Here is a 144179-nt window from a genome sequence, read left to right as displayed (position 1 = left end):
AGGTGAAGCTCTCTAGCGGAGAATACAGCATTTTCAATAACACTTCCTCAAGAGCGAAATCCAACGTCTGGGAGGCTTTTGGTGTCATCCTAGATGGAGAAAATAACCAACATCCCACACTTTTTGAGACAAATATGCAACTGCATGTGTTAATAATGGCACGTTTTCACTGCTCATATATAGGCTATGCGGGTTCGGGTCGGGTTGCGGATCTTGTGCCGACGGGTCGGGTTGCGGAACTAATTGGCAATATGTGCGGGTAGCGGGGCGGGTTTGGTATTGCAAGTCGCGGGGGCGGGAGCGGGTCTTGAAAATCCGACCCGTGCAGGACTCTGAACTGTATAGGCTATTAGCTTAAAACTCGTCAGGCACAAGGAAGGATCACTTCTACCTCAGGGCAGGCTACGCAGTACGCAAGCTAATGTCCCGCAGCGGGTGCCTCTCTGGTGGACTCCGGTACTGCACATTACTCCCCCGAGAAGTTTATTTTTTTATTTTTTTAAGTGAAACATCCGGGGCTTTTCAGAAAACATCCGGGGCTTGAGCCCAAGTAGCCACCCCCTAGCGCCGCCACTGTTTAACACGGTAAATAAAACGCAATCCCATGTTTTCAGCAAGCACATACCATTCTGTTGACTGTATAAGATATACAGACGACAGACAAATACATCTAGAGGAATTATGTACAGTCCACGGTACAGACGTCTACTTTACACAGACACTAGTGCTGAGCAAATCGAGGCCTATTATATTTCGCCCGGTCCAAAGGGGCGTTCTTTCTATGGCAAGCCGATTTAGCTTTTATTCATTTCTGGAGGATATCAAAAAATCTATTCTTATAGTAAGAATGCAAATTCTTGATATCAAAAATGCATTCTTTCTAGTAATAATGTTTATTTCTGATATCAAAAATAGAATTTTAACTAGTTAAAATGCAAATTATTGATATCAGAAATGCAATTGTAACTATAGTTGTAATGTGTATTCTTGATTATCAGAAATGTGATTTTAACTAGTGAGATTTGCATCGTTTTTCTCATTCATTGCAATGGGAGTTGGAATTTGACATTTCTGATATCAGTTATTACTAGTAGTTACAAATACATTTGAACCAGTAAAAATACCAATTTCTGATATCAATAATTCAATTTCAACTAGTCGAAATGCCAATTGTTGATCTCAGAAATACCATTTGAACTAGTTCAAAATCCTTTTTGATATCAGGAATTCAATTATTACTAGTTATAATTCAATTTGTATTTATGACTAGTTACAATTGAATTCCTGATATCAAAAAAAGGAATTAGGCCTACTGATATCAGAAATTGGAATTTGAAATAGTTCAAATGCCAACTCCCATTGAAATTATTAAGAAAAACGATGAAAATCTCACTAGTTAAAATCGCATATCTGATATCAAGAATACACATTACAACTAGTTACAATTGAATTTCTGACATCCTCCAGAAATGAATAAAAGCTAAATCGACTTGCCATATCTTCCACAGTCTTTACGGTACTGCAGTTGGGTGCACTATGCTCTGCTAACGTCAGAAGAAGACCCGCTGAAATTCAAAGTTGGAGGAGGAAACGAAAGCGTAAAAACAACAAGGAGGTTGTGTCTAGCTTTCTATCAATTCAACTGTTCCTTACAGACTTCTTTTCAGGTAAGACAACACACGAATTATTCAGCATATACATTGCCAGCTCTGTTGTTCCGCTTGTTAGTTTTACAGTTAGCTTGCAATTCTAAGCTAGGCTAACGTTACGCTGGTCAGTTTTAGAAAAGTTAGCTTGGAATTAGCTTGCCAGAGTCTATTCAAATGGCTGCGAAGCTAATGTTAGCAAGCTAAGTCAAGTAACAGGTTTTAATTACGCAGATATATGCTTTAACGCTAATTAGCTTTAACGAACACATGTTTATTCAATTGTTAGCAGTGTTAACAAGTTAACGTTATGTTACATCATTGTACCTAATCTTACTGGCTCGGACATAGGCCTACTGCAACATTTCATACAAAATGCTAAAACCGGATATAATATCCAATATTATATCATATTCCTCTGTCTGTGTAAACACGTCTGTTGTTACGTAGCTTTATTCATTCTATCGTGGCTATTAGGCTATAGTTCGTCTTAACCCACATCATAACTTTTAGCCGATCAATCGTTTCGTACATTACCTTCACTGTTGACACATCTTATTTGTATCCGGTTTGTAACTCACTGGGCCATTTTATTAGTTGTGAGCAGGTGAGTCACTAAATGAACTGCAATGAGTTCACCTGTTTGTAACAATGCTGTTGTGCTTAATAATAGCTTGCATCTTAAAACACATGATGTCACTGTTTGCGGCTCAGAATGGAAGCTGGTGAGGAAAATGTTGGCAACGTCATGAAAAGACAGAGAACACCTCTGTCAGATTCTGAAGATAATGTCCTCTTGGCACCAGGTTTGTTTGTGCCTTTATTAATAATAATGTAGAGGTTCACGCATATCTGTGTATCATATTCTCTGCAGGCGTTGCACTTAAGAACATTTTTGACTTTATCCTTCCCTTGCATCTTTCTATCTGATGTCTCAGAGTGCAATGATGGCCAGAAGCGACGGCGCCTGGAGGCGTCTGGTCAGGAGAACTGTAGTCCTAAACCCTCCTCTGGACGCAAAGCTGAGCTAGAGGCCAAGCCGGACACACCCATGGTGTCTTCAGTCCGGTCCCGGGTCCAGCAGCTCACACAGAGACGAGAGGGTAATCTTACCTTTACATTTGACCAGACAAGAAAATATTGTATCTTTTTATCAATAATGGAAGACTAAATATCATAACAAAACACTTCAGTATAACATGATATGAAAGTAGGATTTATTGCAGGGCTGTTGCATTGGTATTAGCTAGGAAGACATAATAAACAAGTATATATATATATATATATATATATATAAACATATTTATTGTATAGCACAAAATTAGACTGTACATACAAAGGTTACAGTTATGTGGGCGGTGATTGTGGGAAATCTGAAGTTGGTGACGTGTAGCAAAGGTCAACAGTCAAGCTGGATTTCCTGCATGCAAGATAAGAACTATTGTCAAGGTGCTGTGCAATTTGTGTGGTGCTATAAATATAAATGGTGTGTGTTGTCTTAGGGGGAGCTCCTCTTGCCCAGCGTTGCCTGTCTGATCCCGGGGTGGACAGCCCATTGCTCATCCTCCAGGAAAAGGGTTTCAAAGAGCATCTCCTTCGTGAGTATGCAAATAAACACACATGTCAAAGAGACATCCGACTTGTTACTGTTAAATACTATTTTCTATTATTTTACAGAGATTAAAACAAAGAATAATAGATAGAATACAATCAACCTAAAATGCATAAACTTGAATGATCTCAGATCAGACCTGACAGTGGCCAGAGGGCCATCTTTGAGGGTGTAAGTTCAGTTCAAATGATTTGCCGTACCCAGTAGGGCTGCACGATATTGAAAAAAACTGACATCGCGATTTCCCCCCCCCCCCAAAAAATGCTAACGCACTTTGGCACAGAACTCAAGATAAAGGTACCCTTATTACTTATCGTAGCTGCACATACAAGATATCCGATTTAAAGCTGAGGTTCCAAAGATTATTTAGGTATATAGTATCATCACTGAGTGATCCGAACTCGCGACAGTGGAAGCAAACACAGACATCACAACACGTACCTTTACATAGCTTCTAGGGGAGATGTCTCACCGTAGCTGTCAATCTGATCAAAAGACGTGTTCAATGGCATTAAAACGAGAAAAAATGCGGCTGAATCAATTAATCCATAGGTTTTTAACGTCTCTGTATACAAAAATTATTTCATTTATAATCCATAATTCCATTTTTATGTAAAAATCGCAGAGCAAAAGTTAGCTGCTAATGGTAGCCACCAGAGTGGCTGCTGCTTCCGGTCTTGGCTATGCGGCAGTCCAGCGCAGTCTAACACACGCACATTATCAAATAAGGATTGAGAGTGACGCGTAGCCAAAACCGGAAGCGGCATACACTCTGGTGGCTACCATTGGCAGCTAACTTTTGTGCTCCGATTTTTACATAAAAATGGAATTATGGATTATAAACAATTGCTTCAAAGCCACATTATCAACCTATGGATCAACCGATTCAGCCGCGTTTTTTCTCGTTTTAATGCCATTGAACACGTCTTTTGATCAGATTGACAGCTACGGTGAGACGATCTCCCTAGAAGCTCCGTAAAAGGTACGTGTTGTGATGTCTGTTTGCTTCCCCTTGCGAGATTGGATCGCTTAGATACTATACTTAAATAATCTGTGGAGTCTCACCTTTAATCGGATATATTGCATGTGCAGTTTCGAGAAGTAATAAGGGTATCTTTATTTTGAATTCTGTGCTAAAGTGTGTTAGCATTTTCTTTCAAAATGAATAAAACCGCACGTCCCTGCGGTGTGAATATCGCGCATGCGCATATCGCGGTTATCGCCATGACACGGTATATCGTTCAGCCCTAGTACCTAGCTGCAAAGTCGTTAGTAAAAACATGATTGTAACAAGGGTTGGAAAGAAAGCTTTTGGGACTTTTGCATAATTAGCTTTAAAATACATCATGCCCATTGAATTGTACACATGTACTACATTCAGCAGCCCACTCTATATGATTTGATATTTGATATACTTTATTAATCCCTGTGGGGAAATTGTTTCTCTGCATTTGACCCATCCTGTGTTAGGAGAAGTGGGCTGCCATTTTGAACGGCGCCTCGGTAGCACTTGGTCTTGCCGGGACTTGAACTGGTGACCTTCCAGTTGCCAAGCCAAGTCCCTATCGACTTCGCCACCACCGCCCCATTGTATGGATCATTTGCCAGCGTCCCACTAAATAGGAATTCAGTACCCTCTCACAACCCACTGGACGCACAGGGCATTCTCCCATCACATGTTTAGCCCACACTGCTGTAGTGAGCTTACCTTAAGTTAGAATGAGTCAGTCGATTAGGCAAAAATAACATACATCTCGACTAGCTCTATTAATGCAAATTCTATTGTTGTTAGACACCATACTGCTGTATTACATAGACAAATACAGATATGTATATGGTGTTTTTGCTACAATTTCTTAGATTTTAATTTGACCTGATTCCTATTCGTGTTTGATAGTTAATCCCTATAAATGTGGCCCTCAGGTGAGGGAGAATTCAACCAGCGACTGGAGCGTTTCAAAGTGCCAGTCTTCCAGACTGCCCCCCCCACCACAGCCAGCTCTGCCAACATCTCTCCGCGGACCCCATCCAAATTTGTGTCTGCCATCCAGCAGAAGCTGCAGGGCTCTGCAGCACCCAGCTCCATGCAGGCTTCACGCATCCGCCAGGTTGGTTCTTGGCCTTTTTTTACTAAAATGTATTATCCACTCTTAAATGAACTGGATCAACATCATTGTTGATCTTATTTTCTTTAGTGTATATGGGCAATTTAACTCCTAAGCATTGTGATATAAATCCTTTACCCATATAAACTATTTGCAATATCCATCAGTATTTCTTTTTTGAATGTTCAAACAGTTAAATCTATCTAAATTGAAGCTACTAGCTGCTGCACTGTCCTTAATTATATTGACTTGAGCATGAATGAGTACCTGTAGGAAATGTATGTCTTGACTTGTGACCTTGTTTCACTGATCAGCAACGGGAACGGGAGTTGAACCAGTTGCCGTTCCAACCAATCAGTGAGAACGCCTGGCTGAAGAGGAGCAGCTCTGATCCCTCATTATCTCAGGTGGGCTTGCGATTATCATATTTTATAATTCAAATAAGAATATGTTGGTCTTAGCTGTCAGTAATGTTGTGTTATTGTGTTTTATTAAAGTAGATGTGTTTTCTATTTGGCACATAAAAGAAATGGAACAGATACTCACTTTATTCTAGACAGCTTTCCACATCTCTGCGATGCTGATAGGATAGGCTGCTTATATAGCGTTTGAATGGATAGGATGCCCCCTTTGGCTGGCATGTAGTATGTTCAGTAATATACTCAGAATGTCACTTCTTATTGTAAATAGCTTTTGAGGGTTTTTTATACACTAGTTCATGTAAACATTAGCAGGGATGGACCCCTCCTGGCCCCTCTTCCTCCGTCTGGGTTCCTAGATCCACAAGAAGAGTTTGTTGGCCTCCTATGCAGCCCTGGGATGTGAGTCTGTGACCAAATAACCCTTCCCTTTCTGGTCATTCTTTTGCTTCAACACTGCCAAATACTTGGAGCCAATAAAATGGGCATCATTGATTTGGGTAGTGATAAGAATAGGAGCAGTGAAGGCAAATAACAAGGTACAAAAAAAAAGTCACCTTGTTGGCATAATAACCCATTTACTTGGCTCCAGATATTTGTCTCTTCAGAGGTAGAAGATCACTTCTGAAAAAGTGCACATATTAAGGTGTGGTGTGGTTTTGGGGAAATTGATTGTTCACATAAAGGATTATCTTTTCACTTCACATGTCATGAACAGCAGCTTATATTAGATCCATAGTGGGTATATGAGAAGGTAACACACTGCTTTACAAGGATGATGTCACAGTTCCAATTTATTTCATAGGGTTTATTGAAAGAAAATCACCTATAATGAATAGGGATACAACTGTATGTTACATGAATAGTAACATAGTAACGCACTTTTTATAGTTGTTTAGCACACAGTCACGATAATACATTTGAGATGCTGTACTGTATTACTCTTTTTAGTATGTGTATTTACTTTGATTATATCACAAACATCAGATGAGGCTCTGCTCTGCATTCTTATATCTTATTTGTGTTCCCTGTTGCTTCTAGCAGATGGATGATGATGATGCTGTGATGAAAGATGGCAGCTTCACTGAAGCTTCTACATCTGGTGCAGGTAAGACTTTCAACATCAGACCTACTTTTACAAAAACAGTCATTATAAATATACAAACACACATTTTGTTCCTGAAGTATAGAGGATTAGGTCGATACACACAGGATTTCAGCAGACGGATTGTAGCAATAGAAGTAGAAATGACCTAAACTGATCTGCAAGACCAGTATTCTTGCCTTTTTGATGCCATCGCACTCGGAGTATAACAATTGTAAAACAAAAAACACTACTCTTTTAAATCTATTTGTATTTATTCCCAAACAGTGATACAGTACCAACATTTCACCTGCTACTAGAACCGTTTAACTGACCCTTTCTACAACCCTTGAAATGCTGCTGTTTGGTCACCTACAGTAAGACGTTATGCTTACATACAGGGTTCTTACGGTCATTAAAAACCTGGGAAAGTCATGGAAATTCTAAATGCAAATTCCAGGCCTTGGAAATTTATGGAAAACAATATTTTTCTCAAAGTTTTGGAAAAGTCATGGAAATGTAACTAAAGTTGCATCAAATATAATTTATATTTTATCTAATCGCCGAAATAGTAATACTATAATGATAATAAATACTGTATAGTAATGAAACGTAAATTAGCATTTAACTGTCGAGGTATTTTGCTGGTGAGAGATTTTAGTTGCTTTAGCGTGTAGAAGCTAGTAAGCCTATCTGATTTGTTTTAGATAGGCACAACATGTTTCATATGCAGACCTTATTTTCCTGTTCCATGTTAAAATAAACCATTTTCAGTGGTATGCTGAGAAAGAGCCATTTCTTTGGTCATGGATAATTACGTAAAGGTCATGAAGAAGTCATTGAACATCATGGTGAAAAAGTGTATGAACCCTGTACATAGAATCTGGTCCTACTTAGTAATAAGAAGATACATTATTCCTATTAGTTCCACAGTGTGGTATACAGACTTTCTTTTTTTTAATAAAAAAGAGCACTGGTTTGCCATCAATAGTCATTAATTTCCTTAAGTTTAAGTGCCAGTTTCATTATCATGATAGAAACAATATCTACTTTAACAGTGTTTTCCTCCATTTCAATTAATAGCAGCACCTAAGAGAGTTGCAAGGAAGTCCGCGTGTTTACTGTGTAATATATGCTTTTCTAACATCATTATTCTACACTATTTAAATCCATTTTGACACCCACTTAATATAAAAGAGTAGATATGAATGAACTAACACGGGTAGCCTATTATAACATGTAAGACTACTTTTCAACAGGATTAAAGGCACCCAGAGACTGTGAAGGATCGCTAGAGCTTGGAAACTCTATTGAGGGACAGATGCACATGGAATGGATGGAGCAAAATGCTGATGATGGAGTCAGGGAGGAGAAGGAGCAAAAGAGTTCCGCTGCACAGACTGGGACTGTGTTGAATTTGTCTTTTAGCGAGGATCAGAGTTTCTCAAAAGCACCTTTGGGTGAGGAACGCATTGAGTTGCCTTCAGGTAAAGAGCAAGGCTTGCTAGAATCAACTCATTCAGAGGAGTCGAACATGAAGGAACCGGTTGAGGATTCCATAGTGATTACACAGGGCAGGTCTGGGTCATTTGAGGAAATTGATAGTTCATATAGTGAAGAGGGCATTGAGCCTTCAACAGATGAGGAGTTAAGGTCTTGGAGTTATCCTCAAGAAAAGGTGTGCAATGAGGAAGAGTCTATCAGAGCTGCAGAACAGGAGAAATGTGTGTGTGTTAAAGAGCAGGAGAGTCATTGTGAATCACCTATAATGGAAAAAGAGAAAATGGACAGTGTTGCAGATCAAAGTGAACTCTCTGACATCCAACATGGAGAATGTTATTTGGTTGATGTCTCTGCTGAAATGCCTGGCTCCTCTAAAACGAAGGAAGATGAAAAACCTAGACCTGAAGAGGATGAAGAACAAGGGAACATGGAGTCCTGTGAAGGAGCAGTTGCAGAAGATATTCATATTTTTACAACAAAACAAAACCAGCAAGATACAGGAGAAAGTACTTCTACCGATGACATATGTCAAAAGTCAAAGGAGATCCGGGCAGCTAATGTGAAAGAAGAAGACTTGGATGTGGACTCATACAAAAGAGTTCCAACATCTGCCTTTGCTCAGGGTTTGTCAGAGGTCCAGGTGTCAGATCACCTTCTGGAGACAGGGCAGGGTGTTGTAGATGGGCCGTCAGAACAAACCCACAAAGCAGAGGGAGGAGACAATTCAAAGAAAGTCACCTTTATCCTGGAGCCTGAGCTAATCCATGACTCAACAGTGTCTGAGGAAAATACCTCCATGGAGTCCAGGGCGGAGGCAGGGTCAGGTGAGAACAGGAAGGAGGTGAACCTCTAGAATCGAGCACGTGGGTGAAATTGTTTGTTGGTGAGACAGAAATCACTGCAGGTGGTGGGTTCATATTGAGAGCAGAATGTTTACAAATTCACAGGTGGACAAGCTTCTCCACATATGTTTGTATGGATGTTTCAGTTTCACTTAAAGGTTACATTATTCAGCTTCAATGCGGTGGTAAGTAGAGAGACCATTTTAAGACCATGAGCACACAGTTTCTATTGCAGGGTTGCACTTGAGGGAAAAGTTGTGACTGGGATTAACCTACAACAAGATAGATCGTATCTATATGGTGTGGGTTTCCTTCATTTAAATACAATTGTCTCAGACATTAGCAGGCGTCTACCTGTGTCAATTGAAGTTTTTTATTTTTTCAGAAAGTGCCCTCCCTTTGTTAATGTATCTTCCATAGATGCTGAACTGAGCTCTCACGATGAGACCAACACTGCCGAAATTATTGACCAGATGTTCGATGAGGTGCTGGAATATGCTGGAAGGATGGAGGAGCAGAGGCGGGATGAAGACACTGAGGACAGCGGCATTGGCATTTGCTCTGGAGACAAAGAAAAGATTGACATGGAGTCAGAAAAGGAGAAAAGTGAGGAAGAGAGGGAGTCCAAAGAAAAGCACTGTGATGAAAGCAAGAAGCTGGAAAGCAACAAGGATGAGCTGCTGACTTTTCCTTCCAGTGGCATCCTCTCTCCTCTCAGCAAGTCTTTAGAGGCTGTGGTTACTCCTCTGGTAAGATAATTTCATTTCCCCAGGAATAGTTCAGATAGTTCTTGGGATTTTGCCTTCACACCAAACATATCTGGAACTAGAACCTAGTTCATGCAAACCGTTTCACCCCTGTTCAGTCCCTGCTAGAGAGGGGATACTTGCCTGGGGAGGAAAAGGTTCCAATTTCTGATTGTCTGGGCGAATTGCAAAACACGGCCCGTAAAACTCCGAAAAGTTTTGTGAAGCTGCCATTTTATTTGCTCGCATTATTAGCATTAGCATTAGCGCACCAATGAAGAGAGAGACTAACTTATGGCAACACAAAATAAACCGTGGGAGCGGTGGAGTGATGAGGAGGTGTCGGCGCTTCTGGCGATTTACCCGGGACTTCGGGTGGCAATTTAGTCCGGGGGACTCCGGGACTTCGGGCGGCAGTATATTCCGTGAAGTTGTTTGCAGGGACTTATTCCGGTGTGAACGCGATTTACTAGGACAGTTCTGGGACTAAAGAGTTCGGCGGGACTAAGTACAGCAAAGTACTTGGTGTGAAAGCGGCTTATGAGCTTTCCATACATGTGTTCCATTCATAATTCAGTCCCTGGAAAACATATTTAATGTTCCATATTCCACCTACAGCGACTGGAAGCAAGCCAGGATTCCATTCTTCCCTCTCTGCTCCTGACTCCTGAAGAGACCACCACTCCTGTTAGTGAATCTGCTCCTCTATACAGGTAATAACAGCAGGCCCACAGGCCTTCTTAAAGCTATGATGATACATTATTTGATGTGACTAGATAGAATATCAATAGTTTCAGTTGACACAATGTTTGAATGTTTTTCTGTTCTGTTTATTACAGTATTGATGCCTACCGCACACAAAGACAGAATAAAGCGCCCAGCATTCAGAGCGTCACTCCTGGTGTTCAGAGGCGAGCTCCAGAGAAGTCCCGACCTCAACCCTCCGTCAACACCAGGGAGAAAATCACGGTGTGTAACACGACCAGACTAACCTATAGAGTGAAGTCGACTGCGTGTAGTCATCTTGAAGTCAATGGTTTTGAATGTGTTTTTTGTTAGATAAATAGGATAAGATAATCGGGTCTATAAATAAGGTTGGTGGTTAACACAAGCTGAAGGGATGTTCACGTCTTGTTCTACAAAATACGCAAGTGAATACCCCACTGGTGAATGTTTGAATCTTCAATGTTTATTGCCTCGCAATAGCTTTTTCCTTCTGGTGGAAAAAATGCTAATTATAATGTTTTTTTTTTTCTGAAATCCAATGGAAAAATCTCATTGCTTTTGGTTGATGGAGCACTTGCGATTCTAACTTCTGAGTCGGCCAACAAAAATACATCATCACTTCACCACTATAAACTGCAGGGCTCGACATTATAAATGGCCCGCTGGCCCGGAAGCACTATTTAGACACCCCGTAACGTACTTTCCACTTGCCCGCTCGGGCCACTAAAAATATTGTTTAAAAATGTTTTTTTCCTGTGTTATAGGTATTTTGACTTGCAATTTTGTTAAATTGTTTCGTTTATTAACGCTACAACATAGCGTTTGGTGAGTCGCTTGTCGTTGTTGGGAGAAAAGCAAACAGCTGTTTGCTGCGGAGCGCAGCGCGAGCAGGCTCCCGTGAGCGGGAGCGCGCTCCTTCACTACAGACTATCGCGCCACCTAACCATTCGCCAAAATGTTTTTAATACCACCGGTAACCGGCCAAGCGCCGTGCAAAAAAACAATCTTCAAATAAAAGAAAGTCACCGGAGGAGTTAAAGGAGAGTGACATGAGTTGCATGAGAAGAAGAGGGAGAGGAAGTTTCAGCTTGATCGATGGAGTTGGCTTCTAGTGGTGCAGTGAGGCGTCCTAAAACCCTTTTTTATAATCTATCGATTAGATTTATGATTAGAAAATTATAAAAGTAGGGTAAACATGTGGAGATTATCCGGCTGAACAAAACGTGCATTTATCAAACGGGTTTGTTTTCCACGGACCTTATTTCCAGCTATGTTTCAAAACCCTGTGGAGAAATCCCATTGCTTTTTGTCGAAGGAACCAATAGCTTACTTCCTGGTTTTAGGACGCGTCACTGGCTGCACCTCTCAATATGATGCCAATATAAACAAGGTCTTCTTTAGTCGGCTCTGTACATCAATGCCGACCTATGCTGACAAGTAAGTGAAGAGTAGTAGTAGTAGTATAAAGGTAATTGGATATAGGGAAATGTCCCAGCAGTTTAGGATAATGAGTAATCTAATCGATAGCCATTACATTTCTAACTCCTAATGACAGGAAGGCAGAAGGTGCCTTATACAAATAATAATACTCATAATAGCAGACATCTTTTATTGACCACAATATCATTATTTTAATAAACTAAATATGAACAATTGAGGAAAATGAGGAAGAACTGACCATCAACCAATTTCAGACTTCATACTTCAGGATGAGATTTAAGTATATACTTTATTAGATCATATTAAATCAGTCAATTTGAAATGTAAACTGCGCTTCAAAATTGAAAGTGAGTAACCCATAGTGTTACATGTTGTCCTGTGTTTGTCCAGACTCTGAATGAAGAAGCAGGGAAGCTGCAGAATGTGATCAGCCAGACGCTGCAGGCTCTGAGCTGCTGCACCGATGAAGAGCATGGCCGAGGCTCGCTGGAGGAGGCTGAGGCAGAGAAGCTCCTGCTGGTCTCCTGTAAATCTACTACTACTACTACTAATAATAATAACTTACATTTATATAGAGCCTTTCATAAACCCAAGTATGCTTATACAGAGGGAACATAAAACACACAACAGAACACGCAAGGACTGCACAGAAAACAGACAAGGAGACAGAAGGCACATAAGGAGATGTGTGACATTGTTTGTGAGTGCAGGGGGATGAAGAAATTAAAGTGGGAAGGCTCACAAATTAGTTTTCAGGGTTTACTTGATGATATCCAGAGAAGGGTCTAGATTTCAGTTTTAACGTAGCCATCTTTGTCTACGAGCTACATATGAAATATTGCTTTATTTCGATACTAACATTTTACTTACAGTTGATGAAATAACACAAACGAGTGTTATTTAAAAAAAAAAAAAAACTATTATGCATACATTTGTCTGTTTATATAATAATAATAACAACCATCCCTATTTCGCAAAGCCTAAATAATTGTATTTAAAGCATAAGAGTTTTTTCTTCATCTTCTTAATTATCTCCATGTGTTCTACTTGTGTGTTCCAGGTGAGAAGCGTTCTGCCCTGCTGGCGGAGGTTGCTAGACTGAGGGAGGAGAGGGGCTCTGAGTCAGGAGAGGAGGGGGACTATGTTCCCCAGCAGCCCTGCAGAGGGACGGTCAGCATCACAAACATCCAGCTGCCTCTCAAGGTGGAGTTTGTCTGCTCCTCACACAACCGCACAGGTAGCAGGAAAACAATTCTACTTTATTTGATTGCATTTTAATTGTCCCATGGAGGCTGACAGGGGAAAACGCACACAAATGTGCCAAAACACATGCACGAAACGCCACATTTAAAAAATGCTGCAATACAAAATGCTGAAGTTCGGGAGTTATAAAGTTTGTCAATGAAAATTGCATAAATCCTTCAGATATTATTGCAGATCTGCCATTGAGCTAACGTAGCTGAACTAATCATTTTAAATATAGTGAGTGACTAATTTGAAGCATTTTGTATCTGCAGCATTTTTATATTTGCATCGTTTCTGAAGTTGCAGCGTGTTTCTCCTAATGACAGGGTTTTACGCCATTGCAGCGCATGTGCATATTGTTCATATGTATAAGTTTAATAAAAACACGTTTTCAAAATGCAGGGCTTAGCTAATAAAAATGACCTGTTTGACATCCAGTTAGAAAGGACTACGTTTTTTTGTGTTTAGGTCGGCCGAGTCACTTCTTTTTCGTGCTGATCCGCTACGGGCCCTGCAACATCGATGCCACGCCGCTCGCCACGGCTGCTGATGCTAAGAACGGAGACACTATCTCCTTCCCTACTTCTGTCATCCTGTAAGCTGCTGCGTTGTTATTGCGTTTAACAAAATATTATGCATCAATCCTGGAACACATTTGCTGCTTTTACATACTACACACTTTATTTTTCTGAATTGACAGAATGTTTTTTCACAAGTAAACAAAACCATTTATTCCTATTGTTTAAATCAGTGATGGACACCCTGGTTTTGGGCTTACAATGCTTTTAACAAACTATAAATGAATGGTAACATCCAAACAGCTTGTCCTTTAGTACAGTGCTTCTCAAACCTTTTTCAGTAGTGTATCCCTTTGAAACATTTTCTCAGCCAAGTACCCCCTGACCAACCCGAACATTTTTGATCGAAAAAGCCTATACAAATAATTCTAATATAGTGATGTTCCCTCAGTGTGTGATTTATTAACTCCTTCATGCAAACTAAGGATATTTTCATTTTATGCATGAAAAAAAAATAACATAACGAAAAAAAATTAAAACTGATTTTTCCAAGGAGTTTTTCCACTGAAGTAATATCTGTTTAACAAACCAATGAACAAAATGATATATTATGCAAAACTATAAAATACAATACACACATTTGAGATGTTTATATGAGGACCCCCTTGGTGTTTTCTATTTAACTTGTTCTAAGATTATTTTTGTAATCATGCATAGTATTTTTTTCATGACGTTTTTTTTTTTTTTTTTTAAATCTCACGTACCCCTAGGGGTCCGCATACCCCCATTTGAGAATCACTGCTTTAGTAGGACACATTTGTTACACGTGTTGAATGTTGAGTTTCTTATTTATGATCTTGCTCACTTGCCTTTTTAAATGTGAAAAGTCTCATGCCTGCATAAATGTGATCATTTGAGTGGGAATATATAGATTATTGCAACGTATACTGTTTTGTCCCCTTGATATTTAAGGAAGGATATCCGCTCATCCTTTGAGATAGATGTGGAGGTCTACAGCCTGGTGAGAACTTTCAACATATTGATGTGAACTCATATTTTGCTATGTTTTCAATCAAATATCTATAATAGACTGAAAAATAATTGTTTCCATTGTGAAATAACATTTCCAAGTTTAGTATGCTAGGTAGCTCAGCATGTTGTTGGCTTAACGTGATGTTAGCTTGCATGTTGTTGACCAATGGGGTTTTTATTTTGGTGGGCTGGGAGGCATGCATCTTGTTAGCACACTAATTTTCTTAGCATGCTCGTTGTCTTAACAGGTTTTTCTGGTACATTGTGGGTATAACAGCATTATTAGGCACATAATTTACAAATGTTCTGTTTTTGTGCCATTCTAGTCCCACACTTCAGGTGGTAACAGCAGTATGGACCGGGCTAGCGCAAAGTCACGGGTAAGTCGGGAGACAAATAAATGAGCCATGTGTGCATTTACCAAAAAAATACTGATTAGGTTAAGTTGTTTGCTCATATTCAGGTTACGCCAAGAAAGCTTCTGAACACCCTCAAAGTGAGTATCCCGTTAAATGTCCCGTCCCAATCATAGAGTATGTGTTGTTATTTAACCTCTCACCTAAACCTTTTATTTTGCATTTACAGAGATCCAGTCACAGTCACAGCCTGACATGTAAGTTGAGTTTTATTTTGGTCAGTACTTCTGATATTATATCTAGGGATGCTCCAATCGATCGGCCGCTGATCGATATCGGCCGATACTCACTCTCTGCCGATTGATCTGTGCTCTCTAAAAATGCCGATCGCATGACGTAAAATGATGACGTAAAATACATGACACTTTTCTCTGTGCGCGGCAAAGCCATGGATGTATAATAAGAACTGGATACAGCGTGGGAGGCGGGGCCTCATTCATTCCTATGAGAGTTGCTCATTGGCGCATGAAGACAGAATGGCCCAACTTTTGAGAGAGCGAAACGTCGGAGATTACCCGTCATGCCTGAGAAGTACCCGTATGTGCGTATGTGCCCCCAAAAGGCTCGTTCACATCAAGCACGTAAAAATGGCTTCACCAGTCTGGCTGTATTTTAAGGTGTCCGAAAAATGACAATAAAATAGCGGTATGCAACGTGTGTGAAGCAGAAATCCTGCAGCTCCACCCGCTGTGATGGACCGGTGAGCGGAGCAAAACACTCTAAGAGTTAGACCTAACACACTTAGCTATTTGATCTACCTCTGGAACAAGCTAAACTAGTTATACATATATTTATTCTTCACTGTCGGGTCACTCATTACTGGATCAGTGAGCTGCATGAGATACTGACAGGAGAGAGAGGAAAAGAGAGCGCTTCCGCTCATTTCTCCCGTGTTATTATCCAAAGTTAATGTAAACTTGAATAATGTACTTCATTTGGATGTAATAATTATGTGTGTTGTTTGTGGAAGCTCCAGTGAATGAGCCCCATTAACTGAGTTGTAAACATCACTTTAAATGGAAGATCCCCGCCCACTCGATCGGATCGGCGATTGGCCCCAAAATTGGTGATCGGAGCATCCCTAATCTCTAGGGATGCACTGATACATAGGCCAGACTTTGTCGTCGGCCGATGTTCGCCCTATTTACTGCCATCGGCAAATGAGGTGACATTCACAGATGGCGGTCGCCAATGTTTTTGTTATTTTTTTTTTTCTCGCGATCCGTTACATCTGCGGCACCCGTAGTTCGCTTATATAAAATAAAAACATGAACTAAAGAAAACAAAAAAACAACGTGTCGGCAGTGTGGGGTTTTGCAGTTGGCAAAAAGTGTTCCGTTGACACGGAACGGAGCGCTCTCTTTTCCTCTCTCTCTCCTGACAGCCCGTCAGTATTGTCTCATGCAGCTCGCTGATCTAGTAATGAGTGACCCAACAGTGAAGAATAAACATATTTATAACTAAGTCAGTGTGATAGGTCTAACTCTAAAGGTGTGTTTTGCTCCGCTCACCAGTCCCCTCACACAGCATGCACACGGCGGCGTGCGTTGAAGCTTGCCGGTGGGCGTGTCTGAAACTCGACCAACAACCAACGTGGTTTCATTGGATAGAGCTTGTACTGGCATATGATTTGATTGGCTGACGCTTCAAAAGTTGAACATTGCTCAACTTTTGAAGCGAGCAAAGCGAAGCGACGGAACCACAATGCAGTTCGGCAGAGTGTGACGTCACCCCATTCAAAGTGAATGGGCAGAAGCGTTGAAGCTTCAACGCACGCCGCCGTGTGGACGGGCCGTCACAGCAGGCAGAGCTGCGTACTTTCGAAACAGCGTACCATGATGTTATAATAACGAACTTGCTCAGCCTTTGAAACTGAAACCATTTTGCGAGAGAAATTATTTGTTTTTCCTGGCAGAAAGTGGAATGACAAGTGGAAAAAAATTACATTAAAGCATCGGCCGAATTGTTAACATCGGCCAAGAAATGTTGCATCGGTGCATCCCTAATTATATCCCCGTTTAAATCAACAATTACTCAAGAATATTAAATGTTTAGAAAATATACAAATGCATGCATATTACTGACTGTTGCAAGTTTATCATTCTGCTTTTCCTTATCATTCAGCTGCAGCTCTTCCTGCTCTCAACCCTCGTCGCTCCAGCAACTTTTGTCTGGTGGGCTCCCATAAGATCGACTTGGCCTCTCTGGGACACGGCAAGTTCCCTCTGGATAAGGTAATCTGTCATGAAAAGGAACATACTCAGGGTTTTTGCCATCCAAAATTAGGAATGAAAGGTTAATACAATTCTTCATCCGTCTGTCTGGAAATGAGGTTTGCAACTGAGCAGTTCTGTGAAAGCAGGATTGTTCATCAGATGAATAATGTTAATATTTAAACGGATTATTTGATATGTTCATATATCTTAACAAGCCTTAGCCACATCCATACATATTTTTTTCAGGCAAGTAAAAACAACTCATGAATGAAGTTTGGTGGATTAGTTTAGGTTCAGACACAAATAGTTTTTGTGGTAATAGTTAATAATTTGATAAGATTCAGAAGGGAAAAACATGGCCTGTGTAAAACATCCACTGTGCTGCAGAAACCACTATACACTCCTTTGGTGCTTTTATTTTTCTCACACGGGTGCCACATTGGTGATGTAACATGTCTGCCCCTCCCTTTCTGCCTCCCTCCCCCTCTGTCCTGTTTCCTTCACTCAGATGAAACTTGAAGGCAAAATCAGGAGGCTGCTGGGAAATGAATTTCAGGAAAAGGTTTCACTCTTTTCACAACACTGCCAGCCCTTCACCTCTCTCTGTTTTCTTTAAAGGTCACATGTCATGGCCATTTCCACTGATCATAATTCCATTGTTGAGGTCTACTAGAATAGATTTATACTGTGCAATTTTCCAAACTCACATTGGTTTCGCATACAGCATCTCTGTAAAGTATGTGTATTCAGCAGTATTCACTCTCCACTACACGGCTCGTTCCAGCTCTTGCCCCCCCCTCCCTGTGAGCCCAGTGTGCTCCGATTGGTCGGGACCAATCGGGACGTTGTGAATCGCGCTGAGCTCCGTGGAGGTGTGATTTCCTTGTTTAGCGAAACACAGCCAAACTCATCCTGAGCACACACAAAGTCACAGCCGAAGTAAAAACAATAAGCGTGGCTTGATATTGAGTAAGAAAAAGGTTGATCAAGGCTGTGAGAATGGGTCTGCAGAGAGAATTTCGCCGCGATCCCAACTGTCTGTTATCAGCCTGCAGCCAGGGAGGAGAGATCAGCAGAGCTGCCTGCACTGAGTGTGTGAGGAAGTCCGTGGATTGGTCAATTTGGACCAATCAGCGGGGGCTTAACGTAACGGCTCCACAGATTGGTCCATTTCGTTCCGGGGACGACATGACATCATGATGTACCCGGAAGAATCAAATGGACAGTGACGTATCTCCAACGAGGCGTTTTGGAGAGGTATTTTCTGTGTTAGAGTTTTTCTCGCTACATGGTGTACTTTGAGGGTTTTGACTCTGCACACCATTTACATGCATAAAAACCTTCATAACACACAAGGGGACGGGTAATAACCGGAAAAGCATGACATGTCACCTTTAACATGAACTAGTCGCTGACTCGTGACTTAACAAATGAACAGCCGCTGTGTTTGTGGTGAATGCTTTTATTAGCTCAAGCTATTTCCAATCTGATCTCATAAATCAAAAACACTATCAATTATGTTTATTTTTATTCCAAAAGCAAATGTATGGTAAATGACTAATTGCTTCAAGAGATATATGCTTGCTATATTATATATTGATACCCCCACCCTAGATCAGGGGTGGGGAATTTGATACGGCCCTTGAGGTAATTTATAAACACACGGGAAAAAAAAAAAAATTTAAGAAATCTAGACCGCAAAATAATTAAACAAGCGAGTGCCTGTTTTTCGTGGCCAAGGTGTGGTATATGTCTCGTCTGACAGGGGTGTAGAGCTGACGGAGAGCACCAGAACGCGGCTCCGCAGGCCCGGTTCTGCGGGGTGCATAAGGGTGCATTGCACCCTCATTTGAAAAGTGAAAAAAAAAAACGTGAAAAATATTACATATAAAATAATACGAATTTAGTTGAAATAAAATAAATTGTGGTTGAATAACATTGTCTGCTGCATTTAGTTGGTCAATCTAAACGGTAAGTAGCGTTATTATGTCAGGTGTGCGTGACCTGTGCCGCTGCGCGTTCGTCATCTGCAAGGTGCTTACACAGCAGTCAATGATGGACATCAGAAAATGGTTAAAACAACCAGCCCTTATCGCCAGCAGTAACACTGCATCTACTGCAGGTAATAACAGTTCAGATCATGGGGACATTACGTTACCCGCGGCCACCGTCGTGGACACTAACGCCCGACTCGCCGGCTTTGCCCGCAGCCGTCTTCATTGCCCCAAACACCGCCACCCCCCAGCGGCCCGCAAGTGCCAGAGGACCTCGGCAAAACAGAGCCTGCCCAGGTATATTTAAAACAAGTACCCAACTCCCCTGTACAGTGGGGTAAGGCGCTCATTTTGCAGCTCATGGTTTCAAAACAGAGATTGGCTGGAATATTCATGTAAAAAAATATACCATCTTCTGCTATGCATGTAGTCATTTCGGTTCAAGTAAGTCAGATGCCATCACCACAACTGGCTACAACAACTGGCGCCATGCTCTTATAGGCTACGTGATAAGGGACTGAGAAGGCATGAATCAAGCAAAGAACACATAGATCCATAGATCTCTTCATTTTGCCCTCAAAGTGCACCAGATTGATGCTTTTAACTTCAATATATAAAAAATAATAATCTCGGGAGCATGCACCCCTAGAGGAGGTGAGGACCCCCCTAGAGGGTGTTGGGTCCACTCCCCACTTATAAAAATAGCACTTTACCACTGCACCCTCAATAATCTCAGATGCACCCAGAGTCATTTTGTTCTGGAACCGGGCCTGCGGCTCCGGCACTTCAGATAAGGAGCCGTACACATGTCGCAGTTTGTTCGTGGCTGTGTCTTTAGCTGAAAGCCCAGTGGCGATCTGTTCCTCCGTCATACTGATCATACAGTCAATAACTTTGTTGTTATTAGCATCTTGTTAGCTAGCTATGCTAACGAATATAAGAAGCTTTTTCTCCAACCAGTGAGGTAAAGCCACATCTTTATATGATCATTAGTTATATACAACATTAAGAGAATAAAATAAACAAGTATAAAATACTATATGACAGTAAAAAAAAGTTGTTATTAATAAACAAGAATAAAGTTTAAAAGGGGAGTGATTTGTAAAATATCCATAAAGAAAATCTGCTTACAGTTCTGTTTCATATGATGTTGAGAGATGTATCCATAGATCTCCTAATGTTGCTCTCAAAGTGCACCAGATTGATGCTTTTTACCTTCAACATAAAAAATTAAAATCTTTCGGAACCCCCTAGAGGAGGTTTTGGTGGTCATGCCACAACCGTGCGTGCGTGCGTGCATGCATGCATGCGTGAGTCATGGTGAGATATCTGGATTAAGAGGTTGCTTTTTCTTTGCACAGCATGAAAGAAAGGTGAAATGAATGGGCTGTGATTTTAGTATTTTTAAGCAGAGGTCAATAATTTGTACGGCCCTCGGAGGATGTTGAAAAAATTGAAATGGCCCTTGAGAGGAAAAAGGTTCCCCTGCCCTAGATGCTTATTCCTAGTGTAATCTATTCATACACATATTCACAATACATTTACACGTCACTCCAAAATGCGGTACCTTCTCATAATGACAATCAGAATATCTAAAAGGCTATGTTGGAATGAAATTCTTTAAAATATTTTCTGTTTCTTGCTGCTCTGTTTGTCTTCCACGTTAAACCAGTTTAACACTGCCCCCCCCCCTCTTCTTCCCCACACTGCAGGTGCCTTTCCTCTCTCCTCTAGAGGGCAACATCTACCTGCAGCTGAACAGCGAGGGGCACTCTAGTGTACAGCACCAAGGCTTCCTGGTCAGTAATGTGGTGATGCTTATTTTCAAAAACTCTTTCTGCATTGCTTACATGTCCATCTCAACATTAAATGTCCTTTAGCTGACGCCTATATCCAAAGCGACAACCATTAAGGATATATTTTTGGAACTGCAAGTTACATAAGCCATACCATTGTTAGTGCAATTTATGGCTCACCAACCTTAATGTTAACACAGAGAGAGATAAATAAAACACAAACACAGACATTAGTTGAGATTAATTATTATTCAGTTGCGCAACAACAACAATAATCTTGGAGTACAACATCACCTGCCAATCGCGGAAATGTCCCCCCAACAGTAGCAACAATCATAAAGCCTATATAGCCACTGCAATGAACACACACACATTTTCCCTAACCATTTTTATCATGCAGCCTGCCACACTTGTATATGTTTAAAAGTCATCATTTCATGACATCCTTAGGAGAAGTAAACTAACAAAGGTTAACTGTTTTTATAACCTGAGGCCTTCTTTGAACTTCCTCCAACCTCGGTGTCAGCTCACTTAAAATGAATACATCTATTGATCATTCAGAACGACCATTGTCTCTCTAACTCTGTGTGACCCAACTCAGTAACACACATCATATAGCTTACCATGTGACTTTAATGAATATGCCAGAAATACGCTGTAATAAGGATTGCCATAACACCATTTTGAGTGCTAGAGCAGAGGTTCAAATGAGACGGAAGGCATTTAAGTCTGCAAAGGAAGATGTGTCGTGATATCAGAGGAGAGCTCGTTCCACCATTTTGGAGGCAGGATAGAAAACATGCATGTTTTTGTTGAGGGGTACCTGGTCCCCCCATGAGGAAGTAGAAAGGCAACTGAGGTGAATGCGTAAATTAACTGGTTTAAATAATCACTGCTCTATGTAAGACACGAGTGGATCTGCCTATTTTTGAGTGTTTAGTCAAATAAATGTGTTGTTTAAAATGCATTTTGATGGAATATACAATATTAATCCTCCTAAAAAATAAATACAAAAACTTAATTGAACGTGATAAGCAGGCTCACTTTCATATCTTAAAGACAGTGGTGGTTTATTAAACATCCAAACGTCTAAGCATTATACAAACATGAGTGGTATGTCGGGCGGTAGCCAGGCCCCCCTCATAGTGAAGCAGTAGCAGAGTCTAGTGGACGAGCTCAGTGTACTGTTTGACCAGCCTGGATGTAAGATGAGCCTGAGACTAATGGTGCTTTTCCACTGCAGGACCTAGCACGGCTTAGTACGGTATGGTTAGGTCAGGAGTCGGCATGCGCATGCGGCTCTTTAAGCCCTCTACTCTGGCTCCCTTGAGCTTAGACAAAAATAAGAAGGGAATAAAATAAAAAATATTTTTAGGACTATTTCTATTTTGTTGCACGTTTGAAAATGTTTCGTATTTTGAGGTGATGCAGTGACACATCATTTTTTCTTTTTAAAAACGGTTTTAATTAGGTCAACTATATGCGTCATATCCTGCTGCGGTAAATAACCTGACCCCCGGCTCGATGAGCGAACTATGGATAAATCAAAGAAAATAAAAATATTGGAGGAACACAGAGGGTTTAATTCTGCGTGGACAGAGTTATATGCTTTCACAGCAAACTATGCTAGCTTACCGGTATGTTTGATATGTGGAGAGAAGTTGTCAAAGGTGCTGCAGCCTTTACGTATTGGAGGAAAAACACGGAACATCTGACGATCTTCAGTCATAATTCAATCAGTTAACTCTTTTTAACATTTAACATCTATCTATGTTTTATTTATTTCAAAGTGGGCCCATTTTAATTATATTCATTTTCTTCAAATGTGCAGAGTACTCCCCAAGTGCTGTGTTGATTTATTTTAAAGTAGGCCTGTGTATTTTTTTGTATTCTCCTTATTAAGAGTTCTTTGTTTATTATTAGAGGTAAACAATTATCTATAATAAATGCAAAAAAACTGTAGTTTTTGACTGATGTAACATTATATACAACTTTATAAGCTATCAAATATGTTTTGCGGCTCCAGACAAAGAAAAATTGGTGGAAAAGGGGACAAAATGGCTCTTTTGGTCAAAAAGGTTGCAGACCCCTGGGTTAGGCCTTGCTATGCCAGGCTCACTTTATGCTGCGTTTCCATTACAGTTTAGTAATGGGGGTAGTAACTATGGTAATGCAGTGTAGGCGGTTGTTTGGCGGGCGGAGCGACGCTGTGTAAAACTGCCGTGATGTCATCTTCAATGCGAACCACAAAACCAAAACATCAGCCGTTAGCTGTTAGCACTCAGAGTTCACAGCTCCTCATAAACTAGACAAAAGTTAAACGAGTACAAACCACAGACTGAAGGAAAAAAGGTGAAAAAGTAGCATTGAGCCGGAACTACCCCTAGTGGAAAACAACCCGGCCCGCTTAAACCGTGCTGCAGTGGAAAAGCGCCATTAAAAAAACCTTGAAAAGCACGTACCAGTGTCTTGAATGGGATTAGAGCAGCCACTGGGAGTTGAGCAGCTGGGCAATAAGGGAGAACTAAGGGAAGCTCAAGACCAGCTGTGCTGCGCTCTGGATGGGCTGCAAAGGTCAGGTGACATATGCGGGCACACCAGCCTAGAAGGATTGAATAAATCAAGGCACGTGATTGCAATATCCTGGACCAGAACCTACACTCTCTCCTGGATTAGGAATGCATTTGTAGCTTCCTGTACTTATAAACTACATATTGCAAATAAGTGGGTCATTTGTATGGGTTTGTCCCTGTTTACAGTTCTCAGTCCTATGATAAGTCACTGATGGGAGAGGCCTTTCCTGGAAGGAAGAGCAGTTTAGTCGTGTCAAGGTTTAGCTTCAGGTGGTGTGCAGACAGAGATGGTAACCTAACAGAATGTGTCTCTGGCTCTCTGGCTAACAAGAGGTTTACCACTAAATCTTAACATTCACAGAGTAAATTGCGTCAATGTTCCTCATAATAGTTTAAAAACAATTGTGAGTTTGTTAAAAGATGAAAACATAAGTAGCAGTTTTACCCAATCCGGTGGGAATGAGCTGCTGTCTTTGCTAAACTATACAATAAAGTAGTACGCTAATCCAATAAGACGTAATAGATGTCTTTCTAAAACAGTGGGAAACAGTTAAACTGCATTTCTCTGTGTTCGGTTGTTTTAAATTCCCACTCTCGCTTAATGTGTTCCCAGACCATGTTTGAGATGATCAGTGGATACGGGGTGTGGCATCGCCGATATTTTGTTCTGATGGGATGCACCATGTCCTACTGGAACCACCCCAATGACAGAGAATCTAAGGTATGGATGTATGGACCAACACACAGAAGAATCACCCATTTACTTTAAATAGCTTTAACTGTGCTTCTGTGTTTACTTCCCAGGATGCAGAGGGCAGCATTTCTCTGTCCAGCACCAGCAGTCAGTGTGTGCGGCCTGTGAAGAGGGACTCGTGTGCGCGACCGTTCACCTTCGAGCTGGTGAGCAGCGTCCCACAGCAGCAAGACGCTGGCCAGGACACCTTTGCCAAGTAAGACTGAATAAACACTAATAAGCTTTAATAATCATGTGGCAGTTAGTGAAGTGTAAATACGCCTGAATGATTTCACTTATCATTGAGAGCTTTAAACCACTACTCAGGATTTGCTTTTTATTGGTTGTGTGTTCATGTTGATGTCCACTAGTGATCTCACAGGGGTGTTTTTACTTTTGACATTCAATGAGAAACGCCTTCTGAGACAGTAATGTTTGGGTTGCGGTTTGAAATTTCTTTTGAAACCGTATAATTACTGTAAAAATATTTAAGATTAACAGTCTCTACATCAGGGGTGTCCAAACTACGTCCTGTAATTATTTACACAGTATTCAATAAGCCTCATATTCAAATATTTCAGTCAATTCAAGTTGATGAAATGTTCTAACAAATCTTTGCATCTAAGTTATTTGCATAACAAGCTTGAAATATACCTTTTCCTATTCTTCTTATAAGCGATGAGCTGAAGACTTTTTTAAACAAAATTAATGAAACCTTATAGAGAGATGTGATGTAGGCCGTTTTTTTCTATTGGAAATTCAATTATCAAGCAAAATTGACCAACATTTGATTGATTCTGCTAACATCTAAAGGCCCTGACACACCAGGCCGAAATTGGCCGTTTTCGTTAGTCGGACGACGAAGCGTGCCCTGTCGCCCCAAACTCAATTTGGTGTGTCCTGCACCGGCGGCCTTCACACGCCTTGTTTGGCCTTTCATGGCCGACGCACGGCCGATTCAACATGTTGAATCGGCGTGTGCGTCAGGTACAGGCAGTCGGACAAATAAATCACTCTGATTGGCTGTTCAGCAAGCAAATCAGTGCATGAGAAGCGAAACGGTTGCTTGAGAATGTCTTCCACAAGCAACACTCCAATGGCTGATAGCTCCAGTACCGCACGAAACATGTTTTCGATGGACGAGAGTGAAAATGGAACGCACACGCTATTTGTTGTTTGTTTATAACACGTAGTCTGTTCTTCTTCTTTGTCTTCCGATTGTTGCCTCTTTTGAATGACGAATACACACTACCGCCGCCTGCTGGTAAGGAGAGATATTGCCGCTCACGCATGCGCAGTTCGTACGTGCTCGGCTGAAGTCTTTGCGGTGTGTTCCAGTGCGACACATGGCCAAGACGCAGGAGAACACGCCGACGCAACAGTCGGCGTCAGCGAGTTCTCTGGTGACTGCTTGGTGTGTCAGGGCCTTAACCTAACTTATGAGGCAATATACCTCACCTCTAGTGATTTGCCCAGCCCTTCGTATATTTTTCTGTATTTGGCCCTCAGTGAAAAATGTTTGGACCCCCTGCTCTAACAACACGAGCAATCTGGCCAAAAGGCATCATATTTTGGTATCATCAGGATTGCACAGTTGCCAACTGCCATAACCTCAAAGCTCTGTTGCCCCAATTACGTGGAAGGAGTACTCAGATGTTGTACTTAAGTAAAATGTACTATAGAGTAGGTATACAAAAGCATTAGCATCAAGTAAGTACTCATTATGCAGATTGGCCCTCTTTAGAATAATATTTAGTATATGTTTTGATTATATAAATGTGGTAGAGTAAAAGTACTCGATTTGCCTCTGAATTGTAGTGGAGTAGAAGTACAAAGTAGCAAAAAATTAAAATGCTCAAGTAAAATACAGACCCTCAATATTGTACACTCCCTTTTTAAAAAAAAAAAAAAAAATAACAAAGTACCCATAATAACACAGTTCCCTAAAGGCTGATGTTGTTCTTGTTCAGGCGTTGGTTTTCAGCTGACTCCAAAGAAGAGAGGCTGGACTGGATGGAGCAGCTCAATCAGGCTCTTTTGGACTTTCACACGTGGAACCGAACACCAGAAAACCAAAGGCAGCAGTCCAACACGTGCAGCAGTGGGAACCTGAGAGAGAGCATCCTGTAACTACATCACTGAAACACCAGATCCCTGCTGCCCAGGCTCCATGGAAACACAGGGGAGTGTATGTGTGTCAGGTAGATGAGCTGGGATCAGGTTTTACATTATTGTTGGAGAGCGGCAGGAGGTGAGCTTCTCTTCACAGTTGAAATGAAACTGATGGATCATAAACAAAGCGAAACCCTTCTTTATCTCATATAGAAAATGTTAGGAGATGACTTTGATTTTCATACTATTTCTTTTAATCTGAATCCAATCAAAGCTGTTGGTTTACACTTTTATTTGCTAAGCTACAGTTGGCTGTTCTAATATTATTTGTTGTTCATGATTTTGAGGAAAGAGCTGCTTCTGTTGGCAATACTAATTGGTCACTTTCAGTAGCAAAAGTAAAGCTTCTTGTAGCAAATGTATTTTTGAGATAATTTACATTGTATTTGCATTGTTAAACTGGAAGGATAAACAAAGATATAGATATATATAGTGACACAAACAAATATACAATGAGGGAAATCTCTACTTAACTAATGTAGAATGAGAAGGTATTTGAAGGAAACACTAAGAATTATTAGCATTAGGAAGAATGCTTCCAAGTGTTGGAATGGAGCCTTTCATAGTCATTCAGACAGACAATATCTGCTTCTGTTGGGCGAAATAATACGTGTTCTATCATCAGCCCAGACTTGTCTGTTTCTGTCAAATGTGATGGAACAAAAAATAGGACTTAATACTTGTCAGTACTTGCATCTTGGGGCCATTTGTCTGCAGTGTTCTCTCATATCCAATATATAATTTGCGTTACTGCACATAAAACACATTTATTTGCATATTAAAACCGGTTTTATATTTGTACAACAGTGGTGTGGTGAGGTAAGAAGGGACTGTAGTGATGCTGCTGCAGTAATCTGTTCTGTCTGTCCTTTCCATGTGTTTACACCTATCAGTCTGTCCCTTTTTGTTATAAATGTTATTCATGTGAACTCTCATTCTATGCACTTAATGGAAGGTCCCAATAAAGTAATGGATTGAAATGGCTACAAAAACAGTGTACGTTTGTGAACTTGACAAATCAGGCATGTTTTATTTTAATGCAATTGTCTTTACAAAGGCTAATGCATCTCAATAATGGCTCTGTGATATTTTTATTTCCAGTAGAGAACACACTCTCCCATACAGACATTTAAAGCCCATATAAAGGAATGTGAATGGCCACAGATGTCTTGACGTACGCAGCCTGTGAGAGTGGCAGGAAGGCAGCTCGGGTCAGGAATGTCATACAGGAAGTGGTCTGAAATTAGACTTCCTGTCCCTCCCATAGCTCCTCTGGGTGGAGCCACTGGTGAGTGCTATGGAGCTCAAGGTGATGACAATAACAGGGGTGGGGCAAGGAACAGCTGTGTACAATTGTCTGTATGACATTACTATACCCTGGGTGCTGGGCCGTATTACAGTACAGGGAATTTCTTGGTTTGTACCCAGGGCCGGTTCTGTGATGCCCTAGGCGAGATTTTAGCTGTCCCCCCAATCAATAGAGTATCCAAGGAATACAGAGAAGAACATTACACATATCCACAGTATTTAAGTAATGTTAATTTACAATAAATATTGTTGTTTTTGTACTTTCTTTATTTGATTGGCAGTCAGTTGTTGATTACATGCAGATGTTGATAAAGGTACAGGTCACTTCAATATATTTCACACTAATTCATGAAGCAAGTTAGACATTTTGATGTTCCAGACATGGGGACATTTTCTCTAACTGGACCTTGTTGAATTTTAGTTGAAGACCCCTGATCTAGGGGGTACAACTCTAAACACCCATATGAAAAAGATCGGTTTATATTTTAATAATCAAATAATGATGTGAACATAACTAATAACCCACAGCCAAAAACAAATAAATGTAAAGTATTTTATTTTTGTTGTCCATTCATATATTATTTTACCTAGTTAACATTTATTTACGCATATTTTTTTATCTCACAAGTTTTAAACGATATTTTTGATTTACTGTCGTATTGTATACATAGAAGTTATTTCAAACCTGTTTATCCCAATAATTATAAAGGAGTGCCTTGGAAATATGTGTTTACATAAATTGTGATCAAAATGTTTGAGACCCACTGAGATAACTTAGACTAAAGTGAACTATCTAAATACAGAGTCCTTTGCTTTACCTCACTGAGCCTCTCAGTCTTACAGTAGACAGCTCTCTTCCACCCTTGTTGTAGAAACATCTTCTTATATCTGTTAGCGCAGCTAGCACCAGATGCTAATAACAACAGTGCCGGTACCGGTGCACCCTTCTCCCTCGCTCGCTCCCATGATCACTCGCACTTTGGCTGTGAGCTGCGGGCGCCTGATAAGCCAACATCCCCCACAAATCTGAGATGTCAGATTTGACATATCCATTGTGTCCATGGCAACAGCCTATGGTGAGATCTCAGATTTGGCGTAAAGCTGTTGTGGCATGGACCGGTGATATACAAGCGAAGTTTGGGGGACGATCGGACCGTGTCCATTGGAGTTACAGCGTCATTGTGTTTTATGGCGAGGCATGCGTTTCTATGGAAACGGCATATGATGACGCCCCATAATTGACGTAGAGCTGTTGAGGGCAGGACCATTATCTGAAGTCTGCTGCTCTGAGCATGTCAGTTGGAGTTATGACATCATCGTGTTCCATGACACAGGTGTTTATATTTGAGTTAACGAGGTGTCCAGAGATCAAAGGTTTCCATGGCGCTGAGAGCTGCGCATAAGCCGAGGCCCCCTGCACAATGTTAGGCCCCATGCTGCCTGCATGATCGGCCTGTAGGGAGGGACGGCCCTGGGAGCACGTCTGTAACCCGACACCGTTGCAATGAATCGACATCTGACCAATCACGGCTTTGATACGTCCACTAATGCAGGTGAAGAGATGTCGGTGAAAAGACAGTTTCAGTCCGGCGCCATCAAGAGGGGGAAAAAAAAAAATGAAGAAACTAGAGCATCACTCAAAGGTGTGTTATTGTATGAGTCAAATGTACAACTTGTGAATGTTGTATATGTCAAACTTTTGCCAATTGCCATATCAGCTGCAATTCACGACATGAAGAAGGCAGTCTCTGCATAGCCTACAGAATAATGGAGATGCAGTTATTTCCAGCATTCTTTATTTACCGTTCATTCAAGTATTTTATGCCTTTTATCTGCTTTATGTAGGCTACAGGAGGAAGAGTGGTAAACTGTCTGTCTAGTTGGCTTACATAACAGTTAAAGTTTACAGCTTAAAAAACATGGAGCATTTGTTTCCCTTTTTATTAATTTTTATGTCAATTTGCACATTTCATGGTGATGCTCAGCCTCTCCCCTTAACTCCTAACAGTCATCATGTCAACCACAACACAGAGAAATACTCATAGAAATGTGTGTGTAGTTGTTGATACATTGCTGACAGAGGGAACTACATTTGAATACAGATTTAAGAAATACCAGTTTTTGAGCATGTCATAAGTATGTTTGTCTTTACTATATTACAACTATATTATAATAAAATAATATAGTATTTATATTATTGAATTGATTATGATTATTATTATTATTACAATAATATATATATACAAGTAGTGTTATACAAGTAGTTTATTTGCATTAATTATATTTTAATATTTTTGAGGCTATTTGCCATTTACCTCACTGTATAAAAAAGTAACTGTTAATAATAATAAACAGGAATTATATTTGCAAAGTAGTTTTTTTTTTCTCTCACTCCTGTCGGTGCCCCCCACCAGCATCATCTCACAATGTCGCTTGGGGCCCCAAGTTGGCCAGGGACGGCCCTGGGTGAGTGTAATAAGGAAGCAAAGTTGACGTTCAGTGTGTTCCCGGGAGCATAGGCCTATAAGGATGTATCCACGATGTTGAAAATATACGGGGAGTGCGAAAATAAGGAGGATGCCGGCCTCGGACACGATGACGTAGCATCCTTGAAATAGTGGCTCTAGAGAAGCCTTCCTCGACATTAGAGGTTTCTCAATACTCAAATTTCGACTCCTCGGTCCTCCGGTAGTGACCCGGAAATGAAGGACATCTAATTTCTCTAAATGCACTTCGAGGACCGAGGCCCCGTCTCAGGCCGGTTAAATGAAATCCTTGCTTCCCTCACTTGCGTTGTTTCCCTGCGTTTAGTCCCTCCCACCAGGGAAGCATGGTAGAGACGCAAGGAAACCACAAGAAGCAGGGAAATTAATTTTAAGAGCAATGGGACGTCCTTTCCTCCGGAGCGTCACGTGAAGCGACTTCCGTTTGTGATGACGCCGCACAGCAGCTCTGTCCCCGTTGTTTTCACAAACACCCCCGCCACACATTTACTGAGACAAACATTTGTATCATCTGTTGTAGACCCCAATAAATAAAATAAAATAAGAACTCATTCTCAAAAAAGATAAACGCCATTCTTAAAATGTATAAACGAACACTAGTTTGATTAATATTGGAGTGCACAATAGATATAAAATAATTGAGAGAAGAAAAAGAGATATATTATCTATCAAAACCCAGTTAGATTAAGGCTGCGGCCACACAAGGACGAAAACGGCTTAACGCATAGGATTAACGCAAACGCAATCGCAAACAAGCTTCCGTCCACACGCAATAGTTATCCGGATAGTGTCTGCCCACACGAGACCGCTCCGTTTAGCTCCAACCGCTGGAGAAGCTGCAGTACATATGCAGGAGCCTGTACGCTGCGTTGTAACTTCGGCCCAATCCCAAACCACTCCCTCGACCCTCCCCCTCCGTGACGGAGTGAACTCCGTCTGTAGGCACACTCACAGCTGAATGAAGTTCCCTCCATTAAGGGTTAAGGGTATAAATACAGCGGCAAGCTTTGGGACAGCCTCCCCTCTTTCCGCAGGAAACGGACGTCATGGTGTCCAGCCCACATCTGTCGGCTGCATTGACCTGCGTTGCTATCCGTCGCCTGTTAGCGGGTGCAATGGCAAGATCCAACAGAAGGCGCAGAAGGTTGAGGCGCATTTTAGCGATGTGCCAGTGGCAGGTAAACATTTCAATATTGCCAATACAACAATTATCTTCACTTTATTTCTTATATAGTAGCCTATGAACTTTGTATGTGTAATACAAATAGATATTTAGATATATTGTGATATACATTCATTTAGTCTTTCTTTATAAGCTATACGTGTATATCTGTATAGTGTCTGTAGAATTCCAACACAGAGAAATGTTGTCAGTAGTTTATAGAATAAAAAAGGAAAGGTTAATTTGACTTGCTCTCAGAAGTGTGCGTGTGTGTGTGTGTGTGTGTGTGTGTGTGTGTGTGTGTGTGTGTGTGTGTGTGTGTGTGTGTGTGTGTGTGTGTGTGTGTGTGTGTGTGTGTGTGTGTGTGTGTGTGTGTGTGTGTGTGTGTGTGTGTGTGTGTGTGTGTGTGTGTGTGTGTGTGTGTGTGTGTGTGTGTGTGTGTGTGTGTGTGTGTGTGTGTGTGTGTGTGTGTGTGTGTGTGTGTGTGTGTGTGTCGTTCTCACCGTGTATGCCAACCCTGAAGCCTGTCTAAAGAAGGACTTTAGAGTTAAGTGATCTAGTGTGGTGTATTTGGTGCAGATGCTTTCCTCCCCAAAGGACCACGGATGGGGACAAGACATCGAGGTGCTTGTTCTCCTCTGTGGTGGGTTCAGCATTCGGGATTCCCAAATCGACGGTCCACAGGATCATCAAACACGTCACCGGGAAGATAAAGGCCAACCTGAAGACCCTCATTTCCCTGCCAACCGCAGATGAGCTGCCAGAGATTGCAGATGGCTTCTGTCAGCTTGCAAAGAGTCCTGCATTTCACCGTGCTGCTGGTGCGATTGATGGATGCCATATTCGCATCAAACCTCCAGGAAACGAGTACCACAAGGAGTACATCAATTACAAGCTGTTTCCTTCCATCCAGATGCAGGCCATCTGTGACTCAACTGGGAGATTCCTGGATGTCTTCATCGGCTATCCAGGCTCCGTTCATGATGCCACAGTACTGCGAAACAGCCCCATCTTCTGCCAGGCACTTCCCCCAGCTGGTTGGTTCCTCCTTGGGGACGGTGGTTATCCCTGCCTGGAAAAACCAGTGGGATTACTCACACCCTACAAGGTCCCTCGCGGCCAGGTGCAGGCCAGATTCAACAGGCATCATGCCAGGGCTCGGTCTGTGGTGGAAAGAGCATTTGGAAGGATGAAGGCTCGCTGGAGGGCCACCCTTTTCAAAGCGCTGGAGGTCAGTCCAAGCTTTGCCCCTGACATCATTGCATGTTGTGCATTTCTGCACAATCTGCATAGACATGAACGATGTCCTTGAGGATGCTGAAGCCTTCCCCCCTGAAGATGGGGACCAGAGTCCTCCCCCTGCCGCAGCATGTGGACAGGAAAGTCCTGGACACCACCTAAGGAACAGGATTGCTGCACAACTCTCTGCTCCTGTCCAAATGGCACCACACCTGAGAGAGCACGATTACATCTAATGATGTAATCGTGAACTTTGTTTTTTTGTTTTTTTTTGGCAAAACGTGGTTGTCTGTTAACTTGTGTTTTTGAAATGATGTGCACACATACCTGATTTAATTTTGTTTGTTTTAGTGAGCTCCACTTCTCACTTTAGAGAAAAGAGGTGAAATAAAATAAACCTGTGCACCGTTGATTTCAAACTTGGTTTTCCTGAATTGTCTTTCTGCATAATCCCAAATTGGAGACAAATGTCCTTACCTCTTGGATCATTCAATCACGAGCACAGAGCAAAGGTTCAGAAAATGAACACAGGTCTTCTAATACAATCACTTTTGTTTTTGAGTGAAACTCTGCAAATGGTTTGACATGAGCAATTAAGACCGTAAATGGCATGTATATTTTAATGCCTTATACCTATGAAGCGCACACACATATCTTTATTTAAGATGCTGATATTCAGGGTTAATCTTCAGACTTTGGAAAAAACACTTTAGTTCCGTGCACACCATTACTTTGTGCACAACTTTTCCTTCTACATTATGAAACCCACACAGAACAATGTAGCCATCTAACAATCAAGCAAACGCAATGTCACCTTCATCACCCGTCTACCTGTATTTACTATATCCCATACAATATTGAAGACATGAAGGACAGTACGTTAAATTAGGTTTATTGTCTTCCAAATAAATAATACAAGCGAACAAAAACAAGTCTTTAAAGTAACATCAATAATCAACATAGAAATGGCCAATGGTGGGGGGGGGGAAATAAATCACATTTTGTCGACCATTTTTTCGAACAGGGTTAGAAATGTATCTGAGTGCTGCATTATTTCTCTGTGGCGTTCGTCCTCTTTTTCTGCCTCGCGTTCTAGGCACTCCAGCACTCCCATAGCACCTTTTCTTTTTTTGGGGGGGGGCTGCTGGGTGGTTCCAGCCTCAGACAGTGATGAGGGTGGTGAGGGGTCTGGATCATCAGCCACATTTGGGGGGGGAAGGAAGAGGAGCAGGAAGCAGCCTCCGGATCAAAGAGGATTGTGGGGTTTGCCAAGGCTGAGGCAACAAGGACAGAAGGACTAATTGAAGGCCTTGCACCTATGGCCTCATCCATGGCCATGAAGAAGGGCCATGTGGCAGGGGTTTCTTCCCCCTGATCAGTCCCTGTTCCAGTCCTTGGCCTTTTAAGTTCCTATTGCAAACAAATGCATGTTAGAAATCTTTGTTCAGCTTTTTCAAAAACAAACATGTTTTACAATAACAATACACCATTTACCTTGTATTTCTTTTTTAGGTTCTCTCATTTCTTGGAGGCCTGTTTGTGAGACACATGTTGCCCAAGGTCCAGTTCCTTAATGATTGACCTGTTATCATAGAATATTTAAACAATATATATTGGTGTTGAGGCAATGACCCACAGTGCACATTCATTACTTTCATTGCACAAAATATGAATTGAGTATATAACTCACTCCCATGCTTCTTTGGCAGCATTGCGTTTTTTGCAGAACAGGTCATCCTTTTCCATTCTTAAAGCAATAAGTGCCTTGGTTTTTACCACAGTCCCTGAAATTACAAATCACACTTAAGTTTAAACTGATTTCGTAAGTGAATGGATACATGAATTGACACATGTGTTGTTAGTTTGATTCCGATTTAGATTTGTACATCTTCACAATTAAAATCTAATGTAATCTTGGCAAATCAAATTAACACGTGTAGATTTATAAATACATGTTTTAGTTAAGGCAACGTATTATTTATCCTTTAAAAAAATAACCACATGGAACTCACATTTGTATGACGTTGTTTCCTCCATGCCCGAAAAACGGTTGCACACCTGTGGAGTGAGATTATCAAGCCTGCATCCATGCAAACTCGCTGTCGGAGGCTTTTATAACCCACTACGCCTCCGCCCTGATTGCTTTGGACCAGCCCTTAATATGGCGGACCCTCCGCGTGAACGCGCAAACGGAGGGGTAGGGTGTAGGGGTAGGGTGTAGGGGGCGGTTTGGGAATGGGCCTTCCTCCACAAAAGCAGCGAAGAACCATGGTTGTCATGGTTGCCCTTCTGTTTATTCTCCGCGGTGGGGGCCGAGGGAACCCGGCAGAGTTTTTCGCCAGTCAACGTGTATTAAAGTTTAAATCTTCCGGACAAAATTATAAAAGTGCCGGTCAAAGGTCTTCTTTGTTATTTATTGAGCTTTAAAAAAAACGAATAACGACTCTATATAATATAATAATACACGGAGCCTCTCTTTTTCCTCCCTCTCTTCGGACAGCGTCAGTGTCTGTCTCATGCAGCAGCTGATCCAGTAATGAGTGACCCGGCCGACAGTAAAAATAAACATATTTATAACTAGTTTAGGGAGTTTGAGAGGTAATTAAAATAGCTAAGGGTGATGATCTGACTTGAAGTGTGTGTTTTGATGCAGCGGAAGGAGCTGCAGGTGAGCAGAGCTGCGTGTTTCCGTCCTGTCAGATTAGACTTCACTCGCGTTTAGGTCCATATCGAGAGAAAGATAAATAATCTGAATTCAGGGTGCAGTTTAGTTTGACGCGGGGGTGAGCAGCAGCAGAGGTGGGGAGAGGCGGGGCTATTGCCTCATCATTATTGCTGTAGATCAGGGGTGCCCAACCAGTCGATCGCGATCGACCGGTCGATCGCAGGGAGATTCCCAGTCGATCGCGAGATGTGTCTAAAAATAGAACAACAATATTCTGTGTTATCGTTAATGTCCTGTAACATAACTTTCCTGTGCCAGAATAATGCACTTGAACGCATCAAAGCTTTGTGATTGGCCGGCGTGACCCCATGTGTCGGGGCGTGGCTGGTGAGCAGTGGGCAGTGCACTAGTTCGCTAACGTTGTCCGGGGACAAGGGGACATTTAATTTACAGCGCTGAGCGAACAATCCTCCGTGTTTGAACGTCTTAAATCGCTGCATAGCCGATTTATTTTGACTGGATTATCCCAGAGGGTCTAAAGATTCTTTATAACACAGTTTGAGATTTGTGAAACCTTAATTCTATTTGTGAAAATACAAACAAGGGAGATTTCAGTGCTTTTTTTAATCTAGACCACATTAGACCAGGTCCTGATCTGAAACCACTAGACCTAGACTCATAAAATCTGGACTGGATTATCCCAGAGGGTCTAAAGATTCTTTATAACCCAGTCTCAGATTTGTGAAACCTAAATTCTATTTGTGAAAATACAAACAAGGGAGATTTCAGTGCTTTTTCACATGTAGACCACATTAGACCAGGTCCTGATCTAAAACCACTAGACCTAGACTCATCAAATCTGGACTGGATTATCCCAGAGGGTCTAAAGATTCTTTATAACATAGTTTCAGATTTGTGAAACCTTAATTCTATTTGTGAAAATACAAACAAGGGAGATTTTGCTGCTTTTTTTAAATCTAGACCACATTAGACCAGGTCCTGATCTGAAACCACTAGACCTAGACTCATCAAATCTGGACTGGATTATCCCAGATAGGCTAAAGATTCTTTATAACCCAGTTTCAGATTTGTGAAACCTTTATTCTATTTGTGAAAATACAAAAAATACAAAAAATGTAGACCACATTAGACCAGGTCCTGATCTGAAACCACTAGACCTACACTTATCCCAGAGGGTCTAAAGATTCTTTATAACACAGTTTGTGATTTGTGAAATCTTTATTTTATTTGTGAAAATAGAAACACAGGTGGAAGGCCAGGATCAGGATCAGAAAGTGAACCTCCCAGCTGGGCAAGCAGGGCACAAACAGGACAACACTCCCAGTACCTGCCAGAGGACAGCAAGGCAGGGAGCACAGACAGGCAGAAGGGGTCGTCACAACATGTTCTTTTGTTTTGTTTTATTGTTCTGTCTTTGTATTTAAGTATTCCAGTAATGTATGTTGCATGTTTTAATTTGATTGTATTTACTTGTTTAAATGAAATTTGTTTTAGGTTCACTTATAAAATCTGTCCAGGGACAACAGATGATAGCCTCTTGGCTAACTCTGGCACATTTACAGGAATGTTAATTAATGTGCACTGTCCCTGTTAAACAAATGAATACATAAATAAAAATAAGTGTATGCTCCTCATTTAGGTGATAATTCTTTATCTACAAAGTTTTCGTATCTTAAATACTGTTTCATAGCAAACAAAAAAATGAAAGAGATGTTAAAGGAATTCAGGTTCATGAGATAAAATAGAATAAAGGTTTCACAAATGTGAAACTGTGTTATAAAGAATCTTTAGACCCTCTGAGATAATCCAGTCCAGATTTGATGAGTCTAGGTCTAGTGGTTTCAGATCAGGACCTGGTCTAATGTGGTCTACATGTGAAAAAAAGCACTGAAATCTCCCTTGTTTGTATTTTCACAAATAGAATAAAGGTTTCACAAATCTGAAACTGTGTTATAAAGAATCTTTAGACCCTCTGGGATAATCCAGTCCAGATTTGATGAGTCTAGGTCTAGTGGTTTCAGATCAGGACCTGGTCTAATGTGGTCTACATGTGAAAAAAGCAATGAAATCTCACTTTTTGTATTTTCACAAATAGAATAAAGGTTTCACAAATCTCAAACTGTGTTATAAAGAATCTTTAGCCTCCGTGGGATAATCCAGTCCAGATTTGATGAGTCTAGGTCTAGTGGTTTTAGATCAGGACCTGGTCTAATGTGGTCTACATGTGAAAAAAGCAATGAAATCTCACTTTTTGTATTTTCACAAATAGAATAAAGGTTTCACAAATCTCAAACTGTGTTATAAAGAATCTTTAGCCTCTGTGTGATAATCCAGTCCAGATTTGATGAGTGTAGGTCTAGTGGTTTCAGACCAGGACCTGGTCTAATGTGGTCTACATGTGAAAAAAGCAATGAAATCTCACTTTTTGTATTTTCACAAATAGAATAAAGGTTTCACAAATCTCAAACTGTGTTATAAAGAATCTTTAGCCTCTGTGTGATAATCCAGTCCAGATTTGATGAGTGTAGGTCTAGTGGTTTTAGATCAGGACCTGGTCTAATGTGGTCAGGATGCGAAAAAAGCACTGAAATCTCCCTTGTTTGTATTTTCACAAATAGAATAAAGGTTTCACAAATCTGAAACTGTGTTATAAAGAATATTTAGCCTCCGTGGGATAATCCAGTCCAGATTTGATGAGTCTAGGTCTAGTGGTTTTAGATCAGGACCTGGTCTAATCTGGTCTACATGTGAAAAAAGCACTGAAATCTCACTTTTTGTATTTTCACAAATATAATAAAGGTTTCACAAATCTCAAACTGTGTTATAAAGAATCTTTAAACTCTCTGGGATAATCCAGTCCAAATAAATCGGCTTTGCAGCGATTTAAGAGGTTAAAACACGGAGGATTGTTCGCTCAGCGCTGTAAATGAAATGTCCCTTAACTTTCCCCTTAACTGCCGAATCGGATGCTCTGAATCGGAAGCCAACTTCAGCGTCGTAAGTTGTGTGACAGTCCGCACAGACACACAAGACCGCAATTATGGCAGAAGCAAAACATATATAATTTTCACTCCGAGTGGGAGGATGATTATTTTTGTATCTATTCCAATTCAAAGTCCATCTGTCTCATCTGCAATGCGAGCGTGGCTTTATCGAAGAAGGGTAATTTAGGAGCGGCATTTCAAAACAGTGCACAAACGCTACGAGACGGAATTCCCTCCTAATTCTGCCCTACGCTCCAAAAGGGGAGGGGCCTGAAAGGACAGCTAAATGCACAGCAGTCCATTTTCACCAGGCCCAACAACAAGAGCAAGGCTGCTACCATAGCATCTTAGGCTGCGGCCCCACGAGGACGAAAACGGCTAAACGCATAGGATTAATGCAAACGCAATCGCAAACGGCTTCCGTCCACATGCAATAATTATCCGGATAGTGTCTGCCCACACGAGACCGCTCCGTTTAGCTCCAACCGCTGGAGAAGCTGCAGTACATATGCAGGAGCCTCTACGTGGCGCTGTAACTTCCTCCACAAAAGCAGCGAAGAAGCATGGTTGTCATGGTTGCCCTTCTGTTTATTCTCCGCGGTGGGGGCCGAGGGAACCGGGCAGAGTTTTTCGCCAGTCAGCGTGTATTAAAGTTGAAATCTTCCGGACAAAATTATAAAAGTGCCGGTCAAAGGTCTTCTTTGTTATTTATTGAGCTTTAAAACAAATGAATAACGACTATATAATATAATGATAAAATACACGGAGCCTCTCTTTTTCCTCCTTCTCTTCGGACAGCGTCAGTGTCTGTCTCATGCAGCAGCTGATCCAGTAATGAGTGACCCGGCCGACAGTAAAAAATAAACATATTTATAACTAGTTTAGGGAGTTTGAGAGGTAATTAAAATAGCTAAGGGTGATGATCTGACTTGAAGTGTGTGTTTTGCTGCAGCGGGAGGAGCTGCAGGTGGGCAGAGCTGCGTGTCTCCGTCCTGTCAGATTAGACTTCACTCGCAAGAGAAAGATAAATAATCTGAATTCAGGATGCAGTTTACTTTGACGTGGGGGTGAGCAGCAGAGGTGGGGAGAGGCGGGGCTATTGCCTCATCATTATTGCTGTAGATGTTGCACAAACAACTGTAGCATGGTCAATAGCGTCCGGAGCACGATAGCAACTCTGCGATCCGCCATTGTTGTTGTTGTTGGTGGCGAAACACTTCAGCACTGGCGCGGGGTAAGCGGAGGTGAGCAGAAGAGGTGGGGAGAGGCGGGGCTATTGCGCAATCACTATCAGTGATCTGAAAATGTCCGTATAGGGCGCACACACGGAGCTGTTTGACCCCCCAGAGAGTGGCGTATGCATTTCTATCCACCTTGGGACCCGTTGTCGTTTCCTCAGTCGTTTAGTGCCATATTCGGTCGTCCTCGTGTGGCCGAACGGTCTATATGACACTAAACAGTAACGCAAACGACCGAATTTGTCCTCGTGGGGCCGCAGCCTTAACGTGTCAGTCACGTTCTTGCGAAACACATGAAGTCTTTCAAAGACGGTGAAGTTGTGAAAGAAGCATTCCTGGAGGCTGTCGATGCGTAATAAAAATAACAGTAGCATTTCAACAGGTTTTTGATATGATAAAAACTCAAGTTAGATACCGTTATTAATCAGCTTTGAGTTTGTTTGAACTTATTCATTATAATTATTGTACAAAATGGTATAAGAATGCAAACTTAAATTGATTATAGTCTATTATCAATTCAGGTTAAGAAACTAGTGTTGCTTGCATCCTATTTTAAAGGCATTTCTTTTTATAATCTACTAAAATGCAACAAAAAAAGGGTTTGATTCTATTAATTTTGTCTTTTTTATTTCACTGTTGCAGCAGATTCCTGTGTAGCTTCAGATCTGAGTTGTCTTATTAGTAAGCCTAATTTATACTTTTGTAGCAACACTATTTGTATATAATGGCAAATAAAGGGTTCACAGTCTTTTCTTTTTCCCTGTGTCATATGTGGCAGCACTGTTCAATGTTTCTTGAAGACATTACCCACTGTAGTTTGTGACGTGTGAATAAACTCCAACTCTGTATCAACAACACTGTTGTGTAACTTCAGTTACATACTTGTATGTGTGTAGATTAGAAAGAGGTAAGATAATGGATCTGCAGCATTTTATGAAGTATTAATCGTACAAAGGTCAGTTTTATACAAGTAGAAGTGTGCATTTACCTGGTAATAGGCTGTCAGTAATGGCTACGCCTCTCTATTTGGACTAGTAGATCTCGGCAGACTGGCAACTTCAAAAGTAGCTCTCGGTTCAAAAAAGGTTGGGCACCCCTGCTGTAGATGTTGCACAAACAACTGTAGCATGGTCAATACCGTCCAGAGCACGATAGCAACTCTGCGATCCGCCATTGTTGTTGTTGTTGGTGGCGAAACACTTCAGCAATGGCCGGGGTAAGCGGAGGTGAGCAGAAGAGGTGGGGAGAGGCGGGGCTATTGCGCAATCACTATCAGTGATCTGAAAATGTTCGGATAGGGCGCACACACGGAGCCGTTTGACCCCCCAGAGAGTTGCGTATGCCTTTCTATCCACCTTGGGACCCGTTATCGTTTCCTCAGTCGTTTAGTGCCATATTCGGTCGTCCTCGTGTGGCCGAACGGTCTATATGACACTAAACAGTAACGCAAACGACCGAATTCGTCCTCGTGTGGCCGCAGCCTAACATTCATTGGATTACACACTTTGTTTGTTTGTGGATATGTAGCACATTAACATTTTAAATAGCACTTAAAGGTGGGGTAGGTAAGTTTCAGAAACCGGCTCGAGATACACTTTTTGTTATATTCCATGGAATGCTCTTAACATCCCGATAGCAATGAATATCTTAAGTGGTTTGACAAAAATCCATAAAAAAAAATGTCATCTGTGGAAGCCGTAGTACTGTAAAAAGTACAACCACCCTGTCTGTCAGCCTTCCATCTCGTGCGCGCACAAATGTATCTCGTGCCCTCATTGGGCGTGCCGTCATTGGGCGTGCATTGCAGCAGTACTTCAATGACTCACCAGCAACAGGCGGCCACTTTCACCAGTCTGCTGACGTCATGTGCGCGTTCATGTGTGTTGGAGGAGGTGCTCTGTAAGGAAGTCTGAAGGAAGGGGCGGATTCTTTTCGGCTGTGAAATGATTTTTGACCACTTTGTTGTTCAGATATATCACATATTTGTAACAAAATTATACATTAATTGAAACAAAACGGTATAAACTGAGGAGTGACTCTCGTGAGTTTCATGTATTTTCTTCACTCCGCTGGGAAACTGCTCTCATGTCAAGAAGCATCATCGTCCAATCAGTGAGCGATACACAGTAAGGGGGCCGGGCGAGTGTCTGAGGATTTCAGCGGAGGATGGTCTGGCGGTTCCTCGGTTATCGCTCCTCCATTATCGATCCTCGGTCCTCCGGCAGAAATAAGAGCCATGGGACAGTACTCAAGATGGCGCAGGCAAATCAACTTCCGGTGAGACTGAGGAGCGAGGAAATGAAAATAGTTGACCTGAGACGGGGCTCGAGCATCGAGGAGGCTCTCTGGAGGAGCTCTAACCGAGGAGACACAGATGGTTCCTCCACGGATGCATTTCCGGGAACGGTGGAGGCGTTACGCACAAGCCCCCAGGAAGTGCGCCGGACTCAGATTAAAATATTCGTGCTGACCAAACGGCGGTACTACACTTCCGTTTGGTTGCCAGGCCCGGAAACACTTTTTCCCATTGACTAACGTAATGTGAATGCATTGATAACAGGAGATAGAACTACGATTTTTGTTAATTATTAGTGAATAAAGGTTTTGATTTGCAATATTTATACAACAAATCGATATGTGTATGTATTTACATCAATATGTTTTAAAAAATAAAATCGAATTTGCTAATATTAAGTGATAATATTAGGATTAGTGTGAACAACTAGTTTACATGTTACTAACAGTGCCTTGTTAAAGAGCCTGTTGCTGTTTATTTATAGCTTTGAATTCTTTCAAACCAATATTATCTTCTTAAACTTGTATGGTAGTCAGGAGCATCACTTTCTAATGTTTATTGATACATTTAGAGGGAGGGGATCTAAAGTAATGCTTTAAAATTCAGATTAGATTCATTTCTACCATTTTCTTAAATTCATGGTAGTTTCAGTAATCCCCTGGTAATTGAGGACACAAGTTATCTAAATGACTAATGTCATCTTTATGGCTTTCAGAAAGGACAGGAGACCGACAGGTGACTATCAAAGGACTAGCAGCAGCAGCAGGACTAGCAGCATATGATGATAATGATGATGTTAAATGTGTTGTTTTAGGAACATCCATTAGCAAATACATGGAATTCAATAAACATTGAATAGCATATCATGCAGTTTGTCGGTGCCTTTTCCTCCGTGTTGTCCTGGTTTGCTGTGCTGCCTCCTAGTAGCCACCATGGTTTGCTGTGCTGCCTGGGGATGCTCAAATCGCTCAGAAAAAGGAGTACGAATGTACGGCTTCCCCACTGACACAGAGCAGAGGAAAAAATGTCTGGCTCAAGTCAGCAGGAGCAATTTCACGACCAACAGCAACAAAATATGTGATGTAATTATATACAAACACTGCATTTTCACTTTTTCACAAAACGAAAACCACACCATTGGGAAAACTTAATGTTTTGTTTAATACAAAAAAACAGGGAAAGGCTTGAAAAACACTGAGAGTTGAGACTCATGGTGCAGGGTGAGGGTCTCAGTGCAGGTATTCAGGCTCCATTGAACCCCCCTCTGGTTCTTGTGCTGAAAGAGGGAGTAACAGACAGGAGAAAGGGTTATACACACACAGCACACCTATTGGATGGGAAATGCCTTGGGGAGATAAGGTGTTTACTTATATAAAACAGTATTAAACTTACCTTGTGTTTTCACTCTCACTTAAGTCCCTCTCCCTTTGCCACCAATCCAGAATCAGCTGAGCTGCAACATTATACAGACAGGTAATAATCAACAGAATCACAAGGACACAATATGGCTCTGCTAAAAACACTCACTCTTACACGTACCAAAGTTATATTTATCTAATATTTAACTCCCTCCACCCCGTTTAGAAGCCCCTCTTCTCTAATTCAACATGTTGGACGAAATGACATTAAGAGAACGGAACTTACAATTAAAAGGCTGTTCAACGTGTGTTGCTAACTTGCTTCGGTATGCTAGCTTAATCTGTTATCTGTAAACGTTCCCTAAATCTACTAATTTAGGGATAATCCACTGACATCCTTTAATACACATGTTCATTTGAATCAGATGTACTGATAATATCCGCAATATAAATCTTTAAACTTCTTCTTACCTTTAAAAGTCCGTCACGAACGGTCTATTATGCTGCAACTCCACAGCTCTGCCAGCCTTGGCGCTAACTTCCGGGGAACGATTGAGAGGCTCCACGATCCGCCATTGCTGTAAAAAAGTGGTCCATTGGAGTGAACGGAGATGTCGTAACTCTTCTATTAAATAGCTCTGGTACGTAGCCTCGGTTAAAGCAAACGGAAGAAGACGACATCAAACCACCGCAGCTCGGACTTGTTCCGGATCAGCGGAGGAGTGATGAGGTATCTAGAGATCTGAGTCCAGTGGGCTGCTTGTGTTTCTGTTCATCAGGACATCATATGACCAGCAGATCCTGTGTGAACGCTCTACGTTAGTCAGTGGACATCCGACAACATGCACACTAACTTATATTGCAGCAATAGGCTATACTTTAGTTTAAATAGCGTGAATAAACTAGCTTGAGAGCTAAAGTTAATTACATTCATCCAATGTCAGAAGGATTACCTTTTAACAAACGTTGTAATGCTTTTCTTTCATTTCAATTTGAGTAAAACATTGGAGATATAACATTGTGTTGTTTTCTTTTTACACTGACTCAGATATAATGAAAAGACTACGTCAGTCAAAGCTCAGCTTTGGTAAGGAAGAGACAGGACAGGCAGAGAGAAAGAAAGAGAGAGAAAGGGATGGAAGTCAGGGAGGAACTGCAGGTACAGTCACACAAAAGAATTTAGGCTTAATAACCCCATCTATCTATAACAATAGTCTTCATTTACAATATAGACAATATAATTGTAAAACAACATACATCTATTGCAGTTATGATGTCATAATAACATACAATTGTATAAAACACAATTTGCTTACATCTTTGTTCTCTTTTTAGAATCAAACAAAACTGATTTTGAACTGCAGGTACAGTCACACAAAAGAATTTAGGCTTAATAACCCCATCTATCTATAACAATAGTCTTCATTTACAATATAGACAATAGGCATAATTGTAAAACAACATACATCTATTGCAGTTATGATGTCATAATAACATACAATTGTATAAAACACAATTTGCTTACATCTTTGTTCTCTTTTTAGAATCAAACAAAACTGATTTAAAGTTAAAAAAAAGAATGAAAACAAACAAGTGAATTAAACTAAATTGCTGAATTGCTTTTAATTCACTTGCAGGAGCGACAAGTGAGGAGGAGCAAAAAGTAAACAACCAGGGAGAGATTGAACAAAGAGAAAGAGTAGAGGACAGAGAGAGTAATGATCAGGAAGAAGACAGAGAGACTAAAGAAGATGGAAGAGAGGCTGCAGGTTATGGAAAGGAGAGAGACATGGAAAATGAATGTTGACAATGTTGTGTGATCATTTTAGCCTCTTCTGCATGTCCGGATCATTAATAGTAACAATCAATCCAATGTGTGACCCCCCCACAGGACTTAAAAAGCACCTAACTAGATCCCAAAAATCTCGGGGGGTATCCCCCGAACCCCCCTAACATATTTGGACCTTGGTATTTAGGAAATCCTGGATACGGCCCTGTCTGCAGCCTGTTATTGTCTCATTATACCGCACTGTCAATGAATTAAAAGTAAATATATAAGTGGTCATGAACACATCTGTCCATCAGACAGAGGGCTGCTGTGCCTCCTGTCATCTTTAATGGACGTCTCTTTAAAATGACCGCTCAGAGGAGAGGAGTTCTCATTTCTCTAACCGCCTGCTCCCCTCCTCTCTCTTCGGTTCCCCTCCTCAGTCCTCCGCTCGCATCTTCTGTGGGCGGCACCAAGTCTCGAGGATAGGAGTCGAGGAGGGGAAATTTGAGTATTGAGAAACCTCTCCAGAGTCCTGCCTGCCTCCAGGCTGTCGTCGTGACGACACTAGAGAACAGCAGGTCAGCGTCCTTGTTGTCCTCAGCGATGTGGTCCCACCCTGACAGGAAAACATTCTGCACAACATCCTGCTATGTCTCTGTTCCTTACATGGCCCTGAAGGAAATGTGTGGCGAAGAAACGAGATGACAGTGAGGTGCTGAGGCCTTGTTAGTGTGACCAACAAAGGAACCGCTCCGACAGAAGGAAGGTTGGACAGATACAACACCAATATGTACGTTTTGACCAAACTGTTCAACATATGATTTTTCGCACCCTGTAGTCTAATGCTTTCGTATACAACTGTCTTTCCACTGGTTGTTTGGAGCGACTAAGATACTTAAAAAAAAGTAATACTTTTCATATTTGAAAAAATATATAGGTTAAAGGTGGGGTAGGTACGTTTGAGAAACCGGCTCGAGATCGCTAGAATTTGAAAATACACAACTGGAGAAAATCTGCTACTTCCTTATAGAGCCCCTCCTCCAACACACGAACGCGCACATGACCAATGAGGGCACGAGATAAGTTTGTGTCCCGATGGAAGGCTGACAGGCAGGTAGGCCATCCAATCCGTTTAGCCGGGCCGGCTAAACGGATTGGATGGCCTACCTGTACTTTTTACAGTATTACGGCTTCTACAGATGAAATTTTTTTATGGATTTTTTGTCAAAGCACTTAAGATATTCATTGCTATCGGGATGTTAAGAGCATTCCATGGAATATAACAAAAAGTGTATCTCGAGCCGGTTTCTTGAAACTTACCTACCCCACCTTTAAATGACACTGTAAAAATACTCAATTTTAAGTAAAAGTACTGCATCAACAATGTTACTTAAGTGGAAGCATTTAAGTATGGTTAGAAAATCTACATCAAGTATTCTGAGTAAAAGTGATCATAACATATTAAAATGTTTTAAAGCAAAAGCACATTTTCAGTTATCCATTCATGATTTGAATTACTTAAATATAATGCTGAATGGAACTATACCAAATAATCATATTTTTAAGTTTTACCTTAGTATTGTGTGTCCAAATCTGAATGTATAAAGTAACTAGTAAATACATCTGTAACAATCAATGTAGTGGAGTAAAGGGTACAAATTAGAGATTAGAGTAGAGGTATAAAGTGAAAATACGAATACCTCAAATGTGTACTTAAGTACAGTACTTGAGTAAATGTACTTAGTTACTTTCAACCAATGGATGTGACAACCTTATCACCCAAGTTTTCAGTTCCCCTCAGCTCTACGGAGCGTTTAAGCATCTTTCATCTCATTGTTTTAGTTTAATAATGGCTTTCTTCTCTTTCCACATACTGGAGCACTTAGCATTCTAAAGACATGCTGCCGTCTGGCAGGCGATACCGCAGCATCAGGACAAAGACCACCAGACAGTTTCATCCCACAGGCCATAAGACTATGGCCAATAAAGCCTTGAATGTTGAATTGAAATGAATGAGTTTCTCAGCAGTTCATGGAGATCAAAACAAAAATGAAGGCGGGATGACTACTCGACTTACATTCATGAGGTGCCAGAAAGATGGTTTTGAATGCTAATGTTGTCCCTCTCTACTGGATGTGCTGGATGGAAATCTCCACTGACCGCAAGTGTCCAAGAAATCATGTATTGCATATTTAAATTCATGTATGCCATATCATTTCCTAACACTTTATGTAATTGAGATACTAGTTAGTTATGTGGAGGATCCAAAATATTATAAACATCAAGTTCCTTGACATTCAACCCATTCTGGACAAGCTTTCTCAAGATCTGTTCTTTCATATTTATTTTCTTCATTCAAATTTAGTTTGTTATTCACAGAGCTCTGACACACACACACTTTTTGAATTGCATGAGGACATTTGAAGTGCAGCAATGAGAGATATTGTTTCCATGTTCCCTTCAGACAGCTTGTTTGTGCTGGCTCCAGCCAGCGGTCCACTTGGCACGCTCCCTGCTGTTTTCTGAAGAGGTCCGGAAGCTTGGAGGAGTAAACAGGGCAGCTCTCTAAACACAGTTCCTCTTCAGTGATGAAGGCTGGCGCTGGACTAACAGCTGCAAGGGATCAGAGGGTCAGTGACTCTGCTTCTGTTGTCAAGCATCAACAATAGAGCGACAAGTTTACCTTCCTGAGTGTTTTCCCTTTTTTTTAATAATGTTTATTACATTTTTCAAATACAATACAGAACACAACAGCTGATACATGACATGACAAGTAAGGTGTGAAAAACTAAAAACACTGGACAATTTAGGATTTCCCCAACCTTTACCGTTCCAAAAAATTAATAAGAAAACTTATTTTGAACTATATTTGATCAGACTCAGGTAATGTTGTGTTACAGAATAAGCCACAAACGGTGAAGCGTTTTCTGATGTTAGTTGGTGAAATTAAAATGTAAATGCAAAAAGAAAACGTTTCATCTGAAATACAACTGAAAATAAGAGTCTTTGACACAAGAAATGTCAGATGCATCGTCTAAAAACAAGACCCTACACTGCATTGTTACTTCTTCAGTTATTAGGGCTTATATCAACTGTAAAGACACATTTTACAGTTTTTGTAGTGTATATAGTATTTATTTTTAAGTACTTAGAAAAAGCTAGGTTTCAGGAGGAAACCCTCATGATATGAAAGTGTGGGTCCAATATAGTCCAAGCAAGGGACCCATACTTGATGGAAAGCATCCACTGAAGAGTGTAGCATACATGTATTTGTTAGGGACACACTCCTTTTGAACACAAAACTAACACACAGTTCATTCACAATGCCAGAGCAGTAGCGTTGTAGCTTCACACATGACCAGAAACAGTTAATAGATCGTTAGTGTGCGATGTAAGATTATAAACTGAGTAGATTTGGTGTTAAAGAATGTTGACTACAGAAATGTTCAGAACACTGTCTGGCTTGACCATTACATTGCATTTAGCTGACGCTTTTATCCAAAGCGACTTACAATAAGTGCGTTCGACCAACAAGATACAAACTTGAAGAAAACAGAATCATATAAGTACATCAGGCTTCATAGAGCAAAAACATTTCAAGTGCTACTCAACTGGCTATAGATAAGCCAGCCCTTTATTAGTTTATAAGTGCTTTGTTAATAGTTCTATCGCTCGAAGTGGAGTCGAAAGAGATGAGTTTTCAGTCTGCGCCGGAAGGTGTGTAAGCTATCTGCTGTCCTGATGTCAATGGGGAGCTCATTCCACCATTTTGGAGCCAGGATAGCAAACCCACGTGTTTTTGCTGATGGGAACTTGGGACCCCTTCACAGCGAGGGTGCAGCGAGCCGTTTGGTTGATGCATAGACCATTCTGTCCTGTAGAGTGAACAGTGATTTGAGGAAGCAGTAACAGCCGTGGCTGAGAGGGAATATTTCTGTCTTTACTCCTAGATATTTAACCTTTTGCCCTTTGACGTGTATGACCAACCCTGGCTCTGTTATCTCCCGTAAGGAATGTGGTAATGCAGTCATATGTTGATATTTCTCAGTCTATGACCGGTCAACTCTGGGTAACAAATGGTTTATGGGTGAGAACGCTGGCTTAGAGGCAACCCTTTAACTGCCAGCACCACCATTTGGTTGACAGGTTATGCACAAAACAACCTCTAGATGTCACTGTAGTTCAAACAGAATGCCCTTCAGCTAGCTTCTTCTGAGAAAGTTGGCATGCTAAAAATCACTGCTGAAGAAATCACTCTTTTTGGTCAACTTTTGTAAGGTAACCATATCCTTTTTGACATATTTTAGTGGCAGGGCACTGACTGAACATAATTAGATAACTTGATGCACAAAAAAAGTTTTAACAAGGGTGTAATTATTTTTCTGAAAATATGCTTAACCAATCGGTCGAATTGGCCTTTTATGGTAAGCTAGCAATATGACTTTTTCAGAGTTTCAGAGATGTTTTCCAATAAAATATGGTAAATAAATAGCTAGATTCATGGTAATATTACTAAATCTAGTACTGCTTTATGAGTCTCAGAGTGAAAGAGTGATAATAATTTATATAGCCCCTTTCATGCATGGCATTCAGCCCGAAGTTGCACACAGACGAGCAAGTTAGGCCAACACAGGATACAGACATTTGCTGTTAGGCCAGTGGTTTCCTGTTAGGCCAATTCAGCATATACAGTAAGATGAACAAGTATTTTTTTTATCATGAAAAACACTTTACATTACTTTTTTCCATTTATCTTGTTACAATTATAATTTATTATCTTTTATGAATATATCTGGTTGTATATATTGCTCATTTTCCATAAAAGAAACAAATGTATTTGAGTTTGTGTTTTATTTGAGTTTGATGCATACAAATACTGTACTGTATATGATGATTGTTGAAAATGTACTTTTACCATAGAAGGCCAGCAGTTGGTAGAGGCTCATAAAAACAAAACTGTGTGGTCAGTCAAAAATAAATAAAAATTGTTTGTGCTTATTTGTGGCCCATTTGATAAGAAAATGCAAAAAAACTATTTTTCCATAGCTTTTTTCTTGGCCCGGCAGTTAAAGGGTTAAGGGTCAGATGCAAGTGATTCAGTGGGCCCAGCTGTTTAGATTATTCTGCCCCAATATGTTGATTTAACTCTTTGTAAACTAGTTAAAAGGTCTATCGAGAGAGAGGCTGGGCAGAATTGATGTGGCAACCCACCCGTGCAGTCAGAACCTCGGGCTGCTGTGACTTGTGATGTGAAATTCTCCGGCCGATACACCAGTGTTTGACATCAAAGCTCCAACTCTCCTCATGTCTCTCTGAGTCCTGACTCTCCATTGCTGCAGAAGTTTCCCTTACAGTGGCTTCCATTAGTTCTTGGCTCCTTGTGTTCCCTTATTGTATGACTACCCCCCCCCCCCCCTTCTGCCACCATCTGCATTGTTTTCCTGGTCCCTTCCCTAAGTTATTTTGATGCTACGAATACACCATAACTCGTAACACATTTTGCTTCATTATTAGAAAGTGGCATTTTTCTGACAGAAAAATCCCAACACGTCACAACAAATAAATACAAAGATTAAAGAAAAACAAAGATGTACATTGGTTTGTCCACCAGGCATGGGTTTGAGGAATATTGATCTCTGTCTTCATGGTTGTTACATCAATCAAAAGTACTGAAGCCTCTGGAACAAATCATTTCGCAACCAGTTACAAATCCATGTAGGTAAATTCTTCATAATTTTCTCAATCAGTGAGCTGTAGAGGTGATTGTAGTACATTTTGTATCCAGGATGTCTATTCCACTTAAGATAAGCTAAGCTAACTGACGACTGGCAGTAACTTCATATTTATTGTGCAGACAAAAAAACAATGTTGATATCTTACTCTCTGCAATAAAAGTAATTACGATTATTTCTTTAAATGTGGTACTACTCCTTTAAAAAGTATGTATTAAAGCATGCAGTTCATTCTTGACCCCGTAAATTGTTTGTGACAAAACAATTCCATCTGAACTGGCCTCACAAGCTCTATCCAGGTCTTAAAACCGCATCACATCACAATCAGTGGGTGGAGTTTGCTCAGTTGTCATGGAGATGGATCTGTTGACATGCAAGCTAAGTACTATCATCCAGGATGATAACATAGACAGTGTGAGAGCTTTGAAATCTGAGGTAAATATTATTCTCTATATCATTCTTCAACATGTTCAACACAGCTTACATCCCTATCCCTGCCCCTTTCTCCCCTCAACCTCCCCCTCCCCACCCTCCAGAATGATTCTCTTCCCTCTCCTCCCCCCTGCTCCCTCCCTTTCCTGCCGGCCTCTCAGCAGAGGATGTGTCTGGGAGAGAGAGTGTGTGTGAGGGAGTAGAGGAAAGCCGTCAGTAGAATGGATATATGCCCTCTCTCCACGCTCTCTCCTCTTCCTCCTTTTTTTCTGTCTCATCTTTGTCCTTCTTCACCCTCCTCTGCCAGCCTTGCCCCCTGGACCTCTTCATAGCCGGTCCCCGGGGAAACAGAGACTTGTGGGGTGGACGGGCAGCTGAAAACTCAACTCCAATGTCTGCAGGGGATCCGAAGAATGGCCGGGACAAACCAGAAGGTAACTGGATGCACAGACACACACTGTTGACAACATTGACAAGGCCAACACCCACTTCTTACTGTGTGTCTTACTACAGATGAAACAAAGCTGTGCATGGCTACAGTGATTAAATGATTGAACTACTCAAAAACAACAACTGAATCATTAGGTTTAGACTAGAGTGATGCATTTATTCATGGAGCGGCACTTGTCAACCACCCTTAGTGTGATGGAGGTTCCTCCCTGAACACAGCGGTTGAGATCACAATAATCAGTAATGTAATTAAATGGGCCAACCTTTTGTGGCACTCCTACGGGGACATCCATCCGGAAACAGGAGTGTGTAATAGTCTGTGATCCATGTCTGGAAGGAGTGTGTGTGTGTGTGTGTGTGTGTGCTGAGGATTTAATCCGTAGAACACATACAACGAGATGTGTGTGTGTGCTGAGGATTTAATCCGTAGAACACATACAACGAGATGTTGATGCTGAGGATTTAATCCGTAGAACACATACAACGAGATGTACACTCTACAAGTTCATCAGTAAGTTTGAATATAACATGTCCTGATGGACTAAATGCAATTTCATACAGTTGTTCAAACAGTATCACTACAAGGTCCATTTAGTCGCTGTTCTGGAGCTTTCAGTCTTATCACATGATCTTTATCAGCAAATAAAGCCCAGTTGTCATGGAATGACTTTTATGAGAATGGTGGACTTTAAAGGGACAGTCTAGCATTTTAGCATTGCATTTCAATTAAGTGAAGGTATTTTGGGGGGGACTGATACAAGTTGGCTAATTGGTGTAGCAGAGGACGATATATCCTAAGGTAACTTTAGTTCCTATATGGGTCAAACCCCCGAAGATATGGATCTGACTCTTAGCATATTGCTCAACAGCATCTTTTGCATCTCCATCCCTTGCAGACTGGGCTCTGGTTTCAGACAGAGGGTGAAAACAGGTGCTGCAGCACAAGCAGTATGAGAAAAATATATTATTCTTTTGAACATTGAAGCATGTGAATATGTCACAGAATACAGAAATGAACCTGAACATTAGCATCATAGGGCCTCTTCTACATGTAGAATTGGGTGAGAGCCTCTTTAAAGACAACATGTATCTGCATAAAAGAAGAATGTATAGCATTGTTTGTGTAGGTCTAGCAGGAGTCCTTTTTGACAGCAGGCCGGCCATCATACCAGCTTAAATGCTCCACTGTGTACCATCATGAGATGATCGGTTGGTTTCCATACCAACCTGCCATTATAATCAGTGACTCACTGCTGTATTGTCCTCTTGTGATTTTCACTGTGCTGTTGCAGCAGAGGCTCACCTGACTCATCACTTTCCTGAATGTGGGCTCAATGGTGTGTTGTTTTGCAGAGCTGCTGATGATGAGCACTCAGATTTAATGTTGGAAGGAGATAGCAGTGTCCCGTGACCCCCTGCTAGACAGAGACAGTCCTGTCTGTGTAATCGACACAATCACACAGTCAGGAGTAGCTATTCCTACCAAGACCAAAACCTGAACTTTTAGTCATGCCTGCTTAATCAACCACTGATTTAATGATGTTATCTTAACACTTTCATCTAAAATGTTATCACAGTATTTAGCAGTATTCCTACATTCACAGAATGACTGCTTAATAGATGGGTGCAGCAATGACTCCTGAACCCTGAAATGAGTTTAACCACTTCTGGTTCTCTCGTCTTGATGTCAACGGTGATAAATGTGTTCTTTGTTAGACGCGTCAAATAAGGTTTGTGGTTAGCACAAGCTGAAGAGAATTTCATAAAATAAAATATATCAGTAAATATCCCACTGGTGAATGTCTGAAGCTTCCTTTGTATGTGTCTTAAATATGAACGTGTTAACAGGTGGCTGAATGAGACGACTAAACATCATCCCGCGGAATATTAGCCGGCTTTAGCTTAGCGGTGGAGACGTGAAGTCATGTGACCATGATGTAGTTTGTTTATGGCCCAGCGCTAGCTTTTGTAATTCTGTCGATAGCATTTACACTTCAAAATCATAAAGTGGTGTTAATATGTGAAAATGATCCTGCTGAACAAAATGTGTAAGTATCATCAATGTGTGTATACCATAGATATTTTTTATTCTACAATATTCAAAAACCCAATGGAAAAATCCCATTGCTTTTTGTGGAGGGAGCTTTTGCCATGCTAACTTCCAGATTGACCATACATGACGTATGGCACTGAATCTCTGTATTCTGGTGACCTAGGGTTAGGGTTAGGGTACTGTCTGCTGAGTCAATACCCAGCACGATATTCAATTAAGATGTGTTTAAATGAGGCATTCTCACATGACTGATGGCTGCACGGCTGTCTGTCTAGCTGACTAAAAGATGAGAAATGAAATAAGGAAAGATGCTCTCCATTAGAGTGCAGATACATGTTTCACTCAGACTGTTCAGCATATCAAAACTGCTGCTAAGCATGCCCAAAACAGTCTCTTTTTGCAGTGATGGCCTCAGTAGGACAATAACAAACTGTGGAAGCATGGAAGAGCCTGGAGGACATTTCGGAGATGTAACAGAATCACTGAATAATGCAATACATAATCAGTATGGAGAACTGTCTCACCACACTGGATTATTTGCTGAAAATGTCTTGTATGCAAAGCTCCTGTGGTGACAGGAATATTGTTAAACTCAGTTGGCACAAGTCTAAACTTCCTCTTCCTGTGGTTAAGTTTGATATTTTAAAACTATGACATTTTGAAATCCATTTGGTACCAAACTTACCCAATTATGATTGAAAAATGTTTCCCTCTGAAAACTGTTAAGATGAGTAGGCAAACCTGAAGTGTCAGGTCCCTTATTCAACAGCATCAATAGTCATGCACCGTACATATAATGTATTTGCTGTGTAAAGTATTCCCTCTGCTCTGCTTCATGACTTGTTTATTACATAAAAGCATATTTTGATGTTAGTGCAGGAAACCAAGAGTGGTGTGTGCATCATAATGTAAAGGGATCACAAGTTGATTCTCAGGCAGAACCTAAAATCCAATAAAAAGTGAGCCAGCATTTTACAATATTGCATGTTTGCTGAGCTAGGTGTGGTTCTGCTGATCGACTTACAAAAGTGATCTCTAATTCTCATTGTTTGACTAAACTAAACCAGCTGCTTTCTGGTTCTGCAGATGTATTTTTCCCAAAGTTGTGCCTGTCAACAAACTGGAAAATGCTACCTATGCTAACTATCATGATGTGTCAAGCCACCATACTAAATTAAGACGCAAGATGTGTACTAGATTTAGCTTACTAACTGAATATTACAGAAGGAAATGTTTGTTTGTTTGGTCTAAATCACAAGGTAGGTATCAGGAGTCAAAAGGCCTAGGTGCTCACAACATGAAACATAACGAACTGACAAAGGAACAAAGAAACACCAGGGCTATATATAGGTGAGGGGGATGGGCACAGGTGAAAACAATCAGGGCAGGGCCAAGCAATCTCACGGGCGGGAAACACACAAAGGCAGGAAATGTGGGATCTGGAATGACAGGAAAGATTACTTTCAAAATAAAAACAGGAAGTGACAAGATCAAAACACAACATAAAACATAACTAAACCTAACATATCTGTCGAGTCACAACATTACCCCCCCCTCTAGGGACGTCTCCTGACGGCCCAGGCAGATTAGGATGTTGCCTGTAGAAATCCCTGATCAACTCCTGATCCACAAAGTAGCGAGAAGGGATCCACATCCACATCCTATTCTCTGCTCCATAGCCTTTCCAGTCAATGAGGAACTGCTTGCCACGTCCCCTTCTCCGGACTGCCAGCAGTTTCTTGACTGTATAAATAAGGCCACCTTCAACAATTCTGGGGGGTGGTGGAGGTTTAGTTGCGGGCACCAAACTGCTTTCCTTGACAGGCTTGATCTTCCCAACGTGGAATGTAGGGTGGACCCACAGGGCACTGGGGAGTCGCAGGCGCACAGACACAGGGTTCACAATCTTCGTTATTGGAAAGGGACCAACAAACCTGGGGGCTAATTTTCTTGAAGCGACATGGAGGGGTAGATCTTTCGTGAACAACCACACCTGCCCAGGCTGGTACACTGGAGCTGGCCAGCGGTGTCGGTCAGCCCCCCCTTTTCATTCAAGAAGAACTCCTTAGAAGGGTTCGACGGGCAGCCGCCCAGATGCGGTGGCAACGTCTGACCAGGGCATGTGCAGACGGGACCAAAACCTCATATTCAGTCACAGCAAACATGGGTGGTTGGTAGCCAAAGACGCACTGGAAGGGAGTCAGACCTGTGGCAGAGGTGGGAAGAGAATTGTGGGCGTATTCCACCCAGGTTAGATGCTTGCTCCACGATGAGGGATTCTGAGCCAACAAGCACCTCAGACATGTCTCCAACACTTGATTTAATCTCTCCGTTTGTCTGTTGGACTGGGGGTGATACCCAGAGGAGAGGCTAGCGGTGGCTCCAATGAGACTGCAGAACTCTTTCCAGAACTTGGAAACAAACTGTGGGCCCGGTCTGACACAATATCCCTGGGAAATCCATGTATCCGGAACACATTGACCATCATAATTTCCGCCGTTTCCTTGGCCGAGGGTAGCTTGGTCAATGGAATAAAATGAGTCATTTTAGAAAAACGATCTACCACTGTTAGCACAGTGGTATTACCTTGAGACACCGGGAGTCCAGTAACAAAGTCCATGGATATGTCAGACCAGGGCCGTTGAGGAATGGGCAACGGCTGCAGCAACCCAGCCCGAGGCATGGAAGAGGTTTTGCTGCGAGCACAAACAGGACAGGCATTCACATATTCACCAACATCTTTAGCCATGGACGGCCACCAGAAACGCTGCTTAAGTGCGAACATGGTTCCTCTAACCCCAGGATGACAAGTGAGCAAGGACGTGTGAGCCCAGTGAATGATCTTGGAGCGTAAGGGCACTGTAACAAACAGCCTATTAGGCGGACACTCCCTAGGTGCTGGGCTCTCAACATTTGCTTGCTGCACCTCTTTTTCTATCTGCCAAGTTACCGCTCCTACCACACGGTTCAGTGGTAGGATGGGTTCTGGTTCCTTGGCAGCAGGCTCAGGGTCAAACAGACGGGACAAGGCATCTGGCTTGGTGTTCTGGGAGCCAGGTCTAAATGACAAGGTCAAATCAAAACGACTGAAAAAAAGTGTCCATCTAGCCTGGCGTGAATTCAGTCTCTTAGCCTTTTTTATGTATTCGAGGTTCTTATGGTCTGTCCATACCAGGAACGGCTGAGCGGCCACCTCTAGCCAATGTCTCCACTCCTCCAAGGCTTGTTTCACTGCCAGTAGTTCACGATTGCCCACGTCGTAGTTCCTTTCCGCTGGGGACAACTTACGGGAGAGATAAGCGCAGGGATGGAGCCTATTATCCTTTGCAGCCCGCTGAGAGAGAACTGCCCCCACACCGAGGTTAGAGGCATCCACCTCTACCACGAACTGTCGAAGTGGATCTGGGATGGTGAGGATGGGAGCAGAGTAGTGTTAATTTCGTCAGCTATTTTTTAATTTAGTTTTAGACTTAGTCCTGTGTTAAATGTTTTCTTTTTAGTTTTAGTCATATTTAGTCACCTTCATCCTGTTTTTATTTAGTCAAGTTTTAGTCGACTAAAAGTCTGAGCATTTTAGTCTTATTTTAGTCGACTAAAACAGTAAACATTTTAGTCAAGATTTAGTCGAATAAAAGTCTGAGCATTTTAGTCTTATTTTAGTCAAAGAAAACGGACTATTTTAGTCTACTTTTTGTCAATGAAAACTGTTGAGTCTTTTTTAGTCATCAGATTATATAGAACATTTCAGTCAAACTAGTCTAGCCAAAACCAATAATTTGTCATTTTAGTATATATAAATAAATAAGATTATATCTTGTCCTTATTTGATGAAAAACACAGGTTGAATGATTAAGAATGCAGTTTTGCAGAGACTATCTGGTCAGGTTTGTGGTGTTTTTACCTGTGTTATGGCCACATTGCTTCCCTTCTGATAAAACAATGCATTCGCTTTTTTTCTCCGCCTCATTGTAGCGAAAATGGGGCCAAATATCTGGGGTTACCTACTGTAACCCAGCTTCTATGAGTAATGGCGCAGCCCTCTAAGGCTATCGCTATTGGGTTATCCCTCTGCGCCCCGGTGCAGCACTGAAACACTTGTAGTCCACGCCCACCCGCTAGGTGGGCCCCACCCTCGGGCCTCCTTCCGGTATAAATAGGAAGGTGGCCCGGCAATCTGCTCCCATACAATATAACTTTTCTTCAGCTATTCGTAGAGCCAGTGGGGCCCGCACTTAGAGGGCTGCGCCATTACTCATAGAAGCTGGGTTACAGTAGGTAACCTCAGTTCTATTTCGTATATGGCTTCGCCCTCTAAGGCTATCGCTATTGGGTTAAGGGCGAAGCATGATGTAGTCTGCGCCTCACTGGGTCCGTCCAGCACTAGAAGCACAGACACACCTGCTCAATAACACCCCCCTGCCTGTTGTGCCATACGTAATGGCACCTCCCCGTCCCTGGAACATAGCAAACATACCTGTTTTCCTGACGGGGTGAAGGCTGGGAACAATACATACCGACCGCTGTGAGAAGTAGAGACGAAGGTCCCACCTTATCCTGCGATCATAGAGGGGGAACAACCGCTCTCTCCGCGCCAGCCAGGTAGGAGAGCGCTCAGCTGGATCCCTGACGTTACTCACTCTAATCAGACACGTCGTACGAAGTGTATTAGAGGAAGGGGAACATCCCTCTCCTACGAGGGGGAAAAGGCCGCTCTCTGTGTGCCGAGAGGCAGGAGAGAGGCGCTCAGTTGGCTCCCTGACGTCACTCACTCTGACAGGACACCTAGTACGGGGTGTGTCATAGAGGAAAGGGAAACATCACTCAAATAAAATTGAATAAATGAACAGGGGGAAGACCAAGATGCAGCCGTGCAAATATCTTCCACTGACATTCCTCCGTGCAAAGCCGTGGAGGAGGAATTCCTCTGGTGGAGTACGCATTAATGTTGTCCGGGGCTCTACCGAGACATACGCCTGCGACACAGCCTCACACTTTTAGGCAAAGGGCTGCGAGGGAGTTTCCACACGCTGCATTTCACTCCGTCTCTCATCATGCGGCGCGTACACGCCCAGAGGATGAGAGGTATGTGTATGCTGTCCACACGAGGCGTTATAACGGTGCTCGTGGATTTATTATGACCGTGTGTAGGAGGCATATCTGGGACAGAGGAATGCCGCGAGCTCTGCAGTTTATAAACCAATAGGTTTAAAACAGCAGGCTTCTGCAGCAAATGAACCACCTCTGGTGTGTCCCCCTGTTGGAAGAGACCCCGGGGGATCATCACGTGACCAGCTGACGCCAACGCCGAGCAGCTGCGTCACGGAGAGGGCTGTGTGGGTTGTGACATGCTGGAGGAGAGCTGTCAGTTCCTCCACTCGCTGCCGCGAGAGCCGCGCTCTGCTGGCTGAGTGTATCTTCTTCCAATTTCTTATGAAACCCAGGCTTTGACAGATGCGATACGAGATGTACCGTCTGTAAAGCGACTTCCTCCCTGGAGCGAGCCAGCAAATAGCAGGTCGTCCAGAGGAAACCACACTCTCATCCCTCCTCTTTGTAGTGGCTCCAGCCTTCTCTACACACAAATGGGAGGAGCCAGGGTATATCCGAACGGCAGACGATTGTCTGGTCTGATATTCCCTGAAATGAGAAAACGCAGGAATTTCCTGTGTTTCGGGATGAGGGGTACGTGGAAGTATGCATCCTTCAGGTGGAAGTATGCATCCTTCAGGTGGAAGTGTGCATCCTTCAGGTGGAAGTATGCATCCTTCAGGTGGAAGTGAACCAGTCGTCCTGGTGAACACATTCCAGCACCTGTTTGATCGTCAGCATGTGGAATACTGACAGATCGAGGATGTCTCATTGCCCCAGTCTTTTTCGGGATTAGAAAAATAACGGGAGTGAAAACCCCTGATTTTCCTCCCTTTGAGGAACCCTGGAGATATCCAGCGGCTCGGATTGGAGCGCAAGACATAGCTTCTGGGAGGACAGGAGTGTTTCCTGTATCCCATTGAACTGTGGGGGGGGAGAGGCGAACTGCAGGACGTATCTTCTGCTGATCAGCCTGCTCATCCATCTGTCCATCAGACCCGCGCGCTGCCACTCTGAGAAAAACTCTGAGAGCGGGCGCACATGCTCGAGATGTGTTTTTGGTCGTCATGGTGACGAGCCACGCCAGAGCCCCTTCCGCCGCTGCCCGTGAGGCAACCCAAGGCGGGGTCCTCCACACGCTGCGTCTCACTCCGACTCTCATCATGAGGCGCGTACACGCTCAGGGGATGGATGGAGGTGTGTGCAGTGCTGCCCACATGAAGCGTTATAATGGCGTTCATGTGTTTATTAAGGCCGTGTGTACGAGGCGTATCTCGGACAGAGGAATGCTGCGAGCTCTGTAGGTTATTAACAGGGGTTAAAACCGGCAGGCGTCTGCAGCGAGCCCTGCTGTCTACTTAATCAACAGATTAGTGGCAGCCGGCTTAATTAGCGAGCTCTGCAGTTTATTAACCGATAGGTTAAAACTAGCAGAATTCTGCAGCGAGCCCTGACGCCGTGGCGCTGCGGGCGCTGCCGCTGGGGCACTCAGCCTCCCATGAGGCGAAAGGGCTGCGAGGAAGCCTCCACACGCTGCGTTTCACTCCGGCTGTCATCATGAGGCGTGTACACGCTCAGGGGATGAGTGGCGGTGTGTCCTGCCCTGTAGGCCGCCGCGGCTTTGTTGTCTGTGCGAATCAACACATGCTGATTCCGCAGCAACGGGGCAAAGTGCTGAATTATTCTCCGTACGGAGATCAATTCCAGCACATTTATGTGGAAAAACATGTGACATGCACGTTCCTCCCCACCCTGAGAGAGATGCGTCTGTGAACACCGAGATGTGTGACGTAACTCTGCCCAGGGGAACCCCCTCTGACAGGACGTGGGGACTTTTCCAGCGTCACCACGCTGCGCGGTATGACACGTTGAAGGAGAGCTGTCAGCGTTTCCACTCTCTGCCGTGAGAGTCGTGCTCTCATGAGGGCTGAGTTCAATTCCACCCCCAGGTAAACAATACTCTGGGCTGGAACAGGACAGCTCTTTTCCCAGTTGATCATGAAACCCCGCTTTGAGAGATGCGGAGTTGTACCGTCTGTAAAGCCGCTTCCTCCCTGGAGCGAGCCAGCAGCAGCAGGTCGTCCAGGTAAAAAAGTACTCTCATTCCTCCTCTGTGTAGCGGCTGCAGCGCCGTCTCTCCACACTTTGAAAAAGTACGAAGAGCCAGGGAATAGCCGAACGGCAGACGGCCTATTCCCTGGAATGAAAACCTCAGGAATTTCCTGTGTTTCGGAATGATGGCACATGGAAGTAAGTGGGTCTCATTCCCCCTGTCTTTTTCGGGATAGGAAAATAGCGGGAATAATACCCCTGATTTTGGGGTGCAGTGCGGGTCGGTGCCCCAGCCGCCGCTGACGGACGATTCTGACGCCTCGGCTGCTGTTGCTGCTGGTGTCTGTCCGTCTGCCGCTGTGGCCGGGATGGCTGCTGCTGCTGCTGCTCCCGCTGGTGTCGCTGCTGCTTCACCGCTGGCTGGAGCCAGCCGACGTGTTGGCAGATGTCCTCCGCCTGCTCCGAAGCCGCCTTCATGGAATCAACCATGGTCAGGAACTGGGGCCCGAACAGCCCGTCCGAGCTGATCGGAGCGTCCAGTAAGACCTTCCTGACTGGCTCTGTGACCGCTGCCTGCTGTAACCAGAGGTGACGCTGGATCTGTGTCATCCATGCCGCAATCCTCGCCTGGGACACCGCCACGGCTGCGCACAGCGTCAGCGCCGTGCTGGCCGCCTTAGTGATCTCCTCCGACTCCTCTGGAGCCACGGTGGTGGATCGCTCGACCAACGTCACCACCGAGTTGGTCAGCAAAGCGATGTTGTTTGCCGCTGCTGACGCCTGGAACGCACACTGGTGCGCCCGGTCAGCCTGGCGGGCGACATACTGGTCCTTGGGGTCGGCCAACATAGGGCGCCGTCCGGCGACCAAGTTGGCCTGTCTTACCCCGAAAAATGCCGTTAAGCTCGGTTCCAGAGCGGGGGTGGTTGGGAAAACCTCATCTGTGAAACCCTCCACCTTGGTGAAGGGGACAAGGGAGGCCACCGGAGCCCTCAAGCTCCTCGGGTTTGCCGCTGCACCTTCCTGATACCGCCTAATGGCGGGGAAGCGCGGCCAGATCGGATCACTCCTGCCCGTCTGCACCCGGGAAAACACGCCCGCCATGTCATCCAGAGCCACCCTCTCCCGTACTCGTGGAACGGGGAGACCTCTACATGCTGCTGCCTTGCCGATTATTTCCGGCAGCTCCAGCATGATGCCTCCCAATGCCGGTAGCGCCATGGCCACGGAGAAGGGGACCACGTGCTCGACCGCCACCTCTGACTCTCGCTCCGACCCCGTCTCCCCCGTCCAGGGAAGAGGGGGAAGGGGAGAGCCGCATGGCGAGCCCTGGAGGGAGACGGGGAAGGAGTCGTCCGACTCCTGCCCCCCACTCGCCTCCATAAACAGGCTGTCCTGGATGGGCACCTGCCCACCCCAGACGTCTTCCTCACCCGCAGCAGCTAGGGCGTCCGCCCTTTGCTTCCTGTCGGATGAAGGAAGACGCACACAATGATGACATGCGATCTGCTGGCTGAGAGCCGCGTCCGCGTGCTCTGGCCCCAGACAGGCTGCGCATATCGGATGCAAATCATAGCTCATAATGTAGCCTGTATTGCACGAAGGGCACATACGGACACACTCTTTATTGCTCATGCTGTTGCTTTCTCGTGCTTCAGTAAACTGCTGGTTGCTGAAGAAAAGAGGGAGAAGATTGCCGGGCCACCTTCCTATTTATACCGGAAGGAGGCCCGAGGGTGGGGCCCACCTAGCGGGTGGGCGTGGACTACAAGTGTTTCAGTGCTGCGCGGGGGCGCAGAGGGATAAACCAATAGCGATAGCCTTAGAGGGCGAAGCCATATACGAAATAGAACACATCGTTTCTTTCTCCCAAGCAGTGGTGGCTTTAGACTTTTTCGTTGTCATTTTGACGGACAGGATTGTAACATTTCCGTCATAATCCATTATTATCCGCCGAGTGCACAATTTATCAATGACTCAGGCTGACGGGGGGGTGTTCGGTTAACGCGAGTGCGACCACTAGTGCTGCGTACCGGTACGCCGAACCGGTACTGGACTCGCAAAAAAACTAACACTTACGTATATTCTGGTGTCTGTGGTTATTTAAACATTCCCTGATAAACGTTATTCAGCGTCAATAAATGAGTGCTAATCCCAGTGTACAACATCACATGTCATTTCACCTTCGACTCACGGTTTGAAAACGTAGCATTTCGCCACATGCTAATGCTAACCGGAAGTGAAGAATTTTCAGAATAAAAGTAGTAAGTAAATAGTGTGAACTTCCGGTTTTTTCAGAATAAAACTGATTTAAATTAAATAGTGTATTTAATTCAAAATTACGCCATATCAACATTGATTTTAATTTCTAACAGTATGTATGTACATCACTATGTATGTAGTATGTACTGTATAATGTACACATGTAGAGTTGTAGAAAAGACATGGTGTACAGACAGTACAGTACACTCTGATTGTACAGTCACTACAGTGTAGCCTATACTATATAGTAGGTGTGTAACAGTGTAATGCGTAGTCTACTCTACACTCTACCTTTCAGCAACGTTTTATGGATTTAGGCTCAGTCAGCTCAGGGACTGTTTGGTTACTTTAGTTTGGTAAATGAAATAAATGTTTGAACTTTGTAGTAGTTCACTGTAGTTGCTGTCATAAGTCATTTGTAGACTAAGTGGCAAAAAGTGTTTTTTTTACATTTGTACTTTGTAGAGAAATGTAGACACAAGTTGGAAGGGAGCACAATAAACCTGACAAGTTTGAATTTGAGTTGATTATGAGTTAATTTTCAATTGATAATTAGCTCACAATAAGTTCACTTTAGTTACTCACACAACTTGACACAAGCCATGGGTTCAGGTCCGGACTTATAAGTCCGGACCTGAACCTGAACCTCTGGACTTGAGTCCGGACCTGAACCTGAATGTGAGTCCAGGTACGCAGCACTAGCGACCACTGCTCCCAAGCCCTGTTGTTGCCATTTTATTTTCTGTTGAATAAGGTTAGTTAGACCATAAGCTAGACGCGAGTCTTCCTGACAGTTGACAGGGACATGATGAGAGGTAAGTACATGTACTTTTAGTCGACGCAGTCGGAAGCAATAGAACTGACATTTCTGATGAAACGTCTATAAAAATGTGCAAACCCCAGGAACTGCTGTAGTTTTTTCCTGTTGACAGGAACTGGCCACTTGGCCACGGCACTGACCTTGGCAGGGTCCATCTTTATTTGACTGGGGCAACGATGACCAAATGATAAGCATTCCTTAAATCCAGTTTGGTGAAAATGTTGGCGTCTTGCAAAAGTTCAAAGGCGGAGGAGATGAGTGGGAGAGGGTACCTGGTTTTGATGGTGATTGCGTTCAGAGGGCTGTAGTCTATACAGGGCCGGAGGGATCCATCCTTTTTGTCTACGAAAAAGAAGCCCGCTCCTGCCAGTGACGAGGAAGGGCGAATGAGTCCGGCCTGCAAGGAGGTCTCAATATAATTGTTCATGGCCTCCCTTTCGGGTCCGGAAAGAGAGTAGAGGCGACCCTTGGGAATGGGGGAGCCAGGTACCAAGTTTATAGCACAGTCATTAGGCCTATGTGGTGGCAGGTCAGTGGCTCGGGCTTTACTAAAAACCTCCTTTAGGTCCCAATAGCGATTGCGCACCTTGGACTTGTCAGGGAAATCTTGCTCCTGTACTTGGATAGCCTCAGTCATTTCTGTAAATGCAATCTGAACAACAGCTTGGGTCTCAATCCTTCTAGCATGGGGAGTGTTGTCACCAGTCTTATTGTCTCTAACAGAAATGCTTGCAGTCCTCTCCCCATCCCTTAACTCTCCCAGATCTCCAGTCTATGTGTGGGTTGTGCTTGACTAACCATGGGTAACCAAGAATAAGTGGATGCTGAGCAGTCAAATAAATGGAAAGTCATGTGTTCAGTATGTGTTGCATTTACGGTTATTTCAATGGGCATGTACAGTGGGTAACGGTAAACAATAACCGACCATCCAGAGCAGAGGCCTTTAACGGTTGCTTCAAAGGAATTACCCCACAGTTCCACTTCTTGGCCAACCCCCAATCCATTCAACTTTTATCTGCACCAGAGTCTATGACAGACCTGGGCATTGTACGGCCCGCGGGCCAAATACGGCCCGCGGGATGATTCTGACCGGCCCGCGAAAGATTACATGATAATTAGAAAATAAAACATATTTTCTAATTATATTATGGGTGGACTAAAACCGCATTGCTTTTATTTTGAAGCCCATTTATTCTCACAGTTCACGCAATCGTGCACGTCAACTGTGCACGTGAAATGCGTGTCTACCTTCCTTGTCACCCCTGAAAAATGCGAAAATGTCAGCTCATGCCAAAAAGAGGAAAGTGGATGCCGAAAGCAGAACTTTCAAACAAATATGGACCACTAATTTTTTCTTTACTTAAGTCAAGGGTAAACCTGTGTGTTTGGTTTGTGGGGAGCATGTCGCCGTGTTTAAAGAGTACAATTTGAAACGGCATTACGAGACGAAACATGCCGCGAAATACAAAAACTTGACTGATGCTGAACCAGCGCGGACATCAACGGATTTACTAGCAAAGCTAGAAAAACAACAAGGCTGTTTTACAAAGCTGCATGCAGACAGAGATGCAGCGACCAGAACCAGCTTTGTGATAGCCCACAAAATCGCCCAGAACAGTAAGCCATTCTCGGAGGGGGAGTTTGTGAAAGAGTGCATGGTCGAGTCTGCAGCACTGCTATGCCCAGAGAAAAAAGAAGCGTTTGAAAACATCGCGCTGTCCCGCCGCACCGTGACGAGAAGGGTGGAGGACATCGCAGAGAAACTGGAGTTTCCGCTGCAAAGTGAAGTGGGAAGCTTCGACTTTTTTTCTTTGGCTTTGGATGAGAGCTGTGACTTCCGTGACACAGCCCAGCTGCTCATATTTCTCCGGGGGATAACGCGCGACTTCAAGCTTGGAGCTGGCAGCAATGCGGCCAATGAAAGGAACCACAACGGGGAGTGATCTGTTCACCGAGGTAAACGATGTCCGAATTTGACAGGGAAAAATGTTGGGCTTTTGAAAAGAATGCAAGATAAAGTGAGTGAACACAACGCAGAGCAGAAATTGGTGTTTATACATTGTATTATTCATCAGCAAGCGTTGTACAAGTCAGTGCTAAAACTTAGCCATGTGGTTGATGTTGTTACTACAACAGTTAATTTCATCAGAGCGCGAGCATTAAATCACAGGCAGTTTGTTTCACTGTTGGAGGAGCAAGAGAGCGAACATGGGGATGTCAGATACCACACAGCTGTCAGATGGCTCAGCCTGGGCAAAGTGCTGAAAAGGTTTTGGGTTCTGAAATCAGAGATAAAATAGTTTTGTGAGATGAAAGGCAAAACCATCCCAGAGCTGTCTGATAAGGACTGGATGGCAGATTTAACATTTGCTGTTGATGTGACTGCAATGATGAATGCACTGAACACACAACTGCAGGGCAAGGGCCTTTTTGCTCATGAAATGCATAGCCATGTGAAAGCCTTCATGACAACATTGCAATTAATTTCAAGGCAACTAGGCAGCAACAATCTCGAACACATGAAAACCCTGAAAGAAGTCAAACCATCAGCTGATCACCGGCACAGGTGATCAGCTGATGGCATCCATGTTAGGAGCACTGCATGATGCATTTTCAAGGCGTTTTCAAGATTTCAAAAAGGTTGAGGATGAAGTACAGCTGGTTTCCTCTCCCTTTACCTGCAGTGTTGATAGTGCACCCACTGAGGTTCAGCTTGAACTCATTGACCTGCAGTCTGATTCACTACTGAAAGAGCACTTTAAGTCAGCATCACTGCTAGAGTTCTACTCTGCTCTCAAGGAGGAGAACTTTCCAAACATGAGGAGACATGCTCAGAAGATGTTGGTTCTCTTTGGATCCACCTACACATGTGAACAGACATTCTCAGTCATGAAGTTTACCAAATCCAGGTACAGATCCTCTCTCACTGATGAACATCTGTCAGCTGTGCTTCGCATCTCCACCTCAGACATTCAACCTAACTTTGATGGACTTGTTAAAGCTCAACAGAGACTGGATTTCTCACACTGAATAAAAAAAAAGAACTGAAGAACACTAAAATGTGGAAATATAACAAGTGAAATGGGACACTTGATCTTTTTTTTTTTTTTTGCGCAGTTCTGAAAACATTAAATGTTTAATATAGGCATGTAAAGTCAAAAAAACTACAAAACTGGGACACTTTTCTTTACACAGTTACACAGTTCAGTGATATGTCTTGTTTATTTTGGCTACAAAGATGATGTGATGTCTTTAGAAAGCTAAGAAAATCCTTGTTTCAATAGTATATGAAACTCAAAATGCCCTTTGTTATTAATGTGACTGAAAATGTTTATCATTTTGGAAATTCTATTTGAATAAATGATGTTTTTGAAAGCTAATCTCACCTTTTAATTGCCAAATAATAACATACACTCTTACCAGCGGTCAAAACAATGCCATGTACTGCTTTTTATATAGAAATAAAACGTATATTATGCATAATTGAGTTCGGCATTTTGGCCCGGCCCTCCAAACTATTTTCAGTTGCTCATTTGGCCCCCTGGGAAAAATAATTGCCCACCCCTGGTCTATGAGAACCCCCTGAGTTAAAACATGTCTGTCTACTTTTACCTGTACCTGTGTCAACGTACGAGGAGGGAATCCAGATGACAGTCGGCTCACCAGGGTCCTCCTCGTCCCTGATGAGCCCGATCTTTTGCTGTACAAGAAGCCAAAAGGTGCCCTTGCTCCCCACAGTAAAAACACCTGCCCTCCTGAATGCACCGAAGACGTTCCTCCGAAGTCAACTTTGCCCGACCCAACTGCATGGGCTCCTCTGAGACACTAGGGAGCACTCTTCTCTCAGGAGGAGTATCGGCAGGAGGTCTCCAGGCGGGACGATGGCTTGGTGTGTCCCCTTGGTGTCGAGGCAGACGTGCCACATTCTTGAACCTTTCTTTTTGTCTTTCGGCCAGTCTATTGTCTATTCGAACTGCCAGTGCAATGACAGAATCTGAGTCTTCTGGGAGGTCCAAAGGTATTAACTGGTCTTTAATGGAATCCGAAAGACCAGACAAAAAGGCGTCGAGCAGTGCTGAAGAATTCCAGCCACTATCTGCTGCAAGGGTCCTGAACTCAATGGCATAGTCCGATACTCTGCGCTGACTGCTTAATCTGCATCAGTGCTCTGGTTGCCTCCCTTCCAGGAGCCGTGCGATTAAACACCTTGGTGAGAGTGTCTGTAAATACATCCAGAGAATTACAGGTAGGTGAATCTCTCGCCCATTCGGACGTAGCCCAGGCCGCTGCTCTCCCCGTTAAGTGGCTCACCATGACGGCCACTTTAGAGTGATCAGTGGGGAATGAAGCAGGGTTATATTTATAATGGAGATCACAATGAACAATGAAAGGGCGACAGTCACCGGAATCTCCGGAGAATCGCTCTGGAGATGCCAGACGAGGCGGTGGAGCATGGAGTGGCACATGGTCAGCTGGAGCAATTGGTGTGTGAGCAACAGCAGGAGGCTGAGGGGATGAACCAGCTTCCAGGTGAGCGAGGACACGGTGCAGCTGTTCGGCAAGGTGATTCACCTGAGTATTGACGGAGGCTTGAACATTTTCCTGACGGCCGTTCAGGTCCCTCACCCCCAGGTTGATGGCGCCCAGCTGCTCCTCATGCTGGTGTAGTCTCGCAGAGCTATCTTCACTGTCTCTGAATCCGCTGGGTCCATATTTTGGTCAGTTCGTACTGTTATGAAACCGAGACACAGGACGCAGGACCCAAAAGCAGGACTCGGAGACAGTTGTCCAAAAATAGAATGTTCTTTAATAAAAAAACTAAATCGTACTTTCAAAAAATAGAAAGTAGTTAAACAGCCAAAACTAAGTTGTACAGCAACACAAAAACTCACTTGGCAAAAGGTCTAAATCGCAAGGTAGGTATCAGGAGTCAAAAGGCCTAGGTGCTCACGACATGAAACATAACGAACTGACAAAGGAACAAAGAAACACCAGGGCTATATATAGGTGAGGGGGATGGGCACAGGTGAAAACAATCAGGGCAGGGCCAAGCAATCTCACGGGCGGGAAACACACAAAGGCAGGAAATGTGGGATCTGGAATGACAGGAAAGATTACTTTCAAAATAAAAACAGGAAGTGACAAGATAAAAACACAAAACTAGACTAAAAACACAACTAAACCTAACATATCTGTCGAGTCACAACACCAACAACAAGAAAAATCCTCTAATCCCTTTTTCTTTTATTCAGTTATTGTATTATTACATTTCCTAGTGGTTCTTTACTAAAAATTAAAGAATTGTAAATGTAATAAAAATTACAGGAATCTGAACATTTCTCTCCCAGTGGTAGTAGGTAAAAAGGCATTGGCAGACAAAACATATGTCAACTGAAAATGTACATTATAATTAGGGCTGTCAGTCGATTAAAATATTTAATCGCGATTAATCGCATGATTGTCCATAGTTAATCGCGATTAATCGCAAATTAATTGCACATTTTTGATCTGTTCTAAATGTACCTTAGAGGAATATTTTTCAAGTTTGTAATACTCTTATCAACATATGAGTGGACACATATGCTTTATGCTAATGTTTATTATCATTTGAACAATGACAAATATTCTCATGAATATTAAACAACAACCTCTGAACATTACAAATATTCGCCTCAATTCAACCTGGAACCTCTCTCATACAATACAAATGGTGTGTGTGTGTGTGTGTGTGTGTGTGTGTGTGTGTGTGTGTGTGTGTGTGTGTGTGTGTGTGTGTGTGTGTGTGTGTGTGTGTGGGATCGTTGGAGCTATGTGCAACTCAAGGCATAATGCTCGAACGGGAGCTGCCTGGACGCTGCGATCACGTTGTGCGCATTAACACTAGCTTAGTGTGCTGACTTCTCCTACAATGTCTCACTGTCTGGCTTCCTGCATAAAGTCAAGTGCTCGGCGCAGTTTTCGGCGAAATGTCGCTCCTCTGTTTTCATTTAAACAGCTCCTTATATCCGTTAGCGCAGCTAGCTAGCACCAGATGCTAACAACAACAATGCACGTAAGGTCTCTCTCTCGCTCGGGCCACACAAACACACACCCTCCCGGTCCTCCCGATGGCCAGTCGGTGCCTGCCGGTGAGCGTGGAAGTGCGGTCTGCTGCAAACGGGCAGCAGGAGCGGGGCTGTCAGCATCAGCTTGTAGATGGTATTTTAAACTCGATGCGCTCTGAAACTATGGGGCGGCCGAGGAAAAAAATACACATGCGTTAATCGCGTTAAAATAATTAGTGACGTTAATGTTTTTTTGCGTTAACGCGTTATTAACGCGTTAACTTGACAGCCCTAATTATAATACAATCCAAAAATTAGGATTTTAAAAGAGTACTGCCCCATTTTAGCTTTGCATTCCAACACCAAGGATCAGAATGGATGCAGCAGAACCAGATATTGTCTTTTTTATTCCACATATTTGATTTTCCTTGTTAAAATCTGGCACTTGGTTGGAGATGTAGGTGTGTTAGTATTGTCTAAATGAGCATGGAGACACTAGCTGCTACATATAGTTATAACAATAATGTTATTGTTCCCTGGTGTTCTGTCAGATTCACTGCAGGTGGCTCAGATATGGCCGGAGGTGGAGCGGGCCGAGTGCCTGGCCCGGGGCGCTGCCCTGAAGTGGGCTTCAGGTGTGTTCTGTCGGCCGGAGCATCTGGAGCGGCTGAGCCAGTACAGGAAGAGAGAGAGTCAGAGGACTGCCTCCATACACACCAGACTCAAGGTGACACCACAGACATCACAATCAGCCTGTCCTCCTACAAAAAACGACCATATAGGTCGATTGTTCAGCAGCTTAATACGACCCAGAGTCACGTTTTAAAGTGTAGCACCTCTAGTGGTCGTGTAAGAAACAATATGCTCCCGTTTATTCACAAATAACCCTATTTGGAAAATTCTAAATTGTGGAATAGTTTGGCCATTAAAATGCTTTTTTATTAGATTTATAGCGAGAAGTGTATATTGTACTTTTATAATCTACGTCCAGTCGATGTGTAGGATCTATAGTTTGATAGATATTACGAAGATGATTTGAGGTCTCGCCAGGATAACGTGTATGCAGCTTCCATGTAAAGTTAGCGTGGGTGAAAACAGTATTTCCGGTCTTTAAGTTTTCATAATAAAACCAGAAGTATTCCCCACACTGTCAAATGATTACACAGTGATATCTGCATTACTCATTTACTAAAAAAAATCTGTTTATCCTTGTTAATTACACAATATTGATTGGTTTAAATTGTGTACAATGCTTTTGTGTTTTTAACCATCGATTCGGAAAAACCAATTGTTTATTTGGAGTTTAGACACTACAGAGTTTCCGAAGACACTACACTACCCAGAATCCCCAGCTATCGTTTGGGACTACAACATCCGCCTTGCTTTACAAACCCTGTGATTAGTCATCAAGCCCTGTGATTGGATGTTGGAGTGGCAGTGCGGCAAGGTTACGCCGAGCGTCAAACAGCTCTTTGAAATGGAATGGAACCACGGCAGACTTTCCAAAACTGGACTTGGACGGTTCCAGCCTAGCCCTCCCCCCCAGAATTACACATGCTGGCTATTGTGTGTTTCGCAACATGTTCTATGGCACGTCTCTACTGGGAATTGTAGTTTTAAAAGACGTTTACGTATTTCCCACAATTAGAAGTTTTAAACAGTATACATCCCTGGAGGTTTAGGGGATACAAAACACATTGGTGTTATCACATTTAAAACATATAATTAATACATGGGTGAAAATTGCTTGTGTCCATAATGGGCAGCATTAATATACCCACATGACAGCTAAGGTCAGAAGAGCTTTATTTAACAGCTGGTCTTATGTCTGTGACCCCTCCTGTTGTTCATTGATAAGCCTGAAACATGCACTTGTATAGGTTCAGAGGCACATTTAGAAAATATGGCAGTAGCCATCGACCATCTTAAGATAAGATACTTTATTGATCCCAAGTCGGGAAATGTTTTTGTTACAGCAGCATACTACTTTGTTCTACTCCACTACAATTCAGAGGTTAACCTGGTATTTTTATTCTATTACATTTATTTTTGTTACTTTGCAGATTCTGATTAATGATGTGAAATATAAACAACCCTTACATCAGACTTTAGTTACACCGGAGTCAAATTCAAATTCAAATTCAGCCTTATTAGTTTGTCTGTTTTGTACCGATGTACAAAACAGACAAACTGCAGGACGTCCAAAGATATTAACAGGACGATTCCTGTTAATATCTTTGGACGTCCTGCACTAAACTATTTTATTGTAGAGATCACTACAGTATCTTCTTGATATTTTCTATTCTATATTTCTATCATTGACCCCTATTTTGTATGTAGGCTACTCTTAATATTTAAATGTTTTCATCAAATATAACTTATTCAACAACTCATTTCAATAACGTGCTTTAACCACTAGGCGGTGCGGGTTAAAAGAAACAGTGGTGTAGGGAGCAGCGACATGTGAGGACGCAGTTTTCTGAGCTCTGCTTGGAAGGAACATTTCAAAAATTATTTTCGCCTCTTTTCTCGCTCCCGTGGGGCAAATGTGTCTCTAAAGTGTTCAGCTATCTAAAAGTGACCGTGTTTTGATTTGGTTATACATAAAACTCTCAAAAAATGCAGAGGAACCAAAGACCGAAACGCCGCTGTCTCGTCTGAGGAAGACAAGGCCGGGTCGGCGGAGCCGCTGTCGGATACACAGGCAATCATGGCCGCCCTAAAGCGGACTGAGAAGTTTGTGCTAACTAAGATCGACTCAACGGTGACGGCGGCTGTAGGTGAATTGCACACCAAAATAGACAACCTGTCGAGGGACTTAAGATCAGAAATCTTCAATGTGCGCACACAGTTTACTAAGGTTGTTAGAGATGTTAGGAAGGAGAACACAACTTTCGTAATGCGCATTGAAGGCCTTGAGGAGGGGGCTAATTGCTATGCTAACCGGGTAGTGGAACTCGAGGCTAAAGTTACTACGCTGTCCTCACAAGTAAACAAGTTGGTGGACAAAACCGAAGATCTAGAGTCTCGACAACGGAGAGATAATTGTCGACTAGTCGGTGTGGCGGAAGGGACTGGGAATATTCGACCAGAGAAAGCCATAGCTCAACTACTGCAGGATGCTCTGAGCCTGGACTACACACTGACGCTTGACCGTGCACATAGGGGCTTGCAGCCGAAACCAGCTGATGGGGATGCCCCGAGGCCGATCATCATTAAATTCCACTACTTTCAGGAGAAAGCAGATATTATACGGAAAGCCATGGGAGCGGGGCCCATCTTCCACAACGGCAAGCGTTTCTACATCTACCCGGACTACACGCTCTCGGTGAGGAAAAGGAGGGTTTACTGAGGTCCGGGGGCTGCTGCGCATATGCCCTGGTGTGAAGTATGGACTTGTGTATCCAGCCACACTTAAAATCACAACCTCAGCTGGAGAGCAAAAGTCATTTGAAGACCCAACCAAGGCAAAGCACTACATTGAGACGGATTTGCACCCGCGGGACACGGAGGGAGAGTGATAATCAATATTGGGGCCATGACAGGTACTGTTGGAGCTGCAGGATAATGTCACAGCCTGTATCACAATGACTACATTTTTGACTGTTAATTACACTACAGTTGGTTGCGCTTTATGTGTGGACTATGGACAATGAGTCAGGGAAATTACAACAATGCAGATTTTCTCAAGTTATAGCTGTTTATATCTCCCAACTGTAGGTGTTTAAGGCTGTTTTAAGTTATGACCACATAAGTGCAGCAATGTCGGTGCTATGAGAAGGGCCATGTTTCATTTAAATTCATATTGTTCTGCCCTTGCACAGTTCAGTCGAGTGTTTAGGTTAGTCTTGACGTGTTATATGCCTAAGAGTATGACGAGTGTTTGTTGGGCAGTCTCAGGCTTTAAGAAGATCAGCCCGGGGATCCAGGATGGTAAGAGTTTATTTTGTGTTACTTTCTTAACTTTTGTCTGTTTTGTGGTACTTTTTTGCTTTTCTATTGTTTCATGCCTTAACCCAAGATTGCACATATGTGTTCAGATTGTGCCAACTTTCAAGTCCAGACCATGTATGCAGTGGCAGAGTTATGGCTCTTGATGCTGTAGATCAGGGGTGGGGAACCTTTTTCCTCTCAAGGGCCATTTCAATTTTTACAATATCCTCAGAGGGCCTTACAAGTTATTGACCTCTGCTTAAAAAAACTAAAATCACAGCCCATTCATTTCATTCTGTGCAAAGACAAAGCAACCTCTTAATCCAGATATCTCACCATGACTCGCGTATGCATGCACGTGCAGGGTGTGGCGTGCTCCCCTGGGAAGATTTTTTTTAAATGTTGAAGTTAAAAGCATCAATCTGGTGCACTTTGAGAGCAACATTAGGAGATCTATGGACACATCTCTCAACACCCAAACACAACTGTAAGCAGATTTTCTTTTAATTTATGGATATTTGACAAATCACTCCCCTTTCAAACTGTATTCTTCTTTATTAATAACTGTCATATAGTATTTTATACCTGTTTACTTTATTCTCTTATTTTTTTTATAACTATAATGATCATATAAAGATGTGCCTTTACCTCACTGGTTGTAGAAAAAGCTTCTTATATTCGTTAGCATAGCTAGCTAACCAGATGCTAATGATAACAACACAGTTATTGACTGTCTGATCAGTATGACAGATGAGCAGATCGCCACTGGGCTTTCAACTAAAGACACAGACACGCAGAAACTGCGGCATGTGTATGGATTTATCGGTACTGCAATTTCTGAAGTGCTGGAGTGGTTCTGGTGCTCTCCGTCAGAACTGCTCCGTCAGAACTCCGTCAGAACTGCACCCCTGTCAGTCGAGGCCGTATACGGCCCGGAGGCCGGAGGTTCCCCACCCCTGCTGTAGATAAACAACAAAGTGCATTCTCTTTCATCAGCTGGAATGTCAAAGGCCTAAATAATATGGTGAAACAGAGTAAAATATTTGCCCATTTAAAATCATTGAAGCCTGATGTGATGTTTCTGCAGGAAACACATCTGAATATTAACTCCCAAAAGAGACTAAGATGCAGTTGGATTGGACAAGTGTATCACTCGCGTATTGATTACAAAACCAGGGGCACAGCAATTTTAATTAGAAACGGGATACCTTTTGAACTCTCTGAAATAATATCTGATCCCAATAGTAGATATATTGTTGCAGTTGGCAGGTTGTTTAATACTCCTTTAATATTGGCTAACATCTATGGACCGAATTGGGATGACTCAAAGTTTTTCATAAACTTCTTCTCAGCCCACCCCACCTGGGTGGTGATTTTAACTGCGTTCTCCATGCCCACCTTGACAGATCCAACCCTAGACCTAATAGTACCCTGTCAACATCTGCGATAGCTATAAACTCCTTCCTGCGCTCCTGTGGACTATCCGACCCGTGGCGGACAAAACATCCTAATACTAAACCATTTTCGTTTTTCTCCCCTGTCCACTATAGCTATTCCAGGATTGATTATTTCATTGTAGATGACCAATTACTTCCCTTAATCCCCAGGAGCCAGTACCACAGCATTATGTTATCAGACTGTACTGGACCATGGTCCAGTACAAATGGATATGATGTTTCCTGGTAATATAGCACCCCAATGCAGCTGGCGTCTAGACCCCCATTTGCTTTCATATGAACACTTTAATACTTACCTCAGTGGCCAGAGTGACTTTTTTCTAGAAATGAATGACACCAGGGATATTTCGTTCTATGGGAGTGTTCTATGGGAATCCCTAAAAGCTTACATCAGGGGACAGGCTATTTCATACACTGCACATAAAAATAAAGAGTAATCTAAGAAACTTAAATAACTGACACACAGCATTGCAGATGTTGATAGACGGTATGCTCTCTTGCCCACGGCAGATCTTTTTAAAGAAAAAGTACTGCTTCAATCTGAATTTAACACACTTTCGACATGGAGAGCTGAACATTTTTTTTAAAAACTAAACACGTTTACTATGAACATGGGGACAGAGCAGGGAGACTCCTCGCACTTCAGCTCAAGCAGCAGGCGGATGGACAGACGATCCCAAGGATCAATACAGGTGCCGATTCGACTTCGCATAATCCCCAAATAATTAATGACCAGTTTAAGCAATACTATTCTACTTTATATCAATCAGAGGTAGATGTTAACTCGTCTGAAATTCAGTCGTTTCTGGATTGGAGTAATAGAAGGCGCAATCAGACTGTCTAGTACAGGGAAGGCACCAGGTCCGGATGGGTTTCCCATCGAGTTTTATAAGGAATATTCCTCAAAACTTGTGCCGGTTTTAAAATCAGTTTATGAAGAATCACTGGTTAATGGTAAATTGCCACCAACACTCTCTCAAGCGACAATTTCAGTGATATTGAAAAAAGACAAGGATCCCTCACAGTGTAGTTCCTATAGACCAATCAGCCTTCTTTGCTGTGATTATAAAATATTAACTAAAGTCCTTGCGCAGCGATTAGAAGCCTTTATTCCTACCATTATTGATGAAGACCAAACAGGTTTCATCTCTGGGCGACATTCATTTTTTAATGTACGGCGGTTATTTAATGTATTATTGTCTCCTAAATCCACCGTACGGCCTGAAATTATCCTGAGCCTTGATGCTGAAAAGGCGTTTGATAGGATTGAGTGGAACTATCTTTTTTCTGCCTTGGAAACATTTGGACTGGGACCTGTAAATGTATTAAGACAATATACTTAGCTCCTAGAGCCGCTGTTAAAACAAACAGTCTTATTTCCGAATATTTTATGCTCTACAGAGGAACAAGGCAGGGATGCTGCCTGTCACCCTATTTATTCGACATTGCTATTGAACCCTTAGCAATTGCTATCAGAACGGACAATAGGATTAAGGGCGTTTCCAGGGGCAACACAGTGCATAAAACATCTCTATATGCGGATGACCTGCTCTTGCAAATGTCAGACCCAATAGAAAGCATGCCATGTGTTCTCTCCTTGCTGAAGACATTTGGGAACATATCAGGTTACAAAATTAACTTGTCAAAATCTTTACTATTTCCTCTCAATGACTTGGCAAGGCTGGAGGATTATGGTCATCTGCCCTTTAGGATTGAAAATGAAAAATGTACTTACCTGGGTATTGAGATAGCAGGCTCGGTTTTGTTTGTTTGTAGCCTTTATTTAACCAGGTGAAGCCCCTTGAGATCAAAAGATCTCTTTTTCAAGGGTGACCTTCAGGACATTAGTTACACATGTAACATAAAAACAACAGAACAACTATAAGGATGACATACAACATAAGGTACAGGGTACAGTTTACAAAACTCTATTTACAGTGACAGGTACCATGAGTATCAAACAGCATGTCACCCAGCCGAGTTTTAAAATGATGCAGGGGAACCAAAGTGCTCAGTTTTAAACAGGTTTGCAGACTGTTCCAATTTAGTGGAGCTGCACATCTAAAAGCTTTCTTCCCTAAGACAGCCCTGGCACTTGGCACATTTAATAAAACAACATCATGAGATCTCAGGCAATACGTACTTTCAATTCGTCGAGAGATCAGAGAGCAGATATAAAAAGGTAGTTTACCCAACATGGCTTTATAAATGAACATGTACCAATGACTGAGCCTCCGTACAGTTAGTGAAGGCAGACCTGCCTTGGCATACAGGGTACAGTGATGAGTAAGTACTTTACAGTTAGTAACAAATCTCAGAGCACTGTGATACGCAGCATCTAACCTTTCCAGGCAATGGGCAGGTGCATTCATATATATCAAATCACCATAGTCCAGCACAGGTAAAAAGGTCACAGTGACTAGCCTTTTCCTGGCCTCAAGCGAGAAACAGGACTTGTTCCTGTAGAAGAAACCTAGCCTAACCCTCAGCTTTTTAAGCAGATTAGTGACCTGAAGTTTAAAAGTAAGACAATCATCAAGCCAGATACCAAGGTATTTGTAACAGGCAACAACTTCAAGTTTTGTTCCTTGCGTAGTTACAATATCTAAAACAGGCTCTGGTGTCTTTTTTGCTTTTGAAAAGAGCATTATCTTGGTTTTATCCACATTTAAAAGAAGCTTTAATTCAAAGAGCTGAGTCTGAATAGTGTTAAAAACAGCCTGTAATTTAACAACAGCCTCTTTAATGGAGGGACCTGCACAATACATTACAGTGTCATCCGCATACAAATGTAAAGTAGCTTCATCCACATTATCACCTAAACTGTTGATATATATGGAGAATAAAAGTGGTCCTAAAACAGAACCTTGTGGTACACCATTAGAAATGTTTAACCACTCAGAAGACAGTCCATAGAAAATGAACACATTGGGACCTTTCAGAGAGGTAGTTCACAAACCACCCCACTGCAAGGCAGGATATGCCTATACTGAGTAGCCTCTGTTTTAAGATGCGATGATCAACGGTGTCAAACGCTTTGGAAAGGTCAATAAACAGAGCTGCACAACTCTGCTTATTATCTAAAATACTAGTAATGTCATTTACCACTTTCATTGTTGCAGTGATGGTGCTGTGTTTCTTTCTGAATCCTGACTGATGTTTTGAAAGGATGTAATTTGTACATAAAAACTCCTTTACCTGTTCACTCACAAGGCGTTCGAGCACCTTAGCCAGAACTGACCATTTAGAGATTGGCCTATAGTTATTTAAAATAGTTGCCTCCCCTCCTTTCAGTAAAGGCAAGACATAAGCAGACTTCCATACTTTTGGAATTGTATTTGTGCTGAGGGAGAGGTTAAAAAGAGTAGTGAGAGGTGGAGCAATAAAATCTGCAGCTATCTTTAAAAAGAAAGGTTCTAAGTTGTCCGGGCCAGCCGGTTTCCTAGGATCTAGCTTAGATAAGGCTTCATGAACAACATTGACAGTAAAAGGAGTAAAACTGACAGGGTTTTCCAGACCACATTGTTCAGAGTCACGGATCGGGGTGTTCACAGAAGCAGAGTTAGTCACAGAATCAAACATAGAACCGCAGGACACAAAATGCTCATTAAAGCAATTTAGCATAGTAGCCCTGTCCGATATAGTGCCAGATGCACGGAGGTAGCTCATTACGGATGTCACCGGTTGATATCGATTTGATTGCTTTCCAAAATTTCCTAGGATTATTTAGGTTTTCTGTGGTAACTGACAAATAGTACTTCGACTTTGCACTTTTGACATTTGAAGTGAAGCTATTCCTTAGCTGCCTAAAACGCAGCCACTCTACCTCTGAGCCTGATTGCCTAGCCTTTGCCCAGGCCTTGTTTCTCTCATGAAGGAGACTAGACAGCTCACTAGAAAACCAAGGATTGTCTCGTCCCTTTACTCTAAATTTACGCAGGGGTGCATGTCTATCAATGATCTCCATAAAACCAAGATAAAAATAAGACCATGCGGTTTCTACATCAACACACAGATCGATTTGACCCCAATCAAAATCAAACGGATCATGCACAAACCCCTGCTCCACAAAATGTTTTATGTCTCTCTTGATGATAATGCAAGGTTTAACCTTTTGGACCTTAGTGTCCCTAATTGTGGCTACAACACAGTGATCGCTCAGATCATTTGCAAATACTCCCACAGATGAATATTTATGGGGAACATTAGTTAAAATGAGGTTAAGGATATTTTTAAGTACAATTATAAATCTATCTTGGAACGCACCAAGAATGATCTAGATAGGTGTTCGAAGCTGCCTGTCACACTAGCAGGGCGGATAAACGCTGTGAAAATGACAATATTGCCCAGATATTTGTACCTGTTTCAGATGATTCCGATTTTCATCCCAAAATCCTTTTTTGCCCAACTAGACAGCCTTATCTCTGCGTTTATATGGAATAAGCAGCCTGCACGCACAAAGAAGGTAAATCTGGATAGGGTCACATCTGAAGGTGGTTTGGGTCTACCTAATTTCTTTTTTATTACTGGGCAGCTAACTCAGTGTGCGAAATAGTACACGTCCCACCGTCCGGGACGTGTTATTTACAATATCGGACAAGTAGATCTTTCAATTGACTTGTCCGGCGGACAAGTGACATTTTTCGCCCCGATTTATTGACAAATTATTGATACATTGAGTTTACAAAAGGCAGAACTCATTCGCAAATTGTCCGTGTCCGCCATTGTTCGTTTAGAAGTGTTAGTTTTGGTTCTGCTTGTCGATTCCTAAGGAAATGCATCTCGCCGCTTTCTGTACAGTTAGACGGTGGCGGGGCGGGAAGTGTAGCACAGTGGCCGGGCTGGGAAGCAAAACTCGGTTCCGAGTAGGAACAAATAACAATTGTCCGGTCCCGGGATTAATAAGAGTTGTGAGGACAGGAGGAGAGGCCGAGCCCCGCGGACTGCAGCTCTCTCTCTCCATGCTCCGTATCAGCTGATCGCTGCACGGTGCAGCTCAGCGTCTCTCTCTCTTTCTACACACAGCGGATCCGCTGCCCGTATAACAGCCTCATCTTTGTCAAACTTATGTTCTCTCTCTAACACGTAATGAAGGTTATTAAGCATTTGAGCTCCTGTGTTAATATTGACCGCCATTTCCTTTATGAAGTGAAGCAGCCTCCCTGTCTGTGTCCTCGCGCTGTCCTCACATCCCCGGACCCCCAGACTCGGAGGAGCAGGGATGTCAGTATTGTTTATGAAGCAGGGTATAGAAAGTACATTATTGAAATGCTATTTATACTATTTATTAACTTTTACAAACAGTGAGTAGCTGGGCAGCTGCCAGCATGTGTATTACAGGACATGTGTAAGCGTGCAAGTGTCTTTGAGTTGTAGAAAAGCGCTAGGCCTATAGGCTATAAATATAATAATGATAATAATAACTTTATTTGTATAGCACCTTTCATACAGGGGATTGCAGTTCAAAGTGCTTTACATCAGTAAAAAATAAGACATAAAATCAGTGTAAAACAAGCAGCAAGAGCAAAGCATAAAGTGGGATAAAATAATTAAAAATAAAAACATGGGGAATAAAACATAGAGAAATAGTGCAATGTCAATCACAGAGAATAGTGCAGTGTAATAGTGTAAAATCAGTCAAGTGCTTTGGTAAAGAGAGGTTTTAAGCTGCCTTTTAAAAATGCCTAATGTATTGGCTTTCCTAATATTGTTGGGTAACGTGTTCCACAGTTTTGGGACGTAGTTTACAAAGGCTGCATCACCGATCTTCTTAGGACTCTTTCTGGTGACCTCTAATGGACCTGCATCTGATGATCGCAGTGTTCTGGCGGGTGTGTAGTTCATTAGAGAGTCAGCCATGTAGCTGGGTCCTTGTCCATTTAGAGCTTTGTATGTGAGGAGAAGCCCCTTCAAATCAATTCTAAGAGTTACAGGAAGCCAGTGTAGAGTAGCTAAGACAGGACTAACGTGTTCCCTCCTTTTGGTATTCGTTAGTAGTCTAGCTGCAGAGTTTTGAATGAGCTGGAGTCTTTGTACATTCTCAAACTGCACCACTTAGGACTAACTAAACAATGCAGAGATTATTTTTATATAATTGTATTCAATAACCGTAAGAAATTCAACCGTATGAAGTGATTCGTAAATAGGAATACAGATTTGACTTAATGTTTTCATAAATATATTTTTCTCCCAGTTTGTCATGGGACTGATTTACCCTCTCCAAGAACCGGAATCGAGAACCGAAAATAACCAGAATCGAAAAGCAGAACCGCAATCGTTAAAATCCAAACGATACCCAACCCTATGTGTGATGCAGTAAAATCTTACCGCTCACTTACGTTAGCGGTGTTGTAAAAACCGTGGGAAAATGTAAAAAATACGATGACGAAGAAGAAGATTCCAGTGGCCCCAATTGTTGTCAATTCTGGACAAGTGAAAAATGTATTCGGACAAGTAAATTGCCAAACTCACTTGTCCATGGACAAGTACTCTCTAAAAACTTTTTCTCACACTGACATTGCTAAACTCACATACTGGATTACCACATTTGCAGACAAGGAGGGCCCAATATGGGCTACAATGGAGTTGGAGTCCACACTCCCAGTTTCCCCAATCTCATTTTTAACTGCCCCCCTTCCATTGAATGTTAAAGTAAGTGAGTTTAACTCAAACTTAGTGGTCCAAAACTCAATTAAGATCTGGGGTCAATTTAGGAAACATATGAATCTGAAAAGCATATGCAGTTTCTCGCCAATAATGTCTAATCCACAGCTGCTCCTGCTCATTCACAGCTGCTCCTGCTCATTCACAGCTGCTCCTGCTCATGCTCTGAAACTCACCTGAGGAACAGGTTACACGCCGTCAGCGCTGAGACGTGATCCACCTTTGCTGAGTTCCGGATGAGAGCCACGTTCAACCTCATCCACCACAGCGGACCCGAGTTCCACTAAAGGCACGTCGGGAAGGGTTTCAGGAGCCACTCCACACTGGGCGAATCACTTCTGGGATCCTACTTTTGCCCGCCGAGTGGATTTAGCACGAGAGGGAGCAACTCTTGCAGAGATAAAGAGTCGGAAGTGTGGTCCCAGCTCTCCTCTCGCCGCCTTTCTCGCCGCTCCTCACACCGCGTATCGCCGTTCCTCTCTGCGCCTGTGCTACCGGCGGAGATGTAAAGTGGATTAAATAGCCGGTGTAACGCGGTGGGATTACCTTCTCTACTCTGCTGTGCTGCTATAGCTGAGGCCTGGTTCCACCTTGCTCCGGGAACAGCGTGGATACTGTTGTGCTGGACTGGGAGAATGGCGGGCGTCGTGTTTCTGCTGTACCTTTTCTTGGCTGTGCTGGACAAGGAGAAGATCGCTAGTCGTCCTGAACAATCTACTGGATTCGGGTATGTTCTGCCGCCCGCAGTGGACATCCCCTGTACAGTTTCGGAGGTGTTGCACAAACAATTGCTGGTTGCACTGTCGCGGACATTCATTTCGGAAGATGTTTGTCTTTCTCACATGCCTGCCACGATGGTCCTTCAGAATTGTTTTTTAAACTCTAATCTCACTTTCGCGAAGTTTGCTGGTGACTCTAGAACAGCTGACAATGTATGTGTGTTGATTAAGAGGAAAAGGTGCTTGGTATTTTTATTGTTGTTACTATCAGGAAATGTACAGCCAAATCCAGGTCCACCGAGCAGTAGGCCTATTAGTCAAATAGCTACTCCTGCTGATTTTATATCTAGATCTGGGCTAGGTTTAATTCATTTAAATGTGCGTAGTCTGTTACCTAAATTAGATTTTGTCCGTATTTGGGCGAGTTCGACTGATGCTGATGTCATTGTCTTATCAGAAACGTGGCTAGATAAATCCATTTTGGCCTCTGACATTTACATAAATGGTTACAGTGTATATCGTACTGACCGGCCTAAAAAAGGTGGTGGCGTTGCCATTTATGTGAAAAATAAGTTTTGTGTAACTAATATGGTTTCCAAATCTGTTAGTAAACAGCTAGAATTTTTAGCCGTGAATATTGAGGTAACAAAGGGTCAATAGGTCATGGTGGTGGGCTGCTACAGGGCACCTTCGGCTGTCAAGGACTCTTTATCGTCTTTGGCAAAACTGTTATCACAACTTTCCTACAAGGAAATAGTGCTGCTTGGTGATTTTAATTGGGACTGGTTAACTTCTGTGTCAGAGGATTTTAAAAACCTGTGTACCTCATTGAATTTTACCCAGATTATAGACAGTCCTACTCACCCACATATTAAGTCCCCAAATAAATCCTCCTTAATTGATCTAATTTTAACAAATGTTCCACATAAATACTCATCTGTGGGAGTATTTGCTAATGATGTGAGTGACCACTGTGTTGTAGCCACAATTAGGGACACTAAGGTCCAAAAGGTTAAACCACGTGTCATCACAAAGAGAGACAAAAAACACTTTGTGGAGCAGGGTTTTTTACATGATCTGTTTGATTTTGATTGGGGTAGAATCAATTTGTGTGCTGATGTAGAAACTGCATGGTCTTATTTTTATCTTGGTTTTATGAAAATTATAGATAGACATGCACCTCTGCGTAAATTTAGAGTGAAGGGACGAAACAATCCCTGGTTTTCTGCTGAGCTGTCCAGTCTCCTTCATGAGAGAAATAATGCTTGGGCTAAGGCTAGGAAATCAGGCTCAGAGGTAGAATGGCTACGTTTTAGGCAGCTAAGAAATAGCTTCACATCTCAAATAAAAAGTGCTAAATCAAAGTACTATTTGTCGGTTACCACAGAAAACCTGAATAATCCTAGGAAATTTTGGAAAGCCATAAAATCGATTTCCACTGGTGATATCCCAAATGAGCTACCTCCGTGCCTTACCACAGCATCTGGCACTATATCAGACAGGGCTACTATGCTAAATTGCTTTAATGAGCATTTTGTGTCTTGTGGCTCTCTGTTTGGCTGTGTGGCTCCTGTGAACGCTCCAATCCTTGACTCTGAACAAAGTGGTCTGGAAAACCCTTTCAGTTTTAATCCTTTAACTATTGGTATTGTTCATGAGGCATTATCCAAGTTAGACCCTAGGAAACCGGCTGGCCCGGACAACGTAGAACCTTTCTTTTTAAAGATAACTGCAGATTGTATTGCTCCACCTCTTACTTCTCTTTTTAACCTCTCCCTCAGCACGAACACAATTCCAAAAGTATGGAAGTCTGCTTATGTCTTGCCTTTACTGAAAGGAGGGGAGGCAACTATTTTAAATAACTATAGACCAATCTCTAAATTGTCAGTTCTGGCTAAGGTGCTCGAACGCTTAGTGAGTGAACAAGTAAAGGAGTTTTTATGTATAAATGATATCCTGTCTAAACATCAGTCAGGATTCAGAAAGAAACACAGCACCATCACTGCGAAAATGAAAGTGGTAAATGACATTACTACTATTTTAGATAATAAGCAGAGTTGTGCAGCTCTGTCTATTGACCTTTCCAAAGCATTTGACACCATTGATCATCGCATTTTAAAGCAGAGGCTACTCAGTATTGGCATATCCAGCAATGCAGTGGGGTGGTTTGTGAACTACCTCTCTGAAAGGTCCCAATGTGTTCATTTTGATGGACTGTCTTCTGAATGGTTAAACATTTCTAATGGTGTACCACAAGGTTCTGTTTTAGGACCACTTTTATTCTCCATATATATTAACAGTGTAGGTGATAATGTGGATGAAGCTACTTTACATTTTTATGCGGATGATACTGTGATGTATTGTGCAGGTCCTTCCATTAAAGAGGCTGTTGTTAAATTACAAGCTGTTTTTAACACTATTCAGACTCAGCTCTCTGAATTAAAGCTTCTTTTAAATGTGGATAAAACCAAGGTAATGCTCTTTTCAAAAGCTAAAAAGACACCAGAGCCTGTTTTAGATATTGTAACTACGCAAGGAACAAAACTTGAAGTTGTTGCCTGTTACAAATACCTTGGTATCTGGCTTGATGATTGTCTCTCTTTTAAACTTCATGTCAATAACCTGCTTAAAAAACTGAGGGTTAGGCTAGGTTTCTTTTTCAGAAACAAGTCCTGTTTCTCGCTTGAGGCCAGGAAAAGGCTAGTCACTGTGACCTTTTTACCTGTGCTGGACTATGGTGATCTGGTCTATATGAATGCACCTGCCAATTACCTGAGCAAATTGGATGCTGCGTATCACAGTGCTCTGAGATTTGTCACAAATTGTAAAGCGCTTACACATCACTGTACACTGTATACCAAGGCAGGTTTACCATCACTCTCTGTACGGAGGCTCAGTCATTGGTACACGTTTATCTATAAAGCTTTGTTGGGTAAACTCCCGTATTATATCTGCTCTCTGATAACACAGAGAGTTGCAAGCAGCTATTGTCTGAGGTCACATGATGTAGTCTTGTTAGATGTGCCAAGAGCAAGGACTGTCTTAGGTAAGACAGCTTTTATGTGCACAGTTCCACTTGCTTGGAACAATCTTCAGCAAGAATTGAAACTGAGCAATCTCATTCCTCTGCATGTTTTTAAAGCTAGGGTAAATGAAATGCTTGCTGATACAATGGGCACTTGTAAATGTCTATAACTATGTATCCTGTAAATATAATGTATAATGTCCTTTATTGTTTTATGTTTCATGTGGAACCTATATGCTGCAGGTCTCCCTTGAAAAAGAGATCTATGATCTCAATGGGACCAATCTGGATAAATAAAGGTTTGAAATTAAATGAAATGAATCACCTTTTTACACCATCCCGTTTGGACATGGCATTTGCTGTTTGGCATGGAAGTGGCTTGGTCTATTTTCAAGATCTTTTAAGTGACGGCAGTTTTGCATCCTTTACACACTTGTGTACGGATCACAACATACCAAAATCTCACTTTTTTAGATACCTCCAGGCTCGGTCTTTTGCGTCTAAACATTTTCCAGGATATCCATGTCCACCCTCTGAAGATCTAGCTCACTCGGTTCCACCGGGTGTGTGCTGCTGTGCGGAGGAGGATTTTACCACGGCTGGGGCCTGCTTTCCACCTGTCCTGGTTCTGCTGTTGCAGAGGCCTGCTTTCACCCCGGGGATACCACGCTGCTGCTTTCGTCTGTCCTTTGCTGCTGTGCTGATTTTGCTCCAGGAACATCGTGGATTCTGCGAGCTCGACTGACGCTGACATCATTGTTTTATCAGAAACATGGCTAAATAAATCTATTTTGGCCTCTGACATTGCCTTAAATGGTTATAATGTGTATCGTACCGACCGGACTAATAAAGGCGGTGGCGTTGCCATTTATGTTAAGAATAAGTTCAGTTTATCCACATTAGTTTCCAAATCTATCAGTAAGCAATTTGAATTTTTAGCCTTAAATATAGAAGTGGCAAAGGGTCAACAGGTCTTGGTCGTGGGCCGTTACAGACCCCCCTCAGCTGTCAAAGACTCCTTGTCTTCGCTAGCAAATCTTTTATCGCTACTAGACTACAAGGAAATGGTGCTACTTGGAGATTTTAACTGGGACTGGTTAACTACAGTGTCAGAGGATTTTAAAAACCTTTGTATCTCTTTAAATGTTACTCAGATTGTTGACAGTCCTACTCGCCCTAATATTAAGTCCCAAAATATATCCTCCCTATTTGATCTCATTCTAACTAATATTCCCTATAAATACTCAGCTGTGGGAGTATTTGCGAATGATCTGAGTGACGTAGCCACAATTAGGGACACAAAAGTCCAAAAGGTTAAACCTCGTACTATCATCAAGTGAGACATAAAACATTTTGTGGAGCAGGGTTTTGTACATGATCTGTTTGGGTTTGATTGGGGAAAAATCGATGTGTGTGCTGATGTTGAGACTGCATGGTCTTATTTTTATCTTGGTTTTATGGAAATTATAGATAGACATGCACCCCTGCGTACATTTAGAGTGAAGGGACGAGACAATCCTTGGTTTTCTGCTGAATTATCTAGTCTCCTACATGAGAGAAACAAGGCCTGGGCAAAGGCTAGGAAATCAGGCTCAGAGGTAGAATGGCTGTGTTTTAGGCAGCTAAGAAATAGCTTCACTTCAAATGTCAAAAGTGCTAAATCTAAGTATTATCTGTCAGTTACCACAAAGAACCTGAACAACACTAGAAAATTCTGGAAAGCCATAAAATCGATATCCACCGGTGATATCCGTAATGAGCTATCTCCATGCCTTACCACAGCATCTGGCACTATATCGGATAGGGCTACCATGTTAAATTGCTTTAATGAGCATTTTGTGTCCTGCGGTTCTATGTTTGATTCTGTGACTAACTCTGCTTCTGTGAACACCCCAATCCGTGACTCTGAACAATGTGGTCTGGAAAACCCTTTCAGTTGTACTCCTTTTACTGTCAATGTTGTTCATGAAGCCTTATCTAAGCTAGATCTTAGGAAACCGGCTGGCCCGGACAACTTAGAACCTTTCTTTTTAAAGATAGCTGCAGATTTTATTGCTCCACCTCTTACTTCTCTTTTTAACCTCTCCCTCAGCACAAATACAATTCCAAAAGTATGGAAGTCTGCTTATGTCTTGCCTTTACTGAAAGGAGGGGAGGCCACCTTATTAAACAATTATAGACCCATCTCTAAATTGTCAGTTCTGGCTAAGGTGCTCGAACGCCTTGTGAGTGAACAGGTAAAGGAGTTTTTATGTACAAATGACATCCTGTCTAAACATCAGTCAGGCTTCAGAAAGCAACATAGCACCATCACTGCCACAATGAAAGTGGTAAATGATATTACGAGTATTTTAGATAATAAGCAGAGTTGTGCAGCTCTATTTGTTGATATATTCAAAGCTTTTGATACCGTCGATCATCGCATTTTGAAGCAGAGGCTGGTCAGTATTGGCATATCCAGCCATGCAGTGGGGTGGTTTGTGAACTACCTCTCTGAAAGGTCCCAATGTGTTCAGTTTGGTGGGCTGTCTTCTGAGTGGTTAAACATCACTAATGGTGTACCACAAGGTTCAGTTTTAGGTCCACTATTATTCTCTATCTATATTAATAGTTTAGGTGAAAATGTCGAAGGAGCAACCTTACATTTTGATGCGGACGATACCGTTATGTACTGTGCAGGTCCCTCGATTAACGAGGCTGTTGTTAAATTACAGGCTGTTTTTAACATTATTCAGGCTCAGCTCTCTGAGCTTGAGCTTCTTTTAAATGTGGATAAAACCAAGGTAATGTTCTTTTCTAAAGCTAAAGCTAAAAATACACCGGAGACTGCTTTGGATATTGTAACTACGCAAGGAATACAACTTGAAGTGGTTACCTGTTACAAATACCTGGGTATCTGGCTTGATGATTGTCTCACTTTTAAATTCAATGTAAATAACCTGCTTAAAAAGCTGAGGATTAGGCTAGGTTTCTTTTACAGAAATAAGTCCTGTTTCTCGCTTGAGGCCAGGAAAAGGCTAGTCACTGTGACCTTTTTACCTGTGCTGGACTATGGTGATTTGTTATATATGAATGCACCTGCCAATTACCTGAGCAAGTTAGATGCTGAGATTTTTGACAAATTATAAAGCACTTACGCATCACTGTACCCTGTATACCAAGGCGGTTTTGCCATCACTTACTGTACGGAGGCTCAGTCACTGGTACTTTTTCATTTACAAAGCCATGTTATCTTATATCTGCTCCCTGATCTCTCAGCGAATTGAAAGTACTTATTGCCTGAGATCGCATGCTGTGGTTTTATTAAATGTGCCAAGTGCTAGGACTGTCTTAGGGAAGAAAGCTTTTAGATGTGCAGCTCCACTAACATGGAACAGTCTGCAAAAAGAATGGAAAATTACCAAGCTAGTACCACTACATGTTTTTAAAGCTTGGTTGGATGCTACAAAATCAGATGCTGTTGGTACCTGTACATCTGGTTAAATATGTAAATTGTAATCCCTATACATTTTGCTGTATGATGTCCTTTTGTTGTTCTGTTGTTTATGTTTTTATGTCTTCTTGTGGAACCTACTGCTGCAGGTTTCCCTTGAAAAAGAGATCATTGATCTCAATGGGATTTTACCTGGATAAATAAAGGTTTTGAATTGAATTGAATACCTGTAACACTCAACTGCATGAGGAGTTGGAAAGGTAGTTCAGAAAATCAGTAATATCTTTAAAAACTACAAAAAGTCCCTTTCTATCAGCTTATGGTGTAAATACAGACTATCTACCAATTAGATCAAATATAAAAGTCAGCCGAATTAGTGTTGATACTGCAAGGAGACGTATTGTGTGAAAAGAAATGTAAGATGTTGTTAAATTGCTGATATATTTATGATCCACGTCACGTATTCAGTTTTGGCTGTATTTCTTCAAGTTTGTCCAGAAGTCTTCTCATCAGGGCTCTATAAATAGAGAACTACGGCAGATGTGTAATATTTAATGCAGCCGAACTGTGTATTACAATGCCGTTATGTGATAACTTCCAAAGAGAAAAGTATTATTTTATTTCTTTTAAACGTTTTCCGATTTCATATCACATAAACACCATATCCCGACGTGCATTGTGGCGTGATCAAAACCTCTGAAAAAAGAAATGTGTCTCAGAATCGAAGAGGAAAAACCTATGGGAAAAACACAAAAGCATTGTACACAATTTAAACCAATAAATGTCATATAATTAACAAGGATAAACTGATGTTTTTTAGTTGATGAGTACTGCAGATATCACTGTTAAATAATTTGATCATTGGTTTTATTATGAAAACGTCGAGACCGGAAATACTGTTTTCAACCCGTAAATTTACATGGAGGCTGCCGCATACCTCAAATCATCTTCGTGATATCTATCAAACTATAGATCCTACATATCGACTGAACATGGATTCTAAAAGTACAATATACACTTCTCGCTAGAAATCTAATCAAAAAGCGTTTTAATGGCCAAAATATCCTACAATTTAGGATTGTACAGAGAGGGTTACATTACGTTGCATTTAGCTGACGCTTTTATCCAAAGCGACTTACAATAAGTGCGTTCGACCAACAAAATACAAACTTGAAGAAAACAGAATCATATAAGTACATCAGGCTTCATAGAGCAAAAACATTTCAAGTGCTACTCAACTGGCTTTAGATAAGCCAGCCCTTTATTAGTATATAAGTGCTTTGTTAATAGTTCTATCGCTCGAAGTGGAGTCGAAAGATACAGAGTACACACACTGAAACAGAGAAGTCTAAAAACAGAATGTTACTCACACAATTCTAGAAGTGTCCAGTTGCTTTCTTGTCAATGGGTTATTTGTGAATAAACTGTAACGTTTGCATTCAACGGGAGCACTAGAGACCGAAAACTTTAAAACGTAATTATAGGTCGTATTAAGCGCTTGAACAAACGATATATTTGGTCGTAATAAGGGCTTGAACAATCGGCCCATTTGGTCATATGAGTTAGAGGACTTGTTGATCACAATAGGTGCATTCACACTGCGGTACTTTTCCCACAAAGGTTCATGCGAACTTAGTTCATGATCGCGTTCACACCAAAAAGTGTTCACACCAAAAAGTCCCTGCTAGAGAGCAGGGACTTTCGAGCGGCTCTTTTGTGAGAAAATAGCTATATTTCTGATTGGCTGGGCAGATTGCAAACCACGCCCCGTAAAACTCCCAAAAACTTTTGTGAAGCCGCCATTTTATTATCCTCACATTAGCATCATTAGCATTAGCATTAGCCCAGCGCAGAAACGCAGAGAGACTAACTTATGGCAACACAAAGTAAAACATGGGAGCGGTGGAGATGAGGAGGTGTCGGCGTTCTGGCGATTTACTCGCAAGGCTTCAGTAGAAGCTGCTGGGACTCCCAGCAGCTTCTACTGAAGCCTTGCGAGTAAATCGAGTCCCCAACTCCGGGGACTTCCGGCCGGGGACTTTGGGCGGCAGTATACGCCGTGAAGTGGTTTGCGGCCTGCCAGTAAGCCCAAAGCAGAAGAAGAAGAAGTGACGTCAGCGGCTTCATTTGCCTAATCCTCCCTCAGGGACTTATTCCGGTGTGAACGCGATCTGTACTTAGTTCATGAGAACTAAAGAGTTCGCATGAACTAAGTTTGCATGAACCTTTGTCTGAAAAGTACCGCAGTGTGAATGCGCCTAATATGTACTCTAAATGGTTGCACTTAGAAATGGTTGCCTTTAGTCAGTCAGAGGGGAGCTGTTAGTCAGTCAGAGGGGATCAATAGTAACCACTGTGCTGCTGCTTTCCTTCCAGTCCATTGTGCAGTCGTACCTGGAGGGGGTGGGCTGGGGTCTGGAGCATCTCCGGGGTGCCCGGGGGGAGCTGAAGGAGGTGTCGCAGGCTCTGAAGAGAGCAGGACTGGAGTCTGATGGAAACACAGTGGGGGTAAAGTCTCTGGAGAGGATGAGAGAGGTTTCTGTCAGCCACCGTCAGCTCCTCGCTGCTGTCAGCAACCTGCCACGACTATACTCTGGTGAGAGGGCCGAACACTCATTCATTCATAATGATTTCTGTTCATGATTATATCATAGAGCGACCAAACTGTGCGTTAGATGGATCAAATTCAAGTACACTGGCAAAACCAGAAGGTATGGGTCCTCTTGGATAATGGTCTCCAACGCTGGTCAGTCACAGGAGGAGCTTCAGTTAAGACTATATTCACCAGATTGACCACAGAGCATCAGACTGTTTAACTCAAAAGACATTGGACTACACCATCAGCAGCCAACCTCTTCAAAAATGTGCAATTTAGCATTTATATCTTATTAATATCAATACATCACTGTATGCATATATATTTATTACAATGTGCATTTTTACCTTAACTTCTCATATTAAAAAATAAAAAGTATATTTATCTTTTATCTTTACTGGACTCTACCCTTAACCATGCTATGCGAGCATTCACATACTGAGTTGCATAAACGTAACTGGCCAATTAGGGCGAGTCTACCTGAATGTGCACGCAGGCACAGTATATAAGGCGGCCACGCCTCCAGATCCTGTTATCCTACACCCTCTTCAGCGAGCGGCATAGGAAAGACAGGGCCCCTAGGTAGAGGGCTCCCACAGGCTCTGCCCTCTACTGGACTCTATGGGTACAGTGGGTGGAGCCCTGATGGATAAACGCAGCAGCATCGACCCATCACACTGCCCCTGACTGGCTTTTGGTCCCCACACTCATACACGCTTAAGATAGATAGATAGATAGATAGATAGATAGATAGATAGATAGATAGAACTTTATTTGTCATTGTACAAGTACAACGAATTTACAACAGACTCAAGGTGCCAACACGCAACAACAAGACAATATAAAAACAACAAGACAATATAAAAACAACAAGACACTATCAAAACAATAAAAACAATAAATGGGACTTAAAAAAAAGGGAATATGTACATAAATAAATAATAAATTAATTAAATTGCACAATTCCCCTCGTATTGCATGGAAGGCTTATATAACTTAAATATTAGCAGCGTTTAGTGCACATATGGCCCTGGGAAAGAAACTGAATTTGAGTCTGTTTGTCCGGGAAGACATGGTACGGAAGCGCCTGCCTGAGTGCAGCCGTACGAAGTGCTCGTTACCCGGGTGGTGTGGGTCCTTGAGGATTTTGACTGCCTTCTTAAGGCAACGATAGCTGTACAGTACCTCCAGGGAGGGGAGGGGAGTGTGTATGGAAAATAGTGAGGAAGGGGAGGAGCGTCCTCCAATCCTGTACGGGGTTTACAGAATACTACGTTTCCCGTGTCCCTAAGGCGCATGGGAAAACATAAGCGCACTATGTCCCGGGGGGGTGCCTACTGAACCACAGCCCCCCCCCCTCTCACCAGTCGTGTGTTGCCCCAGCAAGCACAGAGGATGAGAAGGAGTCAGACATGTCCAAGAGATAAGACCTCATGGAGGGGCCTGGCGTAGACCAAGACGCCACCATGCATATGTCCTCCACACTCACGCCGTTGAACAAGGCTGATGACACGGCCATACCCCGTGTAGAGTGTGCACAGACCCCAGTGGGGAAGGCCCTCCTCCGCTGAGCCATCCTGTCAGGCGCTTCATGGACAGAGCTTTACCGCCCCCCCCCAAAGCACACAAACAGCTGTTTGGTGCGCCTAATGGAAGCCGTTCGCTCTACATAACATGCCAGTGCACGCACTGGGCAGAGGAGGTGTAATTTAGGCTCCCTTGCCCCAATATGGGGTGGAAGACTAAAGCCGTTCAACTGTATAATAATAATAATACATTTAATTTCAAAGCGCTTTTTCAGGTGCTCAAAGACGCTTTACAGTGGTTTGAACAAACAAACTCCCTAGGTTTTTGGGAACAAAGGAGGGGTTTGCTCTGAGTGTCGCCCCGCTACGGTCACCCTGGATCAAAAGGCAACTCGGGTGTACCGACAGAGTGGTCAGCTCGGACACTCTTTTGGCTGAAGTCAAGGCAAGCAGCATAGCTGCTGTCAATGACAGAGCCTTCAGGGAGGAGCGCTCCAGAGGCTCAAATGGTTCTGTGACCAGAGCCTCGAGCACCAACGGCAGGTCCCATTGCGGGGAGGAGGCGTGCCCTACTGGGCGCTGCCTCCTGACCCCCTGTAAAAACTGCGCCATAAGCAGCTGACTGAAGGCTGACCTGCCGCCAAATCCCTCATGGCTGGATGAAATGGCTGCTGTATACACTTTAATTGTGGAATAAGCAAGCCCCCTGTCCACCAGTAACTGTAGGACAGAATATAGCCCAGCGTACAAGACAGAGGCTCTAGACTCCTTTCTTCACACCATCGCTGGAATCCCAACTACTTTGGCCTGTAACAGGCTGTGGTGGATTCTGCTCTTGCTGCTTGGATAGTCTGAATAACCTCGTCAGACAGCCCCACCTGTCTCAGCCTGTCCCTCTCAGGAGCCTGGAGTGGTTGGCCCAGAGTGGGTAACGCCCGCATTGCACCTGCTTCTCGAGACAGTGCTCCCCAGACCTGAGGCACCGCCCAAGGCTGGCCCACCATCATCTGTGTCACCTCGGCAGTGCATACCATGGCGCCGAACGCCGACCTGGGGCCACTAGGATGACTGATAAATGTTCCTGTCTCACCCTCTCCAGGAGGGGGAGAATGAGACGCAGCGGTGGAAAGGCGTGGAGCAGCTTTCTTGGCCATGGCTCGTGTGCAAACGCGTCTTCCCCCAAGGGTGGATTGTCCCGCCGAGCCATGGAGAACCACAGGGCACAGTGGCTGTTGCGCCAGTTGGAGAACAGGTCCACCTCCGCTCTCCCGAACTGGGCGTGAACACCGTGATGTAGGAGGTCACTCGCCCCAGTGGAGTTCCCCTCCGCAGATGTTTTTGGGACCCCCAGTATCGGAGGTTGCCGTCCACTGAGGGGGGGATGGTCACCAGACGTAGTTTGTGCCTCTTGGGATCTAAACAAAGACCGGGAAACCACCTTTGCAGGCGACACATATGCAGTAATCCCAGTGGTACCACGGAGTGTGCAGCCGCCATCAGACCCAGAGTCTGCATAATGGTCAAAGCTGACACTGTCGCCCCCTGTCGCAGTCTGCAAACTGCCCGAAGCAGGGATGCCTGTCTGCTCTCTGATAGGGTGGCCCGTAATCTGCCTGCATCGAGCAGAACCCCCAGATACTGCACCTGCTGGTGAGGTATGGGGCTGCTCTTCTTCCAATTGACCACAATCCACTTGGATCAATTGGGCTGTGTTTGACCCTTCCCTGGACCTGGCCATGACTATGAGGTCGTAAAAGAAGACACTCATGCCATGGTCGCGAAGCGGCTGAAGCGCTGTGGCCATACATTTGCTGAACATGCGTGGGGATAGGGAGTAGCCTAATGGTAGTCTGTTGTACTCGTAGGCTACCCCCTGGAAGACAAAACGCAAATACTTTCTGTGCTTTGGAGCAATTTCGACATGAAAGTAAGCGTCCTTCAGGTCGATGGTTGTGAACCAATTGCCCGGCTGCACTAGTTCCAGTAATTGTTTTACATATGGAACTTTTTGCAGGCATTGTGCTGATTCAGGCTGCAAAGATCCAGAATGGGTCTGAACTCTCCTGTCTTCTTGGAAACCAGGAAGTACATGGAGTGTAAGGGAAACTTCTGCAGCAATAGAGAGTCAGGACTCACAAGGAGAGTTGGAGCTTTGATGTCAAACACTGATATTTATTACAAGTATACGGCCGGAGAAATTCACATCACAAGTTACAGAGCAGCCAGAGGTTCTGACTGCCCGGGTGGGTTGCCACATAAATTCTGCTGCGCCTCTCTCTCGATAGACCTTTGAACTAGTTCAGAGAGAGTAAACAACATAATTTGGGAGATAGACTAAACAGCTGGGCACCCTGAATTACTTGCGTCTGACCCTTAATGGCCTTGAAGCCAGCGTTCCCACAGCCGTAAACCATTTCGTGACCGAGAGTTGAACTGGTTTATCAAGATAGCTGGAGCCTCCCATTCTTTAAGAGAGATAACAGAGCCAGGGTTGGTCGTAAACGTCAACACACAGAAAAGGTTAAATATCTAGGAGTAAAGACAGAAATATTCCCTCACAGTTCCACTCTTTTTATCATTTAACCTTAAAACATTAGTCTAATAATAATTTGGTCAATACTTAAATCAATAGGCGTCTTCAGATTTGAGTGTGGTCATACACAACATCAATTACATCACAAAGAGCGGGGCAGAGGTTCTCTGCCCAGCCTGCTGCCTGCTGGGAGCAGATGGGCTGCCACGCTCCGCCGCCGTGGCCATCACCAGGAGGAAGTCCTGGCGGACAGACCTGGTGGTGGACTTCCATGGACGCCGGACCCGGAAGTGCCCGACAACGAGGAGTCCTCGTCATCCTCCTCCCCAGCAAACGGAGCCATATTCTTGTCCCCCAAACACTTGAAGCAGAGGTGGTGGGGATCGGCGCCCACTATTAAGCCAGGGCACGAAGGACCAGCCCGGGTCTCTAGAAGTACCATGAACTTATTTTTTCTTCTTTCAAACGTTTTTACTTTCTCTACATCCGTTGTTGCTCACTCGCTGAAGAGAAAAAGGATAACAGGATCAGGAGGCGTGGCCGCCTTATATGTGCCTGCGCGCGCATTCGGGTAAGCTCGCCCTGATTGGCCGCCTACATTTATGCAACTCAGTATGTGAATGCTCGCATAGCATGGTTAAGCGTAGTACCCATAGAGTCCAGTAGAGGGCGGAGCCTGTGTGAAATATAACCATATTCCTCCGGGATAAACTAAGTATTCTGATTCTGAAATATAATACAGCTCATTGCCCCAACCGTACAATTAACACACATTTTGTAAAGCTATTCATTGTATTATGTTTGTATAACTTTTTTTAGCTGGAGACATTAGTATGCATTGTGTTTAACAGCAGAAAGCAGCAGCAGCAGCGGTTATTGCACCAGCTGTTGACAGTTTTCAAAATTAAAGTCCTCCCTCCCCCCCCCCCCTTGCCCTCTGCAGTGCGCAGCATGGTGATGGAGACGGAGCGTCTGGTGGAGTCCCGGCGGCTCCTGGAGGCCCACGCCCGGCTGATGGATCTGGAGCGCTGGCAGGACGACATCTTGTGGCAGCTGTATGGGGCTGCTGGGCCGGCAGGAAGTGCCCTCAGCCCAGAGGAGCAGGAGCTGGTGGGCAGATACTTCTCTGGAGTCGGGCAGCTGGTGGACGCCCTGGGTACGAGAGCATATAAGCAGCATACAGAAAGTTTATGCAGTCATTTCAGTTTAATTAATTCTATGTATCGTAAGCAAACATATATGGCATCTATATTTGTTGTAGTTTAGTGCCCCATATTTTTGTATTGAATTAAACATTTATAAATAACTATAATCTCCTTATTCCAACAGGATTTATTTTAGGTATTGAAGTATTGAAATGTAATACCGTAACATAAAACCTCCTTCTTCATTTGACTGATTGTGTTTGGACTATATTACATGTTGTAGTGCCGTGAAAAGAGAGTCGGAGGCGGTGTATTAAGAATGGAGTTCCAATCTTTATTATCCATTAATATCAGAGAGGTTAACACATGAACTGCTCTGCCTGATGAGCTAGCAGGAATGGCAGCTAAAGCTACAGGTGTTCCCCACTAAAGGGTCCGTGTGGCAACACAATAAGCAAGGTGAATTATGGTCCCACATAGTGCTGCGTACCTGGACTCACATTCAGGTTCAGGTCCGGACTCAAGTCCAGAGGTTCAGGTTCAGGTCCGGACTTATAAGTCCGGACCTGAACCCATGGCTTGTGTCAAGTTGTGTGAGTAACTAAAGTGAACTTATTGTGAGCTAATTATCAATTGAAAATTAACTCATAATCAACTCAAATTCAAACTCGTCAGATTTATTGTGCTCCCTTCCAACTCGTGTCTACATTTCTCTACAAAGTACAAATGTAAAAAAAAAACTTTTTGCCACTTAGTCTACAAATGACTTATGACAGCAACTACAGTGAACTACTACAAAGTTCAAACATTTATTTCATTTACCAAACTAAAGTAACCAAACAGTCCCTGAGCTGACTGAGCCTAAATCCATAAAACGTTGCTGAAAGGTAGAGTGTAGAGTAGACTATACGCATTACACTGTTACACACCTACTATATAGTATAGGCTACACTGTAGTGACTGTACAATCAGAGTGTACTGTACTGTCTGTACACCATGTCTTTTCTACAACTCTACATGTGTACATTATACAGTACATACTACATACTAGGGCTGTGCATCTTCACTGGTCTCACGATTCGATTCGATTCGATTATGATTATCCTGTCAACGATTCGATTCGGTTCGATATCCCGGTGCATCCCGGTGCATCTCGATTCATACCAATGCGTTGCATCCTCAATTTTCTATATTACTGCACATGGCTTATTTTTCATCAATGCATACATGCAGTCAATACATATGAACTCTCTTTTTATTATTTAGAAAGTGCTTCAGAAATCAATAACATAAATGTCTTGACATTAATTTATAAACCAAAATAAATGAATTGTATAGGTCTAGCCTCCGTGTGTGAAGTTGTTCCATCCTCAAAAACAAAAAGCTAATGCTTCTGCAGTCTAGCTGCAGCTTCTAGCCACGGCCTTCTGTTAAGAAAGGACACTGAATGTCCTGAATGAGGCATCACACACAGGACGTGAGTCTGAACACAGCAGACAACAGGAGTATTTACAACAGCATATACAAACTAAAATACTGCATGTGGGTGCACACTTACATTCTCTGTTTTACTGTTACATAAATCCAATGAATGAAAGATACAATTAGCTTCATTATATCTCAGTGATTAAGTGAATAATAAAGTTTCTATCGGGTCACTATAAGCATGTCACTCATTATTTTCAGGGAGGGGGCGGGGCTTGGAGGAACGGAGAGGAGACGGTGATCGCGGAAGCTTTTTTCCTCCTGCCTTCACAAACTTTACACACGTATATATCATCTGAAAATTGCTAGAGGACATTCATACTCTGCAATCCAAGACTTAATTAAATCCACCAAAAACCTGACATGATTGTAACGCGATTATTTTTGAAAAACATAAATCCCTGTCTGTGTCTCTGAGCCGCAGCAACACGGAGTGATTCAGAGCGGGTCCTTCTGCTGTGGGTTCTGGACTGGTGTTCTTGTGTTGGTGGATAAAGCAGACTGCTCCGTGTTCGGTGTTGCTGTGCCGCTGTCACGTATGTTCCCTGATCTCTGCGTCACCGACCGATTTGATATTAAAGTGACAGAAAAAACGTTATAGTAAAGCCGTGGCCGGAAAATCAGGAAGCAACGTTACTACTCTATAACCGATTATCTTCCGTCACTGCATCGAGACCGAATCGTCCACGTCCGCATCGCAATGCATCGTAGAAACGATTATTTTCAACACCCCTACTACATACATAGTGATGTACATACATACTGGTGGAAAATGTTGTGATTTGTTTCCCTCAATTCCTGCATTCTAGTGAATTTTCATAGTAACACTGCACTTCAGACAACCTACAACTGGTGATGGTGTCTAGGTCTTTAAGTGTTAAACAGCTGAGAGCAGTCACTGCTGTTTTTTGTCCTGGTGGGCTACCCAGGCTGAGTGACAAGGTGGCATCCAGGAAACTGAAATGTGCAGGTCACTGCCATCGACACCAGGAACTTCCAGCGGGCAAGTTAGTACTCTGGGAGCCAACACACGGCACCGACCAAGAGGGCGCCCCACGCCAACATACGTGGAGGTGCTGAGGAAGGATGTGGGGGTGGAAAGCTCCACAGAGCTGGCCGGGTGTATGGAGGACCGTGAGGATTGGCGAACCCGTTGGCAAACTCGTCTAAGGACGACCTAGTAGTAGTAGTTCTTGATTGGCTCAAGTTCACACCTTTTTAGGGGCGGGGCTAGTGATGTTGTCCCGGGGATGCTTAGGAGTTGATAAAGGAGATAATCCCACTGACGTCATCATTTGATTCCAAAAGTGGGTCTGGACCATAGACTGTATATATAAATGGACGTAGGGTCCGTGACGTCACCCATAGGATTCTGCAGAGTTGCCGTGAAGCCCTTAGTAGGCGGAGTCGGCCACTAACGGCTCAACAGTGACATCAGAGTTCAACTCCCGCCTTCTCCAAATAAGGGCAAAGAGGCGGAGCCGAGGCGGGACCTGCTGCCACATAGCTGGAAGTTCTAGAGCTAGCTGAAGCTACCAAGCTAAGCTAACATGCTCCCCATCTGCACGCTGCCGTCGCATTTTACGTTTCTAAGGTAAGCAGCCATGAAACTATTCAGCAAAACTATAAATAATAATCTAAGTTATTGAGTTTTTAGCATAATACTTCAGAATCTTAAAACCCCTTAACGTTTGTATGCAATTGTGCTAAATTCAACACTGGAATCAAGCATATATTAATGTTTGCATGACATTAGTTATTTATATTTTGATATCACTTAACTATACATTTAAGTCAAGCTAAGGTACATGTGATGTTAGCTAGTTAGTGCTCTTACCTGTGAGGCCTCCTCCAAACAGCATAATAACCAGACTGTATTATTCAAACTAAGTACCAGTTCTAGATCATTGACTTTAGACAAACAATTCAAAAGACAAAATGTATTTAAAGACCAATCTTTATTTGAATGTGCCTCTTAACCTGAGATATTAGTTATACAGTAATAGTATTGACAATCTAAAAAAACTGAGCAACTCAACAGTCAACTTTATGTTTCTTATTGTCTAAAGCATTTATTATTTTCATTTTTCCCCTCTCATATTCAGTGTGGACGGATTGAGACAGCGTGGTGTCCAGAGGGCTGCAGAGACTTCAGGGAGAAACCTCCGTGTGATGGACGTTAGGGCTGTGCATCTTCACTGGTCTCACGATTCGATTCGATTACGATTATCCTGTCAACGATTCGATTCGGTTCGATATCCCGGTGCATCACGATTCATACCAATGCGTTGCATCCTCAATTTTCTATATTACTGCACATGGCTTATTTTTCATCAACGCATACATGCAGTAAATACATATGAACTCTCTTTTTATTATTTAGAAAGTGCTTCAGAAATCAATAACATAAATGTCTTGACATTAATTTATAAACCATAATAAATGAATTGTATAGGTCTAGCCTCCGTGTGTGAAGTTGTTCCATCCCCAAAAACAAAAAGCTAATGCTTCTGCAGTCTAGCTGCAGCTTCTAGCGACGGTCTTCTGTTAAGAAAGGACACTGAATGTCCTGAATGTGGCCTCACACACAGGACCTGAGTCTGAACACAGCAGACAACAGGAGGATTTACAACAGCATATAACAACTAAAATACTGCATGTGGGTGCACACTCACATTCTCTGTTTTACTGTTGCATAAATCCCATGCATGTATGAGATTAAGTTAGCTTCATTATATCTCAGTGATTAAGTGAATAATAAAGTTTCTTTCGGGTCACTGTCAGCCTGTCAGTCATTATTTTCAGGGAGGGGGCGGGGCTTGGAGGAACGGAGAGGAGACGGTGATCGCGGAAGCTTTTTTCCTCCTGCCTTCACAAACTTTACACACGTATATATCGTCTGAAAATTGCTAGAGGACATTCATACTCTGCAATCCAAGACTTAATTAAATCCACCAAAAACCTGACATGATTGTAACGCGATTCTTTTTGAAAAACATAAATCCCTGTCTGTGTCTCTGAGCCGCAGCGACACGGAGTGATTCGGAGCGGGTCCTTCTGCTTTTGGTTCTGGACTGGTGTTCTTGTGTTGGTGGATAAAGCAGACTGCTCCGTGTTCGGTGTTGCTGTGCCACTGTCACGTCTGTTCCCTGATCTCTGCGTCACCGACCGATTTGATATTAAAGTGACAGAAAAAACGTTATAGTAAAGCCGAGGCCGGAAAATCAGGAAGCAACGTTACTACTCTATAACCGATTATCTTCCGTCACTGCATCGAGACCGAATCGTCCACGTCCGCATCGCAATGCATCGTAAAAACGATTATTTTCAACACCCCTAATGGACGTCCTGTCTGTTGGTTTGGAGAGGACTGAGGGTCTTTCCTCTGCGAGAAGGACCAGGGCTGATGGAGGAGCCCATGCTGGGCAAAGCTGATACCAACTGCACAGGCCTAGTCTGTCACGTTATTTGACTAAATGTGTTTACTTATACATTTAATAGGTTTACACCTTCTGTCCATATGTGCTTTTTATTTAAAACATTTGATTAACTTTTGGTTCACATTTCAATAAATTGTATTTGTATTTGCATTCCTTTTGTCCATTATTCTTACTGAACATTTTAGATTACACATTCACATCTGACTGAAGATTGGCCCCATTTATTTGTGACGTTGCAAAACAAGGTAGGCTACATGTTGTGAAGCTCATAAAGTGAGGCAAATAGAAATAATCAGCAGATGGAGTGTAGATGTGGAAATAGCTGCATTCGATCAGCTGACTGTTACAATAAAAGTAGTTTCTTAGTGACATCAGCTTTTGATGTTCCTCTTGGATGTTCTTCTTGACCCTCAGAGAAGGAGAACATGTCGTGTCTTTCAGGCATGTCCTTTCCTAACAAAAATGACAGGAAACATAAAACATATTATTGCAGAACAAGTGTGTTATTTATGTGTTTGTGTGTTTAGGGGCTGTAGATATAATTATTTTGTAATTGTAATGTTTTTTTTTATTTTAACAGTGAGCTACAAAGACAATCAGATTATGAATGAACAGTATGAAGTTCATCAACATTGAAATATATGTTATTATCAAAATAATTATTTAACTGTTACAAAACGTAGTGCAACTGTAGAAGCTTGCTCTGTTGTCTCACTGAAAGAATAACTTTTACCACGTTTTTACAGACAATATTGAGAGATAAATAGTAGCAGTTCTCACTGTGTTAAATATCTTTGCCTTCAATACATTAAATTAGAAAGCTGACAAAATCATATTGCTAAATATCTAAATGTAACTTTTTGCATGGAATAAACCCTCAACGTAACTGATGTGTAGGTGATCTAGCATTTAGTATTGTTTATTGGAATGTATATCAATGTATTCAAGTCAATACTTCATTCATTTAAACCAATATTTTTTCTTGATTCTTTGTACAGTATGACAAAAGAGTCTTTGTACCTGAGCTGAAGTTCACTGCTGTGAGGAGTCTAGTTCTGTCTCTCACTCTCTGGTCCAGCCTGTCTGCCACCTGGACACCTTAAACAAACATATATATATGTAAAGTACCATGTGTACAAACAATATAACTGATTCTCTTCTGTTGAACATGTTGGATTGTGTATTGTCCGAGTCAGGGTCCTTTTTATTTTACTGTAACTTTGGAAGTTGTGTTACCAATGCTTACTGTTTATTTGATACCCATTTGGTAATGCAATTAATAAAAACAATAAGGGTTGGGTTCGTTCTTCAGATGACTGTGACGTTAACGTGTAAGCTCGATAATGAACTCCAGCTCAATCAACCATATTGTAATATCTGAGTAATCATCTTGAAATATGACATTAATAATTGTAATATACACACATCTTATTGTGAGGTTGATTTCACATACACTACTTCGACATTAGCTTGTCTACATACTTGAGCATAGCCAATTTAAATTAACCTTAGATGCATACAGTTCTACCTACATAATAAAATATCTCTAAGTTACAAGGATGTAACCTTATTTTATCAACCTCAAACAGAAGCCGTTTGTTCAACAGTATTATCCCACTTAACGCTTGTCTATTTCGTTTTAACCTTTATATATACAGTCTATGATTTTAACTTGGAGGCTACGATTAGCATCGTTAGCACCGATGTAGCTACCACTAGCTTACATGCTAACTCAAGCCTTACCATTCATTACGTAGCTGATTAAAATCATTAACACATAAATAAAGCACTCGAATTGTACTTACCGCATTCATGCACCGTCTGTTTTAACCGCAGAGCGAGTCACAATAGTCCGATATATAAGCATGAAGAACAAACAACCACGGCCGGCTCCAAGTTGTGTTTCCTGGATGAGCTGAGTAGGCAGAGTCCCTGTAGCTAGCTTCACGGAGCAGCTAGCAGAGAGACAAGAAGCTAACAGCGGCAGGCACTTGACAGAGCCGTCACTCAATGTGACCACGCCCTAATTTATGCCCAAACTTTAAGACCTAATATAAATAAAAGGGTCGTGTTAGAAAACAATTCACTCACAGATCCATAATCATGAAGGTGGAATCTAACTATATCGATAATAAAAATGTATGGAGCCAGGGACAGAAACATGTTTTTTTCTGCTGTAAAGTTGGGCATTTTAACATGGGGGTCTATGGAAATTGCTCCTTTCTGCAGCCATCGCCTATCGGCCAATATATAAACTGCAGTGTGTGGCACTTCCGTATTGGCTTCCCGGCTGTTCCCCAGAGTTTGCCGCTTGGTCTGGACTCGCGCCCATAGAGGCTGTTTACCAGTATAACGGCTCCCCCCAAAGTATAATTTATGGTTTTTTAAGTTTTTTTTACTCACTGAGCACTCATTGCCACCAACGCAAATGCAAATGAGTACTCACTGAGTAGAAAAAAACAAAAAACACACAAATTATACTTTGGGGGGAGCCATTATACTTTGGGGGCCCCCCAAAGTATTAACATGCTGTGGGAATCACTGGTCATGATTTTGCCCCTCACAAACTCCAGCTACAGTACTTGCCTATAGTTTTTTTGTTGCTAAAAGCCATCCTCATTTGCAGCCGTTTGGGGGCAGAAACACCAAAACAAAGAGTTCAAAGAGGCTAAAAATCTATTCACAGCTGAGATGGACTGCACATTTTGGTTCCGTTAATCTGTGGGTTTGTAACTACAAATGAAACCCCATCTATCACAATACACATGGTTCATGTAAATCATACATATATCGTGCAGCATTAAAACGTCTCAGGGAGGACAGTATTTGTCCTGAAATGTCATGTGATGTTCTGTTTGCATAAGTCAAATGAAAATTTAAAGTAGATTAAATTAATAATCTAACTGACAATGATACACTTAAAAAGTTGATGTGTTTAGCTTAGATATTGGATATTTGCATCATTAATGAAAAGGTATTACAAAAATCCAACATGTCCCCCCTGTGTGCAGGTAAGGAGCTGTGGGCGGTGGTGAGCAGCGCTCTGGCTCTGGCCCGACAGAACCCAACACCATTCGTATCAGCGGTGAGGATTGTGGAGCGGGAGGAGGCCCTGGACCGAGCTCTACCGGAGGAGAGAGGGGGGGCCAAAGGCCACTCCAGGCCCCTGCCCTCCGGACGACCCCGCTGTTGGAGAGCCAGCTTCTTCCAGGTCAGAATCCAGCACAACACAACACCTCACCTTTAATCATTACCTCTTTCACATTTCTGCTGTGTCTTACATTTCCCCCATCAGGTGCTGGAGGAGGCGGTTCAGGCCAGGTTCCGCAGTGTCTCCTACCTGCACACGCGGGGCCCCGGGCTCGCAGGCCACCTGTCGGCTCTCCAACACGGCATCATGGCTGACCTCGCCACAGTGTGCCACCTGCTAGAGCACTGTGTCCCCCCACATTACCAGCTCACAGCAGCCTACCTGAGGGCCAGCCACCACTGCCTACATGCTCACCTGGCACAGGTCAGTCACGCAGAAACAAAACAATAATACATTATCTCTTCATTATCTAGAAAAGTTAAAGGGACTAATATTATCTCTGTAAGTCTGTGAGTTCAGCGTGCATGCAGGGGCGCCGCCAGGGATTTTGGGCCCCATGAAAATATATCACATTGGGCCCCACCACCAGGCACAGCCCACTTTGACATTACCGGAGGTTCCCCACCCCTGCTTTAATATAATAACATTAGTATTAATATCATAACCAAAATGTCTGTGATTAACATTTTGTTTACAGACTGATCACTCAATGCTTCAAACTGTCCATCATCCTAAATAGACTAAAAGCAGTTTTTTGTTTTATATAGATCATTGGCTATGTGGGAAAATACTGTGTTTGAAATGTATAATTTAAATTAGATTTAAATTATACATTATAATGGAAGTCATTTTTCCAAAAGTCCAGTCATTTTTGCCGGGCCAGCTCAGATGATTGGTCGTGCTTTTTACAGCGCCACGGCTTCCACAGATGACATTTTTGTATGTATTTATTGTCAAAGCATTTAATATATTCATTGCTATCGGGATGTTAAGAGCATTCCATGGAATATAACAAAAAGTGTTTCTGAAGTGAATTACCTACCATACCTTTAAATATCAGCTAAAAGAGCAGTGAAATTAAAAACCTCTGAATTTTCTGTAAAGATATTAACAGTACTTAATGTCAGCTTAGTAAACAAAAAAACATTAGCTAACAGACTAATTTCCACCACTCATGGACCACACCCACCTTTTCTTGTGAAAAACTGGGTGAAATACTGTCGCCCTTTAGTCCCTCTCTCTTGTCTTTCTCTCCTTTCTCTTCTTTTCTTAGAGCCTGACTTTTTTGGTCGTTGAAACATGGTACAACACACATATGCACACATGCTTTCACTCTCTGCAAGTGCCGGTGCCACACCGTGTTTGGAGGCAGGACCAAACCATTACATGTAAACAGAGGCTTTGGGTAATTAACTTTTGGAAGAAAATAAGTTAAATGAATCGTAGGTTTAGTGAGTAATTTATCAATATAACGTTCTATTAATGTGAATTATTGAGGATTGATGAAAGGTTACCTACATTTTTTTTCTTAATGTTCTGAATATTTTGGGGCCCCTGTCAGTCACGGGCCCTTAGAATCGTCCTAACTTTTCACCCCCTTACGGCGCCCCTGCGTGCATGTACATGTGTCTCTCTTTCCAAAACTAATCTTGCATTTTACATGAATCCACAATATGTTTAGTCAATAAGTTTGTTGTCTCTCTTATACAGTGCCTTCATTGACTGCTGGCTTTCGCTTAACCGGCCTGTAGGAGCCACACGTGATCAAAGTAAAAGCAAAAGACATTTCTTTGCCACAGCTTGGCAAATCTCTCAAGTACTCTGTTATCAACTTTATGACCCACTAAAATAAGGCAAGATACAAAATGAATAAATCACAGTTTTTAGCTTCTTTGTAACCATCTTGACTGTGAGGGAGCCAGAAGGGAACATTGAGTGAGATGCAACTCTTCCTTGTTTATGAGGGGAGAGGGACATACAGTTTTCTACTGAGTGACTTTTTCTAACATCGTTTTCTGCTATACATGATTATTTAAGGTTCTAAATCTTAACTGTTCATATAATATAGTTAGAGGCATGAGACTTTATACAACGTTTTTTTGTATTATTCAATAAACTGTTCTTATTAATATTTTCTTTATCAGCTCATTTCCCTTTGGCAATCACCAGCTGGAGTGTGTAGATGAATCATCATTTTTACAACTATTTCCAAACTAAGTGATACTTGTGGCCTAGGTTAGCAGCTGGGACCTGGAGAGTGGAGAAATCTTCGCCGTGCTAAACTGGGTGCTACACACCTACAACAGGTGAGAGGCAGGACCTGCACACAGTTTCATATTCTGTAATATATTCTTTGTTTTCTGTCTGTGTGGGGTTCTTTTAGCTCTAAATCTATCCATATTTCCCTTAATTACCATTTAATAGAGCAGAAAATAACCCAAATAATGTCATTAATCACTTTCATCAGTTGTGAATTGTAAATCCCAGCTTTCATAATATAGTTCAGGGGTACATTAGTCTAAATCAGTGATACACAAGCTGAACCCCGGAAGTCTTGCAAAATGATAAACCAGAAAGAAAGAAAGACGGAAAACCAATTCTGTGTCACATAAGTTATTTACTTTTTCACTTCTCTTGAATATTTGCTCTGTTCTTTGCACCTGTTCAGACTACTTTAAAACATCTATCTGAGCTGCTTCTAGGTTGACCACATATGTAACCGATGAGCAGTGAGAGTGTTTGGCTTTAAAGAGTCATGAAGACCTCCACCACATTGTGCTGCCCAAATAAAAAGTTGATTATCGCGCCATGATAACAATTTTTTATTCCACTTTCATTCAGTGTTCAAATGAACCTGTTGAATATCGTTTAAAATGAAATGCTCAGAGTCTGAAGGTCTTGATTTGGCAGCCCAGACATGATGGGTCAGCCGGAGCTGGAGGCTGAGATGGAGAAGCTGGAACTGGGACCCCTGATCTCCACCGAGGGACTGGAGCAGCTGCAGAACAAATACGTGCAGAGTGTTCGGGTGAGTCCACCATGAACACTTGTTTAAACCTGTAGCTTAAGTAAGTTCAGCACGCAGGTTTAGAGTTTTCAAGGTCCCCTATTATACTATTTTTCAACAATATATTACAGGTCTCAGATATATACAGAACATGTCTCTGAAGTGTTTGGCTGAAACACCAAACAGATCATTGTAGCATCCCATAAACCCCTCTGTTTCAGCCCTGTTCCAAAAGTGCTGATTCTCTGGCTGTAGCTTTGAATGCTAATGAACTGCTGCTGGCCACGCCCCTGTGATTAGTTTAAAAAAAACACAATGGTGCTCAAGGAGGAGATTCAGGTGATAAGGTAGGGGGGGGGGTTACCTTGGTTGGTGATTGGCTAATGGTCGGCATCACAAAGTGGCCAAGATTTGATCAGCTCATTTTCAGACATAATACATTATCTCTTCATTATCTAGAAAAGTTAAAGGGACTAATATTATCTCTGTAAGTCTGTGAGTTCAGCGTTCAGTTCATGTGTCTCTCTTTCCAAAACTAATCTTGCATTTTACATGAATCCACAATATGTTTAGTCAATACGTTTGTTGTCTCTCTTATACAGTGCCTTCATTGACTGCTGGCTTTCCCTTAACCGGCCTGTAGGAGCCACACGTGATCAAAGTAAAAGCAAAAGACATTTCTTTGCCACAGCTTGGCAAATCTCTCAAGTACTCTGTTATCAACTTTATGACCCACTAAAATAAGGCAAGATACAAAATGAATAAATCACAGTTTTTAGCTTCTTTGTAACCATCTTGACTGTGAGGGAGCCAGAAGGGAACATTGAGTGAGATGCAACTCTTCCTTGTTTATGAGGGGAGAGGGACATACAGTTTTCTACCCGAGTGACTTTTTCTAACATCGTTTTCTGCTATACATGATTATTTAAGGTTCAGGTTGTTATATAGATGGATCAGGACAAAAAGAGAAACTGAGACTTAGAGAATCACTTTACACAGAGGGGACACATATTTATGTATAAAAGACATGAACAAGTGGATTTTGCATAGTAGTAACCTTTAAAGACGTTACACAGTAACACGACCACACATTTTATGCTGGTCATCCATCATCAACATTTAGTAAAAGGACATCAGTTATCTTTTTGAAAGGTACATGCTGAGTACCTTGAGATAGAAAGTAGGTAGTAACCACATACAGAAAGTAATGACGGAGAAATCCACGAGATCTGTGTAGTTATACAACGTGCGTGTCCATGCTGTTGTTCGTACAGAAGAGTGTGTCAGAGTGGATGCACAAAGCTCTGCAGGTGGAGCTGCAGGACTGGCAGAGAGACCAGGAGCCGGACACAGACCATGAAGGCTTCTACCTCACCAGCCTGCCCACCATCATCACACAGGTACACAGGCCATACACAAACACTGCACTAAAAACGGATACCACTTTGGTGCAGTGACCCTGTAGATGTATCCAGTCATTTGTCATACAACATGTGTATTTGGTGCAGATTTGTTTGTTTTGTGTTTGGTAGATGCTGGAGGACAACGCCCGGGTGGCTCTGATGATCGGGACGTCTCTCAGAGATCAGATGATTCAGATGGGCCTGTATGAGATGGAGAATCTCATCAATAGGTGTGAAATATTTTATATAATGTGCCTAATTTGTATTCAGTATTTCAAGCAGGCATGTGTTACATTCACCCTTTCATTCACTTCCATCCTAACAAATCAGGTTTCGAGAAGCTCTGGTGGAGTTTGGGAAGGAGCATCGCAGGGATCCAAGCAAAGACAAGAACAAGTTCTACCTCCACTACCTGCTGGCCTCCATCAGCAACTGCATCATCCTCAAGTGAGATTATAGATGATACGTGCTACTCATGTTCTTCTACTCGAGACGTATTTAGCCACAACTTCTATGGCATGAGCTACAAACATCACATGCATTGTGAAGGAGTGGGAGCAGCATGCTACTATTTTTTACTCAACCTATTAAAAAGAGCTTTTCTTTTAATCAGCTAAAATGCATTTGCAGGTGTTCATACAAGTTATTGGGTAGTTGGTGAACACGGTCAACCCGACAGCTCCAATGACCTGCCATTCCACATCAACACATTACGATGGCAAAAATATGTTCTCATATATTTTCTGAGACAAACATAACAAGAAAAGCAGCAATGGACAATGCTTATGCATAAACAAATAATAACAGTAGTAGGGGCGGGGGAGGGATTAAACTGTTAATTTATTTTATGCATGTATTGCTACAGTATATAACATGTTGTGTAACCATGGAAACACTTTCTTACAGCATGGTCTTACATCAGCGCATCTATTCCGAAATAAAAATGTAATTTCATCAGTATCTTTCCTTATGGATGCTCACAATATTAGCCTCAGTGGTCATTATTGATATCCAGAGTGAATATTGGGTCCAATAATGTGTTTTTTATATTACAAAGTGATGATTAGATTGAGGAATGAGCTTATTGTAACCGTAACTTGTTTTCTCTCCTCTCAAGATATGACAGGGCCTGCCTCCTGCAGCTTCTTCAAAAACCTAAATTAAATGAAAATAAATAACGAATCCAGGCCTTAATAACACCCTGTCTGTCCCCTGTGTTCTCCACAGGAAGTCCACAGTGAGCCTGCAGCAGCAGCAGTCGTCCCGGTCTGCAGGACAGTTCTCTCGGACCCCCCCCAACCCCCTGGCCGCTCTGGACCGGGCGGTGCGGCGGGCCTGTCGCCTGGTGATGGATCAGCTGCTGCTGGCTCTGCTGCCCCTCCTCCCCGGCCTGATGACCCGACACTGGCTGGTCCAGGGAGACCCCACCCCCAAACTCTGCAGCGTCCTGGAGCTTCACCTGGAGCTGTACGGCCATGTGCGGCCCCCCTGCAGAGAGGTCCCAGCTTTACTCACACTTGTGTTTTATCTATAAAGACAATCATCACTGGTATATCTGCTGTGGACCATTTATGTTTTATAAAACCCAGTGTTTAGAGCTTAAGAATTGTGGGTCATCACACATTAAACTCTAAAGACATTGGAGTATAGAATGCATGTTTTTTTGCTATAGAAAGAAATATCCCAAACTCTCAAAATTGTTGAGTTCATGAAAGAACACGGTTTTAGCCTTTAGGATCTCACCTTCAGCAGTCGATCAATATTTCGTGTGGATATTCAATCTTTCAATTTTACTATTGTAAACAAAATATATAGATATATCTCTAAAAACACTTTGGACAGCATAATATTTATGTGTAGATGTAGAAGACGTGTCCTTTGTCCATACTGAATCTGTGTGTGTGTGTGTGTGTGTGTGTGTGTGTGTGTGTGTGTGTGTGTGTGTGTGTGTGTGTGTGTGTGTGTGTGTGTGTGTGTGTGTGTGTGTGTGTGTGTGTGTGTGTGTGTGTGTGTGTGTGTGTGTGTGTGCAGCGCCTGCAGGAGGAGGCTCAGTGGCTGCTGGTGGTGGAGTACGTGCGAGCTCTGATGCAGAAGAAGCTGGTGTGTCGCGGCGCTGAGGAGAGGAGGCAGCTGGCCCAGCAGGTGGTGCAGGACAACCAGCAGTTCAGAGAGATCCTCCACGGCCTGGTGAGGGGTTCATACACATTTTGTATGAAGGGTTTCTCAAAGGCCGGTTTTATAGCAAAATTATGAGTATAGTAGATTACACACTTTCTTTATGCTGCTGTAGTTTTAGAAGTTTTATCACCAAATGGAAAAGTGCCATATCGAAATCGCAGTTAGCCAAATATTTGGTCAAAGCTAAATATCTGAAACAATCTGAATAAAGTATTGTGGTGCTGCAGAGAAGTCCCAGACTTCAAGTTTAAACCTAAGTATAAGTAAAACATTTATATAAATAATATAATATAATAATATAATATATCATCCTTTCTCTGCCACTACCTGCTTTGTTGTCTGCACTGTAGTGACACCTGTTTCATCGACAATATAAATCATGTTTGGAGGGAATTGATGCCATTAAAACAAATCAGAATAAAACAAACAGCCCTAAATATATATCTTGGTAAATATAGCTGGTTGATTTGTCAATATTTCTGTCTTTTGCCACTGCTCTGAGGGATTTTGCCACTGCTCTGAGGGATTTTCCACCCTCACCATCAGTGGCTCTCTCCATCTCCTCAGTCTTTCTCTTGGCGTGATGGCTTTACTACAATGTTTAAAACATAAAAAAATTAATCAGTTGTGTAAAACTGCTTTGAAATACCATTTTATACTACAGAGACTTAACTTAACTTCCGTGCCTCATGGGAGGTTCAGTTAACCACTTTGCACAGCATGTGGCTCACTGTCTATCTTAATCCTTCATGCTAGTCTTTAGCTAAATGATTTACGCAGTTTTACACCTTGCTAAATAACCAACATGTATGATACATATTTTCAGAACTGGATACATTTGCTTTGAAGATTCTGTAATTATACCTGACATGTGGTAAAACATGGTTTATTGTGAAACAAACACATTTACCACTTTAACATGTGCTTCTCTCCATCACAGAGCAATATAAATGATGGGTGCTTCCTGAATGTATGGTCACATGACAACACATGTGTACAGTTCCCTAGATACAGGAGGGGGGTCATCTTACCCACTCTGCCCTACCATATCACTCATGTGTGTGTCTGTGTGTAGGAAGGAGAAGGGTCAGTACCTGAAGTGAACCCTCTGGCCTTACTACCCGTCCTGGCTGACTTCATCAGACTGAAAGACCCCAACATGCTGACTCTGGAGGTCTCTGGACTGGCAGCCAAATACCCCGACATCAGGTAATCTGACCGCCCCCGATGTATAGTTCAATAACCATACTATCAATTATAATCAAATTCAATTATCTTGAGGGGCGGCAGCAGCTCAGTGCGTAAGGACTTGGCTTAGGAACAGAGGGGTTGCTGGTTCAAATCAAGTGCCTTTGAGCAAGACCCTAATCCCCGGGTGCTGTATATACAACAGCTGCCCCCTGCTCCGGACACTAAAGCTCCTTACACAACACACTCTCACTCCCTAAGCGTCCAATAGCGACGTTTGGTCAGTGTCCGTGGCGTCCAATTGTGACGCTCCTAGGCTCCTTCAGCGTCATAAAGGGACGCAAATAGCTTTCAACTGATTGCAATGTATTCCCATCTGCGTCAGGATTTGACGCTCATGGAAGCACGGCATTCGTTTATGTCGGCTGCCCTTAAAGGCAATGTGAGCGTCCATTCCCATTGGATAGGAGAATTGTACACCCGGAAGTATGTATTCCTCTTACTGTCGATTGATTTTACAGTGATATCTGCACTACTCATCGACTAAAATATACCAGATTATCCTTGTTAATTACACAACATTGATTGGTTTAAATTGTGTGCAATGCTCTTGTATTTTTCCCCTTCGAAACAAATATTTTTTCGGAGTAAAGGATGGCAGAAGACACTACACTACCCAGAATCCCCAGCTATCGTTTGGACTACACCATGTGCTCTGTTTGACAAACCCCGTGATAGTCCTCAAGCTCTGTGATTGGAGAGTGTGCTCCGAGGGTTAAGCCGTATCTCGAACAACCCAAAGCACAAGTCCCGACGGAACGTCGGCTCACGTCGCCTCACGTCTCCTGCGTCTTGGCCATGTTTCGCACTGGAACACACCGCAAAGACTTCAGCCGACGGCCAAGCAGCACATCCGAACTGCGCATGCGTGAGTGGCAATAACTCTCCTTACCAGCAGGTGGCGGTAGTGTGTATTCGTTATTCAAAAGAGGCAACAACCGGAAGACAGATACACCGAGAGAAGAAGAACAGACTGCGTGATATAAACAACAAATAGCGTGTGCGTTCCATTTTCACTCTACAGCGAGAAGCTCAGGGGGCTTTCCCGAACCTGTGTCGAGAGCTGGAGTTAAGTGAAATCTCAGATTTGCCTTCTTAATGGTTTGTTTGTGTTCCTCACTTCAGTTTCGCTTCTCATGCACTGATTCGCTAAGCTGAACAGCCAATCAGAGTGATTTATTTGGCCGACGGCCTTTGGCCAACAGCCTCCCGATTCAACATGTCGAATCGGCGGCGGAAGGTGTCGGCACGGCCGAAAAGACACGACGGTGCAGTACACACCAATCTGAGTAGGACGACACAACGCTCATCGACGGCCCGACATCTTACGATGCCGAAAATCGTCTCGGTGTGTAAGGACCTTAAGATGGAGGTCAGTCCATACAAAACCAGCTGGCAGGGCCGTCCCTCCCTACAGGCCGATCATGCAGACTGCGTGGGGCCTCACCTTGCGGAGGGTGCCTCAACTGAGCCGAAAATGCGGCACACCTATGCGCTTATGCGGCGCAATTAGTGTGGTGCGGCACGGTTTCGCCGCTGCGAGGCCCCACTAGCACCTGCCCCTCGTCGACGCTCGCGAAACAGAGGGCCTCATCATATGACTTTGCCTGATGTTGGCCAGAGACAGCTGGTCACTGGTTCAAGTACCGCACAGACCAAAAATATAGCGAGTTCGCTTACTGGGAAGGGAACTAAAGAAGTGTCCTTAGCAAGGCTCCATAGTGCCCAAACATGGCAGCCCGTCGCCGGGACACGTCTCCATTAACGCATGTGTTTGTGCATGTGTGTATTTGAACTGTAACTGTATATCTATCAACAACAGAGTAAGACCTGATTTTCTCTAGGGGATTATTAAAGCATGGCATCATTTTAAAGAGTTATATGTCCATTTCCGATGTTAACCATTTAAAGACATGAATATTTTGTAGCATTTGACCATGTTTTTCTGTCCACTCAGTGAAGAGCACGTGTGTGTGCTGCTGGATATCCGTGGTGATGTCTCCAGGGACGTCAGAGGGGCCGTACTGGACCTGTTGGAGCAGAGCGCCCCCCCTCTGCCTGCAGGTTATCGGCCCATCTTCACTGACATCCTGGTACCTCCCTCCATCATGGCCTTCTGTCTGACCACTGCCAAGTGTGCATGACATTAACTCAAACTGCCTTACAGACTCATCAATAGGCTGGGAGAGATCATCACTCTCTTCTTTATTCCCCACTGAAGTGCAGGGAGGGTTCAGGGTCCTACCAGGGGCTACTCTGCAATATGTTGAGTGATGGCAGTGACACATTTTCTTTTACTTCATCTACAATTTACCAAGACTATAGCTTGTCGTGGTCTGAGGCTGACTTTTCAGAATCTATGAGCCACTACAGCTGACTAGAGCGGTGCAGTGGTGATATACTTTTGTAGGCCATCCCGGAAAGAAGCATCGCAAGGGCTCCCTTGCCAAAAGGCAATTTGTTTTCTTTAATGGATTTAGGGTTATTCCAGAAAATACAATATTTTGCAAAAACAGGCTAGGCTATAAACAAACTACTCGACAGTCACATGGCTGCACATCACCACCGCTAAGCTAAAGGTGGCTAATGCTTGGCGTTATGACTTTAATTAGTCTTATTCAGACATCCAACGTTTGTCACACATATAGAAGCTTCAGACATTCATCAGTGGGGTATTTGCTGACATATTTATGTCGTAAAACAAAACACGAGCTTGTGTTAACCACAGATCTTATTTCAGGCTTCTAACAAAAAACATTAAAAAAAAACGTAAACTTTGAGACGAGAGAACCGGATGTGCTAAAATTATAGTTAATTTTTGCTCATTCCTGCACCACTCTATTGGTTACAAGGTTAAATAATATATTCTGCTCCGTTGCGATTTATGCTACTGATTTACAGTTTTACAGCATTTGAACAACAAGCGCAAAAGTTTGGAACTGGTTTATTTAATCCTGTTAAAACATGATGTCAGTAAATGTCTCACAGCTTCATCACATGTCTCAGTGTGTGCTAACTTGGCTAAGGCATGATGAAGTTAAACAGATGATGCAACCTTACAGGCTCAGCTCACTGCAAACACATTGCATGGACAGTACGTTTTAGCTGCAGATACATAAGAAATTGGCATGGCCACATATTACTGCTGAAAGTGTTATTCAGAAACATGTTACACTTCCTGAATCCTCCTGACCAATAACAGCCATAGAAGAGAGGAATCAGCAGCCTATGAGATATTCAGGGTTTACTTGTATATCTTTTCCACTGTAAAGGCAGAGACTTCCTGCTGAAGAAATTGGAGTTTGGCATCTGGTGTATTCTGTAAAAAGCCAAACAGTGGTCACAATATGAACAACTAAAAAGCATCTGAGTGATAGTTTACGTATGTAACAGATGAATGACATATGTACGTTATACGACTGTTAAGAGTATACAGAATATTTTATCCAAGGATCATACCAGTACAGTCTGGATTTAAACTTTTCAGGGAGACTGCGAACTAATACTCCCTGAGGAACCTGGGCTGCTAATTCATTACTTTATCATCATCTTTACCAACAGTCTTTCCTGATATTGTCTTGTGTATTGTATTTGTCCAATTTTAACTTGTTCATATTGGGTTTTTTATTTCAATTTTGTAATGTATTTATTGTATTTATGTATTATTTGTAAGCTGTTGCGTTTTGAATAGTGTTTCCTTTTAAAAATATATTTCCCTTGTAACAGGTGCCTGTTGTAAACTCTATCAGAGAAAATGCTTCAATACATTTTTTTAATTCAAAGTGTTGTCTTGTATTATGATTATTATTATTACTTTGACATAAATCCAGTAGGAATATAAAGAATTGTGCGTCATTTGTTTTTCCTTCCTAAAACCAGTACACAGAAAATAAGCTGCTGTTTGAGGCTGCCTTTACTGACTCAAAGAAAAAATAATGAACCTGTTGTGTGACTCCTTCATAAAAAAATAGATTTGACCTCAAACTAGAATACTTACACTTAAAATACTTAAACTTGAACTACAAAACTTAAACCTATAACTTCACCTCCCACATGTACCATACCAAGGCCAGCATAACCTCCACCTGGTTCCATCTCAAAGATGGGCTCAACCAAAAAATGTAATATATAATAAGACAGTGTATTACTGTTCCATGTATGTTATTCTCTCCTATACACAATAACATTGTTTGCAGTGTTAACATTATATATTGTTTTTTTATTATAAATGTGTTCAGTGTAATAAATCATAAATCATTTATAAAAAAATGCCTGAACTTAAAAATCGTTGTTGTGAGATTCCAGAGAAGCTGCAAAGTACTGCAGGAAGTGTGGGAAGTTTGACACAGCGATACTGGACAGCAGATATTGGACATCAGGTACTGGACAGCAGGTACTGGACATCAGGTCCTGGACATCAAGTACTGGACAGCAGGTCCGTACCTGCTGTCCAGTACGTTGTAAGTTTTTAAGTTAAACAGATGATGCAACCTTACAGGCTCAGCTCACTGCAAACACATTGCATGGACAGTACGTTTTAGCTGCAGATACATAAGAAATTGGCATGGCCACATATTACTGCTGAAAGTGTTATTCAGAAACATGTTACACTTCCTGAATCCTCCTGACCAATAACAGCCATAGAAGAGAGGAATCAGCAGGTACTGGACAGCAGGTACTGGACAGCAGCTGGCTGCCACGGCAAGGGGAAAATGGCAGCAGCTTGGGTGGGGGTGCAGAGGCAGAGTTTCCCAGCACCACATTTGAGCTCTCAGATGGAGCTCCATGATATTTACTCCAGTAACCTCACAGGTTCCTGTCCTGGTCTGCTCTACAGGCTCTGACTGCCAGCCTCTCTCTGCTTATCCTACTCCTAGTCCTGCTCCAACCAGCCGAAAGCTGACCTGCAAAGTACTGCACAACATGTGCAGGAAGTTTGGGACAGCCCATACTTGACACAGCAAGTACAGGGAGTTGTGTGTCCTGTCCCTTCGTCAAGGTTGTGTCAAAGGAGCAGTAGTTGCAGGACATAAAAAGAAAGAAAAAATGTGTATTTTATATATATTTGATTATATTTAACTAATTTAAAAAAGAAAGGTTTAGTTCTTTCAAGTACTGTCCAATAACCCTATATTCTGACATTTTACCAGCTATAAATAGCATGTCAGTTTAATGCATTGATTAAAACATAAAGACCATTGTTTTTTGGCTACTTGTTTATTTGAGCATTTGTTTGTCGATGAATGGTTCATTGTGCATGGTCCAAACTGTTTTCAGCTGTGTGTATTGAAGGACAATAACAGCACCTGGTATTCCCAGGTGGTCTCCCATCCAAGTATTGATCCGGCCCGACCCTGAGCAGCTTCATAGACCAGATGTGTTTTTTAAAAATCTTTTATTATCAAAAATATAATTTGAGATTTTATTTATTTAATCGTTTATTTGGCAGGGACAATGCACAATAATGAACACTTATGTATGTAATACGATGTCATTAGGTCACCTTGAAAAATCAGCTCCAAAGCCTCAGCTGTAGTAAATTTCTTTGCCATACAAAATAAAAGTAGTAATACGTTCTTTTAGTGTCTTAAAAAGACACTAAAAGAACGTATTACTACTTTTATTTTGTTTTCGCGCATGGAATATACCAGCTCTCGTTTCAGTACACATAACAACGGAACTGACAGACAACCCTCTGAATCAGACTCCGATTGGCTTTGACTGCATCCACTCAGTAGAGGTTTCTCAATACTCAAATTTCCCCTCCTCGACTCCTCGGTCCTCCGGTAGTGACCCGGAAATGAATTTCAGCGCCATTTTGAAGGACATCTCATTTCTCTAAATGCACTTAGAGGACCGAGCATTGAGCATCGAGGAGGCTCTCTGGAGGAGCTCTAACCGAGGAGACACTGATGGTTCCTCCACGGCTCCTCCGCGGATGCATTTCCGGGAACGGTGGAGGCGTGACGCACGGCCGGACTTATCTCAGCCAATGACAGCTCTGCATGCATCCCCTGGATATTATTGTAGAAACTGCTTTCATCGCAACTCGATGTTTACAGTGGCCCTTTCTCATTTCTCTAACTCCCCTCCTCGACTCCTATCCTCAATACTTAGTCCCGCCCACAGGAGATGCGAGCCGAGGAGCCGAGGAGGGTAACCGAGGAGAGAGGACAGCAGGCGGTTAGAGAAATGAGAACTCCTCTCCTCTGAGAGGTCATTTTAAAGAGACGTCCATTAATGATGACAGGAGGCACAGCAGCCCTCTGTTCATGACCACTTATATATTTACTTTGAATTCATTCACAGTGCGGTATAATGAGACAATAACAGGCTACAGATGCGGGGACACACACACACACACACACACACACACACACACACACACACACACACACACACACACACACACACACACACACACACACACACACACACACACACACACATATACATATATATATATATGTATATATTTATAATATAAATATATACAATTTCAGAATCAAACAGAGCACTCTCATAATAACGTAACACTATCAGAGACTGGATATATCCCCCCCCTCCCCTCTCTGATCTCTACAATGAGGACAATAAATTACGGGCCAAAAGTTTTATTTACAAGTATTGAAAGTAAGCAGAGGACACCAAACCAACTGAGACCTGTCTGTCCGCTGCATCTACGCACTGTACAACACACACACACCTCCTACACACTGTACCACACACACACCTACACACTGTACCACACGCACCTACAGCTAACAGCACGTTGTGTATTTTATTATGTGAAGCACTAAATGGTTTTAGAAATATATCGACTCTTTGTTTGTAGATATCTACTAAACTAAAGCAAATAAAGAGAGTAGGCCTGTTATACTGAGTGATATATATTATACACACTGCTCTGCTTTCTGCACGGACCTCATAGCTGTTCTCACTGTAAACATCGCGTCGTGATGAGAGCAGTTAATAAAATAATATCCAGGGGATGCATGCAGAGCTGTCATTGGCTGAGATAAGTCCGGCCGTGCGTCACGACTCTTTGAAACATCTCTGTTCCCGGAAATGCATCCACGAAAGAGCTGTGGAGGACCCATCAGTGTCTCCTCGGTTAGAGCTCCTCCAGAGAGCCTCCTCGACGCTCGATCCTCGGTCCTCGAAGTGCATTTAGAGAAATGAGATGTCCTTCAACATGGCGCGCTGAAATACAATACCGGGTCACTACCGGAGGACCGAGGAGTCGAGGAGTCGAGGAGGGGGATTTGATGAAATGAGAAAGGGCCAGTGAGAACAGCTGTGAGGCACTGCAGAAAGCAGAGCAGTGTGTAAAATATATATCATTCAGTATAACAGGCCTACATTACTCTCGGACAGACGGGTCTCAGTTGGTTGGTGTCCTATGCTTACTTTTAATACTTGTAAATTGTAGCGCCAGGAAAAGGGAGTCGGAGGCGGTGTATTCAGAACGGAGTTCCAATCTTTATTATCCATTTAGTTATAGAGAGGTCAACACATCGTCTGCTCTGCTTAACGAGCTAGCAGGAATGAGGGCTAACTCTCCAGGTGTTCCCACTAAAGGGTCCGTGTGGCAACACAATAAGAGAGGTGAATTATGTCCAATGACGTGTCACCACACAAGCCCCCCCAGAATTCACGTATAAACAAAATCCGTATGGCGGGGGAGGAACAATCCTCCTGCCCCCACGAGACCTGCGCACCGGAGTCGGTACAGCGACCTCCGCCCGTGCGGCCCCTGACAGAGGAGGGACCGGAACAAAAGGTCCACACTCCCTGACAGGAATCAAAGCCGGGGGTCGGCCCCGTCTCGGCGGCTGAGCCAGCACCACCGGCCGGTCCACGTCCAAGTGAGCAGCCTTCACCCGGTAGACCATCTCCGCTGTAGAACACTGCAGATCTTCCTTAGGTGCGGTCCTCAGGCCCAGCATCACCCAGGGCAGCTTGTCGACCCAGTTACCGTCCGTATGTCCGGCCTTGAGGGACGCCTTGAGGGACGCCTTCATGGAGCGATGAAAGCGCTCGCAGAGGCCGTTAGCCTGAGGGTGGTAAGCGGTAGTCCTGTGCAGCTTGACCCCCAAACCGCTTGCCACAGCGTTCCAGAGCTCGGACGTGAACTGAGAGCCCCTGTCTGAGGAAATGTCTGACGGGGTGCCAAAACGACAAACCCACGTTGCAATGAAGGCCCGGGCAACGTCTGCGGCTGATGTCGAAACGAGCGGAACTGCCTCCGGCCAACGGGTCGTTCTGTCCACCATGGTGAGGAGGTAGGAAAACCCCTGAGAGGAAGGCAAGCCACGCACTCCCTGGCCCAAGTCCTCACATCCTTTTTCAGCCCATGCCAGACGAACTTCGCGGCCACCAAGCGCACCGAAGGTTTAACGCCGGGGTGTGATAAGCCGTGCACCGCCTCGAACACAGAGCGCCTCCAGCTGGCAGGGACGACAGGCCGCGCCAGGCCCGTGGAAACGTCACACAGGAGGGTAATGCCCGCGTCGCCGAACACTACGTCCTCCAAGCGCAGCCCTCCACCTTCAGAGCCTGGACGCCGGGATCTGTGACCTGGTCCGCCGCCATGCGAGTATAGTCCAGGCCCAACTGGACGGCACCGATGACGACTCTGGAGAGGCAATCAGCGACCAGGTTCGACTTGCCAGCCACGTGCTTAATGTCCGTAGTGAACTCTGATATGTAGGAAAGCTGCCGCTGCTGACGTGCCGACCAAGGCTCCGCCACTTTTGACATGGCGAAGGTGAGCGGCTTGTGGTCGACAAACGCCGTAAATTCACGGCCTTCCAGCATGAAACGGAAGTGCCGCACGGCCAAATAAAGTCCAAGGAGCTCTCGGTCAAAGGCGCTGTACCTGCGTTCCCTGGGCGTCAGCTGGCGGCTGAAAAAGGCGAGCGGCTGCCAAGTGCCCTCCACCCACTGCTCGTGCACTGCGCCGACCGCGTAGTCCGACGCGTCCGTGGTGATGGAGATGGGAGCCGTAGATGATGGGTGTGCCAGCAAAGCCGCCTTGACCTCAGCAAAAGCGACGTCCGCCTCTGCTGTCCAGTCGATCGCCTGGACGGGGGTCTTGCCTTTCAAAGCTTCATACAGCGGCCGCATGATGTGTGCGGCCCGGGCGATGAAACGGTGGTAGAAGGTCACCATCCCCAGAAACTCACGGAGCGACCGGGCTGTGAGCGGGCGAGGAAAAGCCGCAACAGCCTCCACCTTCGCTGGCAGAGGTGTCGCACCGCCCTTGTTGACGCGGTGCCCCAGGAAATCAATGTCAGACACCCCGAACTGGCACTTTGCCGGATTGATGATTAATCCGTGTTCGTTGAGCCGTGTGAAAAGGGCTCGGAGGTGGGACAGGTGCTCCTGCACTGAAGCGCTGGCGACGAGTATGTCGTCGAGGTAGACAAACACAAACGGCAGGTCCCGCAGTACCGAATCCATCAGGCGCTGAAACGTCTGAGCGGCATTCTTGAGTCCAAAAGGCATCCGCAGGAACTCAAAAAGTCCAAAAGGTGTTATCACTGCCGTCTTGGGAATGTCCAGGGGGTGCATGGGCACCTGGTGGTATCCACGCACCCCTGTACCGGCCAGATGCGCCGAAAAGTCCTGAATGTGCGGCACTGGATAGCGGTCAGGCGTAGTGGCGTCGTTGAGTCGGCGATAATCCCCGCACGGGCGGAACCCGCCGTTCGGTTTGGGGACGACGTGCAGGGGTGAAGCCCAAGGACTGTCAGAGCGGCGGACAATGCCCAGGCGCTCCATGGTTGCAAACTCCGCCCTCGCCACAGCCAGCTTAGAAGGGTTCAACCGCCGGGCCCTGGCGTAGACAGGAGGCCCCTCGGTAGTGACGTGGTGCTCCACGCCATGCTTAAGTGGTAAGCGCAGAGAAGGTGGGCAGCGACAGGTCTGGAAACTCGGCCAACAGTCTGAGAAAAATGTCTGCCCCTGACAGCAAGACCAAAAGTCATCTGAATGACAGTTTTGAAGAGAATCAAGCATAAATCTGTCAAATGTTAAAAACAGCCTTGTTTCAGAGGTTATTTCATTGAAACAAGGCTGTTTTGGATATTTGACAGATTTATGCTTAATTCTCTCCAAAAGTCATCTGAATGACAGTTTTGGAGAGAATCAAGCATAAATCTGTCAAATGTTAAAAACAGCCTTGTTTCACTGAAATAGCCTCAAAATCACAAACTGACATTCAGATTACTTATGGAGATAGTTAAGCATAAATGTTCTCTCCAAAAGTCATCTGAATGGCAATTTGTGATTTTGAGGTTATTTCATTGAAACAAGGCTGTTTTGGATATTTGACAGATTTATGCTTAATTCTCTCCAAAAGTCATCTGAATGGAAATTTGTGATTTTGAGGTTATTTCATTGAAACAAGGCTGTTTTGGATATTTGACAGATTTATGCTTAATTCTCTCCAAAAGTCATCTGAATGGCAATTTGTGATTTTGAGGTTATTTCATTGAAACAAGGCTGTTTTTGGACATTTGACAGATTTATGCTTAATTCTCTCCAAAACTCATCTGAATGGCAATTTGTGATTTTGAGGGTTATTTCATTGAAACAAGGCTGTTTTGGACATTTGACAGATTTATGCTTAATTCTCTCCAAAAGTCATCTGAATGGCAATTTGTGATTGATTTTGAGGTTATTTATTGAACATTGAAACAAGGCGTTGTGTTGTTTGGATATTTGGACAGATTTATGCTTTAATTCTCTCCAACAGTCATCTGTAATGACAGTTTTGGAGAGAATCAAGCATAAATCTGTCAATGTTTCAAAAACAGCCTTTTGTTCACTGAAATAGCCTCCTCAAAATCACAAAACTGACATTCAGATTACTTATGGAGATGGAGATAGTTAAGCATTAGTTCATCTGAATGGCATTTTGTGATTTTGAGGTTATTTCATTGAAACAAGGCTGTTTTGGACATTTGAAAGATTTATGCTTAATTCTCTCCAAAAGTCATCTGAATGGCAATTTGTGATTTTAAGGTTATTTCATTGAAACAAGGCTGTTTTGGACATTTGACAGATTTATTCTTAATTCTCTCCAAAAAATCATATGAATGGCAATTTGTGATTTTGAGGTTATTTCATTGAAACAAGGCTGTTTTGGACATTTGACAGATTTATGCTTAATTCTCTCCAAAAAGTCATCTGAATGGCAATTTGTGATTTTGAGGTTATTTCATTGAAACAAGGCTGTTTTGGACATTTGACAGATTTATGCTTAATTCTCTCCAAAAGTCATCTGAATGGCAATTTGTGATTTTGAGGTTATTTCATTGAAACAAGGCTGTTTTGGACATTTGACAGATTTATGCTTAATTCTCTCCAAAAGTCATTGAATGGCAATTTGTGATTTTGAGGTTATTTCATTGAAACAAGGCTGTTTTGGATATTTGACAGATTTATGCTTAATTCTCTCCAAAAGTCATCTGAATGACAGTTTTGGAGAGAATCAAGCATAAATCTGTCAAATGTTAAAAACAGCCTTGTTTCACTGAAATAGCCTAAAAATCACAAACTGACATTCAGATTACTTATGGAGATAGTTAAGCATAAATGTCATCTGAATGGCAGTTTGTGATTTTGAGGTTATTTCATTGAAACAAGGCTGTTTTGGACATTTGACAGATTTATGCTTAATTCTCTCCAAAAAGTCATCTGAATGTCAATTTGTGATTTTGAGGTTATTTCATTGAAACAAGGCTGTTTTCGACATTTGACAGATTTATGCTTAATTCTCTCCAAAAGTCATCTGAATGTCAATTTGTGATTTTGAGGTTATTTCATTGAAACAAGGCTGTTTTGGATATTTGACAGATTTATGCTTAATTCTCTCCAAAAGTCATCTGCTGACAGTTTTGGAGAGAATCAAGCATAAATCTGTCAAATGTTAAAAACAGCCTTGTTTCACTGAAATAGCCTCAAAATCACAAACTGACATTCAGATTACTTATGGAGATAGTTAAGCATAAATGTCATCTGAATGTCAATTTGTGATTTTGAGGTTATTTCATTGAAACAAGGCTGTTTTCGACATTTGACAGATTTATGCTTAATTCTCTCCAAAAGTCATCTGAATGTCAATTTGTGATTTTGAGGTTATTTCATTGAAACAAGGCTGTTTTGGATATTTGACAGATTTATGCTTAATTCTCTCCAAAAGTCATCTGAATGGCAATTTGTGATTTTGAGGTTATTTCATTGAAACAAGGCTGTTTTGGACATTTGACAGATTTATGCTTAATTCTCTCCAAAAGTCATCTGAATGGCAATTTGTGATTTTGAGGTTATTTCATTGAAACAAGGCTGTTTTGGATATTTGACAGATTTATGCTTAATTCTCTCCAAAAGTCATCTGCTGACAGTTTTGGAGAGAATCAAGCATAAATCTGTCAAATGTTAAAAACAGCCTTGTTTCACTGAAATAGCCTCAAAATCACAAACTGACATTCAGATTACTTATGGAGATAGTTAAGCATAAATGTCATCTGAATGGCAGTTTGTGATTTTGAGGTTATTTCATTGAAACAAGGCTGTTTTGGACATTTGACAGATTTATGCTTAATTCTCTCCAAAAAGTCATCTGAATGTCAATTTGTGATTTTGAGGTTATTTCATTGAAACAAGGCTGTTTTGGACATTTGACAGATTTATGCTTAATTCTCTCCAAAAGTCATCTGAATGGCAATTTGTGATTTTGAGGTTATTTCATTGAAACAAGGTTGTTTTGGAAATTTGACAGATTTATGCTTAATTCTCTCCAAAAGTCATCTGAATGACAGTTTTGGAGAGAATCAAGCATAAATCTGTCAAATGTTAAAAACAGCCTTGTTTCACTGAAATAGTCCTCAAAATCACAAACTGACATTCAGATTACTTATGGAGATAGTTAAGCATAAAAGTCATCTGAATGTCAATTTGTGATTTTGAGGTTATTTCATTGAAACAAGGCTGTTTTCGACATTTGACAGATTTATGCTTAATTCTCTCCAAAAGTCATCTGAATGTCAATTTGTGATTTTGAGGTTATTTCATTGAAACAAGGCTGTTTTGGACATTTGACAGATTTATGCTTAATTCTCTCCAAAAAGTCATCTGAATGGCAATTTGTGATTTTGAGGTTATTTCATTGAAACAAGGCTGTTTTGGACATTTGACAGATTTATGCTTAATTCTCTCCAAAAGTCATCTGAATGGCAATTTGTGATTTTGAGGTTATTTCATTGAAACAAGGTTGTTTTGGAAATTTGACAGATTTATGCTTAATTCTCTCCAAAAGTCATCTGAATGTCAATTTGTGATTTTGAGGTTATTTCATTGAAACAAGGCTGTTTTCGACATTTGACAGATTTATGCTTAATTCTCTCCAAAAAGTCATCTGAATGTCAATTTGTGATTTTGAGGTTATTTCATTGAAACAAGGCTGTTTTCGACATTTGACAGATTTATGCTTAATTCTCTCCAAAAGTCATCTGAATGTCAATTTGTGATTTTGAGGTTATTTCATTGAAACAAGGTTGTTTTGGAAATTTGACAGATTTATGCTTAATTCTCTCCAAAAGTCATCTGAATGACAGTTTTGGAGAGAATCAAGCATAAATCTGTCAAATGTTAAAAACAGCCTTGTTTCACTGAAATAGCCTAAAAATCACAAACTGACATTCAGATTACTTATGGAGATAGTTAAGCATAAATGTCATCTGAATGGCAGTTTGTGATTTTGAGGTTATTTCATTGAAACAAGGCTGTTTTGGACATTTGACAGATTTATGCTTAATTCTCTCCAAAAAGTCATCTGAATGTCAATTTGTGATTTTGAGGTTATTTCATTGAAACAAGGCTGTTTTCGACATTTGACAGATTTATGCTTAATTCTCTCCAAAAGTCATCTGAATGTCAATTTGTGATTTTGAGGTTATTTCATTGAAACAAGGCTGTTTTGGATATTTGACAGATTTATGCTTAATTCTCTCCAAAAGTCATCTGCTGACAGTTTTGGAGAGAATCAAGCATAAATCTGTCAAATGTTAAAAACAGCCTTGTTTCACTGAAATAGCCTCAAAATCACAAACTGACATTCAGATTACTTATGGAGATAGTTAAGCATAAATGTCATCTGAATGTCAATTTGTGATTTTGAGGTTATTTCATTGAAACAAGGCTGTTTTCGACATTTGACAGATTTATGCTTAATTCTCTCCAAAAGTCATCTGAATGTCAATTTGTGATTTTGAGGTTATTTCATTGAAACAAGGCTGTTTTCGACATTTGACAGATTTATGCTTAATTCTCTCCAAAAAGTCATCTAAATGTCAATTTGTGATTTTGAGGTTATTTCATTGAAACAAGGCTGTTTTCGACATTTGACAGATTTATGCTTAATTCTCTCCAAAAGTCATTTGAATGGCAATTTGTGATTTTGAGGTTATTTCATTGAAACAAGGCTGTTTTGGATATTTGACAGATTTATGCTTAATTCTCTCCAAAAGTCATCTGCTGACAGTTTTGGAGAGAATCAAGCATAAATCTGTCAAATGTTAAAAACAGCCTTGTTTCACTGAAATAGCCTAAAAATCACAAACTGACATTCAGATTACTTATGGAGATAGTTAAGCATAAATGTCATCTGAATGGCAGTTTGTGATTTTGAGGTTATTTCATTGAAACAAGGCTGTTTTGGACATTTGACAGATTTATGCTTAATTCTCTCCAAAAAGTCATCTGAATGTCAATTTGTGATTTTGAGGTTATTTCATTGAAACAAGGCTGTTTTCGACATTTGACAGATTTATGCTTAATTCTCTCCAAAAGTCATCTGAATGTCAATTTGTGATTTTGAGGTTATTTCATTGAAACAAGGCTGTTTTGGATATTTGACAGATTTATGCTTAATTCTCTCCAAAAGTCATCTGCTGACAGTTTTGGAGAGAATCAAGCATAAATCTGTCAAATGTTAAAAACAGCCTTGTTTCACTGAAATAGCCTCAAAATCACAAACTGACATTCAGATTACTTATGGAGATAGTTAAGCATAAATGTCATCTGAATGTCAATTTGTGATTTTGAGGTTATTTCATTGAAACAAGGCTGTTTTCGACATTTGACAGATTTATGCTTAATTCTCTCCAAAAGTCATCTGAATGTCAATTTGTGATTTTGAGGTTATTTCATTGAAACAAGGCTGTTTTGGATATTTGACAGATTTATGCTTAATTCTCTCCAAAAGTCATCTGAATGACAGTTTTGGAGAGAATCAAGCATAAATCTGTCAAATGTTAAAAACAGCCTTGTTTCACTGAAATAGCCTCACAATCACAAACTGACATTCAGATTACTTATGGAAATAGTTAAGCATAAATGTCATCTGAATGACAGTTTGTGATTTTGAGGTTATTTCATTGAAACAAGGCTGTTTTGGACATTTGACAGATTTAAGCTTAATTCTCTCCAAAAAGTCATCTGAATGTCAATTTGTGATTTTGAGATTATTTCATTGAAACAAGGCTGTTTTCGACATTTGACAGATTTATGCTTAATTCTCTCCAAAAGTCATTTGAATGGCAATTTGTGATTTTGAGGTTATTTCATTGAAACAAGGCTGTTTTGGATATTTGACAGATTTATGCTTAATTCTCTCCAAAAGTCATCTGAATGGCAGTTTTGGAGAGAATCAAGCATAAATCTGTCAAATGTTAAAAACAGCCTTGTTTCACTGAAATAGCCTCAAAATCACAAACTGACATTCAGATTACTTATGGAGATAGTTAAGCATAAATGTCATCTGAATGGCAGTTTGTGATTTTGAGGTTATTTCATTGAAACAAGGCTGTTTTGGACATTTGACAGATTTAAGCTTAATTCTCTCCAAAAAGTCATCTGAATGTCAATTTGTGATTTTGAGGTTATTTCATTGAAACAAGGCTGTTTTCGACATTTGACAGATTTATGCTTAATTCTCTCCAAAAGTCATTTGAATGGCAATTTGTGATTTTGAGGTTATTTCATTGAAACAAGGCTGTTTTGGATATTTGACAGATTTATGCTTAATTCTCTCCAAAAGTCATCTGAATGGCAATTTGTGATTTTGAGGTTATTTCATTGAAACAAGGCTGTTTTGGATATTTGACAGATTTATGCTTAATTCTCTCCAAAAGTCATCTGAATGACAGTTTTGGAGAGAATCAAGCATAAATCTGTCAAATGTTAAAAACAGCCTTGTTTCACTGAAATAGCCTCAAAATCACAAACTGACATTCAGATTACTTATGGAGATAGTTAAGCATAAATGTCATCTGAATGGCAGTTTGTGATTTTGAGGTTATTTCATTGAAACAAGGCTGTTTTGGACATTTGACAGATTTATGCTTAATTCTCTCCAAAAGTCATCTGAATGGCAATTTGTGATTTTGAGGTTATTTCATTGAAACAAGGCTGTTTTGGATATTTGACAGATTTATGCTTAATTCTCTCCAAAAAGTCATCTGAATGGCAATTTGTGATTTTGAGGTTATTTCATTGAAACAAGGCTGTTTTGGATATTTGACAGATTTATGCTTAATTCTCTCCAAAAGTCATCTGAATGGCAATTTGTGATTTTGAGGTTATTTCATTGAAACAAGGCTGTTTTGGACTTTTGACAGATTTATGCTTAATTCTCTCCAAAAAGTCATCTGAATGGCAATTTGTGATTTTGAGGTTATTTCATTGAAACAAGGCTGTTTTGGACATTTGACAGATTTATGCTTAATTCTCTCCAAAAGTCATTTGAATGGCAATTTGTGATTTTGAGGTTATTTCATTGAAACAAGGCTGTTTTGGACATTTGACAGATTTATGCTTAATTCTCTCCAAAAAGTCATCTGAATGGCAATTTGTGATTTTGAGGTTATTTCATTGAAACAAGGCTGTTTTGGATATTTGACAGATTTATGCTTAATTCTCTCCAAAAGTCATCTGAATGGCAATTTGTGATTTTGAGGTTATTTCATTGAAACAAGGCTGTTTTGGACTTTTGACAGATTTATGCTTAATTCTCTCCAAAAAGTCATCTGAATGGCAATTTGTGATTTTGAGGTTATTTCATTGAAACAAGGCTGTTTTGGACATTTGACAGATTTATGCTTAATTCTCTCCAAAAGTCATCTGAATGGCAATTTGTGATTTTGAGGTTATTTCATTGAAACAAGGCTGTTTTGGATATTTGACAGATTTATGCTTAATTCTCTCCAAAAGTCATCTGAATGACAGTTTTGGAGAGAATCAAGCATACATCTGTCAATTCATGGAGATAAATGAAGGGTTCTACATTACGCTGCCGTCTAATGCCAGCATTGACGTATTTCAAAACAATACAAGCTCTAGTTATCAGGTGCACCTGGCACAACCTTTACACTTGGATGGTTCGTGGCAGGTTGCCCTGACAGAAATGTCATACCCACACACCTGGTATAACTTACCTTCGGAAGTAGCATGGTTTGAGTGGATAAAGAAACCAAAATCCCCCGACATGTCCCCGACTAGCAAGTTAAGGCTTCATATGTTTAGAGCTGGTTACTATAGTAGCATAGCTCAACTCATGGAGGAACTCGAGTCCTGCTTCAAAAAAATTGACTCTGATGTCAGTTTATACTATAGTCCGATTCACAGGAAAATCGAATTTCTAGGAGGGGCCCAATATCGTTTCCGCTTTCCAAAAACCCTCGCTTACATGCTTGGAATACAACCAGACCAGTGGCTCAAATTTGATGATAAATCAGCAGCCTATCCCGCCGATATAAATGCTGGCTCAACACATCTGTACTGTTATACCAGTGTGGTCAGTCATCAGAGGGTTGGCGACGCTTTTGCTCCTCTATTGAGAACCGTAGATATAAGAGGATCATTCGGCGATACCGTAACTCAGTATTTTAATCCTGCGTATTACTTACCGGTAACCAGAACGCACATTGAGAATATACAGATAGAAATAAAAAACGATCAGAACAAACCAGTAAATTTCACCACGGAAAGAGTGTAGTGAAACTTCATTTCCGACCGTCAAAAACAGGACAATCTTTTACAAAACGATGATTGATCACGACCCCCAGCGTTTTGTGAGTTATTATGAAAATCAAGCGGGGGGATCCCTGCCGGGATTTTATGGAGCCCGGTGATGTACGGGCGAGGCATTGGCTCTATATTTTCGAGATTATTTCGTTTTGTAGCACCCCTGGTGAGAAAAGGGTTTGCCATAGCTAAACCTCATCTGAAATCGGCGGCCAAAAATATTGCGTCAGATGTCATCAGTAAGGCTGTACATAAATTTGGCCGCCAGTCAGATCCCGGATCTCAAGAAGGAGCAGGTGGTCTGATGGTTTTGGCCAGAAGGCCCCGGAAGAGACCTCCAGGCAGAAGGATCCCGCGGGGTGTTAAAAAAGGAAAGCACTCAGTGAAAAAAAAATCATTAGGGAAAAAACACCCTCGGAGAAGGAACGTATTTGGGGGAGATATATTTTAGAGTGTTAAATATGGCTCTTTTACATCACAAATCTGCTGAATGCAGCATAGCAGAGTTGGATTTATTCTCTGCCCCCATGACACAACTTTCTATCGACGAAAAACACTATACAGAGGTCCTTCCGTTGTCTGCCATTACGGAGGACAGACCGATTGAATTTTTTATTCCCGGGGACGGGGATAAATACCTAGATATGAATGACACATTGATACATCTCAGGATCAAAATAACCAACGCCGATGGGTCTAATCTGGCCGCTGATGCCCCCGTGGCCCTGGTTAATTATCCTCTGAATACCATTTTTAGTCAATGCGACGTTATTCTAGGGGACAGGTTAATTTCTCAATCCAGTTCGACTCATCCTTACCGTGCTATGATTGAAACGCTATTGAATTACTCTGATTCTACTTTAAAAACTCAGTTCACTGCCGGCTTATTTTATAAAGACACCGCGGGGGCTATGGACTCTGTAGTGGTCGCCGATGGACCAAACAAGGGTTTGGTTAAGAGATCTACATTCACATCAGAATCTCGAGAGCTTCATCTGATGGGAGCTTTACACACGGATATTTTTTTCAGCGAGAGGCTTCTCCTGAACTCTGTAGATTTGAGAATCAAGCTCACCAGATCTAGCGATGCCTTTACTCTCATGTGTGCTACATACCGTCTAAAAATACTGGGGGCTTCACTTTTTATCAAGAAAGCCACCATTTCCCCTGCTGTGCGGTTGGGACACGCTCTGATGAGAGGTAACGCCCTCTATCCCTTATCACGGGTGAACATCAAAACCTATAGTATCCCCGTGAATTCCAGAATATGCAACCAAGAAAATCTATTTCTGGGTAATATGCCAAAATACCTAGTTTTGTGTATGGTAAATCACGAAGCCTTCACTGGAAGGAGAACGCTTTCACCTTTTAATTTTCTTCATAATGACATGGAATACATGGCTCTGTGTCAAGATGGTAGGCAGGTACCGGCCAAAGCATTTCAGCCTCAATTTAACCGGGGGTCGTCAGTCAGAGAGTTTTACAACATGTTCACTGCTACAGGGAGACACATGAAATACTTACCTCTGAGTATTGACAGAGATGATTTCGAACAAGGATACTCATTATTTGTGTTTAATTTAACTGCGGCGGAAGACGCTGAAGCCCTGTCTCCCATTACAAGCGGTAGTTTAAGACTGGAAATGAGATTCAGAGTACCGCTGCCTCAGACTACCACTTTAATCGTATATTCTTGTTTCGATTCGATTCTGGAGATTAATTCAAAACGTCAAGTGTTGGTAGATTATTACTAAGAAGACTACAACATGAATAATCATCAATTGGACAGTCTCCTGAGTCATATGGTGGGGGACTCTTTTGGGGGGGTATGGGCCTCAGACCAGCTCCCCCGAGTAAAACAAATATTTAGATATCCTGTATACATGATTGTAAACACCCACCCCTCCCACATGCCCGGAGAACACTGGCTAGCATTGACTTTGGAGAAAGAGGGAGGGGTCGGAACCTTTTTTGATTCATTTGGGATTCCTCCATACCTTGATTGTTATCCAGAAACCATACTACATTTTCTGGAAAAACAATGTAAAACTATTTTATACCATAATCGACAACTTCAGAATGTCATGTCTACAGCCTGTGGTCAACATTGCATTTTTTATCTATGTAAAAGAGCGTCAGGCTTGTCTTACGAAAATGTACTGTCTCTGTATCAAGATGATGTGATAAAAAACGATGCTGCTGTTACTAATTTTGTGAGAAAATACCAACGGTGTGAAAGACGCCATAAAGACATTCATTTTAATCACAGTGTCTGCTCTCTACAAATGTTTAAAGATTGTTATAACATGTAGAAAATAAAAAAGGTCTGAAGACCAAATTAATTCAGATGACTCTGTCTTTATTAGGAGATTAAAATATAATACAATTTAGGGGGTAATTTGTAACCAGCTAGGACTTAATATTCTGTCTTTCCTTATCCTTTTCTTCTTAAGAGGGGCACTCAAAGGTTCTTTTGACGGGCCTAGGGTTCCTGCCACCTCCCAGCTGAGGATCGGAGGAGTTGATTTATTAATTCCTCTTCTTCTTCTGAGCATATTTTCTCCATATGGTTCACCCTCTTTGATTATGCGATATTGTTCACGAGCGTGCAGGTTTTGAAAGGCTGTTAAAGGAATGTTGAGCTCATTCAGACTGTTTAAAAAAACCCGCCAGCCTTTAGGCTCCCGGGTATTTGTTTTATACGAACAGGATAAATGTTTTAATAAATCTAGCATATGAGAACCTTTTACAACTATCCCCTTTTCTACAAATTCCCCCGCTGGTGTCCATCCAGCTGTACTCGTTATTAATTTACTCATAATGTACTCGGCATTCTTACGGCTGCGCGTAGGGAGATTATGAAGTACCTCGTTCTTTATTTTATCATCGGACGTGCCCTCCTTTTCTCCTCCTCCTTTTACCAAACCCGTGTCTTCAGGTAGAGTTAAAGTAATATGTCGTTCCTCCACCCCGTCTTGTTTGAGTAAGGCGAGATATCTCTGTAGCAAGGTGTTGTATTTTTTAATTTTTTCATAAGGGGGTAATCCTGTTTCCATCTTTTGACTCATGATCGAGCGAGTCCTCCTAAAAGCTGCCCTAAAATGGGGATAATAGCCCCGAGCAGAGGCAAAAGAAAACCTCCAGATTGCTTTCTTAAGGCCTTGAATTTAGTTTTTAAGTTGTTGGCCAAGAGTTTGAAAAATGTCTTATTCTTTTTGAGCTTCTTATACTGAACGCCAGACAGAGGGATGTTACCTTTTAAAAGATTTAAAAACAGCTCACAGAGTGATTGAAGAAAATCCGGGGAGCAGTTATTGAGAATATCCTTGCGCTTCGACGGCTTGGCGTGACACAAGGCCTTCAGCAGAGGCATGTTTCTTTTTAAACGGGCTGACATACTGTTTGTCAAGTTTTCGTTTTTGGTACATAAACAACTGGCCACTGATTAGGTAGTGCCCCCGACCTAAGTCTGTAGACGTCTGGACAGCTGGGGGTCATGTCTACGATTAAATAGCCGTGAGGTTCGTTGGTAGCGTCCTCAAAACTTTGTAGGAAAAATGATTTATTACCAGGGTATATTTGCTGAGCAAGTATGTTCATCTGTAATCTGTCTCTGGGGTTTTTAAACAATACCATGTAATTAGTATTCAAACTAATGGTACGACTGTTTTTCCCTTGATGAAAAACATTTTGAGTAAGCATCATAACGCTCATATTTCTATGATGACGGTACTGGGTGAAAAGTCTGACTACTTCAGGATGCTCCGAGGCCTGAAATATAACATCGTCCAGTATAATCAAATGACTTTGATCAGGCGGAAACAGGGTTTCGTCTTGAAATGAATCAGGCAAATCTTTGATGAACTTTATATGTTTATTCTTTTCCTGTATTTCTGTATACATGGATTGAAAAGAAGTATAAATCCATACAATATTCTGAGGCTGTACATCCATCACGTGAATACAATTTTGCAATACATCCTTGACAAAAAAAGTTTTACCACACCCGCTGGGGCCCACTACTAAACAGGAAAAAGGAACTCGTAGTCTGGGCTCAAAATCAATTTGACGGGGTGAAAACATTTTGTCTCTTCTTATTATTTCTCAATACCCAAAAGGTAAAGTATTTCCTCCGTCTAGCAGACGTCTCTTATCAAACACAACTCGGAACTTTTTGACGAATGACGCATTTCTCAAAATGAACCCCTTCTTATTACGTACAATATTATGCTGCGGAGTCACAATTACCCTCCCCCTCTCAGAGTTTTGGACGTAACCCTCTACCAGATCTGTCAGACTGTCAAAGTTCACTCGTTTGCAACATTCGTGCGTTTGTGTGATGCCTTTCACACGCATCACAACCTTTTTTTGATTTTTGGTTTGATAAGCATAGCTTTTAGGGCCTGCCGAAACAAATTCTTCAATCGTGTCGCCCTCCAACTCATCTGTCAGATCACCTAGATAAACCCCCATGGGGAGTGGAGTTTCACCCTGTCTTGTCACATAGATTATGCTATCTGTGTCGTAGTAGAAGACTCGGTGTTGTAATTTCTCCAATTCACTGTACAGTTTCAGCCTGGCATATGCAGTGGTAAATGCGGCAATGAATATGTTATCTACCTTGTTGGGAGGAGAGTAGCATTTTTCACCGTAGCACCACTGAACAAGAGCCGTTCTGTCGTTGAGGAATGAGAAATACTTAACCTTATGTTTAGCTGAAAACAAGAGGTGAAGAAATTCTTCTGTTTTGGTCACAATCTTAGTCTGAGTTAGGTTGTTTCTCTGGGCAAATTTACCCCAGAAACTGTTGAGACATAGCTTTGCCACTTGTCTTTGCTACTTCATTTTCTAGTTTTCAGTTTTTATACTCAAAAATGTATCTTTCAGTAACTTTTTGAGAGAATTAAGCCTTGTTTCACTGAAATAGCCTCTCAATCACAAACTGCCATTAAGAGTCAGTTTCTAACGAAATCTACTCAAACAGAGTACTTCATTATCTATAGTTCAGCTTTTATCCACAAAAGTGTATCTTTCAGAAACTTTTTGACAGAATTAAGCCTTGTTTCACTGAAATAGCCTCAAAATCACAAACTTCCATTACGAGTCACCTTCTTAACGAAATCTACACAAACAGAGTACTTCATTATCTATAGTTCAGCTTTTATCCACAAAAGTGTATCTTTTTCGGTAACTTTTTGAGAGAATTAAGCATAAACGTGTCAAATGTTCAAAACAGCCTTGTTTCACTGAAATAGCCTCAAAATCACAAATTGCCAATAAGCGTTACCTTCGTAACGAAATCTACTGACATAAAGTACTTCATTTTCTAGTTTTCATCTTTTATACTCAAAAATGTATCTTTCAGTAACTTTTTGAGAGAATGTAGCCTTGTTTCACTGAAATAGCCTCAAAATCACAAACTGTCATTAAGAGTCACCTTCTTAACGAAATCTACTCAAACAGAGTACTTCATTATCTATAGTTCAGCTTTTATCCACAAAAGTGTATCTTTCAGTAACTTTTGGAGAGAATTAAGCATAAATATGTCACATTTTTAAAACAGCCTTGTTTCACTGAAATAGCCTCAAAATCAAAAACTGCCATTAAGCGTTACCTTCTTAACGAAATCTACTCAAACAGAGTACTTCATTATCTATAGTTCAGCTTTTATCCACAAAAGTGTATATTTCAGTAACTTTTTGAGAGAATTAAGCCTTGTTTCACTGAAATAGCCTCAAAATCACACACTTCCATTAACAGTCACCTTCTTAACGAAATATACTCAAATAGAGTACTTCATTATCTATAGTTCAGCTTTTATCCACAAAAGTTTATCTTTCTGTAACTTTTTGAGAGAATTAAGCATAAATCTGTCAAATGTTCAAAACAGGATTGCTCCACAAGTGAGGGTTGGAAGTGCGGGCAGCAGGGTATACAAATGCAGTCAGACAGGCAGACTGAAGCAGTGCAATGTTTTATTGTAAATTAGCTTACGGCAGATGCAAGTAGGCAAACAGGCAGGCAGGTGAACGGGTAACGGGTAGATAGACAATATAGGGAGGTAAGTAGGTTCTGGTCCAGGATCGGGTGACAGAAGTTCAAAAGCAAAAACTCAAGACATATAGCAGCTGGAATGAAATGGCAAAGAAAAAAGGATCTTGACCAGTACATGTAGTGAGTGGCTGATGAGAGAAGTGAGAAAAGGTGAGCAGGGGAATGATGAAGTCTGGTGAAAAAGTCTGAGGGCATCAGATGGCTCGAGGATGCCAGGTCTAGGGAGAAAGTTCATGGCCTGGGAGGTGAGCAGGGGCTTGAGACAGGGACAGATCGTAAAGCAGAGAGCAGGGGATGAGAGTGTGGCTGGAGGAAGGGACTTGCAGGCAAACTGTGACCATTTTGTTATCCTGATGGTGACATTCTAACACCAATAAATACAATAAATAAAAAATTCTTAATTTGTCTTACATTTGGGTTAAATATTGTCATTTAAATAACTACTATCATTTTTATTAATAATGAATAACAATATATTTCTTAAAGAAAACAGTTATTAATATGTTTTTCAGGTTATCTGACATTAACTTTTTTATCCCATATTTAAACTAGGCTGCATTCGTGGGAGCTAGGAAGTCCCAGGTTTAAGTTAGAACAACCCTATGAATAGCCTTCAAGTTCTTTGTTAGAAATACAGATTTATTTAATTTTTTTGTTCAAATCAAATCAAATATTTTCAATACTACTATGGGTCTTTAACCTTATTGTAGTTGTAGTTGTATCTTCTTGCTGTCTTGTGGTTATGTATAAGTGGGAATTAGCATAATTTAAAGTTGGAGTATCCCATTTCCGGGGCCTTTTGAACGCAGCATGTCTGACTTGAAACAAGCGCGAAAAAAAGGCGCACTGTCAGTTGGAAGGATTGTCGGTGGAAAACTGTGCAAAAGTCAGTGGAGTCACGGTAAGTTTGAAATGACATTATAAATATGACTTTCTGCTGGCAATCGGTATCTTACTAAGCTAATATTCTCAGTTGGAGCTAACTCCAGTTAAGCTAATATTCTTAGTGGGAGCTAAAGATAATATTCTTAGTGGGAGCTAACTCCAGTTAAGCTAATATTCTTAGTGGGAGCTAACTCCAGAGTTAGCTACAAACTGAAAATCCAACAGGTAGCCTAACGAGAGTCCCTTAACACTAGAATCGTTTTTTATCCCCCAGAAATATGTGTAATTCTGTGAATGTAAAACCCACACACCTCAAACTTTCAATATTCCTGTGTTATATTCCAAAATTAATGTAAGCGTTGGAATATTGTGGTTAATCTCCTGTTAGCTGTTTGTTTAAATGTATCAAACATGTGTGTCATGTTGTTTTTTGTTTGTTGAGGCGCACCATTTATTGATTTGTTGTAAAAACGAATCAGAACTGAACTTGATCACAATAATAGATACAATTCATACCAATTTTGGGAGGGAGTAAGGCATCACATGTTTTTATTTGTAGGAAGTTGTTAAATGATAGCAAAAACCCTGTTACCTAGGATTTATTGCTCTGTATTATAAATTGGATTTTTATTATCCCCTAGGAATTGTAAAATTACCTGTCCCACATTTTGGTTTTGTCATGTTTGTATCATGATGTTTTTGACCTTAACAGTCATATTCACACTATGTTACAGAAGGTGGGCAGAAAATACAGAGTGGCAAGTCACCATTAAGGTAAGCTGCTTCCATGTGATACACTTCGCTAACTATATGAAGTATCAATGTTAAATGTTGTTTCTTCTTTCTTTTTCAGAGTAACTGGCTGTTGACAACCTATACAGGTTGGCTAATTCTCAAAGAGTAATTGTTGTTGTAATTGCTGTCTCATGGAGAGGGAAAAGTGGAATATCACTCGCAGCAATTTAAGGAAAACGGCTGTTAAAAGAGTCAACCAGTTGTTAGAATCTTTTGGTGACGAGGATAATGATGTTGAGGATAATGCTGAAGAGAACTATAGTGTTGAACATGGAGCAGTCGCTTCAGGCTCGGATCTCCCACCAAACTGTCAGTCAGAGAGTAATGGGGAAAGTGAATTAACTAGTGACGAGGATAGCCATGTGGATGAAAGAGGGGATCTTCCTAAAGATGATTTAGCGGGTTGTTTGAGAGACTGGGCAACACATTTTGGTGTGTCATTGACAGAGTTGGGTGTAACGCGTTACTTTGTAACGCGTTACTGTAATAATATTACTTTGTCGGTAACGGAGTAGTGTAACGCGCTACTTTTATAATCCAGTAATCACACTACAGTTACTAACATTGCCCCGACACGCGTTACTTCGTTACTTTCTAAAATCAGTCATAATCAAACCTCAACAAACACCTGCAAAGAACACATGCTAGGTGAAGCTAACGCACATAGCTGTTGTTTATTTATATCACACACACGTAGTTCTTCTTCTCTGTTTTCCGGTTGTTGCTTGTTTTGAATGACGAATACACACTACCGCTGCCTGCTGGTAAGGAGAGTTACTGCCACTCACGCATGCGCAGTTCGTACGTGCTCGGCTGAAGTCTGGCTCCAGTGCAACACATGGCCAACACGCAGGAGAACACGCTGACGCAACAGCGTGAGCAGAGATAGACTGCGCAAAATATACAGATAGCAGGAGACAGAGGACAGCCACGGTCAGATAGCAGGAGACAGAGGACAGCCACGGTCAGATAGCAGGAGACAGAGGACAGCCATGGTCAGATCGGAAAACATTCAGGAGCTATCTGGATCAGTCTTATGCGACAATGGAAACTGAACTAAAGAGAACATTTGAAACTTTAGCAGTCTGCGTGATCTGCCTGTAGGGAGGGGCGGGCCGGCCCTGCGAGTAAAGTAACGAGTAAAGTAACGAGTAAAGTAACGAATTACTTTATGTAGATAGAAACGAAGTAGTGTAATATATTACTTTTTTTTAAAGTAATATGTAATATGTAATATATTACTTTTTTTTAGTAACGACCCCATCTCTGGTCATTGATCGCTTTGTCTGCCCTCTTGTCTATACTGAAACCCCATCACCCCTCTTTGCCAAAAGATGCAAGAACATTCCTCAAAACACAGACGTACCATAGTGTTGCTTCCTTGGCGGGTGGATCTTTCCATTATTTAGGTATACAGAATATGTTCAGCCAGATATTTCAGAAGCTTACATCAGTTGTCCCGAGTCATCACAGTTTCAAATTACAATTAAACATTGACGGTCTTCCAATTTTTAAAAGTTCAGCTGTTCAGTTCTGGCCAATTTTGGGAATCCTCCAGGGGTATTGTAGAAAACTTGTGCTGATTGCTCTTTTCTGTGGGAAGTCAAAGCCTCAGTCATTGTCAGAATATCTGAAGGATCTGGTCTGTGAGTTAAAAACCATGAGCAGTGGATTTGTTGTTAATGGTAAGACCTTCTTCTTGACTGTGTCCTCAGTAATCTGTGATGCTCCTGCGAGGGCCTTTGTTAAGGGTATTAAGTCACACAATGGATACAGTGGCTGTGATAAATGTGTACAGTCAGGCAATTACATTAATCATCGCATGACATTCCCAGAAGTTGATGCTAGAGCAAGAACTGATGTATCTTTTTCAAATGCAGAGGATGAAGACCACCACATACAACATTCCCCATTTTGTGAAACATCTGTTCCTATGGTCAGTGGATTTCCACACGACTATATGCATTTAGTGTGCTTAGGTGTGGTTCGTCGTCTGCTTGATTTATGGATGGGCACAAGTGTCAAGTTGCATTCCCGTATTTCATCCAGGCAAGTCTCTTTAATTTCAGAAAAATTGCTTGCTCTCAGAAGTTACATACCTTCAGAATTTGCTAGAAGGCCAAGGGCCCTTACTGAGAGGTTACGATGGAAGGCAACAGAACTTAGGCAGTTCTTACTTTATACCGGTCCAGTCGTTTTGAGGGATGTGCTGTCTACTGAGGTTTATCAGAATTTTATGCTGTTGTCTGTGAGTATATACATTTTGGCAAGTCCAACATATTGCTTGCTGTTAAATGACTTTGCAAACACGCTACTTAGATCATTTGTTAAGCATTTTGGGGAACTCTATGGTCAGGGATTTTTAGTTTACAACATACATGGTTTGACTCATCTCAGTGATGATGTGAAGGTGCATGGCCACTTAGATTTAATATCAGGGTTTCCTTTCGAAAACTACTTAAAAACAATTAAAATAATGGTTAGAAAACCTAGCTCTCCACTGCAGCAAGTTATACGCAGAATTTCAGAACTTGATTCAACAAGTTTAAAAGATGAGGAAACTTTGAAAACCCACAAAAAATTCAAAAGGCTACACTCAGATGGACCTGTTCCACATGGCTTTACAGGACATTTCTCCCAGTTTAAAGAACTGGCAACAGATGAGTTTGTCATCAGTTCATCAGAGAGGGACAGATGTATCAAGAGGAACAATAACATACTCTTGGTTCAGAATATAATTGTCTTTGAGGGTGAGGAATACATTGTCTGCAAAGAATATAGACACATTGAAAAGTATTTTGACTATCCCCTTGACTCCACATATTTGGGAATTTGTTTTGTGTCAGATCTGTCACCAAATCTGATGTGCTTCAAGTTAGATACCAATGTGCAGAAGTGTGTCCGGTTACCTTTGGAGGTTGGTTTTGTTGTTCTGCCACTTCTTCATGCAGACCCATCCTAAATTGCAGTCTTAAGTCTGGTGTGGTAACAGTCATTGGGACTGCTGAATTTAACCAAGCTTTTTATCTTGAGGAAAATGATTGATCATTTGTGTGCATAACAGCGGTGACAGTGTCCAGCCTGCCTTCACTTATCTCTGTAGGTGCGTATCCCATATTATTATGAACATGTATTAATGATCAATTAAGCCATCATTCACCTTTTATAGCATAAGGATTATCATAAAAAAAGCTTTCTTCTAATTTAAAGACTTCTTATTATGTGAATACGTTTGCCGTTTTGAAAAAACAAAAGGTTACTGTGTTTATAGTATACTCTTAAAACTAGTAACTTTGTGCCTCTTTCTGTTCTAGGCCATGTTTCACATTGTTGAGTTTCTGGAAACCCAAGAGGTTGAAGTAGTTCCAGCACTGTGGGTTGCAGATGATACCTGTCAGTGGCCAGCTCACTACAAGCACGACGACTTAATTAAAGCCATAAGAAATGAGGAGCAGCCTGAACACATCTGGGATGCATTTAGTGTCCGAATTCTATATACAGCTGGTATGCAAATAACATATTTACTGTGAGGATTCACTGATTTGAAAAATCATAATATAATGATATTTCTCTTGTTTTTACAGCAAACTACAAAACCGCTCGTCTAAAACTCCCTCAAGCGGAAACCCACACTGATCTTCAAACAGCAGAGGAAGAAGAGGAGGATGTTCTCCCAAAAAAAAAGCGTAAAAGGCTGTAAGTATTAAAGTGCAATTCTACTACTATTGTTATAGATGTAAATGTTATGGAAAAATCAACATGTGTGAATTTTTTCAAGTTCTCAAATCTAATATACAACCTCTCAATAATTAAGACTAATATACCTTAATAGAGAAGTGTTTTTTTTCATAACTTAAGTATTTAAACAAATATGTTAAAAACACTATTTAAAAAAAATGGTGCTCTGAAAACAAAATGCAGTGGGTTTGTCCTCGCCTCCAAACTATCCCTACATACTAATGAGTCATGGTAGATATACATTTTATCTGATATTTCTTTAACACATAATTTATGCTGTATTGTTTTTCCTTTGTAATCTTTGAAAATAATTCTGCTTTCATTTCCTGTGTCCCCCCCCCCCCCAAACACACTCACACACAAGACCGAACATTCGATTTGAGAGTGACAGTGATAATGACGTTACTGTCAAACAAAAAAGGACATTGCCACCAGCCCCAAACATAAAAGGGCCAGGCTTTGATATACAGTCATATGCATTAAAAAAAGTAGTTATGAGCACAAAACCTCACAAGCAGATTACAAGCCCCCAACGGTCTGCAAGAAGCCCAGAACCCCAGCGGTCTGGGTCTTTGAAAAGCCCAGAACCCCAGCGGTCTGGGTCTTTGAGAAGCCCAGAACCCCAGCGGTCTGGGTCTTTGAGAAGCCCAGAACCCCAACGGTCTGGGTCTTTGAGAAGCCCAGAACCCCAGCGGTCTGGGTCTTTGAGAAGCCCAGAACCCCAGCGGTCTGGGTCTTTGAGAAGAACAGAACCCCGACGGTCTGAGAAAAATCCTGGAACTCAACGACAAGATGAAAGCGAAGGGGGTCTTGCTCGTAGGTGATTTCACAATTTGTTATTGTTTTGTCTGTAAATGTATATGTATGTGTATATACACACACACACATATACTGTATATGAGTAGAGGAGAAATAGTGTGATAAAAGATGCATTTATATTAGGGCTGTCAAGTTAACGCGTTAATAACGCGTTAACGCAAAAAAAAATTAACGCCACTAATTATTTTAACGCGATTAACGCATGTGTATTTTTTTTTCTCGGCCGCCCCTTAGTTTCAGAGCGCATCGAGTTTAAAATACCATCGACAAGCTGATGCTGACAGCCCCGCTCCTGCTGCCCGCTTGCGGCAGCAGACCACACTTCCACGCTCACCGGCAGGCACCGACTGGCCATCGGGAGGACCGGGAGGGTGTGTGTATGTGTGGCCTGAGCGAGCGAGAGAGAGACCTTACGTGCATTGTTGTTGTTAGCATCTGGTGCTAGCTAGCTGCGCTAACGGATAGAAGGAGCTGTTTAAATGAAAACAGAGGAGCGACATTTCGCCACAACTGTGCCGAGCACTTGACTTTATGCAGGAAGCCAGACAGTGGGACATTGTACGAAAAGTCAGCACACTCAGCAACATAATTGCAGCGTCCAGGCAGCTCCCGTTCG

At 42.1% G+C, this 144179-nt stretch overlaps 2 protein-coding genes and 2 long non-coding RNA genes across 15 annotated transcripts; 2 read left to right on the top strand and 2 right to left on the bottom strand.

Moving 5' to 3' along the window:
• The first annotated feature begins 1584 nt into the window (after nucleotides 1–1584).
• Nucleotides 1585–27804, top strand: anln2 (anillin, actin binding protein 2). 9 transcript variants are annotated; one of them, XM_071203426.1, is made up of 25 exons: nucleotides 1585–1667; nucleotides 2361–2452; nucleotides 2585–2749; nucleotides 3149–3244; nucleotides 5182–5366; nucleotides 5678–5770; nucleotides 6098–6184; nucleotides 6824–6890; nucleotides 8126–9193; nucleotides 9632–9960; nucleotides 10576–10670; nucleotides 10797–10926; nucleotides 12514–12649; nucleotides 13184–13360; nucleotides 13837–13963; nucleotides 14859–14907; nucleotides 15245–15298; nucleotides 15382–15414; nucleotides 15504–15531; nucleotides 17459–17568; nucleotides 18059–18112; nucleotides 21257–21343; nucleotides 24527–24634; nucleotides 24718–24863; nucleotides 26617–27804. In XM_071203426.1, the coding sequence occupies exons 2-25, from the start codon at nucleotides 2362–2364 to the stop codon at nucleotides 26774–26776; spliced, it is 3675 nt and encodes a 1224-aa protein (XP_071059527.1). In that variant the 5' UTR covers nucleotides 1585–1667; nucleotide 2361; the 3' UTR covers nucleotides 26777–27804. The 9 variants fall into 9 exon arrangements, with proteins under 9 accessions (XP_071059527.1, XP_071059528.1, XP_033941425.1 ...); XM_071203427.1 differs by having other exon boundaries at nucleotides 6095–6184; nucleotides 6827–6890; XM_034085534.2 differs by having other exon boundaries at nucleotides 6095–6184.
• Nucleotides 27805–34388: 6584 nt separating this feature from the next.
• LOC117447541 (uncharacterized) lies at nucleotides 34389–34800 on the bottom strand. Its single transcript, XR_004552240.2, has 3 exons — nucleotides 34722–34800; nucleotides 34526–34613; nucleotides 34389–34441 (listed from the first exon to the last, which is right to left on the bottom strand). It is a non-coding gene; the product is annotated as an uncharacterized lncRNA (long non-coding RNA).
• Nucleotides 34801–43387: 8587 nt separating this feature from the next.
• LOC139433948 (uncharacterized) lies at nucleotides 43388–44199 on the bottom strand. Its single transcript, XR_011643340.1, has 3 exons — nucleotides 44065–44199; nucleotides 43628–43688; nucleotides 43388–43511 (listed from the first exon to the last, which is right to left on the bottom strand). It is a non-coding gene; the product is annotated as an uncharacterized lncRNA (long non-coding RNA).
• Nucleotides 44200–51685: 7486 nt separating this feature from the next.
• On the top strand, nucleotides 51686–117287 carry exoc3l1 (exocyst complex component 3-like 1). 4 transcript variants are annotated; one of them, XM_034085505.2, is made up of 15 exons: nucleotides 51686–51962; nucleotides 70849–71024; nucleotides 91904–92123; nucleotides 97126–97338; nucleotides 105264–105463; nucleotides 105548–105766; nucleotides 107579–107649; nucleotides 108254–108371; nucleotides 109625–109750; nucleotides 109883–109983; nucleotides 110084–110200; nucleotides 110981–111251; nucleotides 111794–111940; nucleotides 113007–113140; nucleotides 115137–117287. In XM_034085505.2, exons 1-15 carry the CDS (start codon nucleotides 51758–51760, stop codon nucleotides 115321–115323), a joined length of 2505 nt encoding a protein of 834 aa, XP_033941396.1. In that variant the 5' UTR covers nucleotides 51686–51757; the 3' UTR covers nucleotides 115324–117287. The 4 variants fall into 4 exon arrangements, with proteins under 4 accessions (XP_033941396.1, XP_033941395.1, XP_071059526.1 ...); XM_034085504.2 differs by having other exon boundaries at nucleotides 111785–111940; nucleotides 115137–117286; XM_071203425.1 differs by lacking the exon at nucleotides 70849–71024 and having other exon boundaries at nucleotides 111785–111940; nucleotides 115137–117286.
• Nucleotides 117288–144179: the final 26892 nt, after the last annotated feature.

The sequence above is a fragment of the Pseudochaenichthys georgianus genome, chromosome 6 (assembly GCF_902827115.2).
Source record: "Pseudochaenichthys georgianus chromosome 6, fPseGeo1.2, whole genome shotgun sequence".
Taxonomy (NCBI): domain Eukaryota; kingdom Metazoa; phylum Chordata; class Actinopteri; order Perciformes; family Channichthyidae; genus Pseudochaenichthys; species Pseudochaenichthys georgianus.
This window is presented reverse-complemented; position numbering and strand designations above follow the sequence as displayed.

Excerpts from the sequence above, each read along its gene's own strand:
- anln2 (XM_034085534.2), top strand. The coding sequence starts at position 2,362 with ATGGAAGCTGGTGAGGAAAATGTTGGCAACGTCATGAAAAGACAGAGA. Across the intron at positions 6,891-8,125 it reads AGCTTCTACATCTGGTGCAG|GATTAAAGGCACCCAGAGAC; the intron begins GTAAGACTTTCA and ends ACTTTTCAACAG. Across the intron at positions 18,113-21,256 it reads GAAATGAATTTCAGGAAAAG|GTGCCTTTCCTCTCTCCTCT; the intron begins GTTTCACTCTTT and ends CCCACACTGCAG.
- exoc3l1 (XM_034085504.2), top strand. The coding sequence starts at position 51,758 with ATGCCCTCTCTCCACGCTCTCTCCTCTTCCTCCTTTTTTTCTGTCTCA. Across the intron at positions 109,984-110,083 it reads ATGGAGAATCTCATCAATAG|GTTTCGAGAAGCTCTGGTGG; the intron begins GTGTGAAATATT and ends CTAACAAATCAG. Across the intron at positions 110,201-110,980 it reads AGCAACTGCATCATCCTCAA|GAAGTCCACAGTGAGCCTGC; the intron begins GTGAGATTATAG and ends TGTTCTCCACAG.